Genomic DNA, 126,108 nt, shown 5'->3' with positions numbered 1-126,108 from the left:
TAATTTGCCGCGGATTGGATCGCGCGAAAACACGCGCACTAACGTGGTTTTCGACGAGCTCTCTCCCTCTCTCTCTCCCTCTCCCTTTTTCTCTCTTTCTCTGTCGACCCCTCCGGCCTCAACCCCTCGGCGCTTCGACGGTCCGCGCGGTGTCACCGATACTCTGCACTTTGATCATCGCGAATCGCCGATGATATACCCGATGCTAAAATGTCGCTCGAGTATAACACGATTACCGCAATCGACTCGACCGGCCATTTTTTCTTTTTTTTTTTTTTTAATACGTCCATACGCGTAGGTTCGTTCGTTCGCGAAACCTGGCCCTGTCATCGGTGCTCAGTTCGTTACGTTTTGATGGCCGTTTCGCTGGCGCCGCGCAGCCCGAACATCGAAAAAGGACTCTACGCGACCTCCGCTCTTCTCGTTTCCTCTCTATGCATTCTGCGGTTAAGCTTTCAACGCGCGGTTCGCTTTTTAATCGAGTCGCTTCGGATTCGATTTCGCTGTTTGATTAATGAATGCTTTAACGTGAGTCGGGGAAGCCTTCGAGGAATCGATGGAAATTTGCTGTTCTAGCGAAGTTTGATTGAGTTATAAATTTTGATGTTTTTTGTACATTGTTATTAGAGAAACTTGTTTTTTTCCAAACAAATTACGTCTGTTTTTAAACTATTCTAACGTGATTAAAGGAGACATAGTTCTCGAGAAAATATTTGTCACGTATTTCTTCTTATCGGGTAACATCCACTTTGAACAGGGAGTTGAAAATATATTTCTTACATCTCTGAAACTAGAAGATGTAGAAAGGAAATCTTCATTTCGAGGCGAACAAATTAAAACAATTATTTCTTTCCTTCATCCTTTAGTTTCAGAGATATTATAAAAAATATACTTTCAACCCCAAAATTTGGGGTGTTTTCAGCCGTTCGGAGTGGATGTTGGCCGATAAGAAAAAATACGTGTCAAGTATATTCTTAAGAACTATATCTCACATAAGTTTCATCAAAATCGACGTGTGATAGTTGAAAAGGATCCCTTGTCAGTTTTAACTCAGCCAGCGAAATATTGAGAACTTTTGTTCTTATTTTTTGAAAGGGAACGTCAAAACTTTTACCTCAACACAATAATTTGTGGATTTTATTGAAGATGATTTGCTTTTTGACTAATTTGTAATGCATGTAATTTTTTTTGTCTTGTTTTCATTGGATTTGTTGGTTTTGTTAAATTAGTATAATGGTTATAAAAATTCTGTAGCTTCTATGAGAATGTTATTAATTACCCGTCTTATAATATTTTTCGTAACTATGGTTGTTGTTATTAAAACAATGAGGATATTAAAGAGGTTTTATGTTCATTGTAAGTATAATTCAATTAAAGACAAAATTTATATAATATAAATGAACAAAATTATCTTTGACTTAGACATATATGCAATGAATAATAATAATTTTTTATTAAATTTAAGTATAAAACTTCAGCCTTTGTACTTCACCCACCATTATAACGCAAAATATTAAATTAGGAAAGTTCCGATTAGTATTAAATTTAAAACATTTTTAGAACAGAGGTTTACACTTAAATTGCTCCATCATACATGTAATGCAATTGTTACAGCGTTACTCATCAGAATTATTTTATTCTTTATTACTTATTAAAAATATGTCATTAATTAAAATTACAATATTTTCTAACCTTTATTAATAAATAGTATAAAAGAGTAATGAAAATCATTTATTAGGTTATAATTATTCTCTCGTAGTTCGATAAAGATTAAATTGAAAACAAAATTTTTTGATCGAAAGATCATGTTTTAAATCATAATCAAAGATGATATTTTAGATTATAATTCGAAGTACAAGGGGTGGTTAATTTAATAGTAATATGTTATATCTGCCGTATATTTACATGATAGAATAAATATAAAGACTGTTCGACTCGCAAAACGTAAATAAAAATCGTGAAAATTCTGGATCGCGCACAGGGAAACGAGCAGTCTGGCGGTAAAAAAAAGGAAAAACGCGAGAGTCAAATTTCAAGCATCGTGTGTAATCACACTCGATCATTTTTATTTCATCGTTCGCGTGAGGATCCCGCGTGTGCGTCGTAACGTAGCGAAAATGGCGGCGGATGAAAAGCGCTGGAGCGTAACGAAATAGAAGTAAAACCTTTCATAAGTTTTGATTTAAACTTTTCCGGATAACTCATTCCGTAAATAACATTTTATAGTTCGCGTATCGCTGCCGTTTTATACGGGCGCGCAGCACTTTGATCAACGCGAGAGGATAGCTGATGGAAAAATGCAGGCTGCGTAACTCGGTTATAGTTTGCGTACACGTCAGCGAACGTTTTTACGCGTTCCACCCGCCTCGGAACGGTCTACTGGGTGTTTCGCAGCGAATAACATGCGCAAGATGACATCACGTTGAAAGGTAAATCAGAAATTGTAATTTTTCTTTAATAATGCTTCGTTTTTCAAGAAATGAATAATAAACTTCTATCATTTAGCGAAAGAAAACGAAAATCCTCATGGGAAATGGTATCATGTTGGAAGGTAAATAAAAAATTGTTATTTTTCTTTAATAATGCTTCATTTTCCAGGGAATGAATAATAAACTTTTATCACTTAGCGAAAGAAAGCAAAAATCCTTATAGAAAATGATATCACGTTGGAGGGTAAATAAAAAATCGTAATTTATCGGTATAATTGGATCTTTGTTGAAAAATGAAACTGGAAGAGAAATTTTGGGACGAAAAGAAATTGCGGAGTAGAGGGTAGGCTGTATCATCGATGAATAATTAGGTTTGGAGGTCTGAGCAGATAAGGATTTAAGGGATATCGGTAAGACTTTATCTGTTTGCTATAGGAAATCGTTTTGACCAATGCTTAAGTTGTAAACAAATAATTTAATTATTCAAATAATGAAAGGTAGTAGATAGTCCTATTTTTTCTAATATTTAAGAGTTTCATACCTAATTTAGCTTCCTCAACTGAAAGTGTTGAATACTTTAAGAAATTCTTGACTGCGAAGGGTTGAAGTTAACGAATAACACATACATGTTATTCAGAAATACTTTACTACTAATAATTTATTGAAGAAAGAGACAAATTTTAGGTATATTCTACACCTATGTTTTGTCTAAAGTATAATCATTAATAACAGAAAGATGATATTTAATTTGAGTTCAAAAGACTTGAGTAGTACTTATGCTTGCCAACTGTATAAAATCTTCACCATGAGATTGGCAAGTTGCTATAAAGCAAGAAGTTAAACTTAGGGTTATGCTAGCATGGTGATTCAATGCGTTGGCACACAACATAATGATTTTAGTCTTACCTTATCAAGTCTAGTATATCCTACCAGTAGATTGCTAATATTCTTTTGATTAAAATGTATCCAAACACGACGTACATCAGTCTTGTTTCATCGACTTGGAGGAAACGCGCTTTTAATTTCATTTTTACATTATTATTTAATTACATAGACTCATTTTAATCAAACGAATATTAGTAGTTCACTACGCGCTTGAGAAGGTATTATTAAAATTACTGAAATTGTAATCTTTGTTGTATGTTTATATCTTACGTCCGCGGCAACCCTTAACCTCTTCAAGGCCAGATTCATTTTGAGAACAGACAAAGATGATTTTAGTTTCTGTTTGATTGCAGTTTATTTCGTTAAAAGTGATGCGAATTGAACAATACGAAGAGAAACGGATGAAGTTATGAAAACCATACGAAAAAAGGCAAGTATCCGTTCGATGAACGTTAATGTTACACTAAAATGAGAAATAAAATAAAAATAATCCTTAAAGAAGTTCACATTAGAAGTACAAGATGAGTCAAAATGATCAATCCTTGATTTCTCATTGTACAATTACTGGAAAGGTAAAAATACTTCTTTGAAAAATTATTAAAGAAACTGATTTAGAAATAGCTAACCTAAAATATAAGCCAATTGAAATCTTATTAAAGACAAAGTTCTAAGTTTCATAAAGAAATTTGGAAAAGTCAGTTTAATTACTCGATAGTTTTAGTGTTAAAGTGCCGAGTCTCGACCATCGATGCTCAACGAATTGCATTTATCGCGCTTCTACTTACTATACCCATTCTGTGACCTTGTTAGATTATGTCCAAGTCAATTCCTGAAATAAGAACGCTACGCTGCTCGCGAGAATTTTAATGCTGGGTCCCAAAGTTTTAAAGTATATAGAAGCATTACTGTATATATATTATACAATAATACACGAGAGAACACCCTATATATGAGGTATTATATAGAATTCTATGACGAAGACCTATAGTTGCGCTATATCCGGCAAAGCGATGCGAATTAAAACATAAATAAACCAACAGAAAAAAGTTCGTGACATTTTTTCGACAAATATCGCCGTCCAATTTTGTAATTTGGCTTCGTTCAACGAACGGTCGATTTATGGAACTCGATACTGGATTCGGCATACAACGATAATCTTATTCCAACTCACAGAATTCATAAATCGAAGCTGCATAAAAAAAGGTATAAAATTCTTCAACGAAAAATTGTGAAAAGCTGGCTCAGTATTTTTGTTGAACGCATTATACACATAAATACCACGCACAATTTATAATACATTTTAATACTAATATCCTTAGCAGAAATGATAATATTTTATTTTTACATTACTTCGATTGTATTGTGCATAAGGGTATTTATAATAATTTATCTATCTCAAAGTGAAATTTCTTTTTTAATAGTAAGATATCCTACTCCACTGTCATAATTGAAAATATTCATGAAATTACGTTATATTCCAATACTTAGAGCTTCCATTATGACCGAGTTTAATATCGTGCCTTAATTATCTTTTCTAATTAATGTTTGGAAGGGAACGACTCTTCACTGTCAAAATTCAAACAATTAGAATTTACAAATTTATGACATTGTGCAAGTATAGCAAGTTCAAATGCTTAGGGTTCAAATAGCCTTCAAATATTCATATATTTATTCCTGCTTTTCTGTGTACCTTAACTACTACAATATACATAAAAATTCATTTATATATTTCATAGTTTAATTCAGTTAATTTTTGTGCATTTATCATGATTCCTAATATCCATAAAAAAAAATTGGAGAATTCGCGTTCCCTCGGTTAATTTTATTCTTTTAAATACATTGCAAATGGAATATATTTGAAAATTAAACTTGAGATATCATTTAAGAGATCTGTAGCTTTTTTGTCATTGACTTCAAAACTCTACGTAAAAACTACTAGTATATAAATTGCAAATTTATAGTGGATCTTAATACAGGATTCAACCCTTTAAGTGTGGAATTTAATTTCAGAAATCTATCATAATGCTCGGAATGAAATCAAATAATGAAGTGCGTACTCGTCAAACGCAGGTCAAATACATCTATAATATATTCTAACGAAGAACTACAGCAAAATGAAGAAGAATTACGTGTTCATCTGGAAAAATAAATAATTTATCGTTGACAGAATTAGTATCATTTTGATTTTAATATGACGTGTATACTCGTCAAATGCAGTTAACCGATTAAAAAAAATTAGGATTTTCTAGTTGTAAAAATCCTATAGAAATGCATAAATAATTTGTACCATAGATACTTGAACAGCTGAGATTTTACTTACTTATACTGTAATCCTTATAAAAGTTGTAACAGTAGATTATTTTCAGTTTCTTCAGACATTCATTATAGTATTCAAGTGAAACTATTCATTTTTAAAATCATTTCGAATATTTAATGCTTGGAAGATATCAATAATTGCGAACCAAAACAACTATAACCACACATTTTGACTGTCTGGTTCTAGTGTTAAAACACCTAATAAATCACATTATTATAAACACCATTGCGCTAAAAACTTCGTACATTTTCGTAATGTACGCGTAAGTGTCCCATGTTTTGAATATTACAAAGAACTTCATCAAAACATCTAACAAATCGTATTCTCATCGTGAACATCATTGTCCTTGAAAAAGTCATACATTATACACCCCTTCCGCAATGTAAGCGTAAGTATCCCATGTCATTAACACAAGAAAGAACTTCATTAAAACACCTAACAAATCGTGTTCCTTATTATGAACATCATTGGCCTTGAAAAAATCATGTGATCCGGTGTCGCGGCCAGGATTTCGTCCGCACCCAGTACATCCAGGACGTCGGGCCGCAGCATCGGCAGGCGCAGCCAAGCGTCCGCCAATTATTCAGCAAATGTTATAATTGGCACATTCCATTACGCGTAATGGATCGCACTTAGCGGCTGCCGGTGTGATTGGGGCTCGAGAGCCGCAGAGGGAGAACATGAGAGGAGGAGGGCCACGCCGGGAGGAACGGAGAGGGTGGCAAAGCAGCGAGGGAGAAGGAGGTGAGGCCAATCTCGATAATATGACCGTAGCGAAGGATACAGACAGATGCGTGTGCGTTCCTTGAAAGTAATCGCGTATCCAGAGGTCACAGGACGTTAGTCGCGGATTAACTCCTTAGCTTGTAAGTATAATGACGAATTAAACGAACGAAACCCATGCTGGAAACTTCCAACTCAATTCAATAAATAACACTATCATTCATCGCGTTTTTAAGTCCGAATGATAAAACATTTTAGGCTATTTCACGTTTCAAGACTATTTTTATCGGTATCGACGATTTCCGAGATAAAACACTTACAAGAAATGTTAAGTTTCTTTACTTATTTCTTGATTATTAAGAATGAGATTCTAATGAGCACAGCCATGAAGAAGCTAATAAGGTGGTTTAATGATGTTCGTAGGATTATGATATGAATATATAGATGTTGGTAGTTTTATTTGAATCAAAGGTAAAAGAATCAGGATAGAATACAAAGTTTTACTTGAATGCATTCGTTAGGTGCTCAGGAATTAGTAATTAACACTTAACCGGTCGGTTGTTAAGTGAGAGAATTTTCGTTAATGGCCGGTAACGTTTTGTAAATTTGCAGAAGAAGAATGTGTAGTGAATACTGCCAGCGTGTGATCTTTTTCAGAAAAAATGTATAAATTTATAAAGAAGTTGATAATTGTTATTATTAATAACGTAGAAATAACTTCAATGTAATACAAGGTATAAACGAGTATTTTTACTCGACCGGCCGATTAAGTGTTAATTGAATGCCTATTAATTCTAGAGACGAAACAACTTGTATAATGCTGAATCATAATAAAAATATATAACTGTATATTCAACATCTATTCTAACATTACAAAAAGACTATTTCTTTATTCTATCTTCCTTTGTGGTTAGTCCTCCTTTTAATGTCATAAGTAAATAGTTTCATCAGTAGAAAACTTGACACAAAAATATCATTTCATGCTTTTTTCCAACGTTGGTTACTAAACTACAGTTACATCGACTTCCGAAACTGACAAATCCACGGCTGACTGCAAGTACGATTACAGAATAAAATCTCAATCATTTCAACAAAGTTAAAAGAACCGAAATTAATCGAACGTGGAGTGCCATCGGGAGAAACCGACATTGCGTAAAATCGGCCCATAATGTCGTGTCGGGGATGATTTGTGCCCGGACAAAGAGAGATACTCGTGCGCGAGGAATCTTCGAATATCATGCGGTTTCGTTCGATAAACGTAGATTGGATAGCTCGCGGGTCCATCATTTACCCGGGAAACAGGGGGACGCGAGGATGGTAGACGCGGCCCGGTTTCCTGTATACATCCAGTGACAATTATTAGGATGGCAATTACTGTTACGGCGCGGTGCGCCGCACAGTGGTGCCTTTCGACGAAAAGCTGGCCAAAATTCAATTTCCGAAATATACAGCAACGTTTTTCTGACGCATTAGATTTATTGCCTACTCTCCAGTGCATCTAATATAGCTTAATATTTTTAAATATATTGGCTGGTTACTGAGATATAGACTGTCAAAGCTAACGAAATTTCAAGCCTCTTTTCATCCCTAAATATGTATTTTTTCCCTTAAGTCAAAGAGAGGTCCAAGAACAGCTGCTTTCAAATGAAATTGAAAATTTTTAGTGAAAAAAAAATCAGATGAGCGCTAATAATAGTTATAATTAGCATTTAAACTGTCAGTTATAAGCAAAGATTTCTGTGTGGAAAAATTTTCTTTTATCTTTAAGACGTTTTCTAGACTTCCAATAATTTAAAATGTTCGTGGTACCTATGTGTACCATTTAGGACGATAGCAATAATGTCGAAATTAGAGCCCATCTAATGTGCCAGGGAGAATTTCTCTTAACAAATTTCTTATTTAAAACACTTGACTACTATTATAAAATAGATGAAACAAGCATATATTAGGCATAAAAATAAAGTAAAATATCTGTAAATGTAGCCTTGAAATTCCTCTCCCAATGTACCATGAAGTCTGCCATGTCTTAATAAACCGGAAGGAAAACGAAGGAGAGTGTTACTCAGTGTCACATTGGGACAAGTTTTCTAATATCATGTAACATGTGTAGTATGATATCCCGTTGAGAAAATTTGCACAAATTCGCACCATTTTGAAATATTTAAATTTAAAGTGTTAATGAGGGGTATAAATACAGCCTGTTCCATTAAACAATATTAACGATATCTCTGGCATTAATAAGGTTAATATATTTGTAACAATTGAATATAAAATAAGAAAATTTATTTAAATCACTGATACAACTTTACTCAACATTATTTTCAAAATTGTAATCTGACAAAGCTTTAGCTTAGAACGATCGGTTCAATAATTTGTTTAAAAGTAAAAGATCGTCGCAAAACCATTTTGAAATTAACATCATCCTATTAAATTCAATGTTTTAATTGCATAATTGTTGTCAAAAATTGGAAGACAATCAATGTTTATACATATTTACTTAAAAATTATGTTTATGTTAGTGATGTTTGAATTTTGCATTTTTGATAAAAATATTCGGATTTAGCAATTCCAAAAACATAAATATATCAGTTTTTATTAAAATCCTATGAAATTATGAATTTTGTCGAGCTTTTCGTCAAAAAGCACCACTGTGCACCACCCGCCGCGTAACAATGGCGCGCACCATTCGGCGGCGACGCGCCGCGTGGAGCAGGGAAATCTAGCCGAACGCCGCGAAATAGACTCAGGTGTGCTCGTCGGCCGCTACTGAATTTATAATTCTGTTAGGGTCCCTCCGCAACGGCCCGCGCCACGTGCCACCGCCGGCGAACCCTCTAAATTCAAATCGCGCCGAATAAAATGCCAGGGAACAGTTTTACGGCGCATTGAAACTGGCAACGCGCGTCGCATGTTATTGGATTAACTTGATCGAAAGATGTCACGTGCTCGCACGGTCTTACGTCACCGTTAAATGAATTTAGATATTGAAATTTGAGTTGCACGTCACTTTGACTTAATTGAGACGTTTGCTTGGCAAAATGATGAATTGAAAATAGAAGAATTTAAAACTGAATGGAATTAAGGGAAAGAATTTGATGAAATTGTAACCACATAGATAAGATTAAGTGTTTTGACAAATACGGATCAAAAATAAATTTTGAAGGCATTTAAGAAATAGAATTAGTCGCTTTGAAATCGATGTAACAATAATAATAATAAATTTCATATTGTTTGATATTTTTTTTTAGTAGTAATGATTAGATAGTAGAATTGCATCTGTTACCTAAAAAGATGGTATTGTGGAAGTGTAATAAAACTTAATGGGTATAATTTAATTTGATGAATTTCTGCAATCTAGTAATGATATAGAACCTTATTGCTTTGATGAATTACTTTAAGAAAGCCTGTGTTAATTTTATCTTTCAAGAAAAGCTTAATTGAAACTACATTATGTAATTAGAATAATGTATAATGATGTTTATGAAAGGAGTCTTCATATTTCAGCATTGATTATTGCAATAATTACCGAACATTTCATTCTCGTGTCATAATGCGGCACGACGTTGACCGCAATGCGTTTAGTCGTTTTCTTACTTTTTGGAATACATTCAACTTTCTGAAAGTGCTTATTTATTGTTGCTTTGTAACACAATTTTGGAATAGAGTTGTCCGTGTAACACTGTCGATTTGAAATGTTATTATATTCTTTTATCATAACATTTTCAAAACTTAAATAAATATTTTCATAGTATAATAGTGAAAACAAATTCAAAATTGGTGGGGTTCAGTTTTTACAAAAATGGTAATTTCGATATACTTATTACAATTATATTAAAAAGAAATAGTATTTTATTCAGATCAAAATTATTTTAAGGTAATAAGCAAGTTAGAAATGTATAGTTTATTACAATACGTAATTTTTTTTTCCTACTATCGTATGAATAAATGTAAAGACCAATTGCACCAGAAGATATGTTTATAAAATGCCCCTAAGTATCAATGACACCCTAACATCCGCTACTATTCAGTGACATTCATTTAATGCTTCCTAACACGTGCAGATTACGAGTTGATTCTTCTATGACATGAAGGAAACATCTGTATATCCATGGGAAATCATCCCTTTCTCAAGTAAAAGTATATTTCCTATACTGTATCTCACTTACGAGATCAAATACAAATCATACTATTAAATCAAACAATTGCTACAAATGATTAAAAACCTGTTTACTATAAATTAAGTAACAATCTTTTTCATTAATAAATAATGTTATGTTGTTTCGACAAATTTAATATTATATGTAGATATTTATCCACTTATAATAATCATCAACTTGAGACTAACATTTTCATGAAATATAATTTTATTTCTATTTGAATTTCATAAACTTAAACAAACCAAATAAATAAGCTTAATTTTTATACTCGCCAATTAATCCACAAAACTGTAACTCACTCTGGAAACATCAAAATGAAAATTAAAAGCATTCCAAATTGAATATGTTTATCCCTTGAACCAGTTAACTGTGGAATTTAGCTTGAAATATCTCTCATTGTGCGCACAATAAAATTACGTAATAAAGTATATACTCGTCAAACGCAGAGCAAATGAATCCATAATATATTCTAACGAAGAACTACAGCGAAATGAAGAAGAATTACACGTTTATCCGAAAAAAACAAATAATTTATCGTTAAAAAAATTAGTACCATTTTGCATTTTAAGATGACGTGTATACTCGTCGATCGCAGTTGACTGGTTAAGTCCTCAGGACCACGGAAACAATAAAATAAATCCAACTATAAGATCAAGCGTCTATCAAATTCCGAAGGAACCAAAGCTCCTTGTCCCAAAGTTTTCCAATTAACGTTCGAACGATCGCCCCGGTAGGAAATAAAGATTTTTCGTATCGGCTGGCACGAGTCCATGTATACCTACATAGGCAAGGAGCATTGAGGAATGGCCTGTGCTAGCTGATGAGGCGGAAGGCACCTAAAGAGATAAAGCGGTGAAATGGAGGGACGAGACACACAGAGGGATGCCGAGGCGGCCAGGGACCCGTGGGGTGGGCCGGTAAGAGCCGTAGAAGCTACGCGAAGAGAAGCGAGAGGGAAGAGAAATCAACTTTTATTTGCCCGGAACGTCGTTAGGGGTAAGTGGAGGACCGAAGGGTGGCCGGACGTAATGGCGCCCTCAACCCAACCTCGGCTCTTGCCTTCCGGTATCTGTAGCATGTCTATCGTACCTCTTCATCCTTCCCTCTTTTCACCCTACGTTCGCCATACCTACAGTTCTACAGGACGATTCAGGAATGTATCGACGATGCTCGGGGAAATATGTATTGACAGAAATTTAGAATGGTGTCCTCATTTAGTCATTCATCGAGTGTTTATTGTTCTTTGTTCTTTTAGGATTGGTAAGGTTTACGAAACGCTTGGTAAGTGGTTTAAAGGATTTCTGTGAAAAAATGGATATCAAGTTTCATGGAAAATTTGTTTCCTGTGATTGAACCATGGAAAGCAATGGTAAGTCGTAGTAAAGATTAGGTAATGAAAATATTGGTCAATTAATTATTGTTTAGAACTTTATAATTAACATTGGTTAGATAGTTTTAGCTTAAAGGTATTTTAACAATTTATAAAGACAACGGTAATTGATACTAACTTTTTATTAACAGAAATATATTTAAGTACGTTTTTTGACTTAATAAGCTCCTAACATTGACTACTTCTTTTATTAAGTGGATTATTGAACATTCACTCCAATAAATATATTGCCAATATATCTTTTAGGAAATTATGAAACAAAATGAAGACACTCCTTCGTATTAATTACAGAATTCCAATAACTAAATTGTGTAGTCATTCAATCCCAAAATTCAACTATATTACTCTCACTGCTCACAAACAACATACATGAACTATAGGTTCAGGGACATTCATTGTACAATTTATTCTATTGTTTGAAGAAAACTTGATGTTTGTCCATTTACATCTCGAAAATTAGAAGTTTAAAAATAGACAATTAGGATATATTGGGCCATCCAATAAATAATGCGTTTTATATTGCTTTTGTTTTAAAAAATGAAGGTAAATAGAACTTTGGAGAATATGTTTTATATTATAAACACTTTTGTGTGTGTGTTCAGCTTTATTTTTAAAAATAAGAGAAATATAAAAAACCGCATTATTTACGGGATGGCCCAACATATTTCAGTAATTATGTCAATCAAAATCGACGTGAATAATTTCTAAGTAATGTTTATGAAATTCAATATCCGTTAAATTGACGCGATCCGTAGACCTGGTGTTAATAATTCATATTAAAAATTCAATGAATGAACCGCGAAAGAATCGACATAGAAGAAACAACTGGGAAACCCAATATCGGAATCTACGTCAAATAAAACACATTGATTACCAAACACGAAGGTTCCCTAAAGAAATATTCGAGAATAATAAATGAATGCCGCATTATGGTGGCAAAGAAGACAATGGGTTTTAATGATGAGCACGGGCCAGAAAAGCTAATTCCGGAATGACTGCACGATAAATTCGACCCTGACTATCCGGCCAAGAGATATTACCATCACAATGGTAGACGTCGAGTGGTACGAAAAGAAGTGGGCTGGGCGGGACGTTGAGATTGCGACGTCCGGCGTCCCGACGCTCTGAAATGCCGCCATACACTTCCCCTTCCATCTGCGACGCCCACACGATTACGCGCCCCTACGTTTCCCAGACTTAACCGTATCCGAAGGCAGTGCAAACTTTATACGGTCACGTGCCATTTACTCTGCGCTCGTGAACGGTTAATTCGGATACAAGGAATTGAATACGAGGCAAACTTGGGTATTATCTGAATTCGTTTAACATTAAAACTACCGAGCAGTTAAACTGACACTTTGAACTTCGTCTATGGAAACTCTGAAAGTGCATCTGTTGAAACTTTAATTGATTTATAATTCAATTTGCGTATTGCTAAACCAATACTTTAATAATTTCTTCGAGTACCATCTGTTATCTTTTTAATAACTGCAAAAAGGAGGAATCAGTATTGTGGTTATTTAACTGATCTGGAAGTTTTAGTGTTAAAAGGAATATTTGAGAATTTGAAGCTTACTCCGTGACTACGTTTACTCGAAAGATTAAAGATTTATAATAGGCAAATAACATTTCGTTTATATGAGAAATAAATAAATTATCATGAGTCTGATTCGAGATTATAGGAGAAGGGATTAATCAAATGATTCTTGTTAGTTCATTATTTTGCTTGAATAATAATTATATAATAATTGTCCTGCGGACTTAATTTGTGTTTCTTTGATGAAATGAAACGAGTAAAAAATTATGTGTACTACTTTATAGTTTGTTATTATTTATTATAACATTACTTACTATGAACTACATTACAAACTAAAAATTTTTAAATCACTGAAGCCTTTTTTTATTTATACTGTTATTTTTTATTAAGGTATAGTATAAAGTGTTTGTCAACTCAAAATACTACTATTTTTCGAATGTTTTTCGTGTAATATTAAATTAAATAAATAAGAAGTTCTTTTCTAATTGACAGATATTTATTAAATAAATTCTTTTTCACATATATGACTTATTCTTCTCCACCTTCTCTTCAGTTATTCTACATAATTTTATTTTGTATTACCTCTCCTGCAACGTATTGTATTTCAGTATATTTAACGGTATAATACCGCAATTAGCTTGTATTTTGCAGTACAGCATTCTAATAAATAAACTCTAAACGAAAAAACAATAAATCTGTATGTGTAGTAATAAATAATATTGCTAAGAAAACGTATAATCTTAATACATTTATTTAATTCGTTGTTAGGCAATAATTTATTGGAAATAAGAAAAATCACGTAATGTATGTTTTACTCTTGGACACAAATAAGCACAAAATCACTGTACGGGTTGTAAAAATGATTAAAATCGAATGACAACACTTCCAATGTTTTCATTGAACTTCTTACCCACCGAACTTTTAGCCCTACTCTGCCCTACCACATACATTGAGATGTTTTTGTTCCAAAATTGTCAATAATGTCTTATAGGCATTAATAGTCGTGTTGCATTTTACATACTAATTTGTTTCGAAGTGTATCACTCTATACAAAATGATTAATTAACAAAATTAGTGTAAATACATGTCTGCGTAACGTAGGTAAGAACAAAATCCTTCGCGCAAGACTTTGCCAAATATCTGAATTAATTTCCAATATAAGGGGTCAATTATATTATATTACGTTATTATATATTATATCATTAATTATATATTACATTATATTATTATATATTATATTATAATTATACTACGCATAATATTTGTCCATACTAATAAAAAAATCTCTCCGAACGAGCTGAAGATTTGAAGACCGCTCGAAACACCCCCCGATTAGTCGTGCGACATTCATTTACGCAGGGATCGTATCAGGAACATTTGATCTTTACGCATTATTCTTTCCGCCGGTGGTCACGTGCCGCCTGCCACGCGTGTGTACACGGCTTAATGGCAGTCTCGAGACATTACCGAACGCCGCCCCTCGCGAACGTTTACCACTATTATGTCTTTTGTATATAAAATAGTAGGCTACCATCGGCCCCGGAAGCGAGGAGGAAGGAAAAGGGAAGACGGTGCTCAAGCACAAGAAAGGGATGGGCGGGGGTTCGTTGATGCTACCAACGAGCGGATCCAACCCTCAACTTCCGCCGTTATAAATTAACAGAAGCTTACGACACTTCGGGGCCCTTTGTCGAATGTAAAGACAGTGGAACGACATTAAGGGGTTGCTACGCCAAAGGAGATGACTGTTTTTAATGAGGCCCTAGCCTAGCTTCGTTTCGCAATTACACGCGGGTAAATATCCGCGACCGAATATCCTTTGATACTTTTAATAACCATTAATGGGAACTTTGATAATTTAGAAGCCGTTACATGGATTTAGGCGAAAGGGTAGCATGAAAATATGATTAAGTCAGATTAAACTTGGTATAATAGATTTAATGTAAAGTGTCGAATCATGTAAAATGAAGGTTTAATTGTATCTTGACATTCTTTCACTTTTGAAAATGAATGGATAAAGATAAGAATGTCCGAAGTCAAGACCGACACCTTTGTCCTAATTCTATGTTACTGTTTATGGTATTTGTAGTTAGACAATTTATTGCGTGTTTATTTAATTCTTCTACTTTCTATCTTTCTAAGTTTAATTACAAATTGACGTTCAACCTAAACGTACATAATGACTTTATTTGATAGATGTACAGAGCTAATGCTAAATACATCCAATGACTAACAGAACAAAGGCAATACTAGCTAACAGCTAAAACCCAAGTACGTCCCTAACGAACCCATCAAAATTAAACAATGTAAACTAAAATCTACTTTGCAAAAGCACCATTATACCAACGCCACTTTATCCTCTGCCCTTATTACAAAGAACAACTCATTCACAGCAGAACTACGCGATTCTTTGAAATCAGAAAAGTTCAAACTCCCATCTAACCGCGTTAAAAAAGGTTTCACTTCGCTTCAGCAAACAGTGAACAAAAAACATGGAAATGGTTCCGCGGATATCCTCCGCCAACCCTTACCTATTAAAAATCTCACACAGGAGCGTAAAGAAGATCTTTCTCCAGAAAGAAAACTAGAAAAGAGAGAAAGACTGTTCCGCGATGTTGAAACTCATGGATCCGCGATCGTGGATGGAAGTTCAAACATAGGCGATCTCCTTATCTCCGAGCCAAAGAAAGGAGCGAACTTAAATACGATCCGCTGCCGCCGACGGGGCTGACTGGGCCGACAGGGAACGATTACTTATTGAGCAAGGGTGAGATTTTCAATGGAGGCGCGCGCGAGAATCCGCAGTGATGTAACTTCGTCAGGGAACGACCGTCGTTGCGGTTAAGAAATAATAAAGTCATGTTAAAGGCGGAAAAGGAGACCAGCCGAGTGTAAGGGGAAGAAAGAGACAGAGAAAGAGAGAGAGAGAGAGCGACAGAAACAGGAGAAGAAGAGAAGAAAGACAAAGAGTCAAAGAAGAAGAGGGAAAGTAGGAAAGAAAGATAAAGGGGAAAAGGAGAGAAAGTGAAAAGATAAGGAAAAGGAGAGAAACAGAGGAAAATGGAGAGTGACAAAGAGAAAATGTAAGAGATAGAAAAGGAGAAAGGAAGAGAGTGTAAGAGGGAGGAAGGAAGAAAGCGTATAAAAGAGAGAAAGTGATAAAAAGTGAGAATAAACGGAAAAAAGAGAGTAAGTAGGAAACTCAGAAAAAATTACAAGGAGAGAGTAATAGGGAAAGGAAAAAGAAGAGAATGAGACTGAGCAGGAGAAAGTGTAAAATAGAAGAAGAGAGAAGGAGGCAAAGATCAGAGTTAGAGAAGGAGGGGATGAACAGACACGACGTATCAGTGTATGGACTCTTACGATGATGGTGAAAGGCCAAAGGTGCCCTTATAGAGGGGCAAGGGACGCTAGAGAAGGGTAAAGGGGCGACATGATACAGAGGGACGAGGAGCGAGAAGCCCGGAGGTCGGGCTATCATAATATAGATTAGCTCATATGGCTCTCCCTTATGTTAGCTCGGATCTGGCTCATAGCCTCGAGTGCTCCGGGATTCACTATTCATACACGCGACAATTAGATAGGCATTACTCTCTCTCTCTCTCTCTCTCTCTCTCTCTCTCTCTCTCTCTCTCTCTCTCTCCCTCTCTCTCTCTCTCTCTCTCTCTCTCTCTCTCCTTATACACCCGTGTACGTGTGTGCGGCCACCTATCCGCTCTAGACCGTCGCGCCACCCTTCGAGTCCCCGCACCGCCGTGCCACCCTTGTGTGTATACGCGATACGTATACGTGTGTGTGTCTGGTGGCTGGGGTAGCACGGATCGGAGTTGGCTGAAACCAAGGACCTAGGAGGGGCGGGCGGCTTGAGTCAACCCCTAAGCCAGTGTAAACACGTTTTAATAGAGATTCGCTCGAGCGGTTATAATAGCTTTGCGGATGTAGCGGCCCGTCCGCCTTTCGCGAGCTCCCCTCCCCCCGCCGCGCGCCCCACACCCCCGCCACGACGCCCCTACCCGGACACCCTTATCGCCGACGTCTGTTCTCGCCGGGCTGCCTCCGCGGCCACCCCGATCGTTATTCTCAGACGGGATTTTCAGAAATTTTTTTTGACGTCACAAGAAGTCTTGGAGGATAAGAGAAACGTTTCTGATTTTTGGATCGAGTTTTGATGGGCGAAATGTAGGTTTACTCGACACATTGGTATCGTAAGTATATGTATAGGGCCTTTGCATAGATTGTCGATTAACACTAGACCTACCGAGAGTAGGAAAACATATAGAAAAATACAAAAGATGAAAGAAATATAATATCAAAATATTTCATTGAATCGTTTTATTACTATTGCACATTTATCTTGATGAATGATACCGGATTAGGTAGCGTTATTTATAATATAACAATTTTTGCAAATAATCATCGTTTAATTGATTGAGTTATAGTAATTCGATTTGATCGGGAGTCAACAACGACCCCCATGGCATTCATCGTGTTAATACGATTGACATGTAATCCGTACGAAAATTGTAACAATAGATAATCTTTGGTTTCTTCGGAGATTCGTTATAGTATTCAAGTGAAACTATTTGTTTTTAAAATTATTTTGTATATTCAATGTTTTGAAAATATTAATAATTGCGAAACAAAACAACCAAAGACAGTCATTTTGAGTGGTATGGTAGTTCTAATGTTAATAGTCAGCAGATATTACCAATTTATTATAATAATGATGTTATTATTAGCATTACTTATTATATTATGAGCTATGTATTTATTTTTACACTTTATTCTATTTACATTTACTTATTTTTATATTTGGAAGCTTTGTTTTGAACATAAAATTTTTATTTTAATAAATCTGTCAATAACTGTAGTGCCACTTGACAGGTGAAATTCATTCGAAAATAGATACTGTAAAGCGTATTTTGAAATATTTGGTCACCGCAACCCCATGTGATTATTTAGGGCTGAACCTCGTGAACACTGTGGGGCGCATATGTTTCCTGGCTTATTAATACATTTGCCATAGAAGTTCTGCGCTTAATCAACGTTACAATCGTAATACTTTTAAATTTTCTGTTTCTTTCTGCTGAATGTAGTTTCAAACTTTATTACCAAGTAATAATTTACTGAAAAATCGAAGGCTTGCTAAATGATAATAAATGTAAGTGAAATAGTACAAGATTGATTATTGGAAAATATTTCTGATTAATGGAAATCCAAAAATTCTAATCGCAGGTTCTGTTATTAAGATTGAAAATGTTAAAAATGAATTTCTTTTGCACATTTACAACATGAAATTGAATAATTTGTATATACTTTCACTTACAAACTTTGCTTGAATTATTGTAAACTATTTAATACTCTTTTAACCGTTACTATCAATATAGTTGCAGAAATTACATTAAATATATAAATTGCACTTTTTCATCATTATTTTCGCTCCTACATATCAACCCTTATCAAATTACTTCAAATGACTGCTATTTCTTTATTTTTTCACCATCTTTATCCAACTACGTCCAAGTTCACCCACGAATCATCAAAGAATTTTCTAAACAGAATTTCTCCGCGCGGTATCTTCACACGTTCGACCGCTCGATATTAACTAGTTAACTGTCTTTGACAATTATACACGTCATCTGTAAACTTGAAATGATACTAATTCTTTCAACGATGAATTATTTATTTTTTCAAATAAACATGTAATTCTTCATTGTTTTACTTTGGTTTTTCATTCAAATATGCCCTAGGTGCCTCCGTCCTGCGTTTAACGAATACACACTTAATTTCTTGATTTCATTGCGCGCAAAATGAGAGATTTTTCAAATTAAATTCCACAGTTAACAAATTAATCCTACAAACAGCGGCGTCTCAAAGTGGCCAAACAGTCACGACACAGAAATTACCCCCGAAAATCCTATCCAATTCACCGTCACCATTGTCACAGAAACCCGCAAATCTCCAAAATCAGCGACAACGGAACCACGGTAACGTGGATCTTTGACGCTTACACGGCGTAAGCACGAGAAAATCTCGAATACCTGTTAGTTACCACAAACTTTATCGACTTACGAGAAGTTTTCGCCGTGGAACGGCAGCATAAAAGTGAGGCATCAACGTGCAAGGAACTTTAATAAAACCGAGCTTCTTCGCCCGGGGTTCTCTCTCGTTCGCTAGTCCTCCGTCTCACTCCCGCGGCACCGCCTCTTTCTATCCCCGTCTCCGTCTATGACACAAAAAGGATGAGTTTCGCGATATCACAGTGCAATTATCTCCGAGGAAATGAGCTTTGCATAGGCACAGGGTACGTGTGCAATACCGGGGCGCGGACTTATATATGAAAGAGGTCGCGCGCTGGCTTAAAGCTTCGTATTTATACGTTCCACGAGGTAAAACGACGTCTTAGGGACGTTCAAGCATTTATGGTGCACGTTCCAGTTTTGAAAAGGACGCGGGAATGCTCGGGTAAATCGCCCGGGCTCTGGCCATGATTTTAAAATCCCCCGGTGAAATTAGTTGACAGACACGGCCGGCCGGGGCCGGGCTGAAAAACCTCCGGCGAAAAATCTCTTCGTTAGATTTAATAGGGATGCGACCTTCGTCCGCGTTCCACTCTCTTGATGGACCGTGCATTTTTCATGGTATTTATGCGGCACGCCTACGGGACGACGGCGATCACCGGGACGATTCCGAGAAAAAAATGGAAACGGGATCAAATCGCGGAGTTGGCCGCACGAACGGCCGACTGGGGATTGGTTGGTGGAAGCTTGGAACGTTTTGGTAGGTTCTTCTTGTGTTGGACTGGTTTTCCTGCGGAGAGATGATGGGAATTAACACTAAAACTACTGAGTAATTACAATGACTTGTTTCCAATGTTTTATAAAACTTAGAACAATACGTTTCTTGAGATTCAAATTGTGTCCTAGTCCTCTATTTGTACGAATACACGAATTTAATTGAAAATCTTTCGCAAAAACGCCTTTATAATTTAAATATTTTGCAAAACAACAATTTTGAAGTAAGTCAATTTGACCCGTCTGGTAGTTTCGGTGTTAACTCTGTGAGAATTTAATTCAAATTTAACAACGAAAAACTAATGGTTAAAACTTTGAATCGACATCTTTTTCATAAATTTGTTATTAATACACATTTAGATTCAATATCAGTAAAAATATTTATTAAAGGCTTAAAAATCATTATTTTATAAACAAAAAACTGAAGAGTGAGAAATATCAATGACACATACCAATAACACAATGCACTACAATAACCTATGAAATTTGTGGAAAAAAGACTTACGATTGCGCACTAGAGCAAAGATCCACGTGCAATACAATTTTTCTTTATCGTTAAGACGTTTTACAGTTTTCCGATGTTTGTAGTACCTATGTGTACCATTCAGGATGAAGGTTTTAATAAAATTAGTTTATTTTAGTTTTATTTTATTTTATACCAGTAGCATAAGCATAACTTGTTGCTAGTGCCACTTTCACTCATCAAACTAGTGAAATACCAATCGAAATTGGACCTCCATTGCTAACAAGAAAACCGTACGAACTTAAAAGAGAAAAATTTTGGAAAAACTCTACATCCATATTAGCTCTGAAGTATAATAATTGATAACGAATGATTAATATTTGAATTCACAAAAATCAAATAATATTTATGCTTGTTGAATTCCGTTTAAAAGCTCTTCTACGACACGTTATCCTATGGCAAGGGGTTAAACAAATTTGTGCAGCTTTCATGTCACTTTACTATCACCCTAGTATTTTTAATTGTTCAAACAGTCGTCATTACTTTTATTACACTTAGTTTCCTTTGATAAAGGGAACTTTTGCAGTCTTAGCTTCACAGTATCTACGTTCATTCACATTTCTCCTATTAACCCCTTGCCACACAGTATCGTGTCATACTCACGATGAAGATCTCAAACTGAAATTAACAAAATTGATTAGATCTCGATTCTCTTCAATTCAAATGAAATATTATATTTCTATTATCAATCGTTACACTTCGAAGCAACCGTAGACATAGATAAATGTGTAATTCTCCTTTGTTTCTAGTAAATGTTCAATGTGAAATTAATTATTGCGAGCGCAGTTATAAAAGAAATCATAGGTTAAGGGATTAAACGATTTTATTACGCGAACAGTATATATTCACGAAGGGGACTATTCAATATTGCCACGCAATCGTCTTTCTTTCAACGCGAACGCTACTCTACTCCCCGGCTCAAGTGTCGCGGCGGATACTCTTCTCCCGAGCGTGTGCCGCTGCGTCGGGCAAATAAAAAAAGAGAAAGGAAAGGAAAAACAGTTTTTGATAGCGATTAAGCGGGCTGGAGCGATACCTACGTGTGCGGAGGGTTAAAAGTGGCGGTGCGGTGAGGCGAGGGGTTGGCGAACGCAGAAACGCGGTGCGGAGTCGGAGGAGGATCTCGGGTTCTCTCTCTTTCTCTCTTGGCGTACGGGTCTAGGGGATGTTTGCGCGCCTATATGTATTCCGGGCTGCAGTAAGAGCCCGTTGGCATACGTACACGGGCCAGGTAGCGTAGGAACCGTGAAATGTGTACGTGTAGACCCATACAAACGACAGCCAACGGAGCCAAGCAGCTATCCATCAGGGTGCTTTTGTCGCCCTAATGAGAGCTTGAATTATTCAGCTTTACGGAACACCCCCTCCCCTCCTCGTCCCTCCACGACACGCTGCCTTTCTCTCTCCTCTCGTCGCGAGACCCCTCGCTCCGTCCCTCTCCGGTGAACCAGCTTGCACTCGTTGCAGAACTTAAGAGTCGCCCCGGCCATTCCGGCGCGCGGTTAACGCCGAGTTCCCTGATTACCGATTTCACCAAGCTGATTTGTTGCAGACGGTTTTGCAGCTGGAGGATAAGAATTTAATTTGGAAGGAGTTGAAGGTGTAATGGAACTGAAGCGGCCTGTTAAATTACGGAAAGGAGGATGAAGTTTGGAAACGATTAGGACAAAGAAAGAACGTTTCGTTCGGGACCTACTTATTACAAGTAGATGTACTAATAGCAAGTGCGCTCGTCAGTAAGGCTTTTTGGTAGACCAGTGCCTTTCTTAACATTGTTTATTTACGCTGTCTTACAATGAGTAATACAGAGTGCTTGCAATAAACAACAGGCTGGCTACCGTATAACAGTCTTTTACTAAGAGCATCACTACGAGCTTCTCTAGAACCTGCATCTGTTAAACTTGGAGAGAAGGATTGCGTCTATCGATCTTAACTATTCTTCTCGATACGATTGAGTTAGCGCAGTATAACTAATTCAGAAAAAGTAAGCTAGATAAGAGACGCAAGAGAAACTGAATTAACACGTTGCCTGCCACACGGTGGTCACCGGTGACCGGAGCTTCCAAATTGCTTGAAAACAATTACAATAAGAAAGTTGATATTGAATGAAAATATCCGGTAACACAAGAAGCTAGATAATAGCGTAGCATAAGTATTGTAATACCAAAACATTAATATAATTAATTATTCCTAATACCATTTTCCTCTATTATAAAGGAATAAAATCTTATTATAAGAAAACGCTCGAAATTCTCGTGTCAGTCAACGTGTCAACTGAATTAACTTATGATAGACTTGGTAGACCTGTGCCTTAGATGCGGCAACGAGTGTAGGATATTTACGGACTGTATATGTACGAATAGGTGCCAGACTGAAGAGGAGCGAGAAAGGCTCTTACGTGTTAGTAGCCCTCTATTGGCAGAGTAGGAAAGGTGCCGCCACAGAACTATGAGTGTGCTCTTGAGATTAGACAGGAGTCAGGTTTGTAGAATTTTTGGTAGAGGAAAGAAGGAAGGCAAAATGGACTTGTTTTATGGATGATGTGTGTGTATGTGTGAATATAGTATTGTATTTTATAAAAGTTACATGAGGATGTGATGGTAATTTACCATTGACTGTAGCAATTGAGGAAGCTGGTTTTTATGGAATAAGTTTTATTTTTGGAAGCAGAAAGAAGAGATACTATAACAGTCGTTTCTTTAATTGCTGCAGTGAGGAATGAATTGGTTTTATGCTTTCTTGAGATCTTTATGAAATCTAAAGGTTCAAAAGTTGAAAAAAGCTTTGTACTCGAAGCGGTATGCTTGTAGTTTCTTAGAAATATTGCACGAGTATTCAGATCTCAATTTACTTGTGTTGAAGTGTATGATATTCAATAATTTGCTGAAAAAAACTCTATCATGATTTCAATGTTTGTAGACTTCTTCTAAAAAACACTAAGTCCCAAAACTAACAAACTTTCTTATCAGCAAATGTTCTAAGTAGCATATAAATACAGTAGTATACAATTTATGTCAACTTTCCTTCCCGGAATAACAATCAATACCAAAAGGCAACATTATTAGACAGTAAAGACATCGTAGCGTCAACCTTCTCCTTTCTCCAAAAAATTTGTTATTCACCCCTCAAATTGTCTCCTCCAAATACTTTTCAATTATAAACAAAAAACAAATAGACAAAAGAGATAAAGTACAGTGAGACCCCGGACTTACGTCCTAATTGGTTCCGGAGCAGGCGACGTAAGTCGAAAAGCGCTTAAGTCGCGGTACAGAGGATAGACATATATGCATGTATGCATATATACATTTTCTTTCAGATATATAAAAACGATAGGGGAGATTACATTTAACAAATGTTTACGAATAATACTCACGAATTAAATTATTACTAATGAAACAACTCACAATTGCTTTTGGCAAATTGATTTGTTAGTTAATCTGAAAACCTTGTATTCCACCATCAAACAGTTTTATTATCTTTAATCTAATTTCTAAACTTATAATATTTCTATTTTCAACAATATAATTTAAAGATGATGACATCTGGCGCTGTGGTGCTATTACACATAAATAAACAATGGTCTTAACTCTCGATTAATTACATGCATGTACTTATGATTACTGTAAATATATTTCTATTAGTTCTTACACTGTGTATAAATCATATAATCTGAAATTATTTACCCATAAAAATCCTTTACTTAACAAACTTTCATACTAATTCAATTGAAACTAAACACGTAGAGCAAGAAATATTGGTTAAAAACAATTAACTACCGTGTTACATAGAGACGACGTAACTGTGAAACGATGTAAATCGGGTGGACGTAACTCAGGGGCCCACTGTGCATCATTTTGATCCAGTTTATTCCAACATTAATCCCGTGCCAACGTTCAAAAATCAACGACGCATCTGCGCAGAGGCTGCCCGTTTCCCTAAAATCGTAAAAAGGAAAAGTGAAAAGAAGAAGGGAACGCGAGGCCGTCGGGTGTCGGGCGACAAAAGCCAGCCAGCCCCGCATAAACTCGCAGAGAACGACAAACCGTTTTGCAAGCCGCAACGAACGATCCGGGCCGGCAGCAGTCCCGCTAAATAATCATAACTCAGAGAGACATTTGTAACGCCAGCCTCTCGCTCGTATTTATCGCTGTTGTTGGACGGTTTGTTGCAGCAATAACGGTAATGGGCCGGCACCGCCTGGCCACTCTCCACCCCCGCCGCTGCCGCGACCCTCGAATCCGCCGGCAACGGCGGCCACCCCTCGCGCAAGCGATTTATCCTCGGGTAATTAGCACGGGTAATAATTAATGCCGCCGCGCATTGTGCTAATTATCACCGGAGAACCTTTTAAGAAATGAAAGAACATTCGAAATAAAACAAAGGGTGGACCACCGGACCGCGGCTGGGACGGCCGAGGACGCGGCGGGGAGAGGGGTTCAGAGATAAATAGGATGACGGAAGGATATTTGCAAACCCGGGAACGAGACTCCGAGATAACTGGCAATAATGTGATAGGATGCGGCGCGATGAACGTCGAATGAGATGAATATGATCGAACGTTTGAATAAAGTCTGCTTCGAACAGTGTTGAGCGAAAGATGTTCAAGATAACGCGTAAGGAATAACGAAGAAATGATTTCCCGATTATTAGAATCTTAACACTAAAACTACCAGGCGGGTCAGAATGATTCGTTCCTGATGTCTTCTTCTTGCAATTATTAAAAAGATAACAAATGTTCCTCTGGGAAATTATTAAAGAAATTGATTCAGCGCCACGAAAATTGAATTTTACATCAATGAAAGTTTCAAAAGATGCACTCTTGGAATTTCTAAAGAGAAATTTCAAAAAGTCAATTTAACTGCTCGGTAGTTTTAGTGTTAAAAGTATGAAACATCCAAAACAATTCTAAAAATAAATGGTTTCACTTGAGTACTGTATTGAATATATGGAAGAAACGAAAGAAATCTATTGTTAGAATTTTTATAAGAATTGCGTATTCATCATAAATACTAAAACTTTTTTACTAAAAAAACGTTTTTAATAAAACTTGCCTGTAAAACGAGGTATTTTAATGATATAAAAATATCTTAATGTCTGTGTATTAAAACAACGATAATTATGTTTATAGTTAATATATAATATAATATATAATCTAGTATCTTAACACAATTCGAGAATTCTCGTTTTCCGATGTGAATGTATTAATATATCCATCATTCACACATAATGAATGAATTGAATTTATTTGCCATTTTTTATTCGTTATGGAATTAAAGGATGAATAGTAAATAACGATTAATTATAGTTTCGTTATTATTATTACAATAAAGTTTTATTTCGATTATGTCCAACCGGTTTCAGAAAATTTTGGTGATGGTAACAATAATGATCAGGAAAATATTCTAAAAAATTTTGTGATGAGATATTGTATGTGAAATATAAATAAAATTATTTTTGTAGCAATTTGATTTTAAAGATTATTTTTTTTAACCCTGCAGAAATTATTTTTCAATTTCTATTTGATCACTTGTTAAGTAAGTATACATATCCTTGATTATATTTAATTCGTTTCATCTACTTCGTCGTTTAGGAAATAAGACAACAAGTCTACATAAAAATAAAGTATTTACGTAATATGAGAGCCAAATGATAAGACGATGATTGACACGTTAGACGTAACGAGATATAATGAGATACATGTGATTACGTCAGTACATTTTTACAAAGACTTTACAATCATAAATCTGAATGGTGACGTTTAAATAAATGTAAAATGCAGTATATATTTATAAACATTCAAATTACTGTAATAATTAAAGTTATACATTCATAAATATTATAGTGACTTTGTACAAATATTCTTAATATTGATTTAAACAACTGTTACTTGTTAATGATTTGTAAAAGAAAATACCATTCTTCTGAATAACGGACAATTAGTTTTCTACTCAATATGTTAAGAATTAAAAGCTAACGTAACTAATTACTTAGTAATAAACTTTAAATAGATTTTGAAAAATATTAAGAATAATTTTCACTAAATTAAATTATGCATTGTTAGGTGAATTGAGTTGATAATTTTATTTTAAAGGAAGTTTGCCAATCTATTCTCTTGACATTCAGTCGATCTTATTATGTTAAATTAATATGTAATAGTTGCAAAAACTAGGAAAATAAATATAAATATTTACTATCTAGTAATTAACAATTATATTTTTAAAGTTTTAACTTTGTACTGCCATCTAGGCAACACATGTAGAACAGTACAGGTTATTTGATGTACCATCAAATCAAAACTTATCGACTTTTTAATATTATCATAGATGTTACCTTGTAAGCTAGTTCATTTATCACTAATTTTGTTAATAGAAATAGAGTATTTGATATACTTTATTCCCACTGCGAATACTCACTGTAACAGGGGTAACAAATGCATGCGACGCGTATATTTAAATGTTGAAAGAGCAGAATGGAATGTAATGTTGAAGAATTGCAGCTGTTATTGATTTACCAATGCCAACAATTCAACGCATACGTTTATTTTATAAATTATCCAACATAAGTAATTAGCTGTACTTTTGTACGAATAACTATCTTTTTTAATTACGTATTCCAAAAACGTATTCCAAATAACGTTCAGCTTATTTAAAAATATCAATACGATCTTATAGAGTCATTGAACGCATATAGAATTGTTTCTTTATTTCTTTACGTATTTTGAACGAATGCTTGAAGGTTTATAAAAGTGATATAAAATTAGAACACCTGTAATTGGAATTCAACATATTTATGTATTAGTTTAAAAACAATATCTATGCTACCTTTTTGAACATCTCTTAAAGTTCTAATAAGTTAATGTTTTAATTATTTTTCTTTATGTTAATGATAAAGCGGTTTTTAATTTTAAGCTAAAAAGTAAATCAAAAAAATTGTTATTTGCGATTAATCTCGTGAAATTATAGAAATATTTTATGAAAAATTAATGATCGCTTCCGCTGGGAAAATTTAAAAAAATGGGACGAATTAAATAACAATTGCGAAATAATAGATTGATTCTGATCAATGAGAGAAGGACATTTTTTTTATAAGGATAACATTTTTTTTTTCAATTAGTATCAATCTTTAAATTCCATATAAAATGTACATGTACACACGCGTGCGCACATATTATTTTTGCTTTTGACTTTTTTCACATTATATATAGTAGTAAAATTAATAAATATGGTATAAAACCGATCAATAGATATTTGCGAGGTTTTAATTATTTTAGATTACATAATTAATAGACACTGACATAAAATCTTTATTACAAAAAATAAATTAATTCATTCTACATACAAAAATACATAACTAATATTAATAATACTCTCTATTCGGTGATGATTTAATAATTATACTGCTATTTATGTACCTTATTATCAAAGCATGACAATGATGACACTGGTAAAATTAATAATGTATAATGTACAATACATAATATGTAAATGTCATGAGTCTCAGTAAAGATATAAATCTTCAAAACATATGCTTTGAATTTGTGTTCTGAGAAAAGAGAATGTTTACTAAGACTTAAGTATAAAATTTATATAAAAAATTTTTTAAACAAATTAATCGCAGCAGTCTCTATTTTAATAATTACTTGTGAGTATATTACACGCACAGTTAAACTTATGAGATAAATTATGAGATTAGAAAGAATTATGGCTTCTTATTTCATTTACAAAACGTTTACATGTACTAATTTGTACAAAATATTTTATTTGTATGTGCTCAAAAACTTAGATAAAATTAACGAAAAAAATTTTGTACATTTAATTTTTAAATTTCTGAATAGCAAATCGACATAAAATTTTCCAATTGTAAATTTTAATATATATTAATCTTGTAACTCGATGTTGCACATCAAATATAAAAGTTAAATTTCTGATGCATAACATAAGCTTTCTATATTAAAGTCACATTTTGTACAACCTTAATGTAAATTTTTTTATCTTCTCCTTACGTCATATACATTGCAAACAATTTTTTAATACTCGAAAGTATAGTTCAATGTTTCAAATGAAAAGATAATTATATTTATTGTACTACAACAATTTAATTTTTCTTAAAGTCTATGAAGACTCTATCTATTTCATAAGAAAAAAGATTTATTAAAGATCCAGTCTTGACCTACGATATTATGTCATAACGTTCTGTGAAAACATGTGACTAAGGGTTTCTATCTCACTTATATTGGAGTACGTTTTTATGCATTCGATATAGACAATTTATAAAATTATGAGATAATTAATCATTGTAAAAATGGTTTTCTCTCTTTACAATTTCACTTGTTCTCTAACTAACGTATAGATCTTAATCGTTAACTATTACTCTATCTATTAACCGGGAAATTGTACTTTCGTATTTGCTTTTAAAATTACATTAACGTTTGCTGTCACGATAATAAAATACAACAAACGAATTATTAATATTTCTATGAATATACATATATCAATTTTAACTTATTGGTCCCTAAAATAAAAATCTTCTAATAGTGTTGTACTAATAGTGTTGTTCATCTAATAAAGTGCTTTAAATTAAAAAATATCTAGCCTCTTCTAACTACATTTTGCATTTAAACTACCAAAGCTATATTGCATACTAAAAGTATTAATACATAATTCAACATTTACTTTTGTACTTCAGTGTAAGTCGCATTTGTTCTACCCTTTCTGTATACTGACTCAAGTTCTTTAAGCTTTGCTGCTAATTGTTGTTCTTGAGTACTAACCATTGCTTCAAGATTTTGTTGTACTTGATTCAAGACTCTTTTGTACCCTTCTTCTATACGTTTACATTCACTTGACAAGAATTTCCCTTTATTTTCTCCATGCTCCTGAAATAATGTACGTATTAAATTGAAAACGATAAAATTAATGATAATCAATAAATATTTTTATTAATTTTTCTATTAAAAACTTACTTTATAATTATTCGCCGTCTTTTTCGCAGACTGATACTTATGTTTCCACGTGTCAATACTGCTTTTCATTTCTTTCTCCTTCTCTTTCAGCGCAGTTATTTCTTCTTTCAAACTTTCTTCGCTTTCTTTCAACTGTTGCAATTTCTCATTCATTTCAGCTTCTTTACTTTTTATCTCCCTAATTTCTGCAGCCCACTTAGTCATTACTTGAGCCATTAGATTTCTCTCTTCCTCCACATCATTCTCTTTTTGCTTTAATTCTTCCTGTAACTGTTCGATTTTCAACTTTCGTGCAACCAATTCTTTGTAGTAAGTTTGAAGTTTGCTTTCAATCAATTGACTAACAAACTGCTCCTTCGCTTTGAAAGATGAATGAATTTTTACCTTTTCCGCGCGCATCGATTCTTTCAAAGTTTCCACTTCCTGCGTCTTTTCATTACATCTATTTCGTAGCTCTAATAGAACTGTTTTATACCTCTCATCTAATTCCTTTCTCTTCTCGCGATGCTGCTCCGTTATACCCTTCAGTTTTTTCTCTACTTTCTGTTCCATCTCTTCGCGAACCTCTTTTATCATAATTTCCTTTATTTTTTGAAAATCTGTACCATCGCTTGAACTGCGCGGTGATAAATTTAATTCGGCAGATACTTGTTTTTGATTCTTAACGTACTGTTCAAACTGTTTCGCTTGATTCTTCAATTTTAAAACAAGTTGGTCCCTTTCTTCTTTTAGTTTTTCGAACTCTTTTAATCTCTCTATCTCTTCATCTTTTCCTTGTAAATCTTTTTCCAACTGTTTGATTTTTTGCTCCATCACTACATCACTTTTTCTACCAGCTTTTAACAAATTGATTTTACTACTTAACTGTGACACTAAATCTTTGTAATGAGAAAGTTCTTTTTCCAATTCACATTTGGAAGTTAACGCTACCTCGCTAGTTTTTTTGAACCGATTTTCAAAACTACCAATTATTCTTTTTGTTTCTGATAATTCTGCCTCTAACTGTGATATTTTTTCCTTGTACATGTTTCTTTCGCTAAATAGACTTTCACATTTGTTTTTTAACGTTTCGTTTTCCATTTGATATCGAGCTACTTTTAATTTAGAATCGCCAGAATCCTCAATTTTTGAATTCTTTTTGATACTCAATAACTCGGAATCTAATTTAGAAATTTTAGCAATTAGATCACTTCTTTCGTTAATTGCATTCTCGTATTTCTTTTTCCATGATTCCTGAGAAATTTCTATCTGTGCTATTTTTAATCTAGCCTCATCTAATTCAGACTGATATTCAGATATCTTTTTGTGATCGTCAACAGCAGCGTGTAGCTTTTCTTCTAAGCGTTTACAATCTTCTTCTAACTATAAGGACAAACATTTTTTTTTAATTTCATACAATGCCTGATTAAACACGTAAAATAATTTTCATTAAAATATAACTACCTGATTAATTTTTTCTGAATGTTCGGAACAATGATCTGGCAAGAGTAGGCTGATTTCCTGATTAGGATGAGCATTGCGTAATTCGGTTAATGCTTCCTCTTTAGCTATAACGATACAATTTTTTAGTCAATTCTATTTTTATATTATATTTTGCTTCTATAATATAAAAAAAGTTTAATATAAAATTAAACACAAATTAAATTGCACAAAACAATTACCTCTCTCTATTTCTTGGTGGATTTTCTTTGTATATTCTTCCTTCTTCTTTCTTTCATAACTTAAATCTTTTTCTAATTCAATTACCTTAGATCTGTATGTGTCACATTCCTGTGTTAATTTTTCCGCTATTTTTACTTGTGCCTGCAAGTCATGTTCATATTTTTCAATATCTTTTTCTCGCTCTTCTAGGGTAGCATATTTCTCTCTTAACATTTTGATTTCAGACTTGTGTTCACTTATTAACTGTTCCTTTGTACTACAGACATCTATATACAATTCCTTAACACGATCCAACTCCTTCTGCGTTTGTTCTAATTGCACGCTATAAATCAAAATTTTATAAATATTCTGATACATATTAAAATCAATTTTCTAATAAAATAAAAAGTTATTTATAAAATATGTACACGAGTGTTTCACACTTACGATAATTGCACTACTTCAATTTGTGCTTCTTGCCTAACCCTTTCTACAGCTTTAGCATGTATTTCTAAATATTCTTTATTGTACTCATCAATGGCGTCTTTCTCCTGTTTATTTATACTCTCTTGGTGCAACTTCTTAAGTGTTTCTTGATTAATCGATAATGTTTCTTTTAACTTTTGTTCTAACTCGGTTTTTTCTTCTCGCAAAGACTCATACTGCTTTTTCACATCATTTAAATGATTAGATAATTTTTGTATTTGAGCATTCGCTTTCATAGCTTGATCTGTAAGTACAGACTTCAATTCTTGCTCTAATTCGCTAACGCGCTTAGCGTATCGAGCAGCTTCTTGCCGACATGTATCAGCTACTGTTAAAGCTTCGTCAAGTTCTTTTTCTTTTTGCGACATGGTATTCTCTAACCGAGTTATTTCCTTCCTTTTAACCGCATGGCCAGCCAAACACCTACAAAATAATAACGTAATTCGTAATACAATACTACGTATGAACTTAAACGCCAATCTAAAGCAAAAATAATCTTTGTAATAATGATTAATTACCTCTGTAATTCTCCTCTTAATTTATTTGCAATATCGTCACATGGTTTTAATTTTGATTTATTATGAAGATCACCTAATTTCAATTGCCTAATTGAATCAGATTCATCTTCCAAACTGGTGACCAGTAACGAATCGTATTGTGCTACATCATTTTTTGCCATATCTAACTTATTCTGTAAATACATTGTTATATATTACGTATTATATAAAATTTACTTTTTTAATTAGTATCAAATATTTTTTATTACAATTTTGCATATTAAAATACCTGTATATTTTGTACAGTTTTTTGCATTTCTTCTTTTTCTTGCGTCAGAATCTTAATCTGTGCTTGTAGTTGCATTACTTGTTGAGCATTATTGGTAGTCATGAGGTTGCGACATTGCGTTTGGCTTTCTTCTAATGCCTGTGCCAGACGATTCATGGTATCCCCTTTCTCTACCATAAGCGTCTCATGTGCTCTCCGAACATCTGCTAACTTATTTTCCAATACAACATATGATGTTTCCTGTGAATGTAAAAAACTATTCGTTATATATTTGTAATGAAGTCAGAGATCTAATGAAAGTAATAATTAGAAAAGAGTATGAAAAAGTGGTTTCTGAGAATTCATCAACTTTAATACCTTTTATATTAACATGCAATACATTATAACAATGAAGCAAATAATTTTTACAACAGATATTTATATAAAATTATTGTAATATTTCAAATAAATATGTTGAAAAAATCAGAATATAATTTTTTGATAAAACAATATCAGAAACTTGCCCATATGCAGTGAGGGTTGGAATCCACATTGAGCAGCTATGACAAATATTGTTGTTATACATACTTACAGTCATAAATGCAAAATTGGTTTTCCAATCAAATGTTATAATATTTGGGTAATTTTGTATACATAAAATGATTAGTATAAAATTATACCTTTGCACTTAATTTGTCCGTCAGAACATCTATTTGTGTTTGCATATTTTTCATTTCAACAGCGTGCTTCTCTTGTGCTTGTTTCAAAAATTTCTCATGCGTTTTATCATTTGTTTGTAAAGCTTGCACCCTTTCTAATACAGCTATTTTTTGTTGCAATTCTATTATAGAATCTCTTGCAACATTTAATTCTTGTGTCATCTAAAATTTGTAATTCATATTAATTAATTTAAACATAATTTTATTACAACAGTTATGTTAAAAAATTATTAACTATAAAAACTTCTTACATTTTGATTACTTTTCTCTAAAACTGCATTCTTCTCATTAAACAATGTTATTTGATTATGGAGATCAGCAATTTCAGCTTTCGCATCAACTGTAAACAGATATAAATCTTTAAAGTTCTTTTAAAAGTAATTTTCTATTATTGAGTGAAGATTTTATTAAATCTTACCTAGTGCATGTTGCGTTTGATTTCTGGACATACTCGACCTTTCAATTTCTGCTTGTAAAAGTGTAATTTTCCTACTAAATTGACTTTTCTCTTCTTCCTTCTGTAATTGTAATTGCTGTAACTCATCTGTTAATCTTTTAATTTCTCTCATTCGAACTGTATATAAAACTTCTAATTGTTCTTTACTTTCATACTCTGCTGTTTTATAAGCTACATTATCATCTTGTGGCCTACCGTTTGGACTCGTTTTATAACAATGATTAACATGATCAGAAGTAACATTATCTCCACCGCCAAACTCATGAATTTGTTTACATTGTACATTATTTTCATAACCATCGATATACCCGTTATTCGAATAATTTTTAGTTTGTGCATCATAATGATTGGCTGGTGTTTGATAATTATAGGGATAATTTTCATTAAACGTGTAGTTTTCGTCAAACTGAGATCTTAAATTCCTAGGAAATGCTGAATTCTGTGGTCTTGATAATTCGTATGGGGTTTCAGCGGTCATGTTGTGTGTATCTTCACTTCTGTTACTTTTGGAGTATGGTGTATCCGTCTGACCATATATATTAAAATTTCTCTGTATGTCAGAGATTGAGGGACCAATTTCTAATTCTGACCTATGATTTGTCATAGTGTTCTCATAATTATTTGAATTTTCAATACGATCGTAAAATCCAAATTCATTTTGCAATTGAGAAACTGTTTGACCATTTGGTGATATGATTCTTTGAACGCAAGAATTTATTCCTTGGTTAGAAGTTTCCGCTTCCTTAGTACTATCCTGATAATGGCTACTATTGACAGAACTAATGTCATCGTCATCCTCCAAATCATCAAATGCATTAGTTAGAAGATCCTTAATCTAAAACATTAAGACTTACGTTATAACTGCAATTATTATACATATTGCTTTAAACAGAAATACTGAAGAGGACTGACGATGACAGATATCACTTTACATTGAAATTTGATAGAAATAAACACAAAATAAGATACACCTCCTTGTTACGTCGTTCAATGTCTTCTTGTTCTTCATCCTCCTCTAATCCTTGAGTATTTGTATTTAGTTGAATACTTTCTGAGCCTTGAAACAAGCTCAGACCTGGGCCCTCCATTCCTACCGTCTGGCATGCAAGAACTTATCATGAAAACCAAACATTTATGTCCAACATATTTTTGTTTATAACACCATAACCTAAACGCAACAAGTGGGTCACAGAAAATCAGTTTGAACTATGATCTTAAGTTCTGCAATAGATTACAAAGTCTTAAGAAGTTCATTGTTTATTAATCTGGACAGGTCCACTGTAAACAATCCCGAGATTATTAAACTTTTTGAACGATTATGCACACTGCAATTTCCTTGTAAACAATCTTTGAAAAGTCAAACTGCACTACAGGAAGTCTATACGCGGAAATAAGCTTTCCGAGTACACCGACTCTCCTATTGGTTCATTCGTTGAATATTACTAGCGAATGTAGTAGCGTATTTTCTTTAAAAAAGAATATATTTATATAAAAAATTAACTCGTATCGTTATGCTGACAATTACATTCGCTTCCGCAATATAAGAGGTGACGTTACTTTCAATATGAAAGCGGTAATACAACGAGTAACAAAAGCTAGTGTGTCAGGTAATGATTAGGTTATGCATGTTTTATTGTAACAATGAAATTATCATCTATCAAAAAATAAATAAAGATCAGAAAGAAAATTATATGTTATTGCGTTACAATGACAAGAAAGTATTTTAAAATATGTAGTTTTTAATAGATTATTAAGATAATATACAATTTTTTCTTTCTAATTTTCGAAGTATTGTAAACAATATGTTAAAAAACAAAAGTATATACACAAACATTTTTTATGAAGTATAATTCACACTATACATAAAACAGAATATATTTCATTTCTATTTGAACATTAAGAAACTTTCTTTTTATACTGTAACAATCATGTATTTTGTATGGCATTGATACAGTTGTAGCATAATTTTTCAGTTGATGGTGAAATTATTAGTAGCATTGGAAATGGTCTCTGTGTCTTAATTGGTATAAAAAGAGACGACACTGTGGAGGACATAAAATATATGTAATATATAATAATATTAAATTGTACAATATCTATAAAATACTGCAAAGGTGGTTTCACTTAAAAAAGTAAAAACAAATTATTATTTTTCATAGAGTAAAAAAGATATTAAATATTAAAATCTTTGATGACAATAATAATAAAAGATGGGGTGCCAGTGTTATGGATAAACAATATGAAATATTATGTATCAGTCAATTTACGTTATATCATAATCTAAAGGGAAACCGACTAGATTTCCACAGAGCTATGTCTGCACAAGAATCAGAACCATTTTACAACAATTTTCTTGCTGAACTCTGTAAAAATTATAAACCAGATTTAGTTAAAGGTAATAATTAACGAATATAAACAAACAAATTCCTATAACAATATTATGTTATTATGTTGTATCATAATATTGGATTATAATTGAAAAGAGTTGTTAATTCTTTTTTTTGGAATTAACATGTTTGTTTTTTAACTGCTTTCTACAGATGGTAAATTTGGAGCAATGATGGAAGTTGATATACAAAACAATGGACCTGTAACTATAGAAATAGAATCCCCAATAAAGTCTAATGAATCAATTCAAAGAAATTCTAATAAAATTTTAAACGCTTGAATGCTAATAAATTATGAAATTGAATATTATATTATGAATTTTAAATGTTCTGTTACTTATAATATTTAACATTTTCTCAATTAAATATACTTATAACCATTATCATTAAAAAAAATAATTTTGTATTATATAACAAGTATTATAGTAGTGTCATCTTATAAATTCAATATTTAATTGGAGAAATATAAACATTTTGCTGCTACAATTAAGATTTTTATGCTCTGAAATAAATATAATTACCTGTAGAAAACTGTTGTATTAATTGAAAATGCTAATAAATTGAAAAAGTTGAATCCTTAATATATAAGAATTTGCATTAGGAATTTTTGTAAATAAGGATTTGAGAATACTGATATAAATTAAAAACATGACAGATTTCAATTAATTAATCACATGTTGAGATATACTTCCATAATTATAAAAAAAATAAAATTCACTTAGTAGAAATTGTACTTTATTACATAAAATGCAGTTATAAATCTGTTATTTGGGATTCTGGTATAAGAGCTAATATTTAAATTGAACACAAGAAAATATTAAAAGAAATAATCTAAGATATTATCAATAGCAGGTAATATTTTAACATAAATTTTATAATACAAAGGCTGCACATGTTTTATGAACAATAACTAAAACTAAACCGTTTATTTATAATAAAATAGTTTATAATCTATTATTTTTTAAAGAATTCCATGCAGAGACACGAAGCAAAAATTTGATTTCAAATATCAGTTGATTTTCTTAGACAAATTATTTAAGTAAATTTTAAGTGCATTTTGTGCCAAACAATTGGAATACTTTTTTCTCAGGACTTTTTTAATCTATATTTTATTGGGGTACAATGGAAAATATCAATGAGCAAAAGGAAATAGAGGAACCACATATAGAAAATGTGGAAGGTATGTTATATGTCTAAAAATATAATGACAGTAAATGTTTTTTTAATTACACCTGACCCTTCGTTTACGCGAGAATCCGTTCCACGTGGATTCGTTTTACACGAATGAAAATCGCATAAGTAAAGTCTGTCAGTATAAAAAAAAACAAAAGATTGGGGAAAAAGCTGGTATAAGTTTTAGAGATACATATTTTTTTCACATAGTCAAACAAAAGAAGTAATAATAATGACATTTCAGAAAATAAAAGTACATTTTATTTGGTGTTACTAATTCAGTTCATACATAAAAGCTACCCGCGTAAATAGTGTTCTAGTTTACCGCGTAAATCGAGAGTCAGATGTATTAGTAAGTAGTAATGTTTCAATTATTTGTTAAAACAATATATTAATATTGAATAACTATGTTGATGAATAAATTAGATATTTCGCCCGAGGAAGAAAAGACCGAAAATACAGAATCGCAGAAGTCCGAAGTTCTCATTACAGATAATGAGCCACCTAATTTACAAGTATAAAAATATAATATTATAAGATTTTCCTAATGCGTTTGAAAGTTTAATGTTAAATACTCTTTTCTAGTCACGAGAAATTCAAACAGATATTATAGAGACGGAAACGGTAGAACAGTTAAAAAATCAATTAGACACCTTAATGAATTCTCTAGCTACTCTTTCAGCAGAGAAGTCTAAAATGGAAGCTAATTTTCAAATGGATAAAAAACAATTGAGAAATGAAAGGGACGAAGTAAGTTTATAGTATTCTTAATTATCTACTGCAGAATACATATCTATTGAACAAAGCACTTTTGCAGTGTGAGAAAGTAATTAAAGATTTGAGAGAAAAATTAAGAAAAGCGCAAACTTCGAATCACTCAGAAATTGAACATGTAAAATGTAAACTGATTATGGAACGCCATGAGAGGGAAAAAGAGCAGGCTGATCATGCTAAAATGTTAAAGTATGTGATATATGTATAAAAAAGTAAATATGAAAAAAATATAGTGTAATTTAAAAAAACAAAAAAAAGAAGATTTTTTATTAATGTTAGTCTTTTTTTCTCTTAGAGAACTTCAAAAGTTATTATATGATGAGCGTCAAAATAAGGAACAACTGGAAATGCGATTAAAAAGTCAGTTTGCAAATAAAACACAATGTAAAATACTAGAGGCTGAATTGGAAATAACTAGAAATAAGCTTAAACAGGCAGAAGAAGCAGCTAAAGAGACACCTCCAATTTTACTATCGCTTCAATCCGAGATGGCTCTTATGAAGAAACAACATTTAAATGCAATACATGAAGTAATTCATAAAAGTATTAAACCATACATAGGTGTTTTGCATAAGATGAAAATTAAAATCATAAGTTTATTCTATAGGAGCAAAAGCGAGCTGCTGCTGCAGAACAACAAGCCAGAGTATTAGCAATGACTCATGAATCTAGAGTGTCAGGTTTAGAAGCTAGATTAGCTGAACTTTCTGAAATCGTTGGAGGCTACGACAGACTCAGACAGCAAGATCAGCAAGCTATACAGAAGTTGAAAGACCAGTTAATCGGTTTACAAGATTCGGAACGCAACGATTGTCTTACTATAAATAATGAACCTGACGAAATTATATCCAAAATAAAAAGCCTTTATACCAAATTACTGGATTTGGATAATAAAAAGAATGAATCAGCGTATGTTAAATGTGAGTCAATTTTAAATTGAAGATCCGAAAATACGAGTTATTACATATTTGTATTTCACTTTTAGCATTACTAAACAGTTTAGGTTTGTATGATAAACAACAGGTCCATGATTACAAAGAAAAGTATGAAATTCTGATACAAGAATTTGAAGATTATAAACTAGATACATCTAAATACAATACTTCAAATATCTCGCATAATATTCAGAGTCAAAACATGACGACGCATGACAAGAATAATAAAACGCAGCTGCATATTTTGAAATCACATAACAGTAATTTAGAAGAAAGAGTACGTATATTAAATAATGAACTTATAAATAAAGAAACGGAATTGCAACTAAAATTAGATCATCAACAAAAGGCAAGTATTCTTTTTTATTTTCGACAAATATTTTAAAAGTACTATTACTATTCACGTAGAATTATATTAAGAAAATGTAATTTGGCAAATTATTGTTATCATAGTCTTTCCAAGAGGAACGAGCAAGATTGGAACATATGTTGCTTCAACGGGACAATGAATTTCGTAATAAAATATCTACATTAGAGCAACAGTTATTACGTCAACGAGAACGTTCAATGGCTTTAATTGAGGAAAAAGACAAAGAAATTTTAACTTTAAAAACATCTTTCCATGCATTATTGCCGAAGAAAGAACATTCTTTTGTAGAAAGTAAAATAGATATGTCAAAATATGAAGTTAAAGGAGAAACTGTATCTGATTTAGTAACGGGATTATTAACAAGCGACAGTCCTCCAATATTGCATTATAGTCAAGAATTAGCACGGAAAGAAGTTCAAGTATCGGCTTCTAGGAAGAAAGTTCTAGAATTGGAAGCTACGCTACGAGAAAAGCAAAGAGAAATTGTTCACATAAAAGAAAAACAGAAGGATGAGATAAAAATCTTGCAAGCTCAGATTGCAAGGTAAATTTTAAGTTTATGCAAATATTAACACTAAAATTACCGCACTCGTCAAAATGACGAGTTTCAGTTTTCTTATTTCAAAAGTGTTTAATATCCTAAATAATTTTAAAAGTAAATAATTTCACTTGAATACTATAACGAATATGAAGAAATCGACAAAAATCTATTGTTACAATTTTTGTAAGGATTACAAATTAATTACATATTAATACTATTTAACACTCAATAGTTCTAGTATTAAGAAACGAATCGCTTCTGTTATGATGTTTTCTAAAGTTACAGCAAGCAGTATATAATATTTTTTTATTATTTTAGACTCGAAGCTTGCAAATCTAGAGAAGGGGCTAATCTTGAATACTTGAAGAATGTTTTTATAAACTATCTGACTACAAATGACGTTTCTAGTAAACGTCATATGCTGAATGCTATTTCTACCGTATTACGCTTTACCGCAGAGGAATTAAGCAAAGTGAAACACTGATAATATATCTGAAACTATTTTTTGCCAGTGAAATCTCTGAAAATTTATTCAAAAAGGATTGTATTCTTGATATTCTTTTATGTGGTATACGGGTAATGTTTGCAATTATAATTAACTTAATGAACATAGGACCATTGTAAAATAACATAACTTTATTATGTGAATTATATAAAGTCACGTAACAAATTGACTAAAAAATTTAAGTTACTTATAATTTAATCATTTCCATTAATGTAAGTAAATATAAATTATATAAATTATATTTGGAAAAAGAAGATAGTGACGAAGAAGAAAAATAAGAGTGTGAAAGAAGAAAATAATGGCTCAGGTTATAAGAGTAAATTAAGTTAGTAATAAGTTTATAACAAAATCAGTGTATCCTGAAAAGGAACAATAAACATGTATCTACATATGTATGTATCTATCCACCTACTTATTTATAAATTATATTTTCAATTTTCATTAACGAGGATAAGATTACGAATAAAATGAAATTTACAGATGACAAAATGAATAAGATTAAATATTATACAAAATTAAATTATAGGGTATCGTGTAATTTATATCAGATCTATAGATAGCAGTTAAATGCAAATTTCAAATTTACATTGATCATGATATCACAGTTATATATAATTGGTAAATGTGGAACAACTTAGCAAGAGAAGTTCTTTGTAATATACTAATATATATATATATATACATGTACAGTTCGCCTCTTCCCATCAGGAACCCGCTTCGTCAACTATCCGGTTTGGTGGGCAGGGGGAGACGCCCACTCGTTGCGCTTGGCCCGATTATTATGGTGGCTAAGTTTCGGCACGTCTTTGTTACTGACCGAGCCACGGGACGAAACACGAGAAACCCCTCGCGCCCCCTTGAGAAAACCCTCGTTCTCCTTGGAGAAACACCTTGTCCTCCCTCAAAAAAAACCCCGAGACCCCTTGTGACTCTTTGAAAAACTCCTCGTGCCCTCTCGAGAAACCCTTCATGCTCTCTCGAGAAACCCCCGTGACTCCACAAGAAACTCATCGTGCCTCTTCGAGAAAACACTTGTTATACCTCAAGAAACCCCTCGAGAAACCCTTCGAACCCCTTCGACAAAACCCATGAATCCTACCAAGAAACCCCTCAAACCCCCTCCAGAAACCCCTTTACAAAGGGGTTCAAGAGGTATCACGAGGGGGCACGAAGCAGGAACAATAGGAATGTTGACTCCAGGATTTTGTTTTTCCTTTTCAGAATTCGGGACAGGTTAAACGTTTTCTTTACGTAATGAATCTAAATATTATAATTCATTGTTCATTGTCAAATTTTTATTAAATATTTCATTAATCATAAAGAACAGTCGTGTCTAATCTATTAAAAAGCCATTAAAATAGTAATTTTTAAAAATCCCACTTCCTTATTCCATATTGGTGGCGCCACATAGTGCGAAACCGCTCAAACTTCTAACCAAATAGTACCAGACAGTCTCCACTAGGTAACGCCATCAAATCAACTATATCTGTCCTTTTCACTCCCATATGCTACTATTCGCCTCTCACGTTAGCACCATCGGTCAATGGCTTAACACTAGAACTTACCGACTGGGTCAAAATGACCCACTCGTAAATTATTCTTTTACAATTATTGAAAAAATAGCAAATGCTTCTTTGCGAAATTACTGAAGAAATTGACTTAGTAACACGCAAAATGAATCATAAGTCAATTGAAGTCTCAATAGCTGTAATATTAGAGTCCCCATAGAAAAATTTGAAAACTTCAATTTGACTGTTTAGTAGTGCTAGCGTTAAAAATGCACAGAGGCAAGGGGAGACGTCCAACTCACTGTGTTTGGCCCGATTGTTATGACGGCTCAGTTTCGGCGTGTCCTTGTTATTGGCCGACTGCATTTTTGATCTCGCGACTCGGCCAGTAACAAAGACGTGCCGAAACAGAGTCCGGACAGAAAACTGTGCGAACTCTAGATGGAAGGAGGCGAACTGTACATACGTTTCACTGTATCACGTTTCTTTTGTACACAAAAGAATACGAATAAAGCAAAGCATACGAATGTATAATGTATGGTATACATTTTAATTCTTTGCACTCGAGAGGTGACTCTCAGTCACCACTTGATTTGATACAGCAAAACTGTGAAGTAGAATATTTAGTATTCTAAATCAAACTTTGTATTACTATGTGAAATATTTAACTAAAATAGCCTTGTTGCTTAATTTGTCTGTGAATTATCGTTAAATTAGTTTCAAACAATGTCGTCTATGTTTCGTCGGAAAATGTTGAATATTTCCAGTGAAAGCTTTCGAATACAATGGGTTAATAGATCGACTCTGATCTTAACACGCTAAGCGCCACGAAAATCTTAAGCGTTTTCCCGGTGGGGGTTTCTTTTGTAGCAAAAAAAAAGGGGAATAATTATTAATTATTTGACGTTACAATATTTGCATTGCACTATTATTAACTTAGTTACGTTATTAAACATTTTCATTTCACATCAGTTATGTTGTATGTTTTCTTGATTATCTTGATTGTTTTCTAATCATTCAGAAGCGTCAGTCACCAATGACTGACATGACGCTTAACGTGTTAAATATACGTTGTCGCTATCAAAATAATAATCCTAAAATTAACTCTGAAGTCTTATCAATTTTCTTTATGTCAAATCATCCCAGAAATTAATCCTTTGCATCCGAGAGGTGACTCTTAGTCGGCATTGGATCCAATGAAGCAAAATTATAAACTTTAAAATTCAATTTTCAATTTTGTATTAGGTATCAACATGTGAACTATAGAAATAAAATAGCTCTTACCCTTAATTTATGTAAGGTTTTTTTTATGTTAGTTGTAAATAGTATTATCAATATTTCTGCAGAAAATTATGAACGTTTGTAATGAAAAATATTGTCCAGTGCAAAGGGTTGACAACATACAGGGTTTTGCACGCGCTTTTCGTGAATTTCATCGTAACAAAGAACGACTGAACACGTGACAAAATTGAAATATTTTTTGGCAACAGAATTGCACAACTTACCAGTAAGTTCTTTGACAAATATAAATAGCATGCATTATCCGGACATCTATCAGGATTATAATAAATATGTGCAGTCTGTGCGTCGGTTTGTTTCCACAAATGACTAGATGATCATGGAAGCAACTAACCGAATTACTTACAGATTTGAATTCCACGCTTGCGGGGCAAGCGATTAGTGTTCTCGGTAACGTGATAATAAAATATAAATAATACGATTGAACGATCAGTGGTTTACTTCAGTTTTACATTACACGTCTCGTTAAATATTACTTTCGACATTCTTCGAAGAAGTAGACGACCCGTGCGAATGCTTACACTCTGGAAGATTATTAAGAATTGTTAAATCGTTGCGTGCCCTTCCATCCACATCACGGTTCCAAATAATCCTCGAACCGTGGTACAACACCGGCTCGATTGTTGTTTTCTCAGAACTCAGAACGTCGGCGATTGTCAACACAGATTACAACATTTTTATTTGATAATTCTTGTTCATTATTTTATAATTAGACATCAGTATATAATATATATGCCATTCTTTAATATATACTTCATGAAGAATATTTCTTACGAATAATATTTTATATTCTTATCTGCTTTCTGGAAATTCGTAATTGATAATCCTGCCTAAGGTCTTTCTTACTCTCTTTCTCTTGTGCTTTCTTATTACATACATAGCGGTTAATTGTTAATAATTATTAATGTACAGAGGCCCTTAAGTAACATTTTCCCCGAGAACAATGCATTTCCGTGTATGTCTGGAATAACATGTCTTTGTGCACCACGCCGAAAGTGTCAGCGCCTTCGAGACAACTGTAGAAGTTCATTTCTTCTGGAAGGGGGACCGAGAACTGTTAGAGCTAAATAATCGAAATTTTTTCAGCGGTTGATGCTTGCCAGGTAAGATTATTTTTCTTCTGCCATTTTCGGGTCAAAACAAATTCTAAATTATCTGGGAGTTAATAAAATGAAATACGGATAATACCATGAAAAATCTAAATTGAAGTGAATCGAAAAAAATACAAATATTACCAAGGAAATGATGAATGTAACAATAAAATCAAAATAAAAAAAAATTATTTAGGTGCATCTGTTCCGATGGAATTCCAAATTAATGTTAAAGAATTATTAAGATTATAAAAATTAAAATATTTTTAAAACGAATATTTCTTTTCATTTTCGTAGAACAGAAAACAACGAAGTGCATCAAATGCGTTCAAAATTTTGCTTAGAAAAGTATTGCTCAAGTGCAATATGCCAGTTTTTAATTAAAATGACGTATTAGAGGCTGTCTTAGAGAATATTTAACGCATATATATCTTTTATTATTAAAATATCAAAATTTGTCTTGTAGGTCGCATGATTTGGAATGTGTTTTGTCTTTGATTCTGAAAACTATTTTCAACCTCTGCCTGTGAATACTGGCAAATATAAATAACAGACTATTATTCGAAAAATCTCTCATACATTTTACGACTCTTCACTGTTTACTTTTCAACCCTTCACGGAGGGAAATTAATTATAATGGACTATAATTTAAACTTTTTAGCACTCTTTACAGCTATACTTAATTCTCAAAAGTAAGAAGATAATAATTAAATAATACCAAAAAGAACAAACATGATTGCTAAGAATTTTAGAGTCAATATCATGCAGAGACATCACTCTTGCAGCATTAAATTGGAATTTCGAAAATTTGAACAATATTTAGATTTGAATAAAAGAAGCAAGTGAATCTTACTTGGCAAGAAACTTTCAGTGCCCTAATCATATCGGGCACCATCGCGACGAAAAATGTCCGGTTACTTTCACATTTCCGTTCGTCGATGCACCCTTCGTTATCAACAAGCTTCTCGTCAACTGCGACGGAGTTCACTTCTCGATTGATCAGTAAATGTTTTTATTATAATCTTAATACAAACGCTAACACAATATCTCATTTGTAACAATAATATCATACCGCATCGTATCGTATTAAAATTATAATAAATCTGAATTTGACACTGAGTTCATCACAATGAAACGGCGTCTCGTGTTAAATAGCCCTAGCTGATAGATATTATTCAATGTACCTTAATCCCTACTGTTCCTTTTCTCTTCTCCTTCGTTTACGCGTATACGAAGCCTCTAAAAAGCAAATAGAATCGTCGATTAGTTAAATCGTGTTACAAAGAAACGAAACGATCGTCGGAAACGGCGACGCGTCTTAATCGATGCGCAATGGCGTCCAGGAATGGACGTCAATTTTATCCTGTTCCATTTTTATCGAGAGACAAATACAACGAACAGCCATGGACTATCGATATAAATTATATTATATATTACACACGTAATTAACCCCTTGCGATCCTATTCGACTCGAGAGTCGCTCGATAAATTATATGGAGAAACGATACAAAAATTGCTCGTTGAAGAGAATGTACAACTAGCAGACAGCAGATTTTATGCGTTCACGAGAGACACGAGTGCATAGGACACGAAGCAGAGAAGCGTTCGTGAGAAGTTAAGAATGCTGTGATTTTATTTTAAACTTATTAAGATTCTTAACCCGTTGCAGTCGAATGCCACTGTAATAGCGATTCCGAGATTTGACATCTAAAATAGAAATACGTGCTCTAATTACTCGAATAATGAAAGATTAACGTACTTTCTTTCTTTTTTGGTATTTAATACTAGAACTACCGAGCGTTTAATACGATTAATATGTAATATTAATATTACATTAATATTTGTTACAGTATTTAAGTGAAACTATTCAGTGTTAAAATCATTTTAGGTATTTCACACCCTCTGAGATATGAATAATTGCGAAATAAGAAAACTGAAACTCATTTTGATGAGTGTGGTAGTTCCAGTGTTAAGACCTATGTAAAATTTACAAATTCTCGTCCGCAAAGGGTTAAAAAAAGACATCAGTGTCTCGACACGTGGCTTCTGCTTCTGTATCACTAGAGCTACCGAGCAGTCAAACTGACTTCTTGAAATTTCTCTATAAGAACTCAAGAGTGCGTCACTCAAGATTCCAGTTGATTCACAATTCAGTTTGCACATTGCTAAATTATTATTAATGAAATTGATTCTTCTCGGAGAAGTATCTATTATCTTTTCGATCCTTGTAAAACGAAGAAGTTACGAAAGAGGCCATTTTGACGCGTCTGATAGTTCCAGTGTTAAGTTACTTCGAGAAATGTTTCTTTCGCACAAAAGATCCGCTGTCCAACGATTAGAATAAGTTGACGCGTTCACGTTGCTCACAAGGTTTGAGTTTATTACAGTCAGGTGCCTGTACAAAGTTTACTCGAATGATTCTCGCAGCTCCCAGCTGTCCCGGCGCCATGTATCGAGCGGCGAAAATCATTGGACCGGTGTCTTACTAAGCAATACAATTACCGCAAAGGGTTACGGGTTCGAGGATTGTTAACAGTGGAAAACGAGATTCATTTCTAACCGCTTGGTATTAACATGATCGATCGAAGGAAGTTCGTCGAAGAAGCTCCGGTGAACATGCGACTAAGTCTTTTGTACGCATCATAGTGGACGCAGTGTGACATTGTACGATTATCACGAACAGGTAGTTACGATCGAAATTTTCTGAATGAATTTCAAATCTTCTCGCTAGAATTAGAATTTTCATTTTAATGGCGAATTTTCTAAACATTTCTTCTGGCAGTCAACGAGCCGAGTCGTTCAAAATGCAACCATTGTATTTAAGAGTTCACGCGATGAATTGAAATGAAATTGTTCTTAAGAAACTATAAATCAAGAAATTATAAAACTATTGGACTATAAATTAGATGGTAAGGGGAGACGTTTTCTTTATCGTAAGAAACGCTTGTTTTCAATGGCGAGTTACGGTATTACTTTAATTATTTAAATATTAATTTTCATTGCGGTCTTTGTTTATGATACGTTTTGCATTGCGAATGGTTCAGATTTTTATAAGATTTGTATTGTACCAAGTTTATCGAAAAGTCTTTTATTCAAGTTGTATTTTTAATACGCGTTCAGTATACGCGTTTCATAGAATTATGCTCCTACATATTCTATTAATCGATTAATGATTTCTACATAAAAATCTTTAGTTTGTTCTTTATCGAAATAGCTTTGTTTCCTTTCTAGCTTACCTAACGTTAAACTTTTAATTCTAGGTCGGAGTAATGAAAGATAGATTAATTGAAAAAAACCCTGAAAAATCTGAATTGAAATGAATTGAAAAAAGTACAAATATTACCAAGGAAATGTTGCATGTAACAATAACCTTTACGCTGTTTATATTAACTCGAATGAATAATCACGAAGTTCCCTAAAATTGCGGCTGACGGTTTATACAGTTAAAGACTAACGTAACGTTCTCCATGTTCACGGATGAATAAAGAAAGATTAAGTTCGTCGGAACGTTCTGTTATTAGAACTTGAATTTTAATTATTTATTAGAATTTCACATTAGTCATACTTTCTCGTGTTGTTAGACGTATATAATCGTGCACGTACCTGCTCGAAACAAATATATATTTTCTTAGGCTCCCGAAAGAAACGTTTTTCCTACCTTTTACCCAGGACGCGACGTAAATACGTGTCCGTCGCACATGTCACAGTGCTGTTGCGGCAACGTCGTGTTACCTATTGTTATATCAATGCCTTCGTATCGTTCACGTCGTTCTTTTAAAAAAAGATAACGCATTTGTAAGTCAAAATGGCCACACTGGCAATTTGGTCCAACAACTGGTTCTCGTGTAAGGGCATCGGAGTTAAAATCTGCCAATCGCAACCGTCTGCACACCTCCATCGCGTATTTACAATTCACGTGTATCGATACACGTAATACAACGTGCACCAAAAGAATCGGTACATCTCACATATTCAGCAAATAAAACGTCTTTCCTTGAAAAATCAATGGAATTCTAACGGCAACATCTAAAACAGACATCAGTGCCCTCTATGGAAAAGAAATCTTTTCATTCGTGGAAACTCGAAATACAATTAACCCCTTGCACTGGCATTTAGTGGAACAAAATTCGGGCTATAATTATAGCAACCGATATCTCACTCGTGTTATGACCTCGAATCTCACTCGTGACATTATGTTTGCTCCAAAATTGTGATTACGAGTGAGACTCGTCGAAGTACATAAATAAGTACATATTTACTTACTTAGTGCCAGGGGTTAATCTAGACACTATTTTCGTATATTTCTATGTACACGGATGAAAATTAATACCAAAGAACAACAACGATATTACGTTTAATTTGTATTCTCATTTCGAAACAGTTTCCATTTAATAGACAGCATTTCTCGTAAAAAGGTCACTCGTTCAGTATACGCGTGACATGCGTCCTCCATTTTGTTTGAGCCCGACTTCGGAGGGAACGAACCAGAACTGGCTGATCAAACTTAATTTAACATTCATTTCCACTATTTAGTTCCGTTATTCTCCGTGTATAGTTCTATTTTGGATCACAAACACATCGATGTTGTTTGTTTCCTTCAACTGTTATGCTGCTAACCTTTCGAATGTTACCAACATACGCTGATTTGTGGAAAAATTGATGTCTAATCAAATTTACCTACATACTTAAATGAAACTTCAATGAATCAATGAATGCTAATAGAATTTGATTTGCAAAAAGATGAAATAGTAATTTACTTGTCCGTTATATAAATAACTTTAGGTAGCATTTACATTTACAATATTTCTCATTCGGAAAGTTAACAGATTTATTTTTAAAAATTCTCAAGCTAAACTGTCCGGCACATTTTGCACTATCGATTCCCAAAACTTACCATTGTTTTTTTTGTTCGCGATCATTCGGTGGACAGCTTATCGTAAAACACGCAGACAATCGGGCGGGATCTATTCGTGAAACCGGAAACGGAGTCTGCGGAGACGTTCTCCTCGTGAGTTTCTTTGGGATCGTGCGAGAGCATGTGATAAAAGACGTCAAAGACAGACGGCATTGAAAGAAAGAGCATTTCAACGCAGAAAGCAACTAATTATTCGTGGAAATTTCATTTCTTGTAATGTCGTTTAAAATTTCGGAAATGTAATGTTCGTCACGCTCAGAACAATATTTACATAATATATATATATATGTATATATATATATATATATATATATATATATCTCCATACGTATATACCGGTGATAATCACATTCTATACGGTCTCGCGGTAACTGTTCTTCTTTTTTTCATTTTTCTCTTTTATTCACAGAAAAAAGAGACCGCGCGCTACCGACTGAATCCCTCGGTTCAACGGAAAGCAGAACTTAAATTCGAACGCACTAGATCGAAAGTGTGTCGACTTAAAGAATAGATTCTCGATGTTTCGATGCAACCTTTAGCAAACAGCACTGCCTGGATTGGTACAGATTTTAATTACCTCAGCCTTATTTAGTTTTTTTTCCTACAATATGTGGCATATACATATATGTTAAATATACATATGCATGTATACACATACTCACATATATATATGCATATACTTATAAATATACATACATACATATATATGCGTGTGTGTATGTGTGTTTGTATGCGAGTTGTTTAAAGTTGTCAAACGTACGACCGTGTTCGCAATTCATTTCTCGTTACAAATTACGCTTGATTATTTACCTATACGTTTCCCTAACACAATGCACCGATGCTGTACAATTAACGAAGATTCACCGTTTATCGTTCATACGCAAAGAGAGAGTCGTTTCTTTCACCACTTCTAAACAGTAGTTTCAGTTTTCTTTCTATTCTCGGTATTATATTTCATTTATCATTTAACATCGGTTCGGTGACTGATAATGACGATGACGATGACGATTACGATGATGATGATGATAATAATGATGGTGACGATGGTAATGATGATAACGATGATGATGATGATGATGATGATGATGATGATGATGACGATGATGACGATGATGATGACGATGATGATGACGATGATGATGACGACGACGATGACGACGGCGATGATAATGGTGATCGTGATGATTGATGACAATAATAATAATGATAATAATAATAGTAATAATAATTATTATTCATAACAATTTTAAAAATATTTCAGAATTAAACAAGAAATAATAAAATGACTATAATAGTCGATAGCAACTTAGAACATACTAAAAATACATTACTGTAAATAATAATAATAATATTAATAATAATAATAAGAATATTAATAAAAAAAAGAAATAACCTTGAATCTTTTTTTTAAGGGGATGGGCATGGTAATGGCGTGTATAGAGTCGTGGCCGATCGATTGCGTTATTTATTTATACACGGAGAATGAATTTGGATGCGGAGCTATCGGATTGAGAGGGGGGAGAGAGAATTACACGTTGTGGTGAAGAAAATGCCAGTAGTATAGCCGCCATTTTACTTTACTTCTGTTTTCCTAGATCACAGTCACATGTATGGCTGCTAAATCACGAAACATATTTCATCACCATTTTGTTTTTTTTTCTCTTCAACAGGAAGAAGAGGAAGAAGAGGAAGAAAAAGAAGAAGAAGAAAGAGAAGAAGGAGAAGAAAAAGAAGCGGGAGAGAATAAAGTGAGGCGAGAGGAAGAAAGTGTGAACGGTATGCATCGAAATCTTATCAATACTGGAAAATAGTTCACTAATTTACACAAGTACAAAATGTAATATGTATTCGGTTAAATTCTTTGAGGAGGGGCAAGTGCGAGAGACGCTCGATCCCTGTTCAGATCTCTTCCCGTGCATCGGAGATACGACTAAAACGTTGAAAATTATTTAAACGTTACTAGTATTTGTAATTTCACTTAAAACCACTCGAAAATATTCTGTATAATAAAATAATATACTTATAAAAAAAACGGGAAAAGAACGTTGAATAATACCTTTCGATCAAGACGACTCGTAGCTCGATGCGTGATCCACCGCCTAAATTCAATTCTCCGCGGGCTTGCACTTTTCAAAGCGTTAAAAATTTGTTTTGTTGAAAACTAATGTATACACCGAATTCTTAAATACTAAGAAAAACAAAAACTGATATTTTATGGTTTAAATGGTGGAATTGTTTGTAACTTTCGATTTCAGATACGAAAGTTTGACATGACGCCAAGATGGCGGCAGTCGTCCGCGAAAGATCGAAATTTAGTTAAACATTATTTTTCGCACTAAAACAAAAGATAACAACGGTAAGATGGATATCGACAATTGTATTAACGAAAAACAATTAAAAAGGAATTCGCCTAACACGTTTCACACGAAGAGATGCGACGATTAAATTATATTATCTTGTCCTTCTTTCTTCTCTTTTTCTTACACAATAAATGTACACTTTTGGAAAAAGGAAACGACGATCCCGAGGGAAAACGATTCGTCTCTGGAAGCGTGTCACGTTAAAACAAGAGCGGATCCGCACAGATCTCGAGTGTCTCATCCCTTAAGTTGATTCGCTTGCCTCTGGCGCATTTAACGCTCTCCATAAAAAAAAAACGAAAACAAAAATAAGAGAAACGATAAACCGGGAAATGGTAAGAGAGAGAGTAATGTAATCATATGTTATATACAAATAATAATTAGCCTAACACTGTAGGAAAAAGGGTTAACTTTGGAGGAAGGTGGTGGGGACCGTCCCGTGCGCGCAAGTGTCCATGACAAATTATTACACGAAGGCCTTGCAAAACACGATAATCTCCTCGCGACGATCGCTTTTGTATCGGTAAATCCTGCCTCGCTCCTCGCTTATCATCGATCATTATCAGCAGCTTCTTTTCCTTTTTTTCTGTTTTGTTTAAATCCTTTACTCTACAAATTACAATTACGCTACGCTCTAACCACTTCGGATGATACCCTATTATTTACTTGTATCATATGTACTCGATTAGTGTGTAATCCGTATATATATTTCTTGTTTCCTTCTATTTACAAAATATGTAGAATAGACATTGTTCCTATCCTAACTACAATAATGCGTGCCGTGGCGCGAGACTTTTAAACCTTTCAAGGTGCGCTTTTTTTATTATTATTTCATAATATAATTTCATATATTTATATATACATGCATATATTTATATACACACACATATATATATACACATATATTTTATATATCTATATATATATACACATATGCATGTATATACGTGTATATGGTCATATTTCTAATTACATAATCTATTTTACAGCCAAATTCAACAATCCCCGTTGAAATTCAACGCGTTTACCCGACAAACAGTTCGGACATTTTTGTTTTTCTTTCTCTGTAACATAAAAAGGTGATCATTGTATCGATAAAATTCGTTAAAATAAACGGATCGGAGTTGGGTGGTAGTTCTTTTTTTACTTTTAATGGAGTTAATCGCGAACGATGTGATGACCGCATAAAAACATCCCCGATGCCACCGAGCGCAAGGCGAACAGACCAATATGGCTGTTAGAGAGCGATAGTCTAAGAATGATTATTTTGGACAGAGAGCTGTGACGAGCAAAGTTCGCTGAAACGATAGTTAAGAGAATACAGGATGTTCGAATAGATGATTTCTTGAATTCGCTGTGGATGATTATACGGATCAGTAGCTCCGGAAATTAATTAGTAAGAATGAAAATGGTTTGTAATTTATTCTTTTTTAATAATAAAATAACAATATAAATAATATTAAAGTTTAATTAAGATCTTGATCTATGTTTTTGTAGAGTAAGGATTACTAGAAACGTATAAACATCTGTAGCCTATTCGTAGCACCGATTGAACAATATTTTTAAAACAATTTTCTGTGAGAAAGATATGATTTTGCCAAATACTTTAAAAATAAAGAATAATACGTGCTTAAATAGAAAGATCAAGCAAACAATGGTATTTCTTACAGATAAAAATAATAAAATTACAAAATAATTTATGTACATGCAGAAATATGAGACACACTGCTGTTATAAAACGTAGCTGTTAAATGTGAAAAGATTAAAACGATTAAGTATTTTTTCCATGGTTGTGTAAGTACTCGACTCTTCACATTTATTAGACATCTTTTCTCGACAGCCTGTATTGCTTAAACTGTGGTTGTCCGTTAGAACATTGGCCAGAGGGACAACAGAGGAACTCCAAGAATACTTTGCATTTCTTAAATTGCTACTTGTAAAATGACGATTGAACTGATGCCTGAGAAGCGACAATGTTCTTTTGAAACAAAATTGTGTTAGTAATTAATTTGAGAAAAAAAGGAAAATAAAAAGCGTAGAAAAATAAATAAATTTTGTTAAAACTAATCGAGTTAGTAAGTTGATCAAGATTTAAAAATTGATTGAGACTGAAAGATACAGAATATACTGATAAAAGAAAATATAATATAAAGCTATCAATATAAATGTTTGAATAACAGAAAAGTGCACGCAAACAACAATTTTATCAAACCAATTGTTACTATTACTAACATTACAAATACATTTCGATACTTTTGTACAGTGAAATAAAAATGATGTACTATAAAAAAAAACAATAAAATGTAAAACGGTTATTATATACATGTAAAATACTGCTTCAAAACAGTGTTTTATATGTATAGTAATTGCCACGTATATATAAATAACTAATCGACAGTGTATTATTTATAATGAATTTATATTAATTATTCATTATTCAGTTTATGTCAGCATTTTTCTTGGTTTGATATTAATTATTATTTATGAACGATATACCACTTTAAAAAGAAACAGTTATTTAAAAACATAAAATCTAAGATAAGAAAATAACTTGTATTAACAGAGTAGAAATTAAACAAAGCTCGAATGACTTTGTAACGATATGGTTTAATAAAACAGAAAACATTCATTACTAAACAAAGTAATCTTGGGGATTCCCTAAGTGTGAACTTATGCTCTTACAATCTCAGGATGATTATGAAATATTTGGTCGCTTGAAAGGAAGAATTACCACTAAGATATTTCATAAAACTCGAAATCTTAGAGACCTGGGAACTATGGCGACCACACTAGCCCTTAAATAACTTAATTATATGGATCTAGTGAAAGTATTGTTGGGTTCTGATATGAATGGTTCGTAGAGATTCATCCTACACACATAGGAAGAATACAGTAGCAAAACTGACAGCCGCAAGTACCAACTAATTATTAATATGTATTGCCAAGGCAGAGTCAATACTTCTAATTATAAATTCATAGTTCCTGTAAGTCTACACTTCCATCAGGTTCCAACAGTACTGGGTTGATTTAAGCGATGACGACGATAATGAATCTAATAAACAACAAATTCAATTAAAAGCATAATAGCAAAATTCGAATCGCAATAACGTATTCGATAAATTTCACATTAAATCTTCCCTAACTTTTACCTAACCTCGATGCTCGGTGTACGAATTGTTTAACTTTATATAACTATATTTCATCTAGGTTAAATCGCACGCATCGGACGACGGGGCAACAGATAAAAACAAACAAATTTGTCACGGCCAGAAAAAAAATAAAAAAAAAATACGGCCTGTTTAAAACCGCTTACGTCTAAATTGGCCCGAGAAAAAAAAAAGAAAAATAAAGAGGCATGCAGATCAATTCTAAAATTGTTGTATAAAATGTAAACAAACGCGTTGAACTTGAGCGGGGCTCTAAAAACAGTAGATAAGTACTTTCGAGAATATTGGAAACATATTAGATATTATCTATATCAAGTGGTTGTCTAACAATTAATTCTTTACTATTCAAGGGACTTGTTTACACATGCATTGCCCTCCGTTTGTCGCCGCACAATGGCACGATTTCTTTATCTCCACTGTTTTCTTTCTTTATAATCTATAGATCACCAAAAGAATGCTTTCATCTTTAAAATTCTTCAGACAAAGCATCATAGATACTTTTAAACTCTCCAGGTATATTCCATTTCAAGTTATGCCATCAAGGTGTCATTTTAATCTTTGCACACATTTATCTTCCCAATTAACATTACTCGATGAAATATTTCCAATAAAACTTACTCTGTTTCATAACAACACTTTACAGTGTACATAATTTCATTTAGATGGAGATTTTGTCCAGATTTCAAGGTGATCTCTTTAATCTTTTTTTATGTAGAAATATATATTTTTGTTTGACTGGTTGTCTCTCTCATTTCGAAATGAATTCATTAACTTATGTTGGTTCTTCAACATCACGATAGATTGCTAGAGTATTATATCATAATTATTTTAAAGAAATTAAGTATTAAAATTCAAAATCAGTACTTTTGGATAATTTCACTAGACATATATTCTGATAATATAATAAATTGAATCGTTATCCAAAAAGAAGTAACTTAAAAAAATTGCAGAGTGATACACTAGCATCAAAATGAGTAATGATACAGCAAGACATAGTTTAAATGATTATAAATAGTACTGAACAGCTTTGGTAGATTTCTTTGAAATACCTTTTCGACTAATAAAGTTTGGTAGATAAATGCGTGCAAAAATTAAAATGGATCACCTTGTATATGTCTACATGTATATATACATACATATATATATTATATATCTACATATATGTATATATAATAAACGTACCTGGTGACTGAATTACATAAATTTTGTGCAATATTTATCGCAGTTCTCATTCTATAATTTTCTTCTTCTTTTCATTTATATCACATATGTATATATATATGTGTGTGTGTATATATATATAAATATATACATACATATGTATGCGGTATAACTAAAGTATATAAACTCTGATTTCATTTTATAATGATTCATTAATTCTAATACTCTCTAATTACGATGTTCTCTTCCTCTTTCTCTCAGTACACATTCATACACATCCTACACACGCGCTCGCAAGTTCATTGTTCTATATCACACATACTGTCTCTCTCTCTCTCTTTTTTGTCTACCTGGATTTCAATAACATTTTTAACAATGTCCAACAACGGCTTAGGCCTTCCATAATCCTGCCAAGGTGTTTCGATGTACAAATATCTGTCACGTATTTCTTTTTTTTAAAATTGTACAAGTAAATATGAATTGTGACTTCATAATGTAATAAAATAATTTCCACGTTTCTATCAATTACCCTTTCATAAATCATCTTCGGATTTAGAATGCAGAACAGTATTGTCTTTTCTTCTGTGAGAAGAAAGCTCTTGTTTAACTCGAAACAGTTATATCGGTATACTCGTTCGTTTCATTTTCCTTTTCACTCAGTTATCAAACAACGTAATACGCTTAAGCCTGCAGAATTTTAGTCTCTAATTTACTAATGAGCGTAATCGTTGCTAAAATACATTTAAATTCTTTTACCACACAAACATTTCACAATTTTTACATATCATTGATCCGATAGAACACAGATACTCGAACACACGACATTGAATTCAACATCAGCTATGTTCAGATATACACTCGATTACTTCTTCGACTCTCTTTTTTTCTATGTACAATATGAAAATTCTACTGATATGTGTACATCAACTCACCTTGATATGCCTGTTTAAGTTACCTGCACCAGGTTACATCAAAGTTCGAATTGCACTAAAGCCTTGCAGCACTTTACAACTCGCGAAAACTTGTACATCAACAATTTTCCCAATAAAAACTTTCCTTTTTAATGGATAATGATGTACTCGTGCTGTGGAGTAAGGGGATGTATAGTATCACAGTTGGCACGTGGGTGCTAGCTACCACTACTGCTTACAGGCAGTGAATGTGGAGCTCCCATCGATGTAGGAGGAGCAGTCAATGGTCCTAAAAAGAAAAATGATTCTTTTTTACTGTTTCTATAACAGATAAATATTAGGTCGTGTAATATGAAATGTCGGATTTTGCGGAAAAAAGAAAAGCTTATTTAATGTTCTAAAAGATGTTTATTCAATCAAAATATGCTCTATTCGATTTTATACACTTCTGTCAACGTGTTTTTAATGAATATATTCCTTTTTTGAAAAATTCGGAACATTTAAAATTAATCAGTATTGAAGACATCGTTACATCGTTTTGAAACGAACTTTTGCAAATCAACTCTGTACTATTCTTTCACTCACGGTATTGTTCCCAAATGCCTTGTTTATATTTTGAGTAGATTGCACAGCATTATTTCTAAGTTTGAATTCATATAAGAAAATTACACGAATGTTGGCGGTATCCGTGTTTCTAAAAAATGAAGCAAGATATAGTTATTATACATAATTCGGAAAAAATGTTTTTGCAAAAATTTACTCTGATAATCGACAATGAAACTGTTTAAGAAGTTATATGAAAAACAAAGGAATAACAACAGTAGGAGTATAAACATTTATGAGTAAGAAAAATCCGACATTTCATATTACACGACTTAATATTTGTATAACTGAAAAATTCTTGAATAATTACCAGTTACGTTAGGTGAAGGCTCAGAAACAGGTAATGGACTAACCAAACTGTTAGCACTCATCGGTGTTGAATTAGCTTTTAATTTTTGTCTTACTTCTCTGATCTTCAATTGCAAACTTGTCTTATTAGGAAATATATCCGAATGTTTTGCTTGAAAAGCTGTAGTAGCTTGCGTTGAAGGGAAATAACCGTTTTCTTGAAATAATTGCATTACAAGAAGTCGACGTTGCTCCAATACTTTTCTATGACCACGTTCGTTCTCGCTTCTACCCATTCCGACCGAATTGCCAGCACCTCCTCCAGGTGTCTTTGGTGTTCTAGGAGAATTAGCGTCAACGTCTCCTACGAGATCGCTGTTAGCTCTGTATGCATCAACGTTGAAATCTGGACCAAAGAACGTGTTTCCTGTCAACTTAACACTGGAAGTTGATTTCGGAGTAGCGGAGACTGATGTGTCCGACTCGATATCGTCCTCATTCACTATTTAAGAATATAATTATTTTGTTATTTTTTAAAATATTAGATTATAAATATTCTTCCTTAAAATAATAAAATATGTAGTTACTTGTAGGCCTATGAGGTCCTTGTGCAGATTTTTTCCGGTAACTTTGCATTTGCATGGACGATTGTAAATTAGACGAGTGTAAGCCAGAGGTTACCACTGAACCATGAGCAGACGAACTTGCTGTATTTATACTGATTGCACTTGGACTTTGTATATCTTCTGGTTTAAATTCCGGTAGCGATGAAAATTTTTCTTGGAAATTGACTTGTTCAAGAACCCTGAAATTGTATGCGATGTTATAGAGATTTATGCACTGAAAATCATTCTAAATTTAAGGCGATCTATCAATACCTGTCCATTCCATCTTCAACATTTTTCTTGAAGAAAGATCCCTTTTTGGTGGATGGAGACGGTGAAGCATGAGATTCTGAGAAATTTTGTTGTTGCTGTATCTGTTCTGTGGCTTGAGATGTGCTTATTTGTGGACGATTGTCGCAATGTTGAGACGTCAGAGGCCCATGGTCTCCTGCATTCGATGTGGGAGGCATTGCTATGAAAATGTGATAAACCTTTCAGTATATATTTTAGAATATGGGTTGATGTAAAAATTTTTTTCTTCGAAACGAATAACTCCTGTTTTCTCAAACTATTATAACGTGTATAAAGGACACTTCTTTCTTCGGTTTTACTTAGTTTTAGATTGACTAGCGAATACTGGAGAGCTCTTCTTTTTATTTCTTATAAAAAAACGTCGAGACATTTTCATCAATCCAATACAACGTAAGTATATGTGTATAACACATAAATCTTCAATTTTTAATTTTTTATCTTATAAAATGTACTCTAGAATCCTACCCATTGATTGTCTCCTTTGCAATGGTGCTCGACCAAGTTGTGCTGGAGTTGGGGCAAGCATGAAGGGCCCTTTACTTGGACCTATATCATTATTTTGGATATCATCCAAGGAATACGATTTATTTGTGGAAATTTCTGTACTACCATGATTATTAAGAGGTGTATGAGGAGTATGTGGCGTAGATGGCTGTTTATGCTTGTCGTTTGTAGCGGGTAAAAGAATGTTCACCGTATCTTTCCTTTCTTGATCAGATTTGACATTAGTTACTGGAACAGAAAAGTAATTTTTAGTTTTCGTTATTTATCCGTATTTTGTAAAAGAAAAATCAGAATTATTGGAAATGTCATTGTGGCTCACCATAAAACTGAGCGTGATTATTTCCAACTTGGTTTTCATTCTTTTCTGGTTCTGCAAGGCGTGCTATTGGATGTCCAATTCCTCGGTAAGTCGACGTAGTGGAAGTTGTTGAAACCGAATAAGGTTTGCTCACAATAACACTTTGAGTTTCCATTTTATTACCAGAAATTAAACCTTGTGAAGGTATGTTACGATTACCAGCATCTGTAATAAATAGATAAATATATTTCCCGAAACCATGATGCAATATTAAAAGAATGAAATAATTAGTGGGAACAATAGAGCAGCCTGATTAATTTTTAATATAGCTACGTAAAATTATAGTAGAAAATAAAAAAAAAATTTTTTTAAATACTGAAGAAATCACACATAAAAATGTAAGGTAAATTATTATTATTAAAATAAAAAAATTAAATAAAAATTTATTTCTCATTGTCTAAACTTACCAGAGATTGGAATCTGAAAGTTACAATACATCCTCGGATGCTGCGGTGTTGGACCAAGGTACTGCGATCCCTGCTGCGGTTTGGAAACAGCCACCATATCGTTATCGAGCAATGTTACAGTGAACGATTGTTGATAAGGGACAGCTGAAGTAAGGGGGCGAAGAATAGTGCCTAAGGATTGCAGCGGCTGCTGTTGTTTAAACAGAGCCATCATGGATTTTCAAACAAACTGTCACTTACGTTAAATTTGTAACTTAATCAATGAGTTTATTCGCATGTGTATACATGAAACCCTTTAGAAAAAATGCAGAGTCCATTGCTCCCTCAATTCAGGTTTCAAAATTCAAAAGAAAAAAAAATTTAAATAATATTGCAATTAACTAAGTAGGCACGTGCGAATAGCACTCCAATTATACTTATCGGTACTATAATAATTATTAATACCTTACCATCGGATTCTTATTCATTTTTACATACCGAGTTATGTTTTCAAATTAATTTACGAATTACTTTACAACGCAAATATGAAAATACTATCTCTAATTACTTAGAAACAAACAAGTTATAACAATAATTCTTAAAGAAAACATAAATGTGCAAAAGTGTTTTCTATCGAATATATTAAGTGGACTAATTTATTAATTATTAAACGATCGATACAAAATTTGCAAATATTCACACATGCCTGAATAAAGAGGAACTTTTTAAGCAGGATTGCAGGAAATACAGGCATCACTTATGTTTTTATTTCGATCGGATCATTTTAGGTATCTACGTTACACTGAAATATATTCGATCGTTTACAGTCGTAATACTTACAGAATGTAGTACCGGAGCAGCCGTAAATTTAGGCATGTTCCTTCCATTTTCATGAATGCTTGCCACCAAATTGCTCATGCTGTACTGAGTACTGTACTGCTGTTCGCTGCTTTTTACTGGCTCAGGTTTAATAACTTTGGGGGATATTGGCATTGTTATGAATGCTCCACCAGTGGGTTGAAAACCGGACACTCCAGTTGGATTAACAGGACTGTGATAAGGGTACGTACTCGACAAAACAGACACCGTTCCACCTTTGTCCATAGAAGTGTGATGATATTTCGTTGTAGTTTCTATACTTGTTGAAGGTATTCGTGCTAAACAAACAGAGAAATTGAAGCAAACCCCTTAAATTAATTCAATTAATAAAAGTTAATTTAACAATAAGAATTAATTTATGGGTACAGTTACCCATATAATACTGCCGTACTAAGTAAAAGTGTTTTTTGATGAAATAATAAAACGAACCTTTTATTGGTTTAGGCCTGCAGGTAATTTCTTGCTTAACAGTCATCGCCTCTCTCTTTTGGCCACTGACAGGCGAGAATCGTGATTGAGTGTAACATTTCTTTTCACCGTCCTCGTCTTGTATGTCATTATCGCTATCTGTTAATTTATCTTTGCATTTCAAATCTATTTCAGGCTGTGGATCTTCGCAGATTACCATTTGATCTTCGTCCGATGCATTACCATCTTCATCCTGTTTTAAGTCGGACTCTGTGTTTTCGACTTGTACAGGCATTTCCATTATCCGATGTGTGTGTGACTGATTAATAACCTGAATAAAAAAAAAATATTTTTAATGTAACAAAGTGTAACTGAGACGTGTACTTGACTAGTGATAAAAACTAAATTATACTTCAATTGTGGGAGCATCATTGTATACTGTAGAAACAGGAACAGTGATTTCATCAGTAGCTCTTGGTGTTAATGGTACGTCATCTGTTGGTGGTCCCATGTCCGTTTCTTCTCCAGTACTATTTAATTTTCCTCGAGATTCGCTACCTTTAAAACTGGTCGTTGAAGATTTCCGTCTATCTTTACTACACCATTTCCAATCTGGATGTGCTTTAAAATGCGCTTCTTTCACTTCTGACGCAAGATCATGATACTTCTGCTTTTCTTCTGGACCTAACGCGTACCACCATTCCCCTAATATTTTAGACACAGTGCGATTATCTTGATTTGGATGTCTTTGGTGCACTACTGCACGGTGACGCTTCGAGAAAATCATAAATGCGTTCATCGGTCGGCGTATTCGATCTTTAGTCTGAAAATAACAGTATGCCGTGAAATAAAATTGTCGGTACTGACCTTTAAATTGATTCATTCTAAATAAAGTGTTACACGACAAGAATAAATTTTTATATAAGCATTAACGAAAAATATATAAAATAATTTTTTAGCCGATAGAATTCGACAATCAATTTTAATAAATATTTCAAATAACTTTAACTTACTTTAAGTGGACTCTGAGGCTCCTTGGAATGCAACGCACTAAGGGACTGGCTACGTCTCTTATTAGCATTAGCCTCTACCTCTGCGGGTGTTGTTGGTTCTGTTTCAAAAACATCATCGTCTTCCTCTTCTGCAGGAGTAATAGGATCTGGTCCTGGACCAGGTCCATCTTCACCAGGTGTACTCATACTTATTGGAATTGGAGGTGCACTCAAAGGTGGACTTAGGGCAGATGGTGGAGGACTCACTTCTGATTGATCCAGTACTGTCGTCTGCCAGGAAAAAGCTGCAATGAAATTTGTATATTAGTTGATAACTTTAACCATGCCGTATAAAAGTGTTAGCTAGTAAAATATTATTACTGCTATTTGTTAAACTCACTGCTCAATACATATAACATTGTGTTATTGTGTGTGATAGTAACTGTTTTATGAATCAAATGGGTGAAATATTTAATACCGCCATAAAAAGTTATCATCTTTCAAATGATTTGAAGTAGAATACAAATTATTTATTCACGAATATGTCATAGTACTGAAAGTGAAAATCAGACAAATCACCCTTCCCCAACATTAGAGTAACATGAAATATGATTTTTGTATTCGAGTCAGAGTAAGATGATATGTGATACACAGTTGAAGTATAAACAAAAAACTCATTAGTTGCATTTGTTGTAAAATAGTTAACGGTACATTGTTTACATTGCATGGATATTCATTTAATATGTATTGAATAAATAATGATTTCAAACAAAAACTGCATAAGAACATGTATATATCTATGTATAGATCCATTTTATAAGTTTATTTTATTATGATTACTTTATACTTATAAACTTTTACTAAATTTTTTACGAAGGTTGAAAATAGAAATATATTACTGACAATATATAGTGATGCGCGCTTAAATTTTATTAAAGTCCGTACGGATAAATTTTCACAATTCAACCCCACTCTTCTCCCATCGCTCAGACTTGAAGCTCAGAGGTAGTGGGCAAAGACAGACAACATATACAATGGAGAGGAAGAAAACAGACATACATCAAAAGAACGCCGCAACTTAAAGAAATAAACATGCAATAAGGACAATTTCATTTTCAATCATTTCACTTTACTTTTATAAATGTAATACCACTGGATAGTTAAAATTCTTCCCATTAAAATGAACCCAAGCAACGCGTAAATCAGACTAATTTTACCCGTTTAACATAAATAACAAAATTGAATATATGAACGTTCTAAATCGATCAAACCAATCTAATTTGCATCGCGATCGGAGTCATTTTAATAAGAAAAACCACAATAGTCCACTGGTATTATATTTCTAAAGATAAGATGAAAATGACTAAAACTGGAATTTTCTTTATTGCACGTTTTTTTCAGTCGCGATATACCTTTGAAGTATCGAGTTTCATCCGCTACTGCTTGACGTCCTGTGTCTATTTCGCTTGCGCTCGTTATATCTATTCTTTCATTTCGCTAAGCCTATTTTACATCTATCTCCAGAATGTTGTGAAATTTAAGCGTGCATTATTGTAAATATTAATAAACGTAGCGTATTAAAAATATTTTATGAAAATTACTAATGAAATAGTTCTTATGTTATCATATAATAGAAAAAATATTAAATATTAATACTCTTTTTTTATCACCCTTACCTCAATGCAGTTATCATATCTTTACTAAGAATATTAATATAAAGTATACTATAATCTGTAGACATTACAATTATAAAGTATCATATAATAATAATAAAATACTGTTATATACGTATTTATGTGTACCACTGTTAATTTACTTTACAACAATAATGAGAAGAATCGTACATTTTGTTTGGCAGTGAGAACTCAAACCTTTTTTCCAGTTGCGCACTGCATTGTTCAGTAATGATGGGGGATGGTGGGGCTGGTATGCAGGAGGAACTTCATGGCTGCCATCTGTGAAAGCCTTACTGTTTAGTCACATTCACTAATAGTATGATAATATTAATACGAAACGATGAAATTTAATTAAATGACATACGAATTTAACGAATTCATAAAATAAACTTCTGCAGTGTAGTAAGAATTTTTTCACTCATACCTGATGCCAAACTACATAGTAAGTATGTAAATTAATGTCAAATTCAAATATAACAATTTCTTTGTCTAAATGTTTCATGAAAATAATAATATATTGGTTAAACTATACATTTTTGTTGTATAAAAATAAAGAAAAACATACAATCATAAAACTGTAACATTTATACACACATATTGAAAAAATATATACATGTTCCAAACTCACATAGGACACCATTGTTTTTTGAATTTTCTTCCCTAGATGGTTGAGTTTTTGGAATTTGTATCAAATTTCCTGGTTGAACAATTACATGCTGGAAGACACTCGTGGGAGTTGATGGATTCGAAGCTTCTGTAGTAGTTGTCATTACTACGCTTGGTGGTGGCTGATTTCTCTGCATATCCATATGTGTGGATGCGTGTGTGGCTACTTTACTTGCCTAATAGAAACAATATTTGGTTATTATTGAATTCCTTATTTTATGTAATTGAATCGAATGTTTAACTTTTTTTTACTCCGTGCTACAGACACTACAGGGAACATTGGATAATTGCAAATCTCAACGGGACCGGAAGGTTGCAATTATGAAGAGGTAGAATCGAATCCACCCTAAAAACAAAGATTTTAGCATAGTGGATATAGAAAAGGACAACGCGAGTGAAGGAAAAAGGAAGACCGAGAATCGAAGCATTCGGCAACATTAAAGGCTCTCGATGAGTTTGAAATCTTTAACTCAAAAATCAACTTCTTTATTTTTTACTCTCGATGAATGAAATTTTCACCATTATGTTTGTTATGTTTTTCTAATTAAAATGATACCAAACACGACAGAATTACGTTCAGAATTACTTGTATAATAAGCGATTGAAATTTCAAATATAGAAAAGAAGAAAACGTTGAAATCGTCGAGTTCGACAATAGTCGGATCGTGTTACACCCTTCAACCGCGATCGGTTGTCAAACGCTATGGCGTGTTAAAAGGAACCTGGTGAGAATATGGTGGGGATGACGATGTTGCAATTATCCAATGTTCACTGTATTACAGGTACTATTACTTTTTATAATTATTACTGTATAAACGCATAAAAGACACATTAGCAAACGTGAAACTATAAAGTATTTTTAGGGCACTAAGTAATGTTGTGTCTTAAAATTACTTACTTGTAAAACTGACAATTTATCGATATGGACAGACGAAACGGCAGGCGACTGTGGAGGTTGAGACTGCGTTTGATGCAACGATGGTGGAAGCTGACCTAACTGATTCATTAATCCGGGCCTATATTTCTCATCTTGAGTAGTTATATGGCCTGCTGCAGATACATCCACGCTATTCTTTATTACCAGATACTTTTTTTCGTGTGGATGCTGCATTACGTAAATTGGCTGACTTTGCGTTTGCGGTTGTGCATAATCAACGGGCTGTTCCAGAGGCTTATGCAGAAGAGTTAAGTTTTGCGGAGTTGGCGCTGACAATGGCATATGAGGCGAATGAGATGGCTTTAGTATCTGCGAATTCTGTTCCGGAACTTCCGAATGACTTGGGAAACCGTTGTTTGTCGTGAGCGCATGTTGAAGAATTATGCCTTGTTGTTGTTGAGCTATAGTCGTTACAACCGAGGGGTGTCGTGGCGGAGGGCTTTGTTCCGACCATGAGAAAGTTAAGTTAGTGGGTCCAGGTATACCACGACTCACAGGAGAGATTCTTATCACGCTTGTTCCTATACTAGCTGGGACAGGGGCCGTTGGAGCTGACCGATTCGATCTGACCACTCGATTAGGTTCAGGTTTTATCACTTGTTGCTGATACTGAGTAAGAAACGTGGACTGAGTAGGTGAATGTTTCCATTTCGCGCCAGGTGAAATTAATGAAGATGCATTAGCAGGACTTGAAATAGGCGTAAACACACTGTTTTGATTAAGTCCCAGTGGTGGTACTGGAGACTGAATGATGCAAGGAGATATAGAAGACTGTCCTGTCGGCGATGAAAAAGCCGGGGTTGCCGATCTAGAACTTCCCAGAGATACTAAGACAAAAACATATAACACATATTAAAACGTTATTAAACAAATCGTTACGTAAAAAGATTTTAAACGTGAAACCTACCAAGCATATTAGCAGCTTCGGTTTCATCTTGATCAAATCGACCAGCTATTCTTCTATCTCCGTAATTTGGGGAAGTATCGGAATCTCTTGATGTCTCCTCACCATCCATCTTACTACTATTAAAAAGTATTATTTCAATAAAAGATACAGTATCATTACCGCTAATATTTGAGGTCATTTGGAAATTTTGTTACCCAGTAAATGTATTTGTTGGACCCCTAAGGCCAGATCCTTTCAAACTAAGATGACGAGAACAATATCCCCTTCGTTGGCTTTCTTTGGAACATCCTTCTTTGCTACAAAGCCGGCGCCATTGTTTACCATTGAACTTTTTTCTAACTCCACTTGGTGTAGCCACTACATCACCTTTTTTATATCTATGTGGCGTTGCCGCCTGAGATCTGTTCAACGATTGACAAAAAGTCTATAATGTTTTTCTATTTCAATTGTACTTTTAATTAGACATTTACAATAATAGTACCTGGGCGTGGCTGCTTGAGAACGAGGAGTTATACTGCGTTGTTCAACTAGACTACTGGTACTTCCCCGACTTTGCATACTACTCCTCTTACTGCTCCCTGATAATTTTGCATCTGTCAGTTGAACATACGCTTGAATTACGATACAGTACTTACTAGTATATGTTCAATAACATCTATATCAAATATATATCGTACAAAATCATATGTACCAATAAATTAAACAACTAAACACGATTATAAATAACAAACTTTATTTTAAGTACAACAATATTTTAGTAATAAGTAATTTCAGATTTTTCTCAAAGGTAGTGCTTTCTTCAAGTATAATATAGAAAATATTATAAGTAGCATCAAGACAATAGTATTCGTCTAACCTGCATCTGAAGGGAATGTAATGTCTTCCCTATCTAAGTCATCTTCACTCTCTAAATCATCGTACGGTCGACTTCCATTACTTAATGCTGTGCTGGCAGAATGCGCAGAAGTGCTTAAAGTCAAGAGAGGACTAGTACCAGTCGTTCTGTAATATCCACCTGTGTCGCTATGAGTTGATATATGAGATGTATGGTGAGAAGAGTGATGGAGCAAAATTGGCACTGCTGTTGAAGCTTCCGAAGAATTTCGATAGCCATGTTCTGGAGTTAGAAGTAGAACGTACAAACGAATGACATTAATTACTCTACCGCATAAAAGAAATACATACCAATTCCTTCGACTCTTGAAGAATCACAGTCTTCCAATCCTTCCTCTAATTCGTCCCACCATGGAGGTAGCACTAACCGAAGATCTGCACGTTTCACAACATATCTCTCACTCTGTTCATCCTCCCTTGGTATTTTAACAACAAAACTCTTAGGCTTCGTTAATATCTTGCACACAGTCCCTTTTACAAACACTTTAGCCGCGTCAATATGATTGTTTGACGTTGGACACCTGATACAAACTTTTGCATCTAAAGTCACTTGCCCTATGGACGGGCTTGCATCACCTATCACATCGTACCTTCCCGCACCCAAAACGTCAGTATAACGCACTAGTTTTCTCTCTCCATCAAATTCTATGTAAATTTCTCCTTGAACAACGTTACGAATAACACCTGGATAATAATATGAATCCCTTAAAGCTAACACTCTGTGGTCTCGCCACTCACTGAGATCAATAGCAACAGTAGCAGGCCGAGGACGAGAACGTAAAGGTTCTTCTCGAAGAGAATAATCCACAGCTGTACTTTGAGGCGGTAGAATTACCACCGAATGTGCCGAGGACACCTGGAATACATTTTTCACTGTTAATACAAATACAACACAAGCTCAATAAATGCTTTTTGCTATATTTTCAACCATATTGTAAAATAAGTTTTAATATTTGGTTTAGAAACAATTTCTTTTAAAATACTTTTACTTTATAAGCCTATTATCAAGTATTATTTGAACCGCTCATTGGCTAAATCAGTTAACTCCACTGTTTGAATTTTTTAAGATTTTATTGTCAATGCGGTTGATCAGCTCCTAACTTTTTATATTTAAAATAAATTGCTTTATTATTAGGTTTGGTGCCACCAAATAACAAATGATTTTTTGGCCATGCAAAAATTGCATTAGTAATAAATACTACTTCTTGAACGTACTATTTTATACATTTTACATATTCGTTAAATTAAAGTTACACCTGTAATAATAAAGTGAAATATATTCTATACTATTTACTTGACTTTCCATTTACAAAAAAATTTGAAAAATCAATGTATATTACTGCATAACTGTTCTTCACTTTTTGGTTTGTGGAGTTAACCAATTTGACTAATGAGTAGCTCATTAATTTCAAATTTTGAAAGTGTTAAAACAATCAAGCTAGCATTAACTATTGATAAATATAAGAAATGTTCATAGTTATACTTATTTTAACATTTCTTTCGTTTATACATTGTACAATTTCTTAAAACTCACATAGTTGAAACTTACTATTTAATTCATACAAAAATTATTTAAATAAATATTTAAAAGGTTTAATAAAATATATATCAAAGAGAAACCCATATTTTGATTCATTGAGAGTACTCATTAATACATTACAGTAGATTCCCTTTTATCCGACTTCGCTTTAACCGTCCTTCGCTTGCCGATACCTACATAGATGCTGATTGTTATTTTTCTATATCAATAATGGGTTTCGACACAAAACAATCGGCAACTACATTTTATCTATTATATTACATACACATTATATTTATCTTCCGCATATAAAAAGTAAATACTACATGCATATTATTTATATTTTTTATTCTATTTATAATCCATCGGAGTAATCCGCTCTTTATTTATTTGATTATGGGTTAGCTCCCTTATGGGTCGATTAAGCGGGAGTCTACTGCACTTTGAAATTTCAACGTGCGTACAATCATAATTTATTTGACAATTTCTCAAAATACTATAACTGTACAATTGACTAACGAGGAATGTGTTATATCAATTTCTTGCCTAGCAAATTACCACACGTACTTGATAACAATCGGATTCTTGTTGTTGCGGAGACTGCCGGGCTAAGGTTGATTGTTGAACTAAACTTGATTGAAGGAGTGGCATGTTCGGTGTCCGTATGTTCACCATGTTGTTTATATTGCTTGTTACATTGCTGGTTTTATCCATCTCCTCGAGCTCTGATGGATCGAACTTTCGTTTCTTTGGAAGTTTCTTAGCGCTGATCGTAGGATCGGATGGATCCCGCTGAGGAGGCGCCGGCGGCGGGGGTGGTTGTTCCAGAATAGATTTTTCTTCAATCGAACTGCCGCCACCACCCCCGCCCACTCCATACTGTCCGCCTCCGAGGGGATCCCCCCGTTTTTCGTGCATCTCAGAATGAGCAGTCAGCATTTTTGCCACCTCACGCTGCTCTGTAAATTACATTAATTTCATATTAAAATTTTATTTCCTTCATTTTAACATACTTAGTTTAATTAACCCCTTGCTCTACGATTTATTTCTCAATTATAATCGATACACCTACTTTGTTATTAATAATTTACTGAAAAGAGACGAAAATTCTTGGCATATCCTGTGTCTACATTTACTCTAAACTATAATAATTAATAACAGAACAATATTTAATTTAAATTCACAAGGATCGAGTAATATTTATATTTCTTATATTCTATTCAAAATTTTGACCACGACTCTGTCACGTTATTATAATGCAAGAAGTTAAATAATCAGTGAATTGCGTTTGACGAGTATAGGGTAAATCGGGGAGAGATGGTCCACTTTTCTTAAAAATATTATTACATCATAAATATCATTAATGTGTAAAACAAGAAGAAAATATTTATTAACGTAAATATAGTTAAATAGGCGTCTGTGCAAGATTCAGTATACTACTAAAAAGAATTAAAAACATAGATATTTAATAATCTAAATGAAACTGGGCCATCTGACCTCGAATTACCCTACACATCATCTTAAAACTCAAAATGATACTAATTCTTTCGACCATATATCATTCACTTTCTCAGAAAAATATGCAAATCTACGTTTTGTTTTAGTTTTTCATTAAAATATATTATATGTGCATTTGCCCTGTGCCTGAGGAGTACACACTTCATTGTTTAATTTTATTGTGTGCATACTAAATGATTTTTAAGACTAAATTCCACAGTGAATAGATTAATTAACTTGCTAGCGTTCATTTACGTAAAGTAAATTTTATGTTATTAATCTTTATTTTGAAAACAATGTAATATATAGAGTGTTAGTAAATTAAAACATAAAATCAGGTAATTGCGACTTGAAGAGTCAGTAAAATTATTTAATAAAATAATATCAAATTTAATTATATAAATTTAATACCGAACTCAACTTATCTTTACGCGAGATGAATAAATTTTCGGTGAACAAAGTGTTAATAATTTATTTGAGAACATTTGACAAATTCTAAAATTACAGTTACTCATGGTACGATCGTGATATTAAGAATAAATATTAAGAAGAAAATACAAAAACAAACACACGTCTATAAATAAATAATTAAGAATAAAATCGAATTCTGTTTCAACCCTAAAATTAGGTTCGTTATCTTGAATTATACGGAAGCCTGAATCCCTAATTTTTTCAACTAATATAACTCATAACAATAATGATATTCAATGAGCTTTTTAAAGACATTAAAGCACAAAATTAAGTTCGAGTATTATATATTATATTAAAATTATATAATTTTAATTTATTATTGGGAATGTAATAGCATAAATGTTATTTAGTATAATATGACATTATATAATAAGTAATATCTAGATAAAATAATTTACGTGTTCCTAATTTTTTAATGTCATAAATTTAATGATACTCGTTACTAATTTAAATACAGTATTCATTGTAATAATAAACTGACGCTTTAAATAATAACAGAATGGGACGATACATTTTTTTTCGCTGTATATAATTCAATGACTCGTACAAATTACTTGCAATAATTTATCGAATGAAATGTGAACTTTTATCAAGCTTCTCTAAGTCGGATTTAAATAGAACCACGAATACATTTATTTTTTATCGCTGTAAGGCTATGTAACTCGAATAAATGAATACATTAACATTATTCAAACAAAACCGTGAGTCACTGTTCACCAAAGCAACAAATAAAGAAGGGAGGATATTCATTAACTGTTTTTTTTTCTGAATGTTCGCTTCGTCTATATAAATCAATTCACAGGAGTTGCGTTTTAATTAGTCTCCAGTTTCCGCGTGCTAATTAAAAGGACAAGCGGGTGGATAAAAGAGTAGTGTTGTTGGCAGTCGATACATTGAAACATTTCGATTTTCAGGCCGATTCAAACTAAAATATCAATTGTTTTATTAATGCATTAACTGGAGTATTTGATTTTTTCACAGATTGCCAAAACATTTTACTTTTTCATTTTTATTGATCTTTCCTGTGATAGTCAGTTAAATTCGTGGTAAAGACACTGTACTCAATAAATATAAATATTATTCATACAAATATATAAAGAATAAAAATTAATAAACATAGAAATAAACTCATAGAAATTGAAGGGAAACGCTGTTGTCTGTTTATAAATGTTGAACTTTTACAATAAATATATTTATTTCTACAATGAACATATAATTTTCGTTCTATTGAAAAAGTATTATGGTCTGTTTTTTGAAACAAGATATCTGGAAGAAGTAGACAGCCTCTGATCACGTGTTATGGTAGGGAGCCAATTGCTGCTGCGTACTCCGTGCAACGTTGTCACATTGTGTCACATAGCATGCTATCCTTTTCCCTACTCCAAACAAAGTGTTACTTTCTCAGTGGCTCGATAAAGTAGATTTCTGCGTTTATGGAAGATATTTTATGTCTAAGCGTTTAGAAGTCTTAACATTATATTTTATTTCAATGTATATAGATCATATACAGTTCGTCATTGCTTTATACTGACCATAAAAAATTGGTGTTTTCGGCAAATTTCGGTAAACATTACTTTCGACCAATATAATGATGAATAAATTCTTATTTTATACAGTGTGCATAAAATTATATATAGTAAAAAATATACGATAGTATTTAAAAATTTTAATGTGATATTTGCAGGACGATCCACGATTATATCAAGGGCAAACAAATAAGAACATGATATCTAACACTTAATACTTTATAGCTTTTGTCTGAGATATTTCTTCATATCACCTACATTTTTTAAGAAAATTAGGTGTTCTCAGTTTCTAGAAATGATATCTCATATTGAAGTAATAACTTCAACATTCTAAGAAAAGTAGAATCAATTTCTTTAAAGTTTTTCTTATGAAATGCAAGTTTAATAATCCCTTGGTTATTCAACAATCCCTGATAAAAAAAATTAGAGTCACCATTTATATGCCATCTTAAAAAAAACCAGCAATGACATATTATAACTTGGGCTTAATTTTTTTACTTAATTCTATATCTTAACAATACGATAAAAAAATTGTCAAATTGCCTTTTGGTCCTGCAGTACCATGATTAATAAAAAATATTAACAACTATGAGTAGCGCCAATTCTTTGATCAGGGGCTATATTTTCAATTTATTTTCATACTTGTAGGTCGTTCGCATAAGCACTACCTTTGTATATTCATTGTTTCATTCGAACTTATATAGACTGCATGTATTTCGTTATGTATAATAGATGCTTCAAGATTAGGTATATTAAAACAATATGACAGACTAAAGATGTGTTTAAGAACTAAAATTCATATTCTGAAATTGTTTTCTGAAATATCATTACCATTATTTTTCTGTTAACTCCTTGCCTTATAAATAAAGTGTGAAACTCGTGGTGAAGGTTTTAAACAGAACTTAACAAATATAAATATTAGTCAATTATTGTGAATACAAATGAAATATTATCCTTTTGTTATCAATTATTATAACTAAAAGCAAATATAGGTATAGAATATACCTAAAATTTGTCTCTTTTTTCAATAGACTATTAATGGCAAAGTAGTTGTGTCGATCATAGTTGAAAAATAAATCGTACATACTTCATTTGTTGACTTTATTGCGCGCGATGCGAGAGGCTTTTTAAATTAAATTCTACAGTTAACAAGTTAAAGGCACATCTATACATGTAAGTTTCCTATCATTCTCGGCGTAAAAGTGCGCGAATTTACCAACCACCTGCCATTCATTAGATGCGACGTCTGTCTTTCGTGTTCACCAATAAGCATTGACACATCATCTAGTCACACAAATGGTCGAAGTAGGAATATCGAAAGATTAGCAATACAATGTGTAACAAAGAAAGAACATTCGTAAGAATTCAAAGGCAGGGAGTCTGGAGATATTGGTCAGAACGTTGGGTTTGCCTGTTGGAATCCTTCTTTCGTAAAACTGACTATAAAGTTACTTTTCTGAGTATAATCAAGAGAAAAATTATAAGGGAAGGAAGGAGTTAACCAGTTAACTGTGGAATTTAATTTGAAAAATCTCTCGCCTTATAACAATTAACACATGATTAACAATAATAATATTATTATGATTATTATTATGTTATTATTATATTTCATATAAATAGAATTTTAGTGATGCTAACTGAACTTAATGCTTACTTGCAAAAATATATGAAAATTTTACTGTGTGAGGGAAAAAGGTTGAAGTGGGTTGAAATTCACTCCGGTAGGTAAGAGTTAATGACGCTAATGCAATGGTATACATTACCATGCAATGTAAGATTTATTTACGATAATGTAGGATCAATTAATAAACAGGAATTAGATAGCATGTATTTATAAACATTTGTTGACGGCGTAAGATTTTTCAACCCTTTGTACTTCGAACATTTTCACTCATGCAATTAAATAGCAAATATTTATGCAATCATGTGTTTTGATTCCTTTTGTTAATGTCTTTTATTTTTACGTAAATAATAATCGAAATTCAAAGTTTGGAATTATCATTTAAAAATAAAAAATTAATGTAGAGGACTTAATGAAGCGCATAATTGTTAAAAGTCGTTGATATTTATACTTGGACGTGCCTTGATAAATTTCGTACCTCCGAGTATATTGGGAATAAATACTTTTAAACACCTTTACAAATTTAATAATTTCAAAATTTCGATCTCATGTTTAGATATTTTTATTCCATATACATATTTTATTTATTAATTTATTTATGTGATTATAAGCATATATAACTGCAACATTTTCAGTGAAAAAATAATACATAAAATCTGATGTATAATTTCTTCTTAAGGATTCCGTATAATAAAGAAATTCTGTTACAGATCAAAATAGCTATTCATCAGCCGAGGATTAATTAGACACATTGTAAGCTTTGAGAGAGAAACTGCGTGATTTCATGTAAAAGATTATTATAAAAGATATTCACTATTTCATCATTTTATCAAATCAAACAAGATTATTTTTATAGAAAATTAATATTCATAGTGCTAAGGCTTGTTGAATAGACTTGGAGAAATACTTTTAAAGTTTATAAAAGTAACAATTATCTTCTAAAATAATAAATGATAAAAATAATTTGTCAGAATAAAAATTAATAAAAACAATTTCCTAAAATAATAAATAATAAGACTAATTGTTTAGATTATGAAATGGAATAGACGGGTGATCATGGTTCGTCGTACACATTTTTTTGACGGAGACACATCGAAGACAATGTCTCCACCCTTCGACAAGAATACGACCATCACATTGATGCAGCGAGTGCACGGATGAATACATTGAACACGTGCAAGTTGCTGCAACAAAACTCGAAGAACATCCCTCTGAACCAGTTTAAGCCACTCTTGAATATCTTCAACGATTTGTTTTTAACCCTCTGCGGTCGTATGCCAGGCCAAACAAGACACTTTTACCATTTTTGTCGTAAGTCATGCTATTCTTGACACATACTTGATCTTTCATTTACAGGTGCAGAAGTGCAATATTAACAATGCTTAAGTTAAAAATTGTAAGCAAATATTGTATAAGAAATATGAATATAAAATTATAATTAATTACAACAGTTAAAGTAAAAGTTATATTTTCTAAGTTTTCAATTTTTAGTAATTACAAGAATTTCAAAAAAATAGAATTCAAAATAATAGAAAAAAGTGGGTTTAATAATTTAATTACAAATACTCGAGAAATTCTAACATTGCACTTATACACGATACGATTCTTACAAATAATTCCAACAAAAATTTATAAAATGCGTATCTATCGAAATGAAATTGAATGTCTAATCAAGACTTAACCATCCCTTATATTTATTTACCCGGTATCGAGATAGGATTCGATTAGATCGTGAACGTATCAAGAATATACGTAGAGTAATTCCAGAAAAGATAGCCGGTTCAATTATCTTGCATAAATAACTGGTAGAATAACAATTACAGTTGATAGCTTTCTCCAGTTGTAATTTGAATTTTTGTTAACCGTTTTGTACGAAAGTAATTAAAACTGATGTAGAAATTGAATTTGGTGTTTTAATTCTATTTTCGTTTAATATTATTTAATGTGTTTCAATGAAAATATGACCATCTCCCCTGGAATTACACTATCCATACAAGGTGTCCGAGGTTTTCCCGGGCAAAGTTATCAGTGTATTCTATACACAAAAATAAGAAAACAACGTTAGGATAATTCCGAGTGATATGACCCGATCTCACAAAATTATCAAATATTTTCAATGTTCTTGAGTGGTATACTGAATCTTATAGATAAACCTGTTTTACACTGTTTCTACCCAAAGTGTCAGAAGACATCTTTTGAAATTTTCACTTAAAATTATGTTCTCAGTTTAATCATTTTTCCTCAATTGAATCTTGTGTACTTCCTATAGCTGATCTTATAATCGTTATTGGAAAAGTCGAAAAGTCAATTCAGAATATACGACTAAACTTGAAAAATAATCTTAAATGAAAATTCCAAAAGGTGTCTTTTGACACATTCGATAGAAATAGTGTTAATTATTATTATTATTATTATTATTATTATTATTATTATTATTAAATATTTATGCTGCAACAGTACTTTTTAAAAAGGTGAACCATTTCTCCCTGACTTATCTTATACGAAAGTCGACCGATAAGTCTTTATCAACACGTTAAATGCCATGGGGGTCACCGGTGACCCCCGGACCAAATTCAATTGCTGCAATTTCCTCAATTAAACGATGATTATTTGAAAACATTTCTATATTGTAAATAATGCTACCTAATACGGTGACATTCCGCAAAACAAACCTGCGATAATAACAACGCAATTCAATTAAATAATTTAATATTGTATCTTTTTCATTTCGCATATTCTGCGCCTTAAAATTGTGCGGCATTCAACGTGTTAAAAAGTTACAACAATTGTAAACCGCCGAATTTTCCTGTATGTATCTATATATGTATGTATACTCACAGTCCGTACAGTCGAGAGGAGGCTGTGTGCTGAAATGTGGCGAGTTGAAGCTGGGAGGGTGGTGACACCGGCTGGGTGCATACCTCAGCACCCGGCTGTCGGGGACAGGATGCGTCGAGTCTGGGCTCTCTCGTCTTTGTCTATCTTGCGACGGGGTTGCTGTTCCCTCTCCCAACTCCAATTCTTCTTCCCAGCCCCAACTGCCGAGCATCCTCCTCCGAAAATTCTCCTCTTAGGCGGACACTTTTCTCTTCTTCTTTCTTAATTGCCTTTGTACCTCTAGTCAATGTCCTGCGCAACAACGGAACGTGTTTTAGAACGGTTTACCAACCGGTGGAAGTTTCGAAGGATTCTAACGAGTCATTTCTGCGTCGCGTTTATTTCGTCAGAAATTTACTTAACACTCTTGCCTTGCAATGATAATAATGACCACGATGAGGCTCGTGATGGTAACTTCAAATTGGATTTTTAAAAAATATTAATTTTTTAATGTTGAAGATTGCTTTTATGTTGGCGATTGTTACGCTTTGGAACTACGTAGATATGGGGACATGGGAAGTTCTTATTCTTTTCTTTTAGTAAATTAGTAATTGTAAGGTAGCTCTAATGAATAGTTGTGAAAGAAACTGTGAGACAAAGGATTAACAACTGCAGTAACAAGAGAGGATTATTAATTTAGTAATTACGTGATTTAGTATATACTTGTTCAAATTCGAAGAATTTAGATAGGATTCATTGAAAATCTGTGTAAACATGATTAATAGGCTGCGAATAATAAAACCACTTTGCTTCTTTGAGAATTATTAACAATTAAATAATTGACGATCATAGTCATGATCCAAATCAACGGTTATATTCGTTTCTTTGTGCAGATACAATAATAGAAATAAATTTATATCTAAAGACAAATGTACCCTTATAATTTGTATAAACATTTTTAAATGTATCACTTTAGCTGATCGGTAGCTGTAACTGATAGCTTCGTCAATCAAGTGCATTTGAGTTAAACTTTCTCATTGATTGTTACATTTAATTAGAAAAATAACCCGCCCAAAAATCGCATATACAAATATGATTGTGTATAATGTATGCGACTTATTTGATCGCGCAAAAAATTATACATACACGTGCGCGTGAAAAAACGGTCAATTATTTTGAACAAAACTGGTCCACTCCGAGCGCATTGCACCGAAACGGATAAAATTTCAATATTCGAATTCTCGACCGCACAATTGACATGTCGATCAAGGACGCGTGTCGGAAAGCGTTCAATTTGTATAATCAGATTTTACGCATTCGGTTACAAAATGATTGCGAAGCTTATAAAACAACTGTTGACTGCATTCCTCGGAAGTAGTTCATTTACAACTTCGCCCGCACGTATAAATAACACGATTGATGCTTAAAATAAAAAAATTATATTGAGTGATTGGTAAAGTAATGGCTTTTATTACTTTTACGGTTAAGTTTGATGTAAATTTTTACTTAATACCGTGAAAATATAATAGTCATTTAGAAAATTGACGGATTCAAGTGGGCCTTCATTCAGGACACCCGTTATACAATGAATTTTTGTCTCTGTACAACTTACTGATAAAAAGGTTATCGTCAAAGAATTCAGATTGGACAAATTACCCAGTATTTATTATCAAACTGTTAATGGATCGAAAATATTAACAAATACACGAGGTTCTGTTTAATTTGTGAAATAGAATGTAAACATTAAGATAGTGTATATGGAAATTTCTAAAATAATATTTTGAAATAATTTCTAGACGATTTTATACAACTTTTTCAATCAGTAATTTTTTTTCGTCTTTGAATTCTAAGAGCAATAAAACAAAAATTAACCTGCACTGCTGAACAATTGGAAGCCGTCTTTATTACATGATAATGCAGAACATCAAATATCGAGAATTATATACAAATTGAAAAATTCCTATAATATAACAATTCATAGCTTGCAATTACGAATTTCCATTTATTTTTCAATACTGAGATAATGCTCTGATAAACATATAATTTCGGAATGAAGAGATCGTGAAAAAATGTCATTTGGCAAAACTGTAGGGATTTCCAAGAAACTATCGATAATGAACATTTTCTTTATAAAAACGACACTTCACATGCAGCAACCTGATAAACCTGCTCAATTTTATAAATACAAGATAATGAAGTAAACTAACCACTCGGGAAAGTGTGCAGAATCACGTGCACATTACTTTAACTAAATACACAATTTTCGTAAAAAGATATAATTTTATAAAAACAATTCCTCATGTACACCCACCCAATAGAACTGTTCAATCGAACGACATAGCAATGCGTTCGAACCGTGAAAAGCACTTTCTACAGTCCTTCTCAGTGATTCCATTAAAGACTCCATTAACGCTCGGATACGCGAAAGAATATCCCGAATGAACATTCACAACACACAAGAGTAAAGAAGCCAACGAACCTCGCGCGTTAACGGTTTAGGATACCGGTCGATAATTGCGCGAACAGAATCGATATACAAGATCGCCACCTAAACGGCACACGGTATTCACGTTTCTTTTTCATTTTTTTCCAGAGCGCACACACGCGCGCGCGCGTACGACAATTCCGTTTACGGAGTGGAATCGCGAAGAACGAACGAGGCGTCGAAATCTCTCGTGTCGAATATATCACCTCGACCTTCGGGCTGACAGTAGTCGCGTCTTTTAAAACGAAAAAAAAACCAACCGCACGGTGAGTGTATGTATACACAGAGCTCCCTCTCTATCTTTTCATCGGTCTATCTCTCTCTGTCTTGTCCCCTCGATTCACGTGTGTGCCAGTGCGGCGTAACGCGAGGCGGAGATTGGCACGCGCGACATAACCTATTCAAGAAATCGCTGCCGCGTTTCTTTCCTCAACGCGGGGGAGAAAAACGATCGCGAGCCGGCTCTCACTTCCATGGCAGAGTACCAACGAAGATTCCAGGAGCGACTAACGAGTAGTCAACAGGCACTTAGTTCCCGCCGTTGCCGCCGCCCGCCACCACACGACACACGGTCGAGAATTACGGCGCGGAGGAACACTGGACGCGCGCACTACACCACCACGCAACGTCACATCGCGTCACACACCGACCAACATTAGGAAGTATTCAGGCACGCCGGAGGAGAGACGCACTCGCGAAAAAGAAACAAACGAACGTGAGCCGAGAGCCCGATAGGAAAGTTCCGTGGCGAGATGAGGCGCGGCGGTGAGGCGAGGTGAGGCAAGGTCGATCCTCCTCGCGCGCATCGATTGGAAATCACGCACCGCACTGAGAGCTACACAGCGTCAGAGTATCGAGCAACCCAGCAGCACCATCACAGTGTGTTCTCTTCTACCCTGATCGCGTTTCACGAGTCCGCATATTATATATATATATATAATATATATATGTATGTATACATGTACGTGAGTGTGTGTATGTATATTGAAAAACGACGAAAGATGAAGAGGGTGCTAGGCGTTAAATTCAATGCACGACGTAGATGGAGATGCGTGTGTGCATCGCGGTTCTTATCTCCCGCGCGTTCGAGCGAGCGAGACGGTAAACAAAGGGAAAGAACTGAGGGAAAAAAGAGACGATGTATAATGGGAGAAGGAACGGCGGACGTGAGATGGAATGAGATAGACAGATAGGCGGACGGAAAGAGCGAACGAAATAGAGTGAAAGAGAGAGAGAGGGAGACGTTACCACGTTTCTCCGGCGTCCTACCACCTTCAACGGGATCGCTGCACTGACACTGAGCCTCGGAGTCCGAGTTCGCCCCGTGGCCCGGGTTTCTCGGAGGAAAACAACGCTCTCGTGATCCGACGTAGTGTGGGTAAAGGACTAAGGGAGAATGCACTAACCTCGCTACCTCCCTACCACAAGGCTGACTCACGTTGCTTGGCCTGCCATTGTATGTATCGTGTCGTGTTGGTCGGCTGGCTGGCCGGTTGGTCGGTTGGTTCGTTGGTTGGTTCGCTCGGTCGGTCGACTCTCTCTCGATTACTCTTTCCCTGACTAATCCACTACTCTCTTTCTAGAGCACGCTGCGGACGGCGCGTTTTACAGGTACGCGCGCGAGGGTGGCCGAATGTGTCTACATGTGTACCGGGACGAAATTCAAAACCTGTTACGTGACGCCCGGAGAAGATAGTGGGCCTCGGTGTCTGTGTCGAACTCGTCCGTTTTTCCTTCGAAATTCTCGTCTATCTACCCTGCTCTCTCGGATCCATTTCGGGGGAACGTAATATTAGGATCGGATAGTTGGCCTTTTTATTAACCCATTGCGGCTCTGGCCATTTTATTTTGAGTGGACTGACCCTAGGAACACGGATCATCGTTTATTTAATTACGATTGATATGTACGTTAACGGTAGAACTACCATGCGATTCAATTGAATCGTATTTTCTTGTACGAACTGGAAAAACGCGTTTGTTTAGATTTCTGTTTACTGAAATTTTAGTATGTGTATTATCAAATCAATGTATTCAGTAAATTGTTGAAAAGTCATTTAGTATTTTTTCGACTATTGTAAAAGGTGTCTGACGTAGCTGATTTTGATTCATGCAATAGTTCTAGTGTTAATTACGATTATATCTATTACGTTCAGTTTACAAGTGCTATACCTATTAAATTGCGATAAAGATTTCAATACAATTTGAAGCACCCTGTGTTGTTTCTTCTTACATCTTATAAAACTAGTCGTCATTCAGATAAGAAACTACTAGCACACCTTGTAAATAGAGAAGATTATATTCGAGACCACCGATTCGAAGCGAACCATAGTGATTTTTTTCACTTGTCAGTATACATTTCTAAAAAAAATATTCTCACTATTGTTCATTATGTGCGCAATAAGGACTAGTAATTACGTGTACTCCTGTAAAGTGTAAGAATTAAACATAACCTATTTTTTCAATTAGCATTAAATAACTTTAATAAACAACGTTGAAGGATTCTCGTTAAATGGTACTGTACACGTTTTTACATATGAATGGAGTTCTTTCGACGAATTCAATATTCATAGTCAATCGATATTGAAGATATAGAAAAACCAATTGTAACTTTTCATTCAACACTTTTCAACAATCATTAATGACACGTTCGAATTATTGACCTTGCAATTATAAAATAAACATTTCCAAGTTTTTTCTCCACTTTTTTTTACTTTGTTTGTAATACACGTTGAGTTTATGGTAAGAATTATTTGTATGATTTCGCAAAAATTTATAAAAATAAGTGCATCTGAAGTATATTTTTTTTAACTACAATCGACTAAAAATAACAAAATTTAGTTCGAAAATCAAATCAAAATGAGTACATACACGAATTATATTTGTCAAACGTCTAATTACAAGTGAAATAGAATTATGTGATACAAGAAGATAAAAAATGATTCAAATAATGTAAAAGCAAAATAATTGTTAAAATATAAAATAAATTACCTGTATCATGTTTTAGTGTTTAAGTCTTTATTTATAAGGAACATATGAATGTTATTTTTCTTTAATTAGTGTTATTATGCTTCTTCAATTAATATTATCGTATTTCTTTGTAACAAAGATTAGAGACAATTCAAGCTTCATGATAAATATCTTACTACGTTATTGTATAAAAATAAGAGCTTATCATTTAACAGAAACTTCAATATTTTATCTTAACTGCAGTCAACCGCATCTCGTGATTTATTCTGAATGAAAGCATTCGAGCTGAGTTCAATCTTTATCGCTGAAAATTCTTATGAAAGAACCTATCGAGATCTAGAATATTACGATAAGAAATGTTAGACAAATTGAATAGTATATGTGAAGGAAAATTACATTAATCTACAAATCTCTAACAATTAAACGTGACGTCTTATTTCATCTTATCTCTGAATTTAACAGTCACATATATCAAAACTGTTTCAGATTGAAATCAAAATGGCTACTCTTTTGCCATCTACATTTTTGTTTCGAATAAAATTGTTTTTTAACACCCAATACTTTTCACATTTTCATATAAAATTAATTTTTCTACTAACGCGAATAATAAATTTATTCACGAACATGATCAAAGTCAGATTTTAATGAATATCTGGCGACATTGAAAGATAAATTTCTAAAATTTGAAATTAGTTGAAAACTTGAAAGGGATCCCTACATTTTTATGGAAATTAACCACGCAGAAAAGGTAAAAAATGTGACACCTTGTATACATAAAAATTGTATTAATCTGCTTAGCAATGCCGTTGTGCGTATACCACTGAAATTCCTGGTATGGAAGCACGTGTGTATCGTCAAGATTAACTTGCTACCATCAAGGTAGAAATGAGTCATCGCGCATGAGTAATATGATAAAACTAGGTTTTTAATTGTTGCATAGCCGTACTACTGTAAAATGACCGCGCGTGTACTATGAGACGATTACTCCAAACGAAACGACAGGAAACAATAATCATACGGGACATGTGGTACAATTCAATCAACAAATGTCACACATTTATGCAACATAAGATAATGATACGAGCATCATAATTGAGGGCATCTTCCATTTCCTTAAATCATAATATAAATTTTTAAAGAATGTATACATTAAATTACTTTTTTAAATAATTATTTCAAAAAATAAGTGATATTAACTGATTAAAAAAAATAATACAATACATTCATCGAACCTAATGATTTTTTTTATGAAACTTATTTGTTGCTTAGTGTATTATTACCCTTTTTAAAATCATTCGTTGAATATAATTGTGTACACTTTTTGAAACGTAATAATGTTCTTAACGTTGGAAATTCTACAATTTGCTCGTTGAACTCTGTATTTCAAAATCTACGTAGTTTTGTTTCGAAATTTTATTTATATCGAGTTTTAATATCCCCATATTTCAATCTATCCCGGTCAATTTAATCTAAAAAAATTTATTTAGCTTGAGTAACTGTTTTCAGTGCAAAATCTCCGGATAAATTCAACATCGACATTCTACATGCATTACGTCGATGTAAAATAATACATCTTCGTAATAGAATTTTTACTATAATACATTTCAACTTATGCCTGTGCAGTTTTAATTAATTTTAATATCGTAATGTTATTTTAAAGATCATATTATTATCAGAGCTACTACATTTTTGAAAGTGTTTTCAAAATATCAGTATCAACACATATTCGACATAATGAACTAAAATATTTAGTCACTCGTAAATAAACACTGAACTGCGGATTGTCATGCAAATTGCAATTTTCATAGATTACTTTATAAAATCCAGACCAAGAAAAAAATGTTTCCGGACGAGTGATAGATTGTAAATGATATGAATAAAGATCTGCAGTAATCGCCATTGCACCTACAAACAATGACAACAAACAATGGAGCAGAAGTAAAGTCACGCTTTCACAGAACAAAAACCTGTACCTAATCCGTTTAATCGCAGTTTAATTTACAAAAGCAACATCGAGGAACATATCGAATGACTTAAAATTCATTGTTCTTTTCTCTGAAAGCGAATCATGATAAAGTGAGTCTTTATTTACTATACACATTGTATATTTCATGCAAGGCAATGAACAAATTATTTTTTGCACTGAAATTTCACTTTGAAAGATACAATCTTCGCGTGATAATAAAAGAAATTGAAGAAATTCAATGCATTCTGCAATCATAGCAGAGACAATGATAACCCTTAGCAAGTTTAAGCGAGCATTGCGTCCTCGCCAGCCTAATATTACGTTTTACACAGTGTTTTATATAATTGATCTCTGAGCCGACTCATTACTGCACTTGTGTCTACGATATCAGTGTGTCGTCTTACTGGACACTCGATACTACCGAAAACCGGAGACTTCTTTAAGAAAGCCAGGCAAGGGTCGAATTCACCCCCAATGATCAGAAACGCCACCCGAAAGCGTCGGTTCTAATTGAATTAGACCGGGAGAGTACACGCGATGCATGAAGGAAAACGTTTCCAAAGAATTACGTTTCCAAGTAATTAAGTTACCGGCGAAAACGTCAGTTTCGCCTCGGCTCTTGCACAAATACTAGAAAGAATTACGATTAACCACTTTTCGAAGACAATGATGTAATTTTCATTAACCCTTTCCTTTCGAATTTCTTGTGGGAACTACAAGTTCCAAATTTAATTCAAGAGGAAAGTTTTGTTGTCCCTTTTCGATGAAATATAAGACTTGGTTTATAACAAAATACGTTAGAAATATTCAAAATGTGCGTCAAAGTTCAAAACATTTATTGTTTGCTTTCTAATTCATAACATGTTTTTGTTTATATTGAACTGTTTTCATTTCCTATAAATTATTCAACAATGAAATTTAGTCTGTTAAAATATTTCCTTCTTTCAATATAATTTATTAAATTGATACTATCAAGTTATAAGAATGAGATATTTCGATCAAGTTTATTTAAAACGTATTTCGTTGTATCAGTTTCATCTTATAAAATTATTATTCATTATAGAATTTGCTGAGTTTCCTCAATAATTTCTTGTACCGTTTCGATATGTTTGTCTCATTATTACAAAACAAGACCTTTGGCAAACGTAATATCCTATTGTGCTGTTTCTTGCACTCAAATGTAGTAGGGTAGATCGAGGCAAATAAAACCAGTTTAGATTCAACAGCGAGAAACTAATAGTTAAATCTTCGAATCAACATTTCTTTCATAAATTTGTTATTAATACACAGCCAACTTTAATATTGGTAAAAATGAATTTTAAAAAACTGAAAAATCTTCACTTTATACGCAAGAAACTGATATTTTTCACTTTCCAGTTGTTTGCTTATAAAACAAATATTTTCTAATTTTCTAACATTCTTTTCTACTTATGTTGAAGCTAAATGCGTATTAGTCACAAATTTATGAAAAAAATGTTGATTCTAAGTCTAGTTTTTCGCTGTTAAACCTAAACTGGTCTGATTTGCCTCGGTCTATCCTCCCAGGTTGTGTTCAACTCTCCCTCACACAGGCATAATAATCCTCCAATAAAAATTTCCTTTCAAATCGAAGAAAAAAAGATATTCAACGTTTAAAATAAACGCGTGACTCACAATGAAAGCCGAATTCCTTTCTATTTTAAGAAACTATTAACGATAAAAACATTCCGGCTAAACGCGCGGTTGCGAAAGAAATCGTATTGGCAAGGGGTTGATGCCTGCGGAGGAACAGAAAAAGAGAGAAAAACGAAAAGCAACGCGCACTCGCGAGGATTGTAAAACGCAACAGCCGAAACGCGCGCTAGCGTTTCGGAAATTTCGTTCGGTGCATCCAGCGAGCGATTGTGAAAATTTCGAAAAGTACTCGGTTGCTCACGAGTATTCGCTCTCCCGGGGTTACAACACACCATACTATAACACGTGGAAATCCGAATGCAGTTGTACACGAATGCCCACGCGATACCGTATTATGCAAAAAGTTGTTTGCGCAACGTCTTTATTAGCGGTTCTCGCTTTCCCACTGTGGCAATGCTCGTACTCGGTCGACGAGAGAGAAGGAGAGAGTGACAGACGAAGAGAGAGAGATAGAGAAAGAGAGGGGGAGGGAGAGAGAAAAAAATCGTTTCCACTTTAATTTATCGCGATCATAACATTATACCATCCAGCGGGAATTAATCAATTTCTACTACGCGCTCGCCGAGCGCCCGGCAGCTTTCTACCGGAGCGTTTCGTGTTTCTAGCCTCTTCAACGCGTTTCCTAACGATTACCGCAATGCAAATAGTGGAAACGTAAGGTTCGGAAACGGCGGTAACCGTGTCTTAGTCATTACGAACTTCTGTAATATTTATCGCACTTAATAAATCCTCGACGGGTTATGATATATTTACTTTCTGGATAACGCTGTCCGATGAGATTACTTTTTCTTCTTGTTTTCTCTTGTATTCCTCATTTTTTTTTTAGCGAGTTTACAGCTCGAGAACCAGTAATGAATCATTACAGCGTGTCGTTAGCATTGATGCAACGATGATATTACCGATCGAGGGGAGATTGCGATTATTCTTCAAACAGATCAATCTTTTGAGACTAGTTTGGGGTTGTTACGAACTGTTTTATGTATCTCATTGTTAGATAAGTAAGCGATAGGTACACGTTGAATTATGATGAACGACAGCTTAAAAGTCTGCACAACGTTTCATGAATTTTAAATTCCATGTTTTACTGTTGTTCGTGTAATGACTTCCGTACTAATCTTTTGTTAATCTCGATGAAATTTTCCCCTATACCATTTTGACGAGAACATTAATTACTGAACTAAAGTTCTATTCTATTTTTCTACGAATACTGCTACACGTATGTATATTCAGAACACTGCTTGGTATATTAACCCTGAAAATAATATTGCAAAATACTATTGAACATTTAAAATACCTAAGTTTACCTCCTTTGTAAAAAATCGTATTTTCACTTTTTCAATAAGTTTATTAACACTAGAACTATCGAGCAGTCAAATTGTCTTTTTGAAATTTCTCTGTAGAAACTAAATAGTACAACCATTGAGACTTCAATTGATTTGCAATATAATTTATGTATTGATAAATCAATTTCTCTAGTAATTTCTCAGAGATGCATCCATTAGTTTTTGAATAACTGGAAAAAAAGAATTATGAATATGTCATTTTGAGCCATCCAGTAGTTCTAGTGTTAATTATTATCAATAAGCAATATAACTCAATATGCTTCCTTCGTTAAAACTGTCAAACGACAAATCTGATTAAATGACTCCATTAAGTCCATAAATTAAAAACATCTCCCTCCAACCGCTTAATATTTCTAGCACCAAAAAATCCTCATCAACAAAGAGTCAAGCCAACCTCTGCAAACCAATGATCATCAAAACTACGCAACAAGCCATTACAAATCCGATTGAAACACAAAAATTCTCCTCAAAGATCGTCGCATCTCGGTGTCAACCTCGCCAGCCGGGGTACCCGCAATAACCATGATGACTGCAGGTGTGACGTCACCGGACGACAATAAGCAGACACCGTGATATACACCCCGGGTGGTGAAAAGCTCGGGGACGCCTGCAACCGATACTTTTCCCGGTCTTTATCCCGTCGGAAACGGCGGGGCGAGGCGTCGGGTACGGGATAGGTACAGGTGCCATTCAAGTTCAAGTACGGTACACTTCGGGGGGAGGCACCCAAGAGTGTATTATAGCCCCTAAGTCTCTCGGGTATTAGTTTCTCCTGACTTTAGTGGCAAGGATCTCGGCGAGGTGGCGAGGGGCGCGGGACTCTTCTTTGAAAAGCCGGCCGACCAGGCCCGAAGAGTATCGGCTACACGAATTACGCGTGAAAAAGAAAAACACGGTGGATGATACCCTCCAGTGTAGCGTACACCATCACCAGGCGCAGAGCGTACCACCCGCGGACCGCTGGCCGTTCACTCGCAAGGCCCCCGAGGAGCTTTTCTTTTAACGGGCCTTAACAACTTGTAACCGATACCTGTAGCCCCTTCTACCTCTATCAGCCCCTCTTTCTCTGGCCAGCCAACTTTTTTCTGACTCGCTCTCTTTCTCCGGTGTTGTCCTTTCTTCCTCGGCCGGTGCGAATGGTGAATGGCCTGAATGAAAGGAGCCAAATCGTCGCAACGAATATTGTATACGTGGCCTGCCCGGGCCCCACCGTTCCGTCAGGCACCTTCGGCCACAATGGACATCTGCGAACAGACGCTAGAGGGGTTGGGGTACTCGGCTAGTTCGAGCATAAATCAGATATACGATGTCGGTACTACGCTCGTGTCTTTCTCTGTCTGTTGCTCGGTGCGCGCGGCAGGTAGCAAGCCGGGGACATCCTACTAGTCGTGACAATTGCTCGGTCTCTATTCGTTTCCTGCGCCATTGTCGCGCATCCCTATCTCTGTCTTCCGAAACACCTGCTGTTTCGGCTGATATCGACCATCCCCTGTGATTCCTTTCTCTTTTCCTCTCGCCCTGGCGCTCGCTGGATCGCCACGGCGGTTTTCACACTATTGCCTTGCTCTAAAGTCTAGGTTTCCCTGTTTTCATGTGCTCAAGACGCCGATAGGCGATACACCTTCGGGAGGTTCGGCCCCCCTCGAGACGATCTTGAGTGGTGTATCTGATAAAAGTGGGATTTGTGACGCGCGTACGCCGACGTCGTATCAATGGGACGATAGTGATAGGCGATGCGGAATCTGTGAGGAATGGTTTCCTGGATGGAGCGTGGAAGAGTGCGGAAGTTTGGAGTGCGATGGTTGGGAATATTGAGTGTGTGGATGGAATTGGTTAACGCTAGAACTACCATGTTTAACGCCGTGTCCGTCACTGATGACCGACGCTCCTGACTTGCTTGAAAAAATTACAATATGCAAGATGACTGCTGTCGACTGAAAATATTTCATAACATAAATAAGTTAACAATAGTGTAATGTAAGAATTTTGATCCCAAACAATTGTTTCTATGTATTTTTGCAACAAAAGAACAAAACTTAACGTGTTAATTAATATGTAATCCTTATCATAATTGTAATAATATAATTTGTTTGTTTCTTCGTAAGATTATTATAATATTCAAATGAAGCTAATTATTTTAAAATAATTTCGGATATTTAATACATTTAAGATGTTTTTATAGTGCACTTAAGCAGTATTTTAACGGCGCGGTGGTTCTAGTGTTGATGATATTTGAATGAAATTAATTATAGGGATTCGGAACGCTTAGAACTTTCATAATTGGTGATATGCAGTAGTTTTGGAAACATATAACGAGGAAGATGGTAGGTATTTTGAGTAAAAAATTTTGAATGAAATTTCTTATGTCCAATTTTTATCAATTATGTACTATTTGCATTTGGTATTATTTTGTTACTTTTATGTTCTCTTTTTTGACGCCTCTGTTATATTTCTGCTCGGTTTAATATTTATTATTGTTGCTGTTACTGTTGTAGTTATTATTACTACATTTTATCAAATTTCCTTTCAATTTTATAATATGTTTTCTTTTCAAATGTACTATCGGGATTTTTACAGGTTTACCAAAGGCCTTATAATGCATTTTCAATTTTTCAGGACCTAATTTACAAGTGAAATTTGATATGTATGTTATTTATAAAACAATTAGGAATTGTTTAAATCGAAACGTACATAATAGTCTGTTGTATACATTTGCAACGTGCAAATACGCAGTTCTCAGTTTCAAAGATCGGGAACAAGCTTGAGGAAGCGACAAATGTATTAAAAGAAACGGGAAAATTATATATAAATATTAGCTCGCAAACACGTTGTCAGTTGCTACGATAAAAAAAAGTGAAGTGCGAGAAAACAGCAGACAATGGGTGCAATTTGTGACTTCCGTAAGCAGATTAGATAAACATCATCGACTTATTTTTACCGGGTTTTCTGACACACGCGAAATTGTGATTTTGTTTCATTAATATTTTACGTATGTTTCTTTAACTAGATTGCAGATTTAATTGGATTAATGCAAAAATTTTAACGTTTTTTGTACGTGATTATCAAAAAAAATTTTGTCTTCGATACAAACATCTGTTTCCAAACTATTATAATTTGTATGAAGGACATTTCTTCCTTTGTTTTTACTTACTCCTGTTGGTTTTAGTTTTATCGACGAACAGATGAGAATTCTTCTTGTTATTTCTTATAAGTTCATAGAATGCAAGATCGTCCAGGAACAAGTGCAATAAACAATTTAATTCCTTATACAGTTCACTGGTACGCTTGGTATGCCAGTGGCATTGAAAGATAACAGCGCATTCCTGATAATTCTAAACATTTACAATTTCGCATTTCTAAATTAAGAATTGAGTTTCTAAATGCAAGGAAAGGACAAGTTACTGTCGTTAATAGTATTACTGATATAATGAAAACTACTAAATATAGAAGAAAAAATGTTTTCTCCACATTTTTTAACGACTATGTTGTTATGAAAATTATATTGACCAACTCAGACCACGGTAATAAATGTAAATAAAGTCAAAAGCAGCAAATTGAAAAAATGGCTCTTAATATGGAATAGCTAGATAATTTGTAAATAAAATTCATTTTTATCACGAGAAATGAATATTTATTAAATGAAAAATGATAGATGGACAAACCTTTCTCTTTTTTAATTTATATTATGTTAGTTTCTTTTCCTTTCTTTTCTTCTATATTGGACACATTTTTCCTCATTATTATCATCTTTATAATTATCACCGTAACATAAAAATATAATGAAATATTATGTAACATTAGCAAAGAATGTGCACCTAATATTCAACGAATTTCATATTAGATATTTAATTATTTGTATTATTAATTTATTAGATGTTTAGGTATATTTTGTATATTGGGTATTTGCATACGTATTTCGATAGAAAAATAATAGGTAACTATTCTGAAAAAAAATTAATTTCCAGCAAATTACTTTTGAATAGCAAAAATTATTTATTAAATAGTACTAAGAAATTTGACTATTTAACTGGTCTCTCAGAAAATTATATACATTACCAAGTGCAGTGCTTCCTATTTAATGAAAAATTTCCAACTGATATCTAAGAATTGATATGATTTTTTTCTATTACTAATGATTTAATGTTTCTCATGGTGATAATATGCTGTTCTATATTAGGCGCCCTTGCCCTATTACAGTTACAGTTTTCCCTCGAACTACAATAATTTTCAATATATTGTATTGGTCACATTTGCTAAACCCATGCAGGATCAGAGCTACTTTTAAAATACACCAGACACTCTTGATTTACGCAAAAATCCGTTCCACGTGGATTTATTTTATGCGAATGAAAATCGTAAATAAAGTCTGTCCGTACAAAAGAAAAAAGATATTGGAAATAAAAGCTAGTACGTATAAGTTTCAGAAATACACATTTATTTCAAATGGCTTAACACTAGAACTGCCGAACATTTAATACGATTAATATGTAAGCCCTATAAGAATTGTGACAATAGATTATTTTTAATTTCTTCAGACATTCATTGTAGTATTCAAGTGAAACTATTTATTTTCAAATTCATTTCGAATATTTAATGCTTTGAAGGTATCAATAATTGCGGAACAAGGAAACCAAAACCTATCATTTTGTCTGGTACAGTAGTTCTAATGTTAAGATCGTGTGTCAAAAATAATAGTAATTTACACTAGAATAGTAATTTGTAATAGTAATAGTAATACAATAGTAACTTGTAATAGTAATAGTAATTTACAATAGTAATTTGTAATAGTAATAGTAATTTACAATAATAATTTGTAATAGTAATAGAAATTTACAATAATAATTTGTAATAGTAACAGTAATGTACAATAGTAATTTGTAATAGTAATAACAATTTTTAATAGTAATAGTAATGTACCGCGTGAAAACAGTCCGCGTAAATCAAGGGTCAGTTGTAGACGATTTCCAAATAAAAAGTTGCATGTATAATATCTTCTCTGGTATAATGTGATCTTTGCATAGAGTTTCAACTGAATCGGTGATTGTTATTCCAAACTGAATGTAACGGTGTTTTTTATAAAGTAATTCATAAAATCTCCGTAGTTTCCCGCGGACAGCAATAAAATCGACTAATTTTATTGCCATTTCGTATGCCACGTGGTCTTAAAACTTGCATTTATAGTACTGCATTCGACATCCGTCAGCGGAAACGCAGGCCACTTATCGATCGGAATAAATACCGCAGATAGAAGATCACATCATTCTACAAGTGACATCAATTACTAAATTTAACTCTCATGTAAAAGGCTGATATAATAACTGGAACATAAAAATTTCACGACACCTGGATCAGCAATGACATCAAAGCTGCACCACCTTACAATTTAACCGGGCAGTAATAAATACAGCACTGCGTATCGATCCATTCGCGGAATATCGAATGAGTCAAAAATGAAAATCATTCCAAGGCGAACTATGAACTGCATACTTACATTTGTCAATTATGCGTTACTGAACTGCTCGTGTTCGTCTACCGTCTTTAATGTAAATGTGTGATATGCGACGGAACAAAAATTGTAATAAAGGTTGATACGGTTTTTATTTTATGTTTAGCTCAGTGAACTTCGTGAGAAATTAATAGTAGTACGATGTATTATTCCTACTAATTAAAGGCGAGAAATTATGTACATGTGCACAATTTAAGAAATATTTCTCCCCCATCGAATCGTTTGAAACAAAATTTTCTTGTCTTATGAATATTTTGATACCGTCACGAATGAAATAAACATTTTGTTTGACTTTCATCAACTATATTATACCGATTGCACGTTTCAAACAATAAAATTAAAACATTTAAATAAATAATTATTATTTTATTTACTGCACAACTATTGATAGATATTTTTATGATTGTTTTCTATCGGAACGCAGTTTAATTATTTATTCTATACAATAGGCCCAAAGAAATGTGATTAATAGACTGCAGGTTTTTATGCATTTATGGAAAATTTAAAAATGCAAAATTGCGTGGAATGAACATAATACAGCAGAGTATATAAAATATCCAAAGTGTAGTACTTCCTACAATAGTTTTTAGGAAGAACTATTTTTTATCATAATTCTACTTTCCTAATAATGTTCTTAAACATTTGAATTTGCATGAAGATTCGCAGTCTAGTGATTAGATTATGTTACTTAGAATGATTTCTTGAATCAAGATTGCAACTCCCATTATTATTGAAAGATTTAACACTAGAGCAGTGAAATTGACTTTCTTTTTTTCTTCTGGAGATACTATACCAGTATATTTATTGAGATTTTCACTCACTTATATTTTAGATTGTAAATCACTAAATCAGGTTATTTTATTTCTTTTTATATCGTTTCAATGTTTGTAAAAGACGAAATTAAGAATCGGTCATTTTGAATTGTCCGGTAGCTTCAATGTTATCACTATTTCTACCGAAGGTGTCAAAAGATTCTTGAAATTTTACTTTAAAATTATTTTCTTAATTTAATTAGTTTTCCTCAATCGAATTTTGGACATTTATAGTTAATATTAGAAAAGTCGAAAAGTGAATTCGCAATATACGACTAAGCTTGTAGAATAATTTTAAGTTAATATTTCGAAAGGTGTTTATTGGCACCTTCGGTAAAAATAGCGTTAAAAATATACGTACATAGATAGTACATAGATAGTACATAGATAGTGTGTTAACCAGTTAACTGTGGAATTCAGTTTGAAAAATCCGTTATTGTGCACGCAATAAAGTCAAACAATGAAGTATATACTCGTCAAACGCAGTGAAAGTGAACTTATAATATGCTTTAACGAAAAACTAAAACAAAACGTAGAATTACATGTGTGTCTGAGAAAATAAGTAATTCATCGTTGAAAAGATTAGGACCATTTCAAGTTTTAAGATAACGTGTATACTCGTCAAACGCAGTTAACTGATTAAAGTGCAACCACACTGAATAAATGAAAATTTCAATACCTCTTTGATAGTCATAACAACAGTCTAAGATGAGTCACTTGTATTACCCATCTGATAGTGTCAGTGTTAACACTAATCGTACCAGGAACCCGTCGAACTACTGGATTTAAAATTCTGCTTTTTCTTCTGTTTATTTAACTTTATATTAATTCGAATATTGCCCAATTAATCAGTTTTTCAATATTCCTTTTGTTTCTGTCTCCACGAAAAAAGATATATCATCTAACTAGTTTACCTTTATCGTCTAGCCATTTATTTGACTGATTACTGTAGTAAAACTGCCGGTACGATTAGTGTTAATAAGATACTTAATTATCAAAGTATATACCAAGAATCAAAGTATATTCGTTACTATGATCAATATTGTAAGAAACTCGCTATCACTGGTTCACAGTTCAAGGCCGGTATACTACGAAGAAAAGAAAAGAAGAAGAAGAAGGAAAAGAAGAAGAAGAACAAAAAGAAAAAGAAAATGAAAGAAAACTCAAGGGTTAATCGTGATCGACGAGCAAACCTGGTGGTGGTGACTACGTACCTTTATTGTTGTTCGCGAGTTTCGGATTCAATGGGAGGTAAATCCATTCGAATCGAGCCGTTACACACGCGATCCTCGTCGTAATAATACGCGCAGGTGTACGATGCGTTTATTCATTCTTTGAACCGGGCATTGAAACGACTTGGAAAATGCAATAAACTCGCAAAAGTAATCATCCACTTACTTATATAATATATCAGCTCAGTTCTTATGAAATTTAATTTTTCTTTCGTATTCCCGGGGTATCTTGCAAATATTTAAATAAAACAAACTTTACTGTTACGGTCGTATAATATAATGGCTGTATATAGTATTATGTAGTTTTAAATTTTGAATATTATAAGCATTTAATATTTATATTATTATTTACATTAACCTTTGTATTTTTATCTATAAATTTATTAATATTTTATAATGCCAGATTTTTCTTACTCATAAATGTTTGTATTCCTGTTGTTATTATTCCTTTGCCTTTAATGTAACCTCTTAAACAGTTTCATCGTCGATTATCAAAGTAACTTTCTGCAAAACTTTTTCCGAATTGTGCATAATAATTATTTCTTGCATCGTTTTTTGAAAACATGGAACATTCATGTAATTTTCTTATATGAATTCAAACTTAGAAATAATGCTGCAAAAATCGATGAAAATATAAACAAAGCATTTAGGGACAATACTGTGAATGAAAGAACGGTGCAGCGTTGATTTAAGGAATTTCGTTACAGTGATATTTCCTTGTAAAATGAGCCGCGTGGTAAACCCGAAACAGTAGTTTTTATGACGTCTTTAGAATTTGTTTATTCAAAACATTCAGAATTTTTCGAAAAAGGAATGTATTCATTAAAAACATGTTGATAGAAGTGTATCGAATCGAATAGAGCATATTTTCATTGAATAAATGTTTCTTCAAGCATTAAATAAGGTTTTCTTTTTTCCGCAAAATTTGGCATTTCATATTACACGACGTAATACTTTAATTACCACTAGGAGAACTGCATCCGTCAAAATGAGGGGTTTCAGTTTTCTTATTTCGTAATTATTGATATTTTTAAATTGTTGAATATTTGAAATTATTTGAAAAATAAATAATTTCATTTCAATACTGTAATTAATATATGAAGAAACCGAAAACACATTTATTGTTCAAATTTTTATCAGGATTACATATTAATCATGTTAAACGTTCGATTGTTCTAATGTTAACGGTATATTCGCCTTCAATATTTACAATTTTTAGCATCTTACTAGTAATTTTTTTAATCTATTAGTACAAATGAACTCAAGTTGTAGTCTTTCTATACATTATAATTAATTGTAAGAAATTTTGTTTATCTTTATTTTTAGAAATATAAGAAATATAAAAAGCCGCATTGTTTATAGGATGACCCAATATATATTTATAATTGTTATGGATATAGCAGTTTTATTTATCTTGCTTTCGAATTTGGTTCTTTAACATCACTGTTACCTATATCGGTTCTGTATCGGTATTCTAACCGTTATTTTCGATTTCGTATCGGTTATTACAATGTAGAACCAAACTGTATAACCGATACAGAATTGAAAATAATGTTGCATAGTTACAAAACCCATTCAAAACCGATGTGACATGGGTTCTAAAAAACTAAAACTAATATGAATCAAAACAGTGTTGGACAAAATATAATCTAATTATACGTTGAGACTGGTTAAAATGCAACATTTGATTCCAAGTTACTATCTACAATTATTAATCAGGACTCACTGTAATCATAATTTTAATTGTACATTACTAACGACCGACGATTATAAAAGATGATTCTGTTGTAAGCTACGGATTTTTGTGCGTTCATGAGAAATTCAGAAGTGTAAAATTACACAGAATGCACACAACATATAATATAGTATTCTTTGTCATCTTTTTTAGAAAAAGTCAGTTTCTACAGTAATCCTATTTTTTAAAATTATATTCTTGCAAAAGGTATAGCAAGATAAAGGAGTCAAAAGCGCTCTTAGACCAATTTTTCTCGTGAAAATTTCTTTCGATAGCTTACGAATAGAAAACATTGTACCCCAGTTTTCAGCAATCTACTTCAACCAGCAGGATAGTTACAAGATAAATTCGAATTATCAGTTTTTGTCCCATTTTCCCTATTTAATGGCAGATAACAGTTGTGAACAACTTCTGAGACATTTTTGTGTTATAATGGGTATATACCCATTATAACATAAAACCTTGCCATTTCCTCATAACAAATATATTCGTCATAACACAAAATCGCGCCATCTATTCGTGATGAGTATATTCGTCGAAAACAGCTAACTAACTGGTTGATAGCCGAGCTCGAACACTATGGGAGAACACGTTTCTTCCCTCTCGACGGAAGTCATTGTTCCTCACAGGGAAACGCACCCCTCTCTTCGTCGACCCAATCGAAAATAACTCATGGCTGTCGCTCGTTCGTCCGTGGCAATAAATCAGATCGAGATCGTTAATTATGTTACGTAAACGGCTAAACAACGAGCCGGCTAATGATTTCTTCTCTTGTTACAACCACTTTTTCCCCGACTGTGGAGTATCGATCTGGACGGTTTTACGAGCGCGCTTTCTGATTACCGGATTGCGGATCTTCTTGTAATTTCCGTTATACTTTTGGCTACTTTGTATCCTTATTATTAACGGTTATTAATGCTTCTTTCTCCTTTCTTTTAGAATGTATAATATATTTTATTGTAATATTTGGATTGTCATTATTAGTGAGATTAATTGTTAATTACTAGTGAAAAATTATAATGAAATTGGGTAAATATCCATGGTATAATGATTACATTGTTTATAGTGTTTACTGAATATAATTTGATTTGATGAATATGATTTGTTTACTGAGTATAATTTGATTTCATTCCTTTATGGATTGTATTCCTGATATTTTGTACTATTAATTAAATATTATTGATTTAATGTTATGTAAAGTAAGAAGTAAATGTTATCATTGTTAGTGTTTTTGCTGTTGTTATATTTGATAAAATTCCGTGTCAACTTTTTATTATCAGTCTACAAATGACGGTGCGTTACATCTGTAGTTTCGTCTATAGAGTAGTACGTCACTGTTCCCATTCGTACTGACCTGCCTCAAGCACGCCACTATTGTAGTCATAGTTTCGGAAGTTAACCCCTAGAGTCACAACTTTTCTTTTAATTAAACTCAGAAGAATTATTTTATTGTATAGAATAAATCTGTAGATTTTATCATTCAGCAAGTTAACCCCTAAATTTATCATTTTTCTCCTTATTCAATCAGAAGGATTATTCTATTGCAAAAATATAAATTTATATATTTTATAATACCTTATTTCAATTAAATTTATATTGATATTGAAATTTATGTAATCTTATTAAGTGGTTTATTAAGCTTGATGAGCTTTTAATTAACAATATTCAGTAAGAAACAATTAATTTAATTCCTTCTGGAATTTTGTTTCGTTTTTCGTGAATCACCCTGTATATCCACGAAAACAGCTTATGCCCACGCAAGTACGATGCGACTTCCGGTATGTTCCGGCGATAATATTACGTTGGTGCATATGAAATGCCGTTTTCTTAAATAAAGTGTTCATCGTCCATAAATTCCTCCAAACATTATGAACTTAATCAAAACAATTTTCGTACGTATTTTGCACACTTTTACCCAAACATTGATTTATATGAATATTATAAATTTATCAGAATCATTAATTTTACAATTAAAAAGTTCTTCGAATTTAGTGCAAACGACTTTATAATTTGCTGATTTCGAAACAATGTATTTCTTAAAGTATATTATCTCAATAGTAGAAAAAAATAAAAATTCGTAAATTCAAAATGAAAGAAATATGAAGATCAAGAAAGATTTTCAGAATTTAATTATTGGAATTTTTGTCACCTCTGTAACACTGAAGCAATAAAATCAATTAATCCTTGCAACAATAGTATAGCATCTTGTAGAAGTTATTTTAATTCTATATATTATAATTTTCTATACAGTATAATTTTTGGAAAGAACAACGTGTGGTTAAAAGACTTTAAGAAGAAGTGAAGGAAAGTGTTTTTAATACAAATTAATTAAAGAACATTTCTAATAATCCCAAATAATAGATAGATACACTGAAGTACTAAAGCACACTTAAATTAAGTTTTCATATTTAAGATTAGATTAATGTGAAAACTTTATTTGTAAAAGTCTTTGGTAAAAGGTAGATGTACATATTTATTACTCGATCGACTGATCTATATTGTCTTTGCACAAATTTCAAGATAATACCGAGGTAAAAATATTATAGCGAGGAAAAAATATAGGAAACAACGTATATTGCGTTGTTAAGTGACATTTATAACCTTTTTAACAGGGGAGTCAATAAATTTCCGGGCTCATGGCAGCATGATATTACCCTTCAATGTTTCATGGATGTGCGAACGGCTATTTTCAAACAACTGTTTGTACCTATCTTTCCCATGTAACAAGCCCACAAACATGCACTATAGCTATCATACTTACATACATATATGATTAATTTAAATAAGATTTGACTCACAGAAAAGTTTGCTAACTATGAATATTTATGAAATTACCTATTTTTGTAGATTGCATTATGAATGATTTATTCGATAATAAACAAACTATTATCTTGTACCATTATTTCCATTTCGAGAAAAGGATTTCAATTTTTCTCGAGGAGTTTTGAAATGGAAAATCTGCTGAAACGATTTTTTAACAATAAACGTACCAACACTTCGTTTATATCTATTCTTACCGTAACCAGTCAAAGAACTGGTTATAAAATAAGGATAAACAAAGTAAAGAACAAATTTTTCTTAGTGGAAACAGAAAGAAAAGGAATGATAATAATTGAAAAATTGATATAAGGTTAAATGAAGGAAAAAAGATTAAATGAAATTTGAAAATCAGTCATTTAAATTAAATTCAGAAATCGACATTTTATATACAACATTGTACCAATATAAAATTTATATTCATTGAAGAGTGTCAAATAAAACAATTTGACTTATATTGATATATAATAATGATATAATATACATATAAATTAATTATTACTAACTAATCTTCTGTTCATATATTCATGTTATCCTGTTTTCAAAACTTGATTGACCAGTATTTATAAAGGAGCATAAAAATCGTTGAAGCGTTGAACCAAGATGGGAAAACAATGTTTAATGTTTCTAGAAAATGGGATAGGCGATTGATGAGTAATTCCGAAGACTAGACTCAGGAAATCCGATTCAGATAGTAACGCGTTTAAACTGAAGCTATTCGTTTGGATGACTGTAAGTTTTAATAATAGCTATTATTACAAAACTGGATCTCACATTACATAGATCGTCTGAATAAATAATAAATCCGTTTTCGCATAAAGATAGATCTTCTCTGAGTTACTACGAAATATCGTTGATTAAGAAATTTTGTCAATCAGCCAAGTTTCACTTTATTAAATTAATCTTCATAAACATTATCTGTATCGTTCAATAAGTGTCTAAGTGTTTTCTTCTTATAGAATAATTATCTTATAGAATAATTATCTATTTATAAAACGACAATATTTGTTGATCAGCTTCGCATTGTACATTTCAATGTTAGGTCAGCTTCATTTCTTATATTCCTATAGAATAATCGAATCACAGAGCGTATATTATGAAGCTAAATGTATTTTTCTTAAAATTTGCAATACAAATTTATCTGTTCAAAAGAAGATTAATGTTCTCTTCCGTATTCCAAGTCAGCAAATACGTTTAACGTTGTAAAACAATTTCAATGTAATTTGAAAAAAAGAAAAAAATGTTAAACACGACCCGCATCGCAGCTCCTAGATAAACGTCTAGTCTTTCGTATTCTACGTCACTATCCTCTACTCGTACTGATTCGACTCACGTGCACCACTATTGATGCTTTCAATCAATCAAGATTTATAATTGACAAAGGTTAAACGATGAAAACAAAACTGCAATGTTACTACTATTCATTAGTGTATTACCTTACCAAATAATTCGTCATTTTTTAATATTACAAGTGGTCACGTGTAACACGTTTTTTGCAAATATATATTGATTAGAATTACTTGATCGTTAGTAATTTATTATAAATGAAAGGAGTTCTACTTTCCTTATTATATAAACTATATTATAATATGCCTGTATCGCAGTTTTGGTTGCAAAATAGATTAAAACACAAATACATAAAATGCAGAATGTATTAAAGTATAATAAAAGTACTAATTCTCAGTTCAAATACCTCTAAATTGATCACCACCTGTTATATTACTTTATATTAAACATTATTCTATTCGGTTAAATAAATATCTTCAATCGGTGAAACAACTTTGTAATACTCAATCCAATTAGTTTTGATATTGCTGTCTTTATTAATTACTATTAACCCCTTGTCATATAATATCGTGTCACACTCATGGGGAAGATTTCAAGCAGTTAACAAAGGTAAATGTCAATTAATTCTTTTCACTTCGGATTAAATATTGTTCATTCGTTATTAATTGTTATGTTTTAACACTGAGAAACACTTTAATTGATTTACAATTAAGTTTGCATATTGCTAATTTTTATAATAATTTCTCAAACAAAAAAATAGTCATTGATAAAACTAATCATTTATCTTATAATGTTCTACAACTACAATTTCAAGGGATTCTTAATGCTTATTAAGTTAATGAAAATAAAAGAAATTTTATACTCATTATAAGTCTATGTTTACTAATTAATAATTGAATAGTTATAAAATAATTCTTCCTCTTGCTGTTTGAACGATCTTTTCTCAAAATTTATTTTCAGCGTCCATTCACTCAGTCCATGCAATCCATCGATTGATCAAGTCGGATCCGCGATATTTCCAATTCATACTACAATATAATTCACTGTTAATGATGTCCTCTGCCTATAATTAAACGTTACTGGACAATAGTCATACATGGTCAATTTTCCTAATATAACCTCATTCGTTTTCATACATTACGTAAATGCATACGCGCACGTGCAATCCCATATGCTCTGTGGTTGTCATCGTTACGCTGTCCCTTTATTTTGTGACAAGCCACGTCAGTGGTTCTTTACCTTCCCGAAATGATAAAATAATTTTGATTATAAGGAAAATTTGCTCATCACCAAAATCATTGTAGTTGTAATGCTAACTGTGAAAATATGATTAAACCTTTGGGGTTGTAAGGTAAACTATGCCTGATAACACTTGCACCGTTCTAGTCCCATAGAATGAGAATAATTAAAATATACAATCATAGATTATAAGTAAAAGTTAAATAATTCAAATACTCATTATCAAAATCATTTATGTAAAATAAAGATCTATCATTGGATAAAATAAATACCGCCGCAAAGAATTAAACATACGTTTTACTGATAATTATAGGTTACGAACATGTAATTATAGATCATAAAATTAACAACAAAAATATGAGTAAATATTACTCTCATTAGACTGGAGATCATATAGGAATACAAACACATTAATGAAATAAATATATATTATATTATATTCAGGTTCATCATTATTGTTAATTATTGGTTAGAAGAAAAATAATTCTATGTTTATTGTGAGACATCGTTTACTCTAAAAATTAAACATTAATAACAGAATAATTGTATTTATTCAAAGAAAAACATTAATAATAGTCACATTTATTAGACCCATAGGAGTTGAGAACCATTTAGCCACACATTTGTCAAGCAGTAAACAAACTGTACAATCGAAACACAATTGCAAATGGCGATATAGGCAACACACGTGTAACACGGTTTCGACCTAACACGTTTAGAGAATTGGGGAAACCCTCGGTGTAACCAGGTATTTCCACAGGTAGGTGCTTTAAATACAAGAAAAAGATTTCGACGTTTTCCTATCATGAAATGTATAATAATCTTTTAGAAAACAATTTAAAAAAAAGCGAAACATGTTTTGAGAAAATCGAAGCACAGAAATAATATAGAAGAATACACAGAAGATAAACCCTTTGAGTATCGGACCTTTTTTCCATACATATGCGAAAAATACCGTCGACTTTTATTCCTTTTTGCTGTGGCACAGCAAATGCTTTGTTTCAATATCAATTTTGAAGCATCCTTTTAGAAATTTTTACATATTATGTGCCATACATTAGAGCAGCGCTTCTTACATTTTTTTTCGTTCATGACCCTTTTTATCGTAGAGATTATTTCGCAACCTCAGATTTAAATATAAAATCAGTCTATAAAAATAAATATTTTCCCATAAATAATTTATTTCTTTGAATGAAAGAAAATGTGATATATTAAATTAAAAATAATGAACGGATTGCGACTAATGTTTTTTTAAATTCATGTATTTGAATTAAATTTTCTCGACTCCAACATTTCGCTTTACGACTCCATTTAGGGTCGTGCCCCATAATTTGAGAAACGCTGTATTAGAATGTATTTTATGTGGTAAAATGTATTTGAAATTATTTGTATTGCGCAAGAAAAGTTTACTTATGCAGTTTATTGAGACAAATTTAAGAGAAGCGTGATCGTGCTCCCCGGTACTCAAAAAGTTAAAATAATTTGCAGTAAAAGAATCTTTTCCTGGCCCGATGATATACCCATATTTTCAAGACTACCATAGTTCCCTAATTTATCAATACCATTGGAGCCTCAGCTTTTTAAAAATTTCTACAAGTTCAGATATATAGAAGAGAACATATTATTAAATGCATAAACTTCAAACGACTGAAAGAGAAAGAAAAAGAGTACTACCTTCCGACTATAAATAAACTAAATGATATTCATGTTTGTTCCATTCAGTTTGCAACTTTCACCACTAGTTTCACACGATCCGATTTAACTCTTGCGTCTCGTGGTGTATCTGAATAAACAAAGGGTAATAACAAAAATAATATCACCCTTTAACTGCAAAAAGAAATGAATAATATTCATGTTTATTGTATCCAATTTGAATCTTTTGCTATTAATCTCACGCGATCCAAACTAATTCTCGGAACTCAGACAGTGTTTAAACAAACCAATAGCGGCAACAGAAAAATAACGCCACCTTTTAACCATGAAAAAGAAATTAGCAATATTCATGTCTCTTATATTCAGTTTGTTGCAACCTTTATCGTTAATTTCACACGATCCAGCCTACCTCTCGCATTTCACGATGACCTGCCTACATAATGTTTATCAGCAACAATCTTCAGAGTTACAATGTTTCATTAACATATTGTTGACCGACAATTTTACATAGAAGTTATCCCATGTCACTGGTTATTTTTCCGTAATTAAATATGAAAGTCGGACAATCTAAATAAATTTCAATATACTTTATTTATACATAATGAATTGCAATGTGCCCTCGGACATGTGTTTTATATAACTTTGAATATTTTGCTTTTGCAATATTCTATATTGCTCTGCGTTTTAAAAATTTGAAATAGCTAATGCGAGTGCAGGCACGAGTTAACTCCTGACCTGTTAACAATGTGTTAAATGCAACAAGTTGTCTTTATAATTCGAAAGAATATTTAAAAGTTTTGAAAAAAATGTAGAAAATTTTAAGCTAATTGCAACAAATTTCTGGCGTTAAAATAAGAAGAAAAATTAGAAAATTTGTTTTGAGATGTTAGTTTTGCAACGATTTGTTGTTTGGAATAAAGAACTGACAAATAAAGAAGATTAGAAGAACCAAATATTTTGATAGTTATTATATTTGAAAAGATGTGAATTTATGTCAGCGGTCTCGAATATGTTAAACTAATTTAATTTTCTTTACGCAAGATACAAAATGTTAAGCGTTACAAATATGTGCTGGTTGGGAACGTGACAAACTAATATTGCTAGCAAAAAAATAGTACTATCTTCCGGCTAAAAGAATATATGAATAATATTTACATTTACTGCGTTCAATGTAAAACCTTTACCGTTAATCTCGTGCAATCAATCCTAACTCTTGGAATTCATAGTATACGTAGGTTGCTGCAAAAGTTTCGGAAATCTTTCAACATTGGAGTTTATATTATTTTTCTAAAGCTTTACATTTTTATGGTTTACTCCTTTCAATACGATGCGAGTGAGACTCGCGATAAAAATTTCTAGATCAGTTTAACACTAAAACTACCGAACAGTCAAATTGATTTTTCGTTATTTTTCTACAAAAATTATAAGAATGCTTCTAGTGTTAATGAAAATCCGCGTTGTTTAATACGAATGGATCAAAATACAAAACTATTTTGCTATTACCAATTTATTATCTTCAAAATATATTTAGACAAATAAAATGGACAATTTTTTGGCGTTTCTTCCAAATTGTGGATAGTAAGGGTTTACATAAGCTTTGTGGCAGAAGTATATAATATGGCGAAGGATTAAACAGTGCTGACACAACAAAATTGAATATATATTAACCCTTTGACTGCGGTGCGTTAAAAAATGAAGCGAACCAATGGTATATTTGTCCATGATGGAGGCACAATTTATGTGAATTATATTCGATGTTTGTAGAAAAAAATTTCGAGCAGGAATTCTATAATGCCAGCACGCGAAAAGCAAACGAATTGATGTACATTGTTAGGCAGTTGATTAAAACAAATTAATGGCGCCTATAATCGCTGTTCGCCACAAATCACATTCTCGCATTGGGCACTTAAAGACGCTGTTAAGGGTTAATGCTGAAGGAGAATATTTTGAAAAACAGCAAAACATTAGTTCAAACTTATTTGACTTGCCTCATACTTTCCTAAAACTTTTGCAGCAGCCCACGTGTCAAAATAAACCCATTGTTCGAGCGTTTTAGTTTTCATCGACCGGCGCATCGAAAATGCAACCGCCATTTTAACCGAAATCAATATCCAGAGCTTCTTATCGGGGTAAAAATACGACGAGCGGATAACGATTATTTCGCTTCCTCCCTCCGAACGTTCGCTCGTCAACATCAATCTAATTACACGCGTCCGGCTATTTATGTACGTGTCTGAAATCTATCGGAGACCCATTTATCGTTGGCCGACGATCGGTCGATCGAACGAGCGAACGGGCCGGAAGAATGAAGAATTTCGATTCACCGACGTCTCGACGGTAGAGGGGAACGGATCCCTTCGTCGACGACGTCGTCTTCGTCGCTGGCCGCCGGAGCGAATTTAATTAAAACGTTGGTGCGGATCAAACACCGCGGGTCCATTGATCGGTCAAACTGTCTCGAGTATACGGGGTGACGGCGAAATAAGTGGTTCAACTTTGCTTCCGTATTCTACTATTCTTAACATTACAACCACCGAGCAGTTAAACTTAAATTTGAGAGGGTTCAGTTTATTTCTATAAATATATTGATTTAATTAAATTACTACACTAAACTCTATTTTATTAATCAATTTTTTCCTGGATATTGCCACCCTGAAATATTATCATAACCATATCACTTTAAACAAAATATATTTTACTCGGTATAAATCCTTCTTCAATACGATTTCAAATAAATTATATAAGAGGCGGCAAGACCTTTTTTTCTAAGTATAGTGTTATTTTACAATCGAGAGATATTGTAAGTATTTATAACTCTTTACAGTATTTATAATCAGCAAAATACATTAACATTAAAAGATAATCTCTATTTTTTAATATCCATGTATTTATTATAGATCACCTATAGAAAAATAACAATAAAAATATATATTTGCTTCGATTAATTGGCACTGTCGCCAGAAAAATGTGCTGATCGCAAAGGTTTAATTATTTATTATTATTTTTCCAAGATTATTATTTAATCCTTTAGCTACTAACAATAAGCGATATTATACTGACTTCTTGTTAAGCGATCGTTTAGGAACAAACAGCGGCATATTATTTTCTCATTAAACCACATTTTAGGACAAGAATCCACAATATTAGATATATTTCATCTCTATAACTTTTTACATATAAACAAATAAAAATATTATAATCTGTTCCGTTGTTAAGCTGTATTAAGGTTGGTGTAATAATATCTAACTAACATTGAAAACAAGAAGTGTTCATAACTTAGAAAGGAAGAGCTTCCAAACCAATCTTCCTACGACTTGCTTCATTCTCAGGAGTCAAGGCATTCACAATAGCAAAGTTTGACCACGATTTCGGCGCCACCCCGTAGATATAGGGCATGCACGCCGACGTACCGAATTATTCACGCGAGCGCCGAAAGTCTAAGACGATGGTTCACCATTTTGCCGGGCGACGACCGATTGGACTGGGTTGTCTGGGTTCACCAATGGAGGCCGCAATCGAGTTAGCGATTGGATCCTCTTCCATAAAGAGATTCGTCGATGCCACGGACCCGTGCGAATTATTACCCGCGCGACGTATGGTCGTTTCTGGGAGACGAATGCACACGCGTGCAATCGCGTTATTTATTATTAACCTTACGCACTCCTTTGTCGCGTGTAACTCGATAGTAGCATTGTTCGAAGGTGCTTCTTTACTGAATCACACTCGGAATGTTTTGATTATGTTAGCTCATTTCTAATATTATTAGTAAAAGACATTATTTGCACTTCTTGTCGACTGGGTGTTCTTGAAGTAGGGAATTATACAAGACCGGCTACGTGGATCAAACTTGGTAACATTGTTTTTTTGTAAGATTGCAAGCGGAGCTAAAACGAAGAAACATTGGTTTTTGTAAGGTAACGGTTGTAAATGGAGTTAAAGCAAGGTAACATTGGTTTTTGCAAAGGCCCCCATACACGTTGCAACCTGCGGCGATGCAGACATCGTCACAAGTTATGGGTTTGAGCTTTCCGAAGATTCATGATACATGTTGCACTTAAACAAACAGTGAAAAAGGTTCAAACCCATCCCTTGTAACGATGCCTGCATCGACACATGTTTCAGCGTGTATGGGGACCTTAAGATGACGGTTGCAAATGGAACTAAAACGAGGTAACATTGTTTTTCGCAAGATAACGGTTGCAAATGAAACCAACTCGATAAGAAGAATGATACATTAAATAATTCCCTTCTTATGAATTAATGAAATTCTTCCAAGGACTTTCTTCAAGGAAAATTCTTTTCCATGTACCTTTTATCATATTTAGGTGGTTCTATAGCATGTTCCGTGTAGACAAAGTTAAAAATTTTAGTCAAAAAGTTTCAGCATTTCGCTGGTGAAATTGGTTGCTTTGTGATTGTTTTTTATATCGTAATATAAAAGACAAAACTCTATTATCTAAATGAAACTGATGTGTACATATAGCAAAAAATAATACCATTAAAGAAATGTGAAGGTGCAAGATTTGTGCTTAATGCGAAATTTTAATGCTTCAGAATCTTTGAACAAATAGTCACTGCTAAAAAATTTGAATTGCTGGGCACAGAGAACAATGACCTCCATATATTCCTATATATAGGAAAAAGCTGTTTATAATGATGTCTTTGGGAACACATTTCAAGGTCACTGAAATCGGTGATGAGATGACTCATCTAGACATTTATCAAACATTTTCTTTATTAACCACATACAGAAACCGTCAAAGTTTTTGCATCAGCCCAATATTTCAAATATATATGGCTAAAGTGAAGACCATGAAGCAGGGTTAAGAAAGTCGGGACGGCAGACGATCCTCGGACACCGATAAAAGTAGAATGTGACATAAGTTGGGGTTGCTTATCGATATTGCTTGGAAATATGCAACGACAATCGGCGAGAAGAAAAGTCATTAACACGACGCTCCAGCAAGAAACGTGACGATAACGTGTATCGCGCGGTTTCATCGACGGCCGAACGCGAGGCTCTGAGAAATCCTATATAGCGCTCGGTCGCGAGTGCGCGGCGGCTACGGCCACTGCATCGAATTAACTAACATAAGCTGAACAGAGTCGAAGAAAATAATAAATGCGCGCATAGCAAGCGGCAACGTTACGAGTCCCTGTGTGACACGCGATGGAACGCTATTAATACGATATGTTAAGAGCTCTTTATACCGTTGCGTTCATTGTTGCTGTATCGCAGAACGTACGCCCGAGATATATTTTAACGTAACCGCGATTCCAACCCTTAGAACAGTATTTCGCAACGTGGGATGCAACAGTGAAATTCGTATACTTTGGGAAACAATTTGGAGATGAGGTTTTATGCATCACTTTATAGTGAGAATTTTTTAAGACAAAATATAGAGGGAAATTATTTTTATTTTAATTTTGTGGTACCTAATTTTTATTTTCTTCGTATTTTAGAACACAATTTGGAAATCAGGTTTAGCGTCATCTTATAACGAGAATGTTTTAGAACAAAATGTACACACATATAATTATAATTTTAGTATTGCAGTAATTTTAATTTCGCTCTTTATATTTTATCGCTCTTTTCTTACTCACGTGTTCGCCGAATGTTTATAATATTTATTATTTTTTATAGTAAATGAATCTATATTTACATTTTAGTTTTCGAATTTGATCCTTGTCGACTGTAGATGAGATGCAGTAAAATTTTGACCCACTTATTCGATTATAGGCTTTTATTCTTCGTACAACACAGCACGCCGACAGATGATTCACACAATTTTTAAGAAGCTGATCCTTTCCTTAAACCTACCGTCTCGTCCTACACAGTTATTAAAAAATTAGAGTACATTTGTGTACCTATTATAAACTCTTTAAAAGATATATACTAATGTTAAAATTGGAAAATAATATTACATTCTCACTATAATAATATTTTAATATAAAATATATACGTGAATAATCTTGGAATAGACTTTACGGAAATTCTTATTTTTAAAGGTAATTTCATAAAAATCAGAATATGGGAAAAATTACATTCGACCACTGAATGATACATTGTGATCAACATAATATAAAACTGCAATTATCATTAAGTAGCTTTAACACTAGAATTACCCATTAAAATGACGGGTCTCAGTTTTCTTATTTCGCAATTATTGATATTTAATAAGTGTTAAAAATCCAAGACGATTTTAAAAATTAATAGTTTCACTTGAATACTATAATGAATATACGAAAATACAAAAAAAATATATTATTACAACTTTTATAAGGATTACATCTTAATCGTATTAAATGCTCGGTATTTCTAATGTTAACATGCTCAATCTAATATTATTTAACCTGTTAACTGTAGGATTTAGGTAAAAAGGTCTCAAAATATCAAAAAATGAAGTGTATACTCGTCAAACGCAGTTAACTGGTTAACGTCCCAAAATTTCATATGCAATTTCCTAAATAATCAACGAACTCGAAACACTAATACAATTCTTTTCCACAGTCCCCAATATGCAAAATCAGACGGTTCCTCCAAAATACATGTTGCCAGCCCAACGTTATTTAAGAAAACAAAATTACATGTACACTGATCCAATAAATATCAGGTTCTAATAGAACGAGATCCCGCAGTATGCAAAATCAAATCGTTTCAGTATCCACTTCGCATTTAGGCGTTGGTCGACAACAGCTTCGCGTTTCCGAGAGCAAACCGGCGAATACAAGCTGCAACGATCTTTGATCTTATTAATAATTAATCTCGTCCGTTATGTAAATCCAGCGATAATTATTCCGATTAATTGAATAATTGATTACAGATATTTAGGATTTACTGTCCGGAAGGAATAACATATATTCCGTGTACATTTATACCAGTGGCTGATAAGTTCGGTTAGCCGATAACGATTCTCGTATACCGTGAACCTTCGTGAACTCTGTTATACACTGGTTCCCTTGAAAGCAGATAGAAACAAGTATTAAAAACGACGCTCGAGCTCGTCGAATATAAACAATCAGTCGCAATAGAACTGAAAGGCAGATGTTCTAGATGGAAGAACAGAAATTGGTGATAACGCAATCGACACGAATGTGTCGGGGACGGTTCTGAAAAATCGTTAAGTGGTACAGCGTTATCGTAACCCCGTGCAACGAAGATATTATAGAAATTTTATAAATTCGCGTTATCAACGTGAATTCGAACGCGTTCATTCTTATATTGCTTCCTTTTTTCTTGCATCGTTCGAGACTCAAATAATACTAACTGTACTAAAGATTGGACGCACGAATCTCTCTCACTTCCTACCATATAATCTAACCTCGAAGTTAGAATTTCATTTTTTTAACAATGGCGTAGTAGGCCAAAAGATCTGAAAAAATTTGAAAACGTCTGTCATACTAATATGCCCACTACTATAAAAATTAAAAAGTTGTCGCTCGAAAGCTTCAGTGCGAAATCTACATTTTTCTACTTTTTTAGGGGTTTTTTATTTTTCACGCTAAGGATTTGCAACGGAAAAATCTTCAAATATTCTTAGCTATACGCTGTTATGCCAAAAATGCCTCAAAATTTGTTCACAACTATTACGTTCCATTAAATAGGGAAAAGGGTACAAAAACTGATAATTCGAATTTACCTTATAACTATGCTTCTGGTTGAGATAAAGGGCAGAAAATTGGTATACAATGTTTTTTATGGGTAAGCTATCGAACGAAACTTTCTCGAGAAAAATCAATCTAAAGGCATTTTTAACTCCTTATTCTACTATATTCTTTTTAATACAAACCAAAATAATATATTTAATTTAATCGTCCACTCACAACTAAGGAATTCACAATACAATCATATACATAGATAATCATCTGCATAATTTAAAGTAGTTGTCAATAACCCAACGGAGTTGACGCAACTTAAAATATACAATAAAAAAATGTTTCTTGATGGTTCTGCTGTAATGGAAACGAAACCCCGGAATATGGGTAGTATAGGTAAAATGTCCACACAATCTCAAAAGACACTACTAAATTGAAAATAATTAAAAAGTAAACGAGACTATTGACTTATCAGTTAAAATTAGATTCTGAGAAAAATGACGTTGTTTCTTATGTTTGTTTATTAAAAGATACAAATATAAACTCGGAGTCATAGAATCTACAACTATAAAAAGCATGTTCGAGTGTATAAAATTTGTTGTTAGTATTCTTAGAACTATTGCAACAATATGTTCTATTCGCGTTATTTCTATGACCCCGTTGTTACAGTACAGTTATATATTCTCGGAAACAAATGAAGGAATATCGACATTTAATCAGAATATGTCTAGTTTTAACTAACCACTGAACAAATATCCGTATAACACTGAAATCCTCTATAATTTTCTTTCAAAATTTAGACAATTATCCTCTGCAGTCTAAAATATTCTAGATTTTTCAGTGCGAAACTTGCATCAATGTTGTGCGATTCAACATGTAGTGTAACATAACATTTTATATTAATAAATTATTATTTTCATATATTTCAGAAGCACTAAAATTGCACTTATATGTAATACGATTACAATATTGTGAATAAAAATAATGAAACTTGCTAAAATACGTAGTTATTAGCGCAAAATTAAGTATGATAAATATCAAGATATAATCTCAAAGAATTAAGTCCTTGAAACTCTTGAAAATTATAAGTCCTTGTCTTGGTATACGTAGACTTTTGTAACTGACTGTACGCTAAGTGCAAAAATTAAATTAATCCTGTGCACTCGAAAGTTCTTCGCTAGAAATATTCAACATTTTCTGATGATATATAAACGACAGTTTGTCAAGCAAACTTAGGTAGACATCCCACTTAATTTAAAGAACAAAGTTATTTTATTTACACTTCTCTCATTAACGCATTAAACCAACAAGGAAACCTTTCCAACCAGCACACGCCGATTTTGATGAAATTCATGTGATACATAGCTCTCAAGAAAATATTTAACTCAGAAGTTGTGGATTAAAAGTACATTTTTTACAATATCTCAAAAAATACATGTCAAACATTTTCTTCAGAATTATGTTTCTCATAAATTTCATGAAAATCGGCGTGTACTGATTGAAAAGGTTGCTTTATAAACGTAACACTAAAACTGCAGAGCATTTAATACGATTAATATGTAATCCCTATACAAATTGTAACAATAAATTATTTCCAGTTTCTTCAAAAATTCATGATAGTATTCAAGTGAAACTGTTTATTTTCAAAATCATTTCAAATATTCAATCCTTTAAGATATCAATAATTGCGACACAAAAAAGACGAAACCAGTCATTTTGGTTGTTACAGTAGTTCTGGTGTTAATATTAATCATCAAACTTTATAATTTTGACGCAGCAAATCAAGTGGCGACCGAGAGTCGCCTCTCGAGTGCAATGGGTTAAAAATTGAAACGCAATCATATTTGAAATATAAAATAACCGTTCCATTAAAACGGTTTCCGCTTTCAGAATGAGGCTCACATTTGCTGTCTCTTAGTATCTAATCCTCTGCGGTAGCGTCACGTTGCCTACCTAAAATCCGCCGACAAAATGCCACCGAGTCTTAACTGTTAACCGCGATTGCAGAGTATATGTGTTTCAAGAAGCACGTACGTGGTAAATAACCTAGCGCATGTATTAATACCGTTTCGTGTGCCTGCGACGCTCGTAACCACACCCTACGCAAAAATTATAATCTAACATAACAGGAGAACAAACCATAGGCTAATGGGGAAATGATAATGCAACCAAGGACTGAAAGATATTATTGGAACAGCATTGCATAGCTTCGAGTCAAATAAAATATTCAGTACTAGTACTATTGAGCGTTTAACAGTTAACAAACTGTGGAATTTAGTTTCGAAAATCTCTCGTTTTGTGCGCAATAAAATCAAAAAATAAAGTGTGTACTCGTCAAACGCGGGACAAACGCATCTAGGGTATATTTTAATGAAAAACCAAAGCAAAACAAAGAATAATTACATGTCTGTATGGAAAAAATGAAGAATTCATCGTTTAAAGAATCAGTATTATTTCAAGCTTTAAGATGACGTGTATAATTGTCAAACACAGTTAACTGGTTAACACTTAAACTACCGGACAGGTTAAACCGACCCACTTCAGAATTTTTATTTTGTGAGTATTTAAATTATACAAGACTAGGAGACCCTTCGAATCTCGAGAACCGTATTGTTGTAATTTTTGTATAAAGTTGGAAATAAATCTCTTTTACATAATTTATTTCACGTAGTATTCAAGGAGGATTTATTCTAAGTAAAATAAATTTTATTTAAACTTATATGGTTATGATAATATTTTATGGTGATAATAACAAAAAACGAATTTATTAATAAAATAGAATTTAGTGTAATAATTTAAGTGAACCAATAAATATATAGAAAAACTGCTTTAACTGCTCAGTAGTTTTAGTGTTAATATAATTAATGTGCAATACTTATAAATATTGTAGTAGTAGATGCTTTTCATTGTCTATAAATGTGATTTCTTCGAGAGTAATCACTTTTTGTGGAAATTGGATCATATAATTTTAATTTGATTTTAAATGTGCAAAAAATTGAATCATTTTTTTTAATGAATTGCATTTCTAATTACACTTGGTGTATAACTAATATATTAATGTATTATACATATTTATCTCAGTTTTAATGAACACGTGTCAAGTATATCGAGTTTCGTTGTGAATTTCTTTATTCAATAATTTTAGAGGTAAAATGTTTAATTAACTATTATTAAATTACAGATTTTATGCATGTACAATATATGCAAGCTCTTCCAGATTTTGAGCGCTTCATTTTGCCAAATATGTACCAATATAGCGCGATAACCCGCTTCGTTTTGCGTGTTGGTTTATACACGACGATTAAACTGCAAATTTTATGTATTTATGGCATGTGCTACTGCAAAATTCAAAATGAAAAAGAGAAAGCGTGAAATACGATCAACAGAGTTTTCCTCTTATTTTTTGCGTCGTTTACTATAAATTAGAAATACATTATTCTTTCTCGAATTTCATGCTAATTCACGAATGAAATTTTAAACTAACTATACTACATAGACCATTAATTCTGTGGTGTAGGTCTGTTCTTGTAAAAAATTGGGAAAACAAGTCATTTCGTTCAATACTATTTATGAAACGATTGAAATGGAAATTTGTTATGTATTAAGTTTTTTAAATTCAAAATTCTGTAATACGGAATATTTTTAAGTATCTCGACACAAGGAAAAGTATAATTTTTATTTCCATAAGTTAATAAACGGTAAAAAAGTTATTTTCAAAAATTTCAGTAAATATGAACGTATTCTAATTTAATTTAATCTATATAAATTTACCTTATGAGCTTAGCAAATTTTATCGTATGTACAAACAATTTTAGTTTGTTTTAACTACATAGAATATTTATTTTAATCACTAACTAGGTAAAAATCACCATTTTTATTATCATAAGTTGAAAAATATTACTTTCGTCTGTCACTGTAGGTAGTACGAGGCAAAATTAGGAACCCCATGATTAAATATCCAGTTTCTGTCCAAAATAAATTAGTTTACTAAACATTAAATATTTTTACTTCAATATATGTTATAAAGGCGAATAAAACAGCAACATACTCTATAAAGGCTATAAAATGCAAACAGTATTTTGCAAATAAATTCTTCAATGCCAAAATTAAAAAAACTGCCACAAAGCAACCACTTCACCATCAAAATGCTGAAACTTTTCAGCTTGAAATTTTTTATTTCATCCACATGAAATATTATGATGATCTCTGTTTTGGGATTCATCCGATAATGTTATGATGACCACTCTAATATGACGAAACGTTTTGGTTGCATTTTTCAACTCTTATCTTACAAAAAGACGATGGTACCCGGTTTTTTATAACTCTCCCCTGCACACACTATTTGCATAATGAACGTTTTATATAAAACTTGTATTCGGATTATGGAAGAATAGAAGCTTTTTGTTATTTAATTAAATGAATACTTATTTGAGTATAATTATCTTTTATTTAATATAACTCACATGGTGGGATAACCCGTCTCGGTAAACTCAAAAACCACACATACATAAGAAAAAGGGAAACTAACTTTAATCTTAACCCATTTGCATCATTAGCGTATATATACGTGGTTTTATATTGAACATAATATAAAAACAGTAAATATACCAAAAAGAAAATACGGAAAGTTACAAAGTGCTCACCATTGCCAACAAGATTTACGGGACAACATTTTCCAACAGCGATAAGATCAGTTTCATCAAGAAAAGCTCAAAAGCATTGTGTCGTTTGTTTATCTCAAAAGACGAGAAGAGAAACAATTTATCAGTGTGAAAATTGTGAAGAAGCTTTATGCATTCGACAGTTTAAATACTATCATACTGCACAAAAGAATTAATCAACATCAACACCATATCTTTGCGATTCGTTCTTTCTTATGTAAGTTTCATTGTATTTTATATATTATTTTAGATTATTTTTTCTACTTAAATTAAAAGAAAAATTGGTGATAAGGGTCTTCTTTTCCATACTACCTTATAATGCAAATGGGTTAATTATCGCGAGCGACATCTTTTTCTTATCATTTGAAATATCGATATGTACGCTAAATCCATAGTTACTTTTCAATTCAATAAGTATAATTCGTACTATAGTAAGCAATATTTGTCAACAATTTAACCCTTTGCGGACGAAGATACTTTGAAATGTACAAAGTCTTCAACACATGAAGTTAAATTAAATATCAATTACTTAATTAATAGGAAAACAGGAAACTACATGCTGCTCTCTTGCTGTTTCACTAATTAAATCATCTGCTCGCGACTTAGTCTTCCAAATATGAACATCTGATCTCGCCGGAATGACGACATTCGTCCGCAAAGGGTTAACATATTATTTAAAATACTTTATAAATAATAATTGAAACCCATTAATAGATTAAATCTAATAAATAAGTTTTCCATTATTTCATCCGGTTCATATAAAACGGTCCATGAAAACGTGAAGTCAGGTGCACAACGTGAAGACTGAGGATTAATTTTTGTAAATACTCGTTGCTACTTTACGTACACCCTGTAACAAATCGTAGTAAATAATTTTTCTAAGATGAAAGACTGAATTGTAAAATCCGTAATAAAAAAAACAAGGACGATTCACAAACACAAAGTTGAATAAACATTATCTTTGTAGAAAAAAACGCGATGACGTTGCGTATAAAATTCGATCGTTGCTGTACCGAATCAATCGACACGTAAAACTGATGCAACGCGATTAACCGTTGCCGTTATCTTGAAGCCTCGAAAGATAACATTTATTTTGTTGCGATCTCTCGCGAATAATGAATACATATACTACGTGAACATCGAACGAGGTGAGTCATTCACTGAAGGAATTAACGAGAAGGAAATGAAAGTGGTAACCTGATTACCGCAAGAAAGTATAAATACGTGAAAAATAAACGACGGAAAACAAACAATTCAATTTCTTCTACGCTAACTGAAATTCCGTGATTATCGAATAAAACACTGAATAATTAATATATCGTTTGAAACCTTTTTATTCTTTCTAATCAAATATTTTTCTGTGTATTACCGTTTTAAGGCTACAGCTTGGTCGAATTAAAGGGGACACCTTGTATATTAGGTAGGTTCAGAAGTGTTACCGTTTATTGTTTTAATGCCGCGTATGTAGTATTATAAATAAAAAATTTGGGCGAAAATTAGGTAGAATGCTAATGGTGAAAATATAGTAAATATAGAGTCAACGAAATTTAATTTAATTAAATGAAACTTGGCTTCAAACTTCGTTAAAAAATTGGATACTACATTTCAGCCTCTGTAGTATTTATTTATATTTATGTGTTTCACGATAATTAATTAATTTGTTTCATATCGTTGCACAGTGTTTCATGCATTGGTTCATACAGAACTATTAAATAATATTTCGTAAATAATATTTCAACTGCTTACAATTTTTCCAAATTTTAGATATTTATCAAATGAAAATAATTTGTACGTTATCTCACACATTTTCTCTAAAGAGCAATTAATCTCATGAAAAAAAAACCATGAAAAAATTGAAACAACTACAGTAGTAACTCCGAAATATTATAATTCATTAAAAAAGCAAATAATTTACAAATAAAGAAATTATAAAAAGATCATTTATAGAATTGTTTATTTATAAGACTATCGACTTCCATAAATCAGAGACGACGAAGTAATTGAATCATTGAAAAGTATACAGAATTGTATGAAAATTAGTCTAACCGAATACAGATATTCAGAAGAAGCTATGAATCGTGAACATTCCATTCAAGAAAATAACACTTTGTGTGTGCAAACTTAATTCTCACGGTCCGGGTGTTAACCCTTTGCACTGGTATGTCGTGCTGGTAATAACAATACAAACTTGTTATAGAACACTGGAAATTGTTTGAAAAACTGCTATACTTTAAAAGATTATAAAAATTAAATCTTATTATAATGATAGTAAATAAAATAAATATAAAACGTTGAATTCTACCGCTGTAGATTACTTTAATTCATTTCCCTAAAAAATTAACACAAATTTACACCCGACAACGTTGAAAATAAATCGAGTGCAAAGGGTTAAATAAATAATAGCCGAAACGTATCTTCTTTTTGGGCTGTATCTGTATTAGCTCGAGTCAAGTGTCCCTCATTATTCGGTCATGTTCATTATCAATGCGAGAAATTTTGTAGTATCAACGAACCCGGTAATGAATATTCGATCGTTTTCGCGTTCGGTTACAAGCAACGTTACGGAAGAATGAAACCGATGCACGTGTGCATCGTTGTAATCTTATCGGCGATTGTGTGAATCAACTTTGAACTTTCGTTCACTTTTAGAACAGATATATAGAGTCGGCCGCACGTGTCTCTACGCATTTCAATAAAACAATCGAAAAATTCAAATGATTCTTGCACGCAACGACACTCGTCTGCCGTTCCCGTCCACGTGAATTATTAAGAGAATAATATAACGATTACGAACAACAATAGTTGCTTATTCCTTTCCACTAGACCGCCCACTGCAAAGGGGCGCCGTAAATGTAGCAAACAACTCGAACGTCCCTTTTAAAGGGACACGGAAAAGACTGCAGATAATTATAGGCGAAGACTTACGCGAACACATAAATACGTTCCAATATTTGAGTGGTTCAGAATAATTGTGGTCTAGCTCTTTTTTCTGAGTTCTCGAGATAAAAAGTTTTCACGGAATATTCTTGGATTGATTAAATGCTAATATTATAATTACTGATATTAATAATTAATATTGCTAGCGACATTGTAATAGTAGTTCACATATAATTATTCTATGACTTTTTGTTAGATACTTACACCCTAAATGTCTAAGTGACAAGTGTTTTGAAGCGATTTAGATTGCAGAAAGGAAACATTCTTGAAATATCAAATGTAGATTATTACAGTGATATTTTGATAAACATCGAATTATTATATTATGAAGTAGAAGTCGCATAAAAATTGTATGTAAGACGCACCAAACCGATGCACTGAAAAAATCAATTGCATCTACATAACTGCCAACTGTAACGGTTGACAGGTGTATCTCCAACATTTCACATCGATTCGTCCAATAGAAAGAATACAGGTTCATTAAAAAACCATAACACAATTGCACTTCATACGTGCACCCTTAAATGCATTGCCAATGTTTAAATATATCCACGTTCTAAGAATCCAACCTCTCTTTATTCTGCATTCCCCCTGTTTTAACGCCTTACCTTATAATTTATTTCGTAACTAGATAGCTAGAGTCGCTAAATTGTTTCAATAATTTAAACAAAAATTACATATCTATGGTAAGTGTCCATTTTTATTACTTTAACCCTCTACCTCGTCATCTATTTCTTATCTGCGTTCACAAGTGTTGCCAAATTATATAAAAAATGTCTAAAACAATAAAAATACATATTCATTGTAATCGTATGTTACATAAAAATGAGTATTTACAAAAATCACAAATAATTTTAATTGAAGTGAACCAAGATATATGTTTACATTTAATAAACTCAATTTTCGATTTTCACGTGCCTGACTTGATGCTACAAGGCAAGGGGTTAATGATACCGGGTCAGCCGGGATCCATGAAACGCCCTGTATAACAGCGTCCCAGTGGTTGCACTGCGAGCGAGCAATAAAAGATTCCTACCACCGTAGGTGTATTAAAAATCAGAACTGGCGCGTCGTTGATATTAATGAATGCAGCAAAGGAAGTAGATATCGTCGATGGTGATCGTTGTAAATACTAGTATCGTAATGCTCCCCTTAACGCTCGCAATATTCGAACCAGCCAATTAACGACTAATTCCTACAACTCTGGTCAAGACATAAACGCATATCTGAACTGAGAAATTCCGACTAATGACTGACTCGACTGAACTACGTTTTACTTGCACGTCGCTGAACACAGTCGGGGCATTGGGAAAGAAAATAATGAAAATAATTTTGAGATTCGTTTTGCCTCACGGGAAAACGATCAGACGTTCCTAAATTACCTATAAATTTCATTGTAGGCACCAACTCTCTCATGTTTCCTCCTCGTATATATACATATGGTGCGACATGTATTGATATATACATATACACGCACACACACACACACACACACACACCTATATATATATATATACATATATATAACACTACTATATACTATAATATAAACTATATATAGTATAACGAGCGAGCGTTGGCTAAAATCGTCAACGTGATCTTTGGTCCATTGTAATATCGACAAACAATGTGCACTTACAGATAAGAAGATAAATATAAAGCGAACTATAATACACCGTTGTGGTGAAGAGGTTATAATACAGTGAAACAATAGCCGCGGTAATTTGTATAAAGTTATTTCGTGGATACAGTTATCCCTTTCTCGATTGCCGTCTAACTATGTCGGCCACCGGATTCATTTTTTGTCACTTTTTCTCAATTTCGTAACGTTCGAACGGTATATCGATAATCGGTGCGATCAAAAATCATTTCACCAAGAAGTTCGTTTCTTGACGCGAGCATGACAGACAAGACACACCGTACGGAACTTACTCCTCGAGAAATCGACATTTTTTATGACATCATAGGCGATGATGTCTCGGATCATTCAAATTCGTATTTATTAATTTTCTAGAAATACTTTTTCAATTCAATTATTATTGAACCGATACAACGAGCAAAGAACGCGAATTAGATACAAATACGTGAGAAATGAGATTTTTGAAACGCCGGGTCAAAATGGACCCGGTCATCGGTGTCCAAGGGTTGACACGGAAGTTCGGTACACGACACGTACATTTTGTCCGGCGAAGGGAAAATCGTGTACACCAACTATACACACGCCTACAGTCTCAATGTGGCCACGAAATGGAGGAGCAGATAAAATGCATAAAACTTACTAGGGCTTGGCAGCGCTAAGGATTACAGAGGATTGATAATTTTTGGCTGTCGGTCGACGGTCTCGTGCGCGCAGAATCATCTTGCTTTAATTATAATCCCCGAGTCATCGGGAGTGTTACTTTCCATTCAGGTAAGTCGCGGCAAGCAGTGTGATCAATTAAACCTCTCGAGCCCCGATACGTACGTATATTAAGCGCGAGGCACTATTATCATCCGACTTCTGGAAACGCATTCGACAATGCACAGAGACACTTTTGATAAGAACCAGTCCTCGCACGTTCGGACAGAGGAGGCAGTGGTACCGCACACACACGAACGGCCCGCAAAAAGAAATACACCCGAGTTGGGAACCATTTACGCGCGTAACGGAACGCGAAAGGTTAGGGCAGGAGGCTAGGATTCGTGTCTGCGAAAGAAGGCAAAAAGGAAGAGAAAAGGAAAGAAAAATGAAAAAAGAAGAGAAGAGAAGAAGGAGCACGAAAACGTATCACACACGGGGAATATGTAAACGTGACGCGAACCAGAATTACAATGGATGGCGAGCGAGCGAGATCGTGGAAGATAGAATAGATCCCGTGGGTTACGAAGCGAGCGCGAGGTTAACTGACGGCAATGATTTTTCCATGGCACCGCGCAGTGGCTGCACTATTCATTACTAAAAATCGCGTGAAATTCGCGGAAATCCACATACCGCGTCTACTAGCTCCATCTTGACTCGTGAGTTAAGCCGGACGCACACGTTCTTTCTATTCGTCGTCGTCGTCGTTCTGGTCAGCGTCTTCTGGCCGTCTTTCACTCACGATATACACTATCGTCCCGCACACGTCGCTGTTACTCACTAACACAATAAATCCATTGTGAGAGAGAGAATTCCTGGCAGCACATTCCGCGTGTACGTAAGTACGGATACGAGGGTGTACGACGGACTCTGGCGCGCCGCGGTACACTCTCTTTCTCTTTCTTTCTCTTTCTCTCTCTCTCTCTCTCTCTCTGTCTTTCCCTCTCTCAGTTTCGAGTCGTGTCGAGTCGAGTCGAGTTGAGTCGAGTCGAGCCGAACTGAGTCGAATCGAATCGAGTCGAGTCGAGTCGAGTCGAGTCGCTCGCCGTTCGCGGATGTCGTCACGAGGCGAGGGAAGAGACAGAGTAGAGAAAGACGTGGGGAGAGAGGCGGGAGAAAGGGAGCCGATACTAGAGGGGAAACTTGGTGGGGCAGCAGAGTTAATGTGACAGAGCGAGAGAACGAGAGAGCAAGTGAGAGGGAAAGAGAGAGAAACGGTAAGAGGCGGATAAACTACGAGAAAGAGTACAAGAAAGAAGGAGAGAAGGGGTAAAAAGAAAAGAGAGAGAGAGAGAGAGAGAGAGAAAGAGAGAGAGAAAGAGAGAGAGAAAGAGAGAGAGAATTAGGAGCGACTGAGCGAACGCGAGGGAGGAGAGGTAAGTACGAGAGACGTGTATGGTCGTCGTATAAATAGACGAGAGACGATATAGGTATCGTATAGTATAGTAAGACTCCTAGGGCAGGTAGTGGATGCTCGTGACAGCGATGAAACTACCTCACTTCCACCATGAACGCGGAGTCACTGATACACGATGCAAGAGGTGCGCACGTGCATGTATATACACACGAACACCAATGCGCGCACGTACTACGGGTTTCCACAAGGAAGCACACGAGGAAGTGGGAGAACGGTCGAGCGAGCGAGCGAGCGAGCGAACGAATATCACGCACACACAAAAGAACATCCTCGCGTAGCGACTGCGCACGCGTACTACACACACGTATTATACGTATTCACTGGGGCCTGTGAATGCCGTCACCGGTGTGGTTGTGCCGTTGGTCGTTGTGTTCGTCGTCGTCGTGGTCTCGTAGACCGCCACTCCACCGTGTCACCTATACCGCGAGTATTGATGATCAACGTAAGAATCGACACAAATTCCCGGGGACCATTCTGTACACCGCGCAAACACGACCGACCCAGGGGCTTGCGGTGTCCTTGCCACTGCTGTAATTTTCGTCGTCGGACTCCGTCCGAGCAAATGCGCGTGCACTCCCGTTACAAAAATCCGTCACAGTAGACTGACCGACCGACCGGGAGGAGATAGTGACTATAATACCACGGCACGGTCATGACGTCGGCGACGTGGGTGCACACACTTCTCGATGTTCTTATTCATTATCATAGTTCACGGAAACACGAGCCACCGTAGTACCGAATTATTGACATCTTCCCTGTCTGTGGTATGTGCCTCGCGCGATCGGCTCCCTCTCTCTCTCTCTCTCTTTCTCTCTCTCTTTCTCACACTCTCTACCTTTCTCTCTCTCTTCCTCTCTTTTTTTCTCTTCTTCACACTAACCACGTTCCCTCTCTTTCTCTTTCTTTCCGCCAGCGCTCTTTCTCGTCACATGCACGCGTATGGACTGAGTTGCTCAACTGAACAGCCTGCGACTTGTCGAGCCATATAACCGGGCAACCAACACGCACTCACACCACCACTGTACTACTACCATCACTGGTATTACCATCACCGCTGCCTTTCCTTCATATCTTGTCGAGTACGTGCAGATACCCAGACACGCGCACTGCCGACGTACACACACCGCTGACCGATTCGAGCAAGCCGAGACGGCGCGCGCGCACTCACTGACAGCCGCTGCTTCGCCTCACTGACACTCGCTCTGTCTTACTCACACTATTATCCGCCACTGTACAAAATGATCTCCCACACAGACGGGACGCGGAACTTGTACATGTAGAAGCCTCTAACCCAGAGCACACCTACGCACACCAGCAAGCCGCTACACCGTCGACGGACTGTAGCCTCAGGACCGTCGTCACGCTCCCCGCGGACCCGTGGGTTAGGTTTGGTTTGTTCGTTCGTTCGTTCGTCGTTCGTTCGCTACTCGTTCGCTCGCTCACTCACTCGCTCGCTCGCTCGCGTTTCTATCGCCTCTTTCGTTTCAAGGAATTCGTTGATGTGTCCGTACCTTGGTCACCCGTTTTAAGCAACGACGAATTATGGTTTCGAACTTACTTAATGCAACGCATCAATAACATTTCGCTTCAGTTTTCGCTATTGCTGACCGCTCGTGTTCCATTTGTGTACAGGTGTTTTCATGTATTCGAGATGCTACGGGCAGAGCTGGGGTGTATATGCGTTCTATAAATAATGTAAGAGATTTTATGTTTCTATGGTTTTTGTACCCAGTGATCTTATGAATTTCATGGAAATGATTTAATCCTCTGTGATTCGCTTTTGTTTTTATTTCAGGCATAAATTATCCACTGAAAAGACGAGTGTTTTATTTTAAGGAAAACCATGTTTTAATAGAACGAAGAAATATTAATGTACCTGCTTAGTTGGCGAAGAAAGTATATGGATAATTCACAAGGACAAAGAAAGATTTATTTGAGGGTACATTTGTTAATTGTATTCCGTCAAAGATGTATTTTAAAAATAAATTTTATTGTTTATATTTGTTTGTGATTAACCTCAATTTTACAAGATGTTATAGGAAGTTAACTTATAGTTTTGTTTAGAAAAAGTAATGGACAGTAGTTGTAAAATATTATATGTTCTTTAATGCGAAAAGAAATAAAATTGCTTGAACACTTTCGATAAAGGAATAACAACACTTATGTTTGGTATTCTCAGTAAGTAATTTTGATTCACCCTTTAACGAACAAGCGGCGCATATTAATACTCGCTGGTATTGTAATCAATAGTTTGATCGAAGTTTTTGAAGTACGTGTGCTTACTATGTGTAAAAATTGAAGAACATATTTTATAAAAAAAGAAGTACCCGTACCAAATGTGAAAATATTTTGTATATGCTTGTATATGCGTTCTTAAAATAATCTTACAAAACAACTTTTACAAAATACAAAATCCAAAACACAATTGGAGACTTTTGAAGTGTTAAACGCGCTTAACGACATCTGCAAACTTTTCGTAAACCGCTAAATAAAAGGCACAACGTTGCCAATTGATAATTATATTACCTAAGTTTGTTGATCATTGACTGATAATTATACCACCACTGTTTTGTAATTCAGAACAACATTACCAGTTTAGCCTGCTATTATTAAAACGATCACAAACGAGATAATTATTTTCTTTCGGCGGCATTTGCAAACTATTCATAACCTACAAATATTTGTTCAAGATACTCTCGAGTTGCCTGCGAGAGATGATCATCTGCTTGCCTAGACATAGTAACTTTTGAGTCAACATCATTATTCATCGTTCAAAGCTTTCAAATAATGTGAATCGGGGTGATGGCAAATGGCGATACATTACATACATCTTACGACGATTATTATTTCACGTGCGCCCGCATTTTAAACGGTCGACTTCGATATTACTATATTTTATTTTCGTATGAAAAACACTGTTCATAGAACTTTCTGAATAAATATTTAATCGTATGTGAGAAAAATTTGGTTTCGTGTGGCGGTAATTGAGAATGTGTATCTTATTCTCTTTTTGCTTTCATGGAATCTTTAAACAAAACACTTGCTTTTTGTCAAGTGTCATAACCACATATTAAAATCTACACATGCCTCGTAGACATAGTAGATATCTGGCGTAACAGTAGCCTCTCGTATCCCGTGCGTAAGCGTTTGTAGAAGGCGCGTGCATCACGCACACTCTACCATGTGCATACACGTCCTGCTTACAGAGGTTGCACCATGCAGGGACGAATATATACACATATGCATAAACACGTGTGTATAGGTATATATACATATATAGATCGATATATTATTATTCACTATCATCGGTAAACATTATGCATTCACCTGTGCATTTTAATGAAAACATTGTAGTAAATATGAATTATATTTGCAAATTCGATTTATGGAAACATTTGCAATGTTTATCAATTGTATTAAACACGATATTTCTTTTAATCTTGTTTTTAGTCAGTGGTCTATTTTATATAAGATTTTTTAACGAATATTAAGAGTTTTATTTGATTGAATTTTATGTTTAAATTTCAGTTATACGACTTTAATTAATCGATTCTGATGGTAATATAATTTAACGATTAAAATGTAAGTGTTTCATGCGTATTTCCTGAGAATTGGCAATGTAATTTTTCAAAAAACCAATTTTTTTACTGTCCTTAAAATATATCGTTCATGTTCCTTTCGTGTTTTTTTCTCTT

At 33.5% G+C, this 126,108-nt stretch overlaps 3 protein-coding genes across 11 annotated transcripts; 1 reads left to right on the top strand and 2 right to left on the bottom strand.

Annotated features, from left to right (window-relative positions):
* Window positions 1–27,817: 27,817 nt before the first annotated feature.
* LOC116428549 (uncharacterized) lies at window positions 27,818–35,200 on the bottom strand. Its single transcript, XM_076365470.1, has 13 exons — window positions 34,757–35,200; window positions 33,747–34,620; window positions 33,580–33,668; window positions 33,290–33,490; window positions 33,134–33,169; window positions 32,631–32,870; window positions 32,363–32,535; window positions 31,806–32,267; window positions 31,379–31,701; window positions 31,161–31,264; window positions 30,102–31,079; window positions 29,718–29,987; window positions 27,818–29,630 (listed from the first exon to the last, which is right to left on the bottom strand). Exons 1-13 carry the CDS (start codon window positions 34,871–34,873, stop codon window positions 29,424–29,426), a joined length of 4,074 nt encoding a protein of 1,357 aa, XP_076221585.1. The 5' UTR covers window positions 34,874–35,200; the 3' UTR covers window positions 27,818–29,423.
* Window positions 35,161–40,859, top strand: Dtd (D-aminoacyl-tRNA deacylase). Of its 8 annotated transcripts, none has more exons than XM_076365477.1 (10): window positions 35,161–35,392; window positions 37,140–37,352; window positions 37,772–37,860; window positions 37,931–38,095; window positions 38,163–38,308; window positions 38,415–38,649; window positions 38,727–39,039; window positions 39,105–39,403; window positions 39,508–39,968; window positions 40,284–40,859. In XM_076365477.1, exons 2-10 carry the CDS (start codon window positions 37,295–37,297, stop codon window positions 40,447–40,449), a joined length of 1,932 nt encoding a protein of 643 aa, XP_076221592.1. In that variant the 5' UTR covers window positions 35,161–35,392; window positions 37,140–37,294; the 3' UTR covers window positions 40,450–40,859. The 8 variants fall into 8 exon arrangements, with proteins under 8 accessions (XP_076221592.1, XP_031836172.1, XP_031836171.1 ...); XM_031980311.2 differs by having other exon boundaries at window positions 35,162–35,392; window positions 37,263–37,352; XM_031980314.1 differs by lacking the exons at window positions 39,508–39,968; window positions 40,284–40,859 and having other exon boundaries at window positions 35,162–35,392; window positions 37,263–37,352; window positions 38,727–39,028; window positions 39,105–39,280.
* Window positions 40,860–43,693: 2,834 nt separating this feature from the next.
* On the bottom strand, window positions 43,694–122,767 carry cic (Putative transcription factor capicua). Of its 2 annotated transcripts, none has more exons than XM_076369663.1 (23): window positions 122,716–122,767; window positions 121,630–121,811; window positions 76,770–77,060; window positions 69,384–69,775; window positions 67,589–68,153; window positions 67,260–67,520; window positions 66,885–66,996; window positions 66,598–66,804; window positions 66,404–66,519; window positions 65,458–66,323; window positions 64,522–64,735; window positions 64,089–64,172; window positions 62,239–62,522; window positions 61,638–62,048; window positions 61,247–61,556; window positions 60,779–61,095; window positions 59,960–60,149; window positions 59,514–59,717; window positions 59,156–59,422; window positions 58,652–58,850; window positions 58,361–58,578; window positions 57,796–58,275; window positions 43,694–57,171 (listed from the first exon to the last, which is right to left on the bottom strand). In XM_076369663.1, the coding sequence occupies exons 4-23, from the start codon at window positions 69,753–69,755 to the stop codon at window positions 57,101–57,103; spliced, it is 5,748 nt and encodes a 1,915-aa protein (XP_076225778.1). In that variant the 5' UTR covers window positions 69,756–69,775; window positions 76,770–77,060; window positions 121,630–121,811; window positions 122,716–122,767; the 3' UTR covers window positions 43,694–57,100. The 2 variants fall into 2 exon arrangements, with proteins under 2 accessions (XP_076225778.1, XP_076225785.1); XM_076369670.1 differs by having other exon boundaries at window positions 66,404–66,516.
* Between the last annotated feature and the right edge of the window lie 3,341 nt (window positions 122,768–126,108).

This window comes from Nomia melanderi, chromosome 1 (assembly GCF_051020985.1).
Source record: "Nomia melanderi isolate GNS246 chromosome 1, iyNomMela1, whole genome shotgun sequence".
Taxonomy (NCBI): Eukaryota; Metazoa; Arthropoda; class Insecta; order Hymenoptera; family Halictidae; genus Nomia; species Nomia melanderi.
Note: the sequence above shows the minus strand (reverse complement) of the source record. Positions and strands in the feature narration are given on the sequence as shown.

Excerpts from the sequence above, each read along its gene's own strand:
- LOC116428549 (XM_076365470.1), bottom strand. The coding sequence starts at position 34,873 with ATGGAGGGCCCAGGTCTGAGCTTGTTTCAAGGCTCAGAAAGTATTCAA. Across the intron at positions 33,669-33,746 it reads TCAAACGCAACATGCACTAG|TTGATGCGAAAGCTGAAATT; the intron begins GTAAGATTTAAT and ends ATCTGTTTACAG. Across the intron at positions 33,491-33,579 it reads TAGAGAAAAGTAATCAAAAT|ATGACACAAGAATTAAATGT; the intron begins GTAAGAAGTTTT and ends TACAAATTTTAG.
- Dtd (XM_076365477.1), top strand. The coding sequence starts at position 37,295 with ATGGAAAATATCAATGAGCAAAAGGAAATAGAGGAACCACATATAGAA. Across the intron at positions 38,650-38,726 it reads ATTTAAATGCAATACATGAA|GAGCAAAAGCGAGCTGCTGC; the intron begins GTAATTCATAAA and ends TTTATTCTATAG. Across the intron at positions 39,404-39,507 it reads AATTAGATCATCAACAAAAG|TCTTTCCAAGAGGAACGAGC; the intron begins GCAAGTATTCTT and ends TTGTTATCATAG.
- cic (XM_076369663.1), bottom strand. The coding sequence starts at position 69,755 with ATGCTGACTGCTCATTCTGAGATGCACGAAAAACGGGGGGATCCCCTC. Across the intron at positions 67,521-67,588 it reads TTCAAGAGTCGAAGGAATTG|AACATGGCTATCGAAATTCT; the intron begins GTATGTATTTCT and ends TTCTAACTCCAG. Across the intron at positions 59,423-59,513 it reads TAATCACGCTCAGTTTTATG|TAACTAATGTCAAATCTGAT; the intron begins GTGAGCCACAAT and ends TTTCTGTTCCAG.